At 41.8% G+C, this 123,508-nt stretch overlaps 1 protein-coding gene across 2 annotated transcripts; it reads left to right on the top strand.

Annotated features, from left to right (window-relative positions):
- The first annotated feature begins 3,666 nt into the window (after positions 1-3,666).
- Positions 3,667-123,189, top strand: FAM81B (family with sequence similarity 81 member B). 2 transcript variants are annotated; one of them, XM_033929202.1, is made up of 9 exons: positions 3,667-3,773; positions 9,006-9,073; positions 47,778-48,021; positions 70,669-70,787; positions 77,586-77,715; positions 80,612-80,718; positions 88,735-88,870; positions 107,186-107,381; positions 122,757-123,189. In XM_033929202.1, the coding sequence occupies exons 1-9, from the start codon at positions 3,771-3,773 to the stop codon at positions 122,888-122,890; spliced, it is 1,137 nt and encodes a 378-aa protein (XP_033785093.1). In that variant the 5' UTR covers positions 3,667-3,770; the 3' UTR covers positions 122,891-123,189. The 2 variants fall into 2 exon arrangements, with proteins under 2 accessions (XP_033785093.1, XP_033785094.1); XM_033929203.1 differs by lacking the exon at positions 3,667-3,773 and adding an exon at positions 3,848-3,968.
- Positions 123,190-123,508: the final 319 nt, after the last annotated feature.

Genomic DNA, 123,508 nt, shown 5'->3' with positions numbered 1-123,508 from the left:
AAGGATCCAAATGTAGAAAACAAGAAGCAACATAAGCACTGGCAAGTTATTTGCAAAGCATTGATAAAGAAGGCTAAAAGAGACTATGAAGAGAAATTTGCCACAGAGGCAAAAACTCACAGTAACAATTTTTTCAGGTACATCAGAAGGAGAAAGCCTATGGGATCATTAGATCATGAAGAAGCAAAAGGGACACTGAGGGAGAACAAGGCCATAGCAGAGAGACTGAATCAATTATTTGCTTCAGTCTTTAAGGAATATCTGAACCAGAAATTATTTTCAAGGGTGATGATGATGGGGAACTGAAAGAAATCTCAGTGAACTTGGAAGATGTACTGAGCCAGATTGACAAGTTAAAGAGTGATAAATCATCTAGTCCAGATGAAATATGCCCCCAGAGTACTGAAAGAACTCAACCATGAAATTGCTGGTCTGCTGTTAGTGATATGTAACCTGTCATTAGAATCATTCATAGTACCTAAGATTGGAGGGTAGCCAATGTAACTGCGATTTTTAAAAAGAGCTCTAGGGGTGATCCAGGAAATTACGGACCAGTAAGCCTGACTTCAATTCTGGGCAAGATAGTGGAAACTATTATAAAGAATAAAATTATGGAACACGTAGACAAGCATAGTATAATGGGTTAGAGTCAGCATGGGTTCAGCAAAAGGAAGTCTTGCTTCACCAACTTGCTTCATTTCTTTGAAAGTGTGAATAAACATGTGGATAAAGGTGAGCTGGTTGTAGTAGTTTATCTAGATTTTCAGAAAGCTTTCAACAAAGTTTCTTGTAAGAGACTCCTGAAAACATTAGAGTCATGGGATAGGAAGCAATGTTTTGTTGTGGATTAGGAATTGGTTATAGGACAGGAAACAGAAAGTAGGGTTAAATGGTCATTTTTCTCAGTGTGGAGGGTAAATAGTGGAGTGCCACAGAGATTTATATTGGGACTTGGACTATTTAACATATCTATAAATGATTTGGAAATTGGAACAAGTGAGGTGATTAAATTTGTAGATGACACTAAACTATTCAAAGTTGTTAAAACATATGTAGATTGTGAAAAATTGCAGGCAGACCTTAGGAAATTGGAAGACCAGGTGTCCAAATAGCAGATGAATTTTAATGAGTACAAATGCAAAGTGATGCACATTGGGAAGAATAATTCAAATTATAATTTGCAGATATTAGGGTCTACATTAGGGAGTCAGCATACAAGAAAATGTTCTAGGTGTCTATGTAGATAGTATGCTGAAACCTTCTGCCCAATGTTGGGTGGTGGTCAAAAAAGCAAACAAGATGCTAGGAATTATTAGGAAAGGGATGGCAAATAAGACTGTGAATACTATAATATCTCTATATCACTCTATGGTGTGATCTCACCTTGAGTATTGCATTCAATTCTGACCACTGTATCTCAAAAAGATACAGCGGAATTAGAAAAGGTTCATAGAAGAGCAACCAAAATGATAAAGGGAATGAAACTCCTCTTGTAAGAGGAAAGGCTAAAGAGGTTAGGGCTCTTCAGCTTGGAAAAGAAATGGCTGAGGGAAAATATGGTTGAAGTCTACAAAATCCTGAGTAGTTAAAATGGGTAAAAGTGAATCCATTTTTTACTCTTTCAAAAATTACAAGGAGGCACTCAATGAAGTTAATGGAAATACATTTAAAACAAATAGGAGGTAATATTTTTTTCACTCAAAGAATAGTTAAGCTCTGGAACTTTTTATCAGAAGATGAGGTAACAGCAGTTAGTGTAGATGGGGTTTTGTTTGGTTTTGTTTTTTCTAAAAAAAAAAAAAAAAAGGTTTGGACAAATTTCTGGAAGAAAAATCCAGAGTCTGCTGTTGAGACAGATGTAGAGGAAGCCACTGCTTGTCCTGGAATTGGTAGCATGGAATGTTGCTACTATCTGGGTTTCTGCCAGGTACTTGTGACCTGGATTGGCCACCGTGGAAACTGGATACTGGGCTAGACGGACCATTGGTCTGACCTCAGTAGACACTATTGTTTGGATGAAATGTCCTTAATAAGTCTCAAATGCGGAGTGGTGTCATAGCCTTATTGAACACTTCTGCCCTGTTCTGACAAAAGATGCCCCTCTTCTAACTAGAGAAATGTATTGGCTATTTCTGCAAGATTCCAAAGGGTGTTCTGCTGTGTCAGCTGAGAGCATGGTTGCTTCAAAGAGCAATATGAAATGTGTGTGTGTGGGGGGGGGGGGGGGGGGGAATCTAACTGTAACCAAAATTGTATCGCTAAGTGGGAAACTTAGAGGAGCATGAGGAAGCAGTCTCTACAAAAAGAAAACCAAAACAAAATACCTTTCTCGGTGTTAATGTCACTTCCTTCTGCACTTTTATACAGGACTGTATATCTAAGATACCTGCTGCAGTGGTGATCAGCAGAGTGAAGTAAAGCAGTGTGAAAACTGATGTCACAAATGGCTGCCTATGATTGGTGCTTTATGCACCTGCTTTATTTTTTTTCTCCCTCTACACACAGGCACACATATACACACACACACGCGCGCGCGCACACACACATACACGTAATGCCAGGCATCGGGATCGGAAACCATCGAGTGCGGGATACTCTGTGTAAACTTTGTAAGTGTAAAATTGTCGGGGGGCACTAGAAGTGTTTGACAGATTAGATCCGTCTGACTCGACCACTTCCTTCTGGGAGTAGGCAGCCTGGGGGGTAACCGAGTGACTGGGAGTAAACGCAATCTCAGCGATAAAGGAGCTTATAGAAAACCCCTAAAACAAGGAAGGATACAAAATACATGGAGGGCGAGTTAACCTATTTTCTGATTGCTTGGAGGTAGGGTTACCATATGGCTCCGGAAAAAAGGAGGACGGATTGAGACATCCAGGTTTTACTTCCATTGATTTCAGTGGAAATAAAACCCAGATGTCTGAATCTGTATTCCTTACTTCCATTGCCTTCAATGGACGTAAAACCTAGATGTTTCAATCCATCCTTATTTTTATGGAGCCATATGGTAATCCTCCGGGGGTGGGGGGGTGGTATGTATCTGGGTGTATCTTTGTGTTACAAATAACTATTGAAATTTTGTATTCTATTCAAATCTTTTTTTTTTTTTTCCAGAATATGTTGGGAGGGGCGTGAGGATTACAGGGATATTTTTACTTTAGATCTATGTACAGAGCTGCTAAATTGCCCTGTTTCAAAAAGAAGATTTTGAGCCAGTCCTGGATTTCTAACATCCCTATCCTAGTGCATGATGAGAACTACAGCACAGATTTCAATGGGTAGATGTAGAATTAGGGACTACAAACACTGTTTTGGGAAAGTAAGTTCAAAACCAGAACTGGTCAAAGAGTTTCCCCTCCTGTAATTTGGTGACTTGGCAGCTCTGCACATAGTGGTAGATGTTCTAATTAAGAACACAGGCAAAATATTGGAAAAAATCCCTAGATCAAATGTGTGTGTGTTGGGAGGGGGGGGGGAGGATCTACTTCTAAAGATATGAGAGCAACTGGAGTGGTCCTCCCTCTTCCCTAGATCCCTGTCCACTGCAGGCGCTGGCTGAATCCACATCGATTAGGGAACATGCACAGGCATGCATTCCAGAAAGAAGGCTACTTTAGCTCTGGGTGAAACTTGTTTCAGTTACAAACTTAGTTTTAATTTCAGGCACACACACTGTGAAACAGAGCTTCCTGAGTTTTGCCCTCCTATGTCCTTGGCTAGCTGGCTGGCTGCTTTACGCTTATTTCCTGTTGAATAGAGTGACCGAATGCATGGTGAGTAAATACTCTTACATAATATTGGGCAGGTTTTGCTCTAGCTGTGTTTGCTTTGTTTCCTTGAGAACAGTGTTTCTGGGACAACTTTTCATTCTAAATTAAAGTGATAGGGCTATATTATCTACAGAAGGATACAGTTTAGCTGCTCCCCGTAAAATGCTGGAAACAAAGAACTAAGTAGCAGTTTTCTAGGTAAGAGGTGATGCTCTTAATTGTGGATTCTCTGCTTCAAAGATATTTTTTTATGTAGAGCAATGGGGGAGTACTGATTGCTGCTGTACAGCTTTGTTACTGGGTATGTTGAAGTTTAGGTTCAATGGTAACAATTACTTGATTGATTAATTAATTAATTAAACGTAAAGCATGCCATAATGTGTATTGTTATTTCAGTATGGTTACTTCTATAGTTTATCTATTGCCTACACTGGGTTTATTTTTGTACAGTTCCTTAGGTGGATTTCTTCAAAAGGACAGTGAATAAATCCCAATAACTAAATACATAAATAAAGTAATAGGAAAAGGGTCCAACATGTTATACGATGGCTTGCGCTTCTGTTGTTAGCAAAGAAGTTTGCACATAGCATAATATATGCCTTCAGAAGGCTTCTCATTGGAAGTGCTGCTTATTTCATACAAAGGTTCTAGAATTTCTTTTAACAAACAAATAAAAGGAAAGAGTCAGGATAGATATTTTTATAACTCACCAAGGGGTCCTTTCATTAAGGCGTGCTAACCAATTTAGCGCGCGCTAAAGGTTAGCACATGCTAAATGCTAAGGCATCCATTATATTCTATGGGCGCCTTAGTATTTAGCGTGCGCTAATCTTAGGCTAGCGTACCTTAATAAAAGGACCCCCCCTCCCCTTTTACTAAGCCATGATAGAGGTTTCTACCGCGGCCCGAAGTGCTAAATGCTCCGATGCTCATAGAATGCTCATAGAATGCCTATGAGCGTCAGAGCAGTGTTGGAGCATTTAGCACCCCAGGCCGTGGTAGAAACCTCTACCGTGGCTTTGTAAAAGAGGGCCTTAATTTTGGCGTGTTTTAACTTATATTCCTGTCATTCAAGCTGTTTGATGTTCATTTGTTCCTGGTGTTCAGCAAAATGACTGAAAAGGCAGCGATATGTTTCTTGTTTGAAGAACAGGAAGGCACAGGTTTGAGCTTAGAATCAGAGAATGACACAGTGACAAAATTCATCACCGTTCCCGTCCCCGCGGATAACCGTGGGAAACCATCTTCATGTCATTCTTTAAGGAGAGAGGGAAGAATCAGAGTATGAATGGCCACAACCACTGACCCGCAAGCTTTGCTTTGAAGAATGCTGGTGTAGAAGGATTGAAGTTGAAACAGACACTACAGAATGACAGTCTCTGGTATCCAGAGCAGATATTGTGATGTCATAATGCCTCTTTCCACCAGTGCCTAAGAGCCAATCACATCAGTGATGTCACAATGGCTTCATTATCCTTGGCTCACATAAGAATTAGAGTATGAATGGCCACAACCACTGACCCTCAAGCTTTGCTTTGAAGAATGCTGGTGTAGAAGGACTGAGGCTGAAATAGACACTAAAAAATAACATGGGATTATTTCCCACGGTTATCCGCGGTGACTGGGACGGTGATTAATTTTGTCACCGTGTCATTCTCTACTTAGAATGTCATAAAGGGCTTGCCGTCATAAGAACATATGAACATAAGAATTGCCGCTTCTGGGTCAGACCAGTGGTCCATCGTGACTAACAGTCCGCTCACACGGCAGCCCTTAGGTCAAAGACCAGTGCCCTATTTGAGTCTAGCCATACCTGCGTATGTTCTGGTCCAGCAGGAACTTATCTAACCTTTTCTTGAATCCCTGAAGGGTACATTCCCCTATGACAGCCTCTGGAAGAGCGTTCTGGATTTCTACCACTCTCAGTAGTCAGCCTAAAGGAATAAGAGCAACAATGACATTTTCTAATAGACAAATCAAAAAATGTTAAAACGGTGTAAAAGGAGTAAGACCTGGACCTTCTTATTTTCTTTATGCCACAGTAGGTGATTATCCACAAGGAAAGACGTCCATAAAGATTTAATGAAGATTTTAATTTAAAATGAATGAAATATTTTGATTTAGAAAATGTTTTAAGAGTGAATGATCAAGCAAATGTGTCTAAGGGCCAGAGGTACTAATGTCCTAATTCTAAATATGGTGCTCAAAATTCTATATATGGCATGCAAATATGGGCACGCACCCAATTTCACATGCAATATAATTGATGAATGAGCAAATCAGCACTGATAACTGGGTGCTGATAATGAATCACAAAAAATGAATCACAAAAAATCATAAATTGAAAACCTACCAGTGTTCAACCACGCATACACTATGATACTGAGCATAGACCCCCACGGTATTGTGTCTATAGTAGTAGGGGGTGTACTTGCCAAGGCCTTCTCAGGGGATGGGGGTTCAGGCTTGCTATTGCTGCTCACCGTCACTTCTTATCTTTGAATACAGGCTTTAGTAAGCAAACTGAGTAAGTTCAGTCAGAGAAATATTGATTTTATTTCTTTGCAGCACATTTTGTACGCGCACTCTCCCCCAGGGTAGAAACTAAATTCTAAGAAACCCATTTTATACCTCTGGGCTTCTAAGCATTTAGCGTATGCTAAGCTTTAGTAAAAGGGCCCCCAAGATAGCTTTCAGGCAGAGACAGAAACAGAAATAACAAAAACTATTGCTTATGAGGACACCATCTTCATACTCTGGCAGATGCTATTTATTGCAGGAAGGCAAAAGTATTAGTCTTTATTCTAATAATTTTGCGGGCGATTTTCTCACAGATAGGTAATGCATGTTAATGGTGTTACCATGTGCTGTTAGTAATTGAACCCTTAGTTAAGTTAAAATAAATATGCACTATGGGGTCACTATTTAGCCCATAATGGTCAGTGTACTTTAAAGTGCTGGTCTCCACAGATTGAAGTAGACCTTGATATTCAGTACTGGGCTTAATCAGGCTACCAGCACTTAATATCCAGGTCTTTGTTGCTAGTATTGTATAGGAACTAAGCAAATGTAACTAGTTACTCTATTTAAGTAAATGTTTTGTCGCTTTTACTTGTAAAGAAGTACAGAAAATATTTGCTACTTTTACCAAAGTAACAATTTTACCAGCCAGCATTTTAAAAGGCTGACCATCCTTTATAGAATACCAGTATAGCACACAGATTGCACCTAACTTTAAGCATTGGACTTAACACCTAATAGAAACAGGTGTAAGTCCGGCACCCAAAGTTAGGTACAGATCAACCATATTCTAAACTTGGTGGCAAACATTTTGGAATGCCTACGACCTGCCCATGGCCACATCCCCTTTTTGATTGTGCGCAAGAAAATATAGGTGCCAAATTATAGAGTAATGTACAGGGGAGATCTGAGTGCAAATTCAGCCCCAATTAAGTGGTCATTTGTTGCCTATTGTCTCAATGAGTTGCACATAGATCTTGAGTCTATGCACAAATTCTGGTGCCTAACGCCCAGCGTTAAATATAGAATCTAGGGGTAAGTGTCCAAAGCAAAGTACAAAACTTTCCTAAAAATATGTGTCGAGCACAAATCCAAAGTACAATTTATAGGAATAAATATAAAACTCTATTTTAAAAAACAGCTTATAAAACTAATTTAATAGCATCTAATAAATAACATTAACTCACTTTAATTAATAACTAATGCAAAGCAACATCACCAATCAAAATCACAGAATTAAAAAAACATAAAAAGTTGTAACTTAATTGCCTTAGAGAACTTGAGGTGGTTCAACAATGATCATGTTTCCTCACCAGGGGGTTGGGTGGCAGAGCATTAACCCTTCCTACCTTCCTCCTATCTTCTAGAAGCCCTCAATCTCAGCCAAAAGACCCGAAAGAAACCGTCCTCAGCTCATAGCATAATTTGATCTTGGCCAAAACAGAGGCTGAGAAAAAAATCTCGTTCTGATCCATATCAGCCTCAGCTTCATTGTTAGTATAAGAGATAAGTGAAATGGAGTTGACAATCCTAAATTAAAGCACATTTGCCAATGAAATTACTTTTCAGAGCTCTTATTTTTGCTGTATGTGAGCATATGGAACCAAATTATCTCTTAGCTATTCAAATGGCTAATGCTGTAATTTTTATGATTCTGATGTTCATATTTATCTAATCTTCATTTTATATACCGAATCTACTCCCTAAGGAGCTCGACTCGGTTTTACAGTTCGTTAAAAAATGAAACATAACAAGTAAAAACTGTGGGATAAAAACAGAAATTGGTTAGATTAGATGGATGGAAAAAGTTAGAAAAAAGTATGTTGAATTGCTTAAAATTACTATACGACAGCTAAAATCAAATTAACTATTGTTAAAACAACCAGGTTTTTAAACTTTTTCAAAATTGAAACAATTGATCTATCAGTGTTAGAGAATCTAGAAGTCCATTCCAAATTCTCACCAATTTAAAAGTAAAAGATTTACTAAGCATTTAATACCTTAAATGCTGAGAAGGAAATGCTGATTTGTGAATTATTGTAATTCTTGAATAGCAGGATCTAAAGGAATTCTCACTAAGGAGAATCAAAGAGTCAAATATTCCATAAAGGAGTTTGAAAACCACACATGCACACTTGAACTGTATCCAATGGAATTTTCTCAGCAATGGGGAAACATGGTCGTACTTTCTCTTTCCAAAAATAAGTTTGGCCGCTGTATTCTGTATTAACTGGAGATGATCTAAACTGCCCTGTTTTATACCCAAATAAATAGAATTACAGTAGTCCAACAGGGCCAATACAGTGGATTGTACCAGTAATAAATAATGTTCTTGATAAAATAGTGCCCTGACTTTCCTCAGTATGCCAAACTAAAGAAACATTTCTGTGCTAAGGAATTTAGCTGGTCATTAAAAGTGAGAGAGGAATCTAGAATAATACCCAAAATTCAAGAAGTGAAGTCATGTTGTAATATAATATTTGATTTCAATGCAATATTAGTAAGGAGATTAACTAATCTAGGTCCGATCCAAAGCAGCTTAGTTTTTGAAGCATTCAGTTTCATTTGAATGGAATTCACCCAACTCTGGAGCTTAGAGATAAAGCTATCTATGCCTGTAACCAGGTCACTGAAATCATGTTTGACTTCCATAGTGGATATCGTGCTTTAGAAAACTAGCACCATTAAATGTATTTGAATTGATCTTTGTTACAGGTCAACCTTAATCTGGCTAAAACAATGTACAGCGAGGATGCTGCGCAGCTAATACACTATCCCGACAAGTAAGTAAATCCAGATAGTAATTTATAGATATAACTGCATCACACTTTCAAGTGCTGATTTAAAATATCGGCATTTGGGCGCAGTTCTATAAAATGGGTCGTAATATTTGAGCATGTGTTACACACATACCCCAGACTCTGCATAGGTAACACAAACTTGGGCATGATCCCAAGATATGCGCACTTATGAATTTATGGCTATGCGGTATAGAAAAATTATGTTATGTTATGTTACCTCATAATGAGCCAATTACAGTCAATAATCAGATGCTAATAATTTACTATTGACCTATAATAGGCACTAATTTGGTTTGTATTGCACATGCTATTCTGTAACTCTGGACGCTTAAATCCCATAGTACAGAAGCCAAAAGGGGGCATGGCCAAGTAGTGCTATAGAATAGCATCGTTTTTGTGCCAAAATGCCATGAATTGAACACCTCAGTTCCAAGTTCAAGCCAATCTCATTCCTTTAAAGCAAATCTTTTTCATAGACAATAGTACTGCTATTCATTCAAGTTAAACTTAAATACTTTTTTTTTATTATTATGCAACGGTTACGATTCACGCTGAGGTGAGCGTTTGTGCCTGCCATATTAAACATAAAAGACATTTAAAATACCTCGCCCTGAAGCAGTTATTTGCATACAAAACATGCATGTTGGCGGCAGTGCATTTTAGTAACCACTGGTACAAAAACATAAGAATAGCTCTACTGGGTCAGACCAATGTTCCATCATGCCCAGTACCCCGTTCTCACGGTGGCCAATCCAGGTCACCAGTACCTGGCCAAAACCAAAGGTGTAGCAATATTTCATGCTACCGATACAGGGCAAGCAGTGACTTCCCCCATGCCTTTCTCAATAACACACTATGGACTTTTCCTTCAGGAACTTGTCCAAACTTTTCTTAAAACCAGATATGCTATCTGTTCTTACCATATCTTAACTATTCTGTGAGTGAAAAAATATTTCCTCCAATTGGTTTTAAAAGTATTTCCCTGTAACTTCATCGAGTGTCCCCTAGTCTTTGTAATTCTTGACGGAGTGAAAAATCGATCCACTTGTACACCGTTCTACTCCACTCAGGATTTTGTAGACTTCGATTATATCTCCCCTCCGCCGTCTCTTTTCCAAGCTGAAGAGCCCTAACCATACCAGAGTCCACAGATAAGTTTTGGTATTTTATAAGTCACATCAAGTTATGTAAAGATATAGATAAGATTCAATCAAAAATATATGCTTGAGCCGATGAAGAAGTGTAGCGGCAAATACTCTATAAGTTCAGTACTTCATGTACTATATATAGAGTGCTGCTTCTTATGGCTCTGTTGCTTAATAAAGTGTTTAAGTTTAACTTGAATGAATAGCAATACTATTCTCTATGAAAAAGATTTGCTTTAAAGGAATGAGATGGGTTTGAACTTGGAACTACGGCAAATTCTACATATCAGACTTTTCAAAGATCTATTTCAACCAGTTTAAGTGATTGATGAGTTGGACACCAGCATTTATTTATTTATTTAAATCATTTTCGATCCCGTTGTCCCCAAAGAGCTCAGAACGGGGATTCATATACCAGGTTTTAGCTGGCATAAATGCTAGTACCCAAATTTGGAGGTGAGCATCAGTGCTCAACCCAGAGTATCCTTTCTAGAATAGTGCTTATTGCCAATTTTCTGGCACAGGTTTTTGGGCACAGTTTACTGAATTTGGCCCACAATGGTTTTGAATAGGAGGAACATGTACATGTGTACGCGTGCACCTACATGTCAACATGCCAAATCTCTGCTTAAGCATAATTTTGTAAATATGTGTGTATCTTGCATAACGTATATTTTTAAGGGGGCATACATATAGCAGAGTCTGGGCTGGAGTCACAATTATGTGAATACCTTAGAGCAGGGGTGTCCAACCTTTTGGCTTCCCTGGGCCACAGTGGCCAAAAAAAAATTTTCTGGGGCCGCACAAATGCTCAAAAGCTGCAGCAAGACAGAGGAGGGAGCCAGCAAAACGGTAAACACCCAGGGGCAGCAGAGGAAGACACTGCATCGCCTTCGACCGGGGCCACACAAAACACTTCACGGGGCGAGGCCACACAAAATACTTCACGGGGCCACAGGTTGGACACTCCTACCTTAGAGAATACTATAAAGTATATGTGTATCTTTAGCCTTTAGACACAAACATATACACCAGATCTATGGCTTGTATAAGTGGTCAGTGCCTAAGTACTTAGGCCCCAATTCTATAAATGGCGTGTAACTTCTAGGCACCGTTGAGCGCAATTGGCAATCATCCACTAGGCACAGTTTATAGAATCATGCATAGTGGTGCCTATGCAGTCTTAGGTACCGATAGGTATTGAAATCTTAGGCGCACTCTATTTATACCAGGGTTTTCGTGGCCTAAATGAGCACACCTAAGTCAAACCATGCCCCAAATCCACCCAGAATCTGCCAAGAATTCACTCCTAATCATGCCTACTTTTTGGTAGGCGCCTTGGAGTAGACACCTACCTTGACGTGGCAGGCACCTACCGAGTTAAGTGCCTATAAGCTAATTAATTTTTTTAATTGTGTTTATTTTTTTTTTTTTACTGGTGCTTTCAATTAACAGGACCAATTAAGCTAATTAAGAAAATTAACCACAGCCCCTCTTTTACTGTTTGACATGTTTACATCTTAGCTGTGGTACTATTTAACTTCTCCTTGCTTTTTAACTGATGCATTCCATTTTTTTGATTGTTTTAATATGTATTCTATATATATTGACTGTATGTATTTTTTTTCCTTTGTTGTGAACCGCTTTGAACTTTTGGTATAGCGGTATACAAAAGAATAAATTATTATTATTATTATTATTATTAAACCGCAATAGAAGTTATTAGCGCAGGGAGTCGTGGTGAATGCTCCATGTTGCTCCCAACACTCATAGAGTTTCTTTGAGCGTCGGAAGGAGTGCAGTGCATTCAACGCAGCTCCCTGCGCTAATAACCGCTATCGCAGTTTAGTAAAAGGGGAGGGGGGATAAGTTAGGCCAATGCAGAAGCCTAACTTCAGGCACCGTTTATAGAATCTGGGCCTTTGTGCGTAGGCTAGCATTCTATAAAGGAAAATAGGTGTTTATTTTCCTTTATAGAATAGGCTCCTACCAATTGCCCTTTCACTGCCTCATCGGATCCAAATGTAAGCATCACCATTTTTTATTTATTCATTCCATTTTCTATACCATTCTCCCAAGGGAGCTCAGAGTGGTTTACATGAATTTATTCAGGTACTCAAGCATTTTATTCCAGTCTGTCCTGACAGGCTCACAATCTGTCTAATGTACCTGGGACAATCATGTAGGGCAACCCATAGCATTTTGATTTTAAATCTCTGAATTGCATTTCAAAATTAGATATACTTCATGGCACAAATATTTTCATTTTTATCAAATCAAAGGCCAGATATGAAAAGAGCAAGCTTTTTCCATCTCTGAAGAAACCTCAAGGGACAGGGAAAGGGATTGGGGCTTGTAGATTTTTGTAGTTTTCTTTTGTAGTTATACAAACATACTCAAAGCAGTTTACATACAGGTACCTCAGCATTTTCCCTATCTGTTCAAGTGGGCTCACAATCTACCTCAAAAGATAGTGACTATTTTCTGTGTTCATTGGTTCATATTTCCTAATCAGTGTTCCATCATAATTGCATATTCAACGTAGTATTGCTTTATCAGTTATTATCTTCTGCAATTTTAATTATCACAGCTCTAGTAAATTTATGAACCACATACTAAAATCCTTATTCAAATTAAAGTGAAGTGCTCAGACCTTATAACTAGTGCTTTAGTGATGTCACTAAAATGAGGTTAACAAGGGGACCATCATCGCCTTCACTGTCCCCTGACCACCCTTATTATACACACAAGGCACTCCACGTGCATTGCTATATCCTATGTTGTACTTATCTTTGCCGGGTGGTTGACTATGTAGCGTTAATCCTCATTGAGACTGAAGTGCCTAAAACTTGTGCTGGAAATTTAAAATAAGCCGCTGTGTGCCATTCAATCTATAGTCCCTGTCCCCCAGACCCGAGTTTCGTGTCTTCGTCAGGGAGGGACACTGATACTAAAAACAAATAAAAAAATTAATAAAAACAAACATTTGTTTTTAGTATCAGTGAAACATTTGTTTTTATTTGTTTTTAGTATCAGTGTCCGTCCCTGACGAAGACACGAAACTCGGGTTGGGGGGACAGGGACTATAGATTGAATGGCACACAGCGGCTTATTTTAAATTTCCAGCACAAGTTTTAGGCACTTCAGTCTCAATGAGGATTAACGCTACATAGTCAACCACCCGGCAAAGATAAGTACAACATAGGATATAGCAACGCACGTGGAGTGCCTTGTGTATATAATAAGGGTGGTCAGGGGACAGTGAAGGCAATGATGGTCCCCTTGTTAACCTCATTTTAGTGACATCACTAAAGCACTGGTTATAAGGTCTGAGCACTTCACTTTAATTTGAATAAGGATTTTAGTATGAGATTCATAAATTTACTAGAGCTGTGATAATTAAAATTGCAGAAGATTTTCATCATAGGATATAGGCATTTATTTCCCTATTAATTAGTTTATCAGTTATTAACAATGGCGTTGATATTTAAAAGCGCTTCAATGGGCAGGAGAGGCTCCTGCCCAATTAAACTTCACTGAGCTGATCATCCATTGCTATTTTGCAGCACCTAACTGCGCAAAACTTCTGCCCAATGTGCAGTGGCAGCCAAAAAAGCAAACAGAATGCTAGGAATTATTTAAAAAGGGATGGTTAACAAGACTAAGAATGTATAATGCCACTGACTAAGAATGATATAGTGCCACTGAATGATATAATCGCTCCATGTACGATGTGCTCTCTGAACAGATTGTTGTTTCCATTCTGACTGGGTTTTATTCATTTTCTCCATGGAACCAAAGATGCTTTCCTGGTCCTTTAAAACTATAATTGCTGTAACTTCTACCTTTGAACCAGAAAGCATTTTCAATCAATGCCAATTCTAATATAAATTCTATAGGAATCCTCAGACAAGAGTCCCTCTTCCTCGATATATCATTTATTATAGTAAAAACTTCTGCTTGGGAAATGTTCATTGTAGATAATACAATGAAACCTTCTGCCCAGTATGTGGTGGCGACAAAACAATCAAACAAGATGCTAGGAATTATTTAAAAAAATGGATGGTTAACAAGACTGAGAATGTTATAATGCCTCTGAATCGCTCACCTGGAGTATTGAGTTCAATTCTGGCCTCCTTATCTCAAGAAAGATATAGCAGCACTAGAAAAGGTTCAAAGAAGAGCTACCAAGATGATAAAGGGGATGGAACTCCTCTTGTATGAGGAAAGACTAAAAAGGTTAGGGCTCTTCAGTGTGGGAAAAGAGATGGCTGAGGGGAGATATGATTGAAGTCTAGAAAATCCTCAGTGGAGTAGAATGGATACAAGTGGATCGATTTTTCACTCTGTCAAAAATTACAAAGATTAGGGGTCACTCAATGAAGTTACAGGGAAATATTTTTAAAACCAATAGGAGGAAATATTTTTTCACTCAGAGAATAGTTAAGCTGTGGAATGCATTGCCAGAGGTTGTGTTAAGAGCGGATAGCGTAGCTGGTTTTAAGAAGGGTTTGGACAATTTCCTGGAGGAAAAATCCATAGTTTGTTATTAAGACATGGGGGAAGCCTCTGCTTGCCCTGGATCAGTAGCATGAAATGTTGCTACTCTTTGGGTTTTGGCCAGGTATTAGTGACCTGGATTGGCCACTGTGAGAAAGGGCTACTGGGTTTAATGGACCTTTGGTCTGACCCAGTAAGGCTATTTATATGTTCTTATGTAAAACTGATGCATATTGGCTCAAACCAGCTAAGGTGAAAGTGGCCAGTTGAGGGCTGGGCCCATGCAGAGTTGGGGCTGTCCTAGAAAAGTTATGCAGGCATCATCAATATATGATGCCAGCATCTGCCGAGCTATCTGAATAAGTACGACCATGTGAATAATAGTCTGAACTTTGCCTGGTTAGCTATGCGGTAATAGCACTGAATATTATCCAAATACGTATAACTCCTAGGTATCATGGATAACATGACTCGGCATTGAATATCTGAGTCTAACTTTGGTCAGCTAAAAAGCTGACTGCCACCGGCTGAATATTGACTCCCTAGGGACAACAGATATTCTAAAAGATATGTATTGTCCTTAGAAAAATCAGAGAAAATGACAATAAATTTCCAGATTATTATTCTGAAACGACATTGTACTTTTAACCATAGGTGTTCTTTGCCTGTGTTGTTTGGAGGGTAGGCAAAGCCTAGGAGCTCAAATAAGTAATGTGGTGGTGGGGGGGGAACTTTCCTCTCTCCTCAGATTGGAATCTATTAGCTACCCCTGTGATGCCCCCTCTCTGCTATACACACTCACTCACACGCACTCTCTATTACTTACATCCCACTCCCTCATCCCAGGCCTGTTGCTGCCAGCTTCAACCTTCCCGTCTGTTCGCCTGTTCATTCATAGCTGCAGCAGGGTGATACAATAACATATTTTCATACCTTTTTAATCTTAATATTTTCTTATCATCTTTCTTTATGTTTAATTTTTATGGTTCTTTTATTTAGATTTTTTTTACATGTTTCTAACCTTTCCTTATTAAGGGGGAAGTAATCAAGCTGCATTAGGGCTTTACATAGGGTTGCCAGATTTTCCAATCAGAAATTCTGGACCCCTAGACCCGCCCCCAGACCCACCAGTTCCGCCTATCCTCGCCCTGTAATGCCCTAATCCCACCCCCAGTCCTGCCCTAGCTCCGCCCCCCCCCCCCCCCCCCCCCCCGGCTGCCTGCTCTTGACTTCCTTCCTGCCCGACACGATTTGAGGAGGCTTTTCAAAACCTGGACAAAGTGCCGGGTTTTGAAAACCATCTGGATCCCCAGGCATGTCCAGGGAAATCCGGTAACCCTAGCTTTACGTCACATTATTTGCCTTTTAACATGACATAAGGGGCTCTAGTGCAGCTTGTCATCCTCTACCACAGTGATATTTAGGTCACAATGAGTTACATAGTAATGAGATGCAAAACATGTAAATGTATGTAATGTAGCTCATTACCTTGTAAAAATCATAACCCTCATCATGATTTCCCCCTCGGCTCACCCCCACAGATGAAGATCCCCTACCCCCCTAATGGGCCCTGAACCTGGTGGTCCAGGGACAACAGCAATCCGTAGTCACTCCTGCCCTGCCAATGCCATGTTCAAAATGTCATCCCAGTGATAATCTCCCACTACTACTACTAAGGGTCATCTTTTCAGTCAGGCAGGAACAACTGTGGACCTTCATCGTGGGGGGGGGGGGTGGGGAGGAGGGGAGTGTGATTGGGTATTGAGGATCATGATGGTGGGTTCCAATTGACTTTAAAAGTGCTACGGGACTGAGTCCAGGTAACACAGTAACATAGTGAATGACAGCAGATAAAGACCTGAATGGTCCATCCAATCTGCCCAGTAGTCACATACATTATAAACTCAAGATTAAATTGTCCTTTTTTTTTTTTCTTTGATATGAGTAGTTCTGGGACATAGATTGTAGAAGTCCGCCCAATACTGTCCATAGGTTCTCATGGTAAGGAATAATCTTGCTTGTGAACCACCTTACAAGCAGCATTACTGTATTCCAGACGTCTGGTAACCCTACTTACAAGAAGGCTTGCAAGCAAGATTATTCATTTACCACAAGAATCATCAAACTACAGTACTGAACTATTGCAAGTTGCTGACTCTCATGGCAAATCAAGATGTTGTAAAATTGTGTTATAGGTTACATTTCTAAGGTTTTAACTTTTTCATGTTCCTTTATTTATCCTCCCTCTCCTTCTGCTCTCTCTCTCACACAACCCTATCTCCTTGCATTGTCACTTACTCACCCTTCCCCATCTCTCCATAATTTACTCATCTGTCACCTCTTTTTTGCATCTCCTCCTCCACCCCATCTTCTTGCTTCTATTCTTTTCACTACCCTCTCCCTCTTCCATCTACCTCTGCCCACTCATCCCTCCTCATTACCCTTCTCTTGACTCTTCTTCTTGTCTCCTCCTTTCTTTTTTATACCTTTTCTCACCTTCCATCTCCTTTTGCCAGACCTTTATCCATCTTTCTTCCTTCTACCTTCTCTCCCGCTTTTATCTCCTTTTCCCCAAACCCTGTCTACTTTCTCCCATGTCTAATTTCCTCCTAATCCCTCCACCCAACTACCACCACCCATGTTTTCTCTCGCTCTCTCTTTTTTCCATTCCTTTCTTCTGGCACATATACACTCTCTTCTGCTCCATCCCTCCTAGCATTCACTCATTCATTTCCTCTCACCGTCCCTGACACACTTTCCCCCCACTTTTGGTATAAATTCTCTCTCCTTCCTATCTCTCCCCAGGTACTTTCTCTATTCTCTAACCCCCTTTTCCTACCCTCTCTGGCATGCTCTCTATCCTTTTTCCTCTCTCTACTCACAGTCTTTTCCCCTTCCGGTACACTCCATTTTCCCATCTTTTCTCTGCTCCTCCCATGAGATCCAGCATCTCCCCTTCACCTCTACCATCTGCAAGGAATTTCCCCCCCTCCTCAGAAAATAGTTAAGCTCTAGAATACATTGCCAGTGGATGTGGTAACATCAGTTAACATAGATGGGGTTAAAAAAGGTTTGGACAAGTTCCTGGTGGAAAAGTCCATAGTCTGCTATTGAGACAGACATGGGGGAAGCCAATGCTTGCCTGGGATCGGTAGCATGGAATGTTGCTACTATTTGGGCTTTTGCCAGGTACTTGTGACCTGTATTGGCCACTATAGAAGCAGGATACTGGGCTAGATGGACCATTGGTCTGACCCAGGATGGCTATTCTTATGTTCTATATGCTTATCTCTCCTTATTCCCCTCCCCCACTAGGTCAACATCTCTCTGAATCTCTGTCCTTTGACCCATCAGGTCCATCATCTTTCCTTCTCCCTCCAGGAACACAGAAAACCTATTATACCTAAAGGTCCACTACTACAATAGACCTCGGGCTTGAGGGTCTTTTCTATATTTAGGTACAGGAGGTATTTCTATATTCTAGGAGAGCTCACATATTTGTACTGAAATCAAAAATTGTGAATTAAACTCAAGTCCTGTTGTTCACTATCCACTGTACTGACCACTGGGCTATGCCATCCACTTGCTTTCTGCTTTCTTAGGAATGACCATAATATCTGGAACCATCTTAGAACCTGGTATGTACTGTCACTGTCACATTGTTGGGAAGTGGGAGGGGGGGGTCAAAGACCACTGGGGTATTAAAGGAATCATATCTTCATCCCTCCAGTGGTCAGTTGGTCACCTTTTTCTGACTTAGTTGTCAGTGAAACAGGTCTAGATAAAAGCATGCTTTCTCTCTGCCCTGGATCATTTTTTTTCCTCTTCTGTTATTGCAGAAAAAAATGGCCAGATTGTAAGCCTGACCAAGTCCCACCCAAAGCAGGCCTCCAACACATCCCCCTTTCCATTGGAAGAACACAGTGAAAAACTGCCATTTTGAAAATTGTGATTTAGATGTTTTGCAGGGAGAAACATCCATCTGCTGCTTTGTGCTGCTTTTGAGACATTTTTCTTTTTTAAAAAATGAATGCTATAGTTAATTGATCCATAATAGATTCATCACTCCATAGATAAGGTCTTTACATTTTTCTGCCTGCCACAGCAAACCTACACATGAATTATTTATATTCAGTGGCAAATTGAACAATAGATGCATCTACAGCCTTTGTTAAATCTTATGCTATTGTTGTAAAGAAAAGGGGCAAGTCTATATTGGGCTCATCAACCTTAAATAATACCCAGTGCAGGTTATTTACCTATTCTTCTATATAAGTCCATCTTTATTCCTCATTGGACTCATGGGGCTTGATGATGAGATTCAAAGATTTCATGGCACTTCCTTCTTCCCTCAGGGAAGAAAACCAAGAACTGATCATGTCACTGGTGAGTTATAATGGCCCTTCCCCAAAGGAGTGATCTCCATTTACCAGTACCCTTTGCTGCATTCATATCAACCAGTTTCTAACCCAGTAAGTCACTTTAGGGTCCATACTGAGGATGCTCAGTTTTGGTTTTTATGATCATTTTTATTGATTCCACAATATCTAGTAAGCTTACAGACATAGTAAATATACAATCAACAGAACAATGCAAGTTCAAAAATCCTCACAAATCAGAACAAAGAGTGCAAACAGGCACCCATTCACATTGTGGAAAACATTTTACATTTCTGATATGTCTCAAATCTTACTATAGCATGTGACAGTCCAAAGGTTATAATGCATACTCCTTAAGCTTTCTTGATTAGCCTTAAGTCAATGCCTGCTCAGACAAAATCTGATTGTTGCCCATATAAGGGATGCTTAAACAAGATAAGGAAATAAGGGTAAATGTGTGTCAGGTTAATATGTGACAGGAAGGGAGGAGAAATGCCTCAGCATTCTGTCACAAGGTGCAAACCTTGTCCTTGCTTAGAATGTATAGTGGCAGGAGGGAGAGGGAATGAGAAACAGGGCCTCTGATCCAAACACAGGCCTAGAACCACACACACAGGGCCTAGATCCGCACACAGGGCCTAGGTCAGTGTGCCGACCTGGCCTGTGCCTAGGTCAGTGTGCCGACCTGGCCTGTGTTCAGAACCGCCTGTGTGCTGACCCTGCCTGTGTTCTAATGCCCTGGATCAGAACTTATCAGATTTCCATCCCTACAACCAGGGACTTCCTGTCCTGATTTTTATTTGGTAAGCTGTCTCACAACTACATTTCTCCCATGTGTGAACCTAACAAGAACTGCAGCAGAACGGGACTTGGGAGTAATCATCCGGGATGATATGAAAGTTGTCAATCAGGTGGAGAAAGCGTCAGCAAAGGCCAGACAAATGCTGGGATAAATTAGAAGAAGCTTTATCAGCCGAAAGCCTGAAGTTATATTGCCGTTATACAGATCCATGGTGAGACCTCACCTGGAGTACTGTGTTCAGTTTTGGAGGCCACATTATCAAAAGGATGTGAAGAGAATGGAGTCGATTCAGCGAATGGCCACTAGGATGGTCTCAGGACTCAAAGATCTCTCATATGAAGAACGTCTGAACAGGCTACGCTTATATTCTCTCGCAGAGCGCAGAGAAAGGGGGGACATGATAGAAACATTCAAATACATCAACATTCAAAAACATTCAAATACATTGAGTAGAGGAAGAAATCTTTTATCTTACAGGTCCCACGGCGACAAGAGGGCACCCGCTAAAACTCAGGGGGGGAAGATTTCATGGGGACACCAGGAAATACTTCTTCACCGAAAGGGTAATTGATCGATGGAATGGTCTTCCACGTCAGGTAGTTGAGGCCAGTACCACGCTCAACTTCAAGGGACGATGGGACTGTCTGGTGGGGTCGCTCCAGAGGAATACTTAAAAGATGGATTCTCGAGGAGGGAGGGTTCTTGAGTGGGAAGACTTGTTGGGCCATCAGCTCTTTTCTGCCGTCATACTCTATGTTTTTATGATTTAGCTCTCTCTAAACTTGAGCTAAGTGGTACAGGAAATTTAGGCTGGCTTTGTGGTTTCAAGTCCCATGAGACTTCTTGAACTGCCTGCACTATGCCGCACGCTCAAGCCTAGAGAGAGCTGAATCGCAGTATACACATGGAAGATACAGTTTTTGTGAGGCAGCCAAGTTAAAAGGAATAGGTGTCAGACTCCTAAGAGAATATGAGAAATAGACAGACTGAGTGAAGGAGTGGGGTGAGAGAGAGAGAGAAAAAGAGAGAGAGAGAAAGAGACTGGGCAGAGCCTGGGGAGGTGATATGAGAGGGAGTGAGACTAGAGGAGAACCAGGCCATAGTGATATCAAGAGGGTACTGCCACATGGTTGACAGCCTGCTTTAGGAAGGGAAACTGCTGGTTTTCACCAGTGATTTGCAGAGCACTCTTAAAGCACTGGTTCACAACCCTGTCCTTGTTTTCAGGATAGCCCTAATGAATATGCATGAGAGAGATTTGTATATAATGGAGGTGACAGGCATGCAAATCTGCCTCATGCATATTCATTAGGGCTAGCCTGAAAACCTGACTGGCTGGTGGTCCTCCAGGACAGGGTTGAGAATCACTTCTCTAAGGGATTGATTTACTAAAGTTTCTTTGACTACAGATACAGAATGGGGAGTCTTAGTAAATCTGTTTCTGAAAGAGCTACTGCTGATCTGAGAGGGAATTCAAATTCTCTACTTCCCATCCCTCCCCACAAAATTCATTGAGAACAATGTTGGAGGAGGGGTAGGGAAGGAGAATCAAGAGAGGTCTCAGCTGCTGGCACCTATGTTTTTTTGGCTGTGCTCCTAGATTTAATAAAAACTGTAAAGGAATGCCCCCCTCCCCCAAGTGCATCCATCCTCCTCCTGAAAGACCTTCCACAACCCCTCAACCCTGAAGATTTCCCCATTCACCACTTGGGAGGAGAGTACTGGAATTGCACAGAGAGCAGAAATAGCTTGCTAAATTTATATGGTTAGGAAAAACACCTAGAATTGCACATGCAACATTACAGAAAGCCAAAGAGCTGGGGGGCATCAACTTTTCCAATTTCAGATTATACCATTGTGCTTACAAGGAATGTATTGGATACTGCCAGAGTTATACGAACGAATGCCTGAATGGTTACATTTAGAATCTGCTTTGATGTCATCACTCCAACTGTATTCCAATAAATACTCACTACTATGGAGAAGTATAGTTTAGAGATAAGCTAATATAGTAAATTCTGTTATTTAGAATCTGTAGAGCGACGGTTTATGTCACATCTCCAGAGACTTCCCCTGATGCAGCGTTAGCGAAACAGGGCCTGTCGGGGGTCTTTATGGATGAAGAGTAACGTGACATTTCTATATTATCCATTCGGATTCATGTCTCACCTGGAGAATGGTGATGTTATGAGATAAGTTTTCTACTACTAGCTTTTTTTGACTCTATTTATTAGTTGTTTTACTAGTAGTACTTAGTGGAGTTTTTTAGACCTGGGATGTTTTCTCCTATGCTGCTTTAAGTTGTGTACGGCAGACATAGAGACCTCTTAATGAGGAAACTGAGGTCTTTTCTCCAATTTACTATATTAGCTTATCTCTAAACTATACTTCTCCATAGTAGTGAGTATTTATTGGAATATTCTTTTGGTGGCGTGTCTCATAAATATTCCACTTGCTATCATTTATATATTTTTTTATCACTCCAACTGTGCCATTTGATGAGAATACGAATTCCACAGATATATAAGAGACAATTAAATTTTCAAATCTATGTGGCAAGTTTTATCTTTTTTGGATGATTTGCTTCTTACTCCAACTAAAGTTTCTACACATGGTTGAACCCTACAATTACCATTAATATTTCCATGATTTTTTGGAAAACCTGGATACAAGCAGATATGAGAACCTTGCAGGATGTGATGTGTCAAGGACGTTTGGTGACATTTCAGACTTTACCACAGAAATTTGAACTGCCATTCTCTCAATGCTTTAAATGGCTGCAACTCCAGCATGTTTACTGCTCTGAAAGAGCAATCAAATTTACCTGCTATATGTTTTACTGTGGGGTTTCAAGGTCATGAAGCTTCTAGCTGGTATAAGCTTTTATGTTCATATTACTTAAGAAACCTCTTTCTGGCCTTCAGTTTGTTTGGTTTAGAGAATTGCAATGTACTGTTTCATCTGAGAATTGGAAGAAGATATGGTCTCAAAGGACGACTTCAGCATCTTTGAGACAAAGTCTTTATTTTGTGCTTCACAGAACATTGTGGACACCAATTAAATTACAAAAATTGGATGCTACCAGATCTAATACATGTTGGAGTTGTAAGAAGGAGGTGTGTACACTGGACCATCTTTTGTGTTATTGCCCGCTAGTTCAAACATTTTGGCAAGAAGTTTGGAATAAAATACAATGTATATTGGAGGTTCGTATACCTTTCTCATAGGGCCCAGTGATATGTGGAACGTGCATTGCTTCAGTAACCTTATTGACGGTAAAAAAAATAAACTATTCCTGATATTGTCAGAAGTGGCGTTACAGTTAATAGTCAAAAACTGGAAAGATTTCACTCTTTTGAACTTTCATTTTTGGTGGGAAACAGTATGCTTATATTATCAATATGAAGCTAATTTAGCTGAGAGATCTGGGAATAAGGCCCCCTTTGAAGAAATATGGGGCCCTTTAGAGAGTTTTGTTAAGCAATGTATGTGATTGTATGAATAATCTGCCAGACAAATGGGAGGGAGGTAGGGTGGGGGGTTTGGGTAAGGGAGGGATGGGTGGGTAAGATGTTGACAAGTTTTTGCTAAGATTTTCTTTATGTATGTATACATATGTTATGATCTATTTGTGAATTGCTTTATTCTGTAAAGATGTTAAAATTTAATAAAGATTGAACTAAAAAAGGAATAGCTTGCTATAGCCCTGGTTAATTTATAAGTTGTCTATGCGGAACTGTGTCAAAGGCTTTGCTGAAATCTAAGTACACCATATCTAGGGGTCTCCCTAAATCCAACTTTCTGGTCACCCAGTTAAATCAATCAATCAGATTCATCCAGCAAGATCTCTCTAGTAAAGCCAGTCCACTTCAGGTCCAGCAACCCATTGGATTCTAGAAATTGCAGTAGCCTTTAATTGGGAAGCATTTCCATTAATTTACCACAGAGGTCAGACTTAACTAGGCTATAGATCCCAACCACTACCTTATTTCCACTTTTGTGAAGAAGGACCACATCCACCCTTCTCCAGGCTTCTGGTACTACTCACAACTCTAAAGAAGGTCAAACAGCAGATTTCCTTACGTTCTTTCGGTATCCTCAGATGTATCCCATCCAGCCCCATCCCTATGTATACCTTTAATTTAACCAGCTCATCACAGACACAGTCTTCTGAAAATCACTCAAGAGCTACCTATTTTCTTCTGTGCTCCTACTCCTTGCCCTTCAGCTAAGAACATAGAATAGAATTATTAATCAATTCTGCTTTATCCTCATCAGCTTTTACATATTCCTCTCCTTCACCCTTTAGTCTCACAATGCCACTTTTGCACTTTCTCCTATCATTAATATATCTACAAATGGCTTGTTCTTCACCTCCCATATACTGCATTGGCACTTTTTTCCTTCAATTTGCATCTTTGTTTTCCTGACTACTTTTCCTCAGCAAGTTCTTTTGAGAGCAAGAGCAGACTCATTTTCCTTTTTTATCCAGTGTCAATTTAAGAGCACATCATGACAGTACTCATAAATTGCAAAAAGCAAAGTGCAATTATATTCACAAGCTTTAACAACATGATCTACGTTCATAATACCTGTATCACGTACTGTCATCCCTTACTGATCCATCACCTTCCTCAGTACCTTCCTCTCTTACAGTAAATTGTTGAGAAACCCTTGGACTTTTTATCCTGTACCAATGACCTTCATCCCAGCTGTTGTTTTTGGCCATCTTTCTTTTTTTAAAATGAGTCCCTATATGTTCTATCATTTCAATCTTTTCTAATCAAGGGTTATCTTGTAAAATTATGTTAATTTTCTTTAAAATAAGATAAACAGGTTTGGACAAATTCATGAAGGAAAAAGCCATAGTCTGCTATTGAGACAGACATGGGAGAAGGCACTACTTGCCCTGGGATAGGTAACATGGACTGTTGCTACTATTTGGGTTTCTGCCAGGTACTTGTAGCCTAGATTGGCCACTGTTGGAAACTGAATACTGGGCTAGGTTGACGGTCTGATCCAGAATGACTATTTTTATGTTTTTATATTGCAAGGATGTGTGTCATGCACGTCTTTTTCAGTTTCTTTTCAGGGTTTGCTTTTTACTGATCAGATTAGGTGGTTGGTGGAAAGCCAGCATTAGTGTTTATGGAGAAAATGTTTAATAGATAAGGCAAGGAGGATATCCTAAAATTTTGAATGAAGAGTGCATAGTGCTTCTCACCAGATCTCTCCAAACAGAAGATATAGGTACAATCATTTGCATAACTTGCAATTACATTTTGGTCATCAATTTTTCCAGTCTCAAAGAGGGTGAATTATCCCAGCAAGATGTAGCAGAATAACAGTCCATCCAGAGAAGGGCTAAAAGACCTCATATTTCTCAGAAGGTGCTATACAAAGATCATTGCATTACCACTCTAGATCATGCCAGGAAGATATTCATTTTAGTAATGTAGCTATAATTCAGATAATGCTTATGTAGCATAATAAATCACTTGGAAAAGCTTAAGATAAAATGAAATAGTCATTTTCAAGATGAAGTACATCTGAAAGAGGGTAAGTTTGAGAAGATTAACTCTTGTCTTGCTTTCAAGAATTCTAAGTAGACTCTAATAATATATATCCATTTTATAGAACTACTGGATGTACATAGAAATGTGCAAAGATAATATGTAAGCAAGTTCGATATGTGCTTGCACTAAAGTGCTTTCAATCTCTGTGGGACCTGAGTAATGGGAGATAAAGGGGCCCTTTTACTAAGATGCACTAATCAGCTAGCATTGGTTTCAGTAGCATGGAATGTTGCTACTATTTGGGTTTCTGCCAGGTCCTTGTGACCTGATTGGCCACTGTTGGAAACAGGATCCTGGGCTAGATGGACCATTGGTTTGACCCAGGATGGTTATTTTTATGTCCTTTGACGACTGTTAAACCAGACCTGCGCTATTGACTATCGAGTGCAAAAATCAGTCACCATAGTTAAAAAAACCCAAACAACTAGCTGCCTCACACGGGTGGGGTGGATTGTGGACCTGAGGTGGGCAGAAGAGAAGGGTGGCCAACTATGACAGCTAGCTCATGAGTTGATGCTGTGTGCTAGCTCTCAAGATTGTCAGTAGTACAGCTTCCCTTAATGCCACAAAAAGAGGCGATGTTAAGAGTAGGGTTGCCAGATTTTCCAATCAGCTTCTGCGATTTTGTAAAAGGGGTGAATAGTGAAGTGATGTCCATTTCCCCCATTAATAAATCCAAGGACTACAGGAAGTAGTCAAAGGACAGGAAGAAGGCAGGAGAAAAATCATGACAAGGGGGGGTTAGAGTAGGGTTACCATATGGCTCCAGAAAAAGGAGGACAGATTGAGACATCTGGGTTTTACTTCCATTGCTTTCAATGGAAGTAAAACCCAGATATCTCAATCCGTCCTCTTTTTCTGAAGCCATATGGTAATCTTAGTCAAGTGCCTTAGCAGGTTCTATAACTCCTACTGCCCTATCAAACCACCGCCAAGGGCTGGATTCATGTTACCAGGCAGTAGCATAGAACAGAGCAGGAGGGGATGGAAGTCAGATTGTAAAACAAGGAGGTGGGATATTCCTGATATTAGAAAAGGAGAGGGGAGGGACAGGGAGTTTTGGTATGATATAGCAGCAGCCTTGATGCATAATTTACTATAGAACAGTACCAGGCATTCTGCAATTAAAAAATTGATGTACCTCAGCCTTGGGTCTTATTGAATAAAATGTTTTCTTTTTGACTAGACTAAAACAGAACTGTGCTCTTTACAATACTGTAGTATTTATGTCTCCAGATAGATAAGTAGCAGGTTCCTGGTGTCTCGTCTTATGGGTGATATCCAAGTGGTGAAGAGGCACACTGCTCTCCTTACTTTCTATGAGTTCTGAGGAACAAGGGAAGACTTACTGCATAGCTTGTGGGAACTTTACATGGGCTCAGTCTCTCTCTCTCACCCAAATGACATCCTTTTCAGTACGAGTTTTGGCTGTAAATGTAAAAATGCACAGGTTAATATTCAGCAGTGGTGGTATTCACATATTTTTAAATGCCAGTCACGGTGCCAAAAAAAAAAAATCATATTTAGACTTTGCCATCCTTATAGCAGTGATATTCAGCTGCTATGGGGGTAATTCTACAACTGGACAAGTCCATTTAGGTGGTTCAAGGATGTGTGGTGAGAGTTTATTCTATACAGTAATGGCATCTGGGCATCCTGATTCTGTTATAGAATGCTAGCATAACTCGGCATCTGGCACACCTTGCAATTACAGCAGCCATAGAGTTGGAGTAATAACAGTTGCTTAAATGTAGCAGGGATGCACATAACTTACAGTATTACGTAGGTTAAGCATGTAAGTGGGAGCTCCGCCTTTTGCACACCCATCTTCTGCCCATGTCTTGCTTGCATATAAACATCATGCCACTTACATGCACCCTTACACAATAGTACATAAGTACCTTACCCACAAAAGTGATAGTATACACAGCAACGTAGCAGATGATGGCAGATAGAGACCTGCACGGTCCATGCAGTCTGCCCAACAAGGTATGATGTGATACTGTGGGGCTCATTTTCAAAAATGAAAAATGTCCAAAAAGTGGCTTAAAGGAGCAGATGGATGTTTTTCCTCATCAAACCCTTCCAATATGCTATTTTTGAAATCTGTTAATCTGCAGTTTGTCTAAATCTTGAGGGGGGGGGGATGTTAAAGGCACATGGGCAGGACTATAGCTGGCTAAAGACTCGGATGTTTTTCTGCCATAATTGAACATTTTAGAATAAGTCCCGGGTACAGTTTGGATGTTTGGGACTAGACCTGTTATAGCAACAACTAAGGAGCAAAAAAGTGCCCAAACTGACAAGATGACCACCAGAGTTATGTAAGCATGATCCCCCCACACTCTCCCAGTGGTAACTGACCCCCTCTCATCCCCCAAAGATGTAAAGTAAGCTCTTCAGAGAAGGGACTGGACTGTCTATTGCATGTAAAAATGTACAGCGCTGCGTACGCCTTTTCGGCACTATAGAAATAATAAATAGTAGTAGTAGTAATAATAGTATAGACCAGTGGTTCCCAAACCTGTCCTGGGGGACCCCCAGCCAGTCAGGTTTTCAAGATATCCCTAATGAATATGCATGAGAGAGATTTGCATACCTGTCACTTCCATTATATGCAAATCTCTCTCATGCATATTCATTAGGGATATCTTGAAAACCTGACTGGCTGGGGGTCCCCCAGGACAGGTTTGGGAACCACTGGTATAGACCTTCCTGTATGCTAGCTTCCGATATTATGGGCAGCCTTGTGGCGCAGAAAGCAGGTAGAGTAGCCTAGTGGGCAGTATAGTCAACCATAGAAATGGGGACTCAGGCCCATATCCCACTAACTATTAAGCTTATGGTGGACTGTGTGAGCCTTCCAAACCCCACCCAAATACCACTGTACTTACATATAAGTGCCAACTGCAGGCATAAGGGCTATTGGTATGGTATACAGTTGGATTTCATAGGTTTTGAGCTCTACATAGCTACCTGAGCAAGTGGTATTCTATTGCTCACATACAGCCTATCAGTCATTGAGTTCACACTGAGGCAACTGCATTATTAATTAGGGATATTTAGTGGGCCATTTTCGATATGACATTCAAATCTGAGTTTGGACGTTTTGCAGAAGACATACAAAAATCCAGTACCAAACATGGGCGTTCTCAAAACTACAAAATGTTTATCTTGTTTTATTGAACATAGCTATTTTTTTTTTTTTTTAGATGTGTGCCTATCTATTTGAACCATTTAAAAAAACACACATTAAAAAATGCACAGATGCCACCATTTCAACTAGATTCCACTCTTGTAATTCTGTCCTGATTGACATAACTAAGAAACATCTCAGTTACTGGTTATAATGGACAGGATCGTTCTACTTTTGTTCTCTTTGCTTTGGTTTCCCATTGAATTTCATTTGAAAATTAAGATTATTGTGTTTGGCCTTCAAATCATTATGTTGGGTTGTAGCAGGTTATTTGTGGGACCACTTGGACTGGTATAATCCTTCTCGAGTTTTACAGTCATTCCAGTCAGCTTCGGTGGCTGTGTCTCTGGCCAATTGAGTCATTTTTGTGTGTAATAGGAAGTGCTCTTTTCAAAGAATTGCTCCAAAATTGCTTCTACTGGGCATTTTTTTAGGAAACAAGTACATGCATATTTGTTTTCTCAGGTCTTTTCATGTGTGATTTTAGAATTTTATATTTGTTATGTTACTTTGATTGCTTCACTTTTCTACTTTTTATCTATTTTAATGTTATATTTCACCTTAAATGTTTTTACTTCTAGTAAATAATAAGACTTGGTAACTAATGTAATCCTATGTCTATCATGTCTGATTTGTAAAGATCTCACTGATGAATAACACTTCTCGCATTTACAGTAGCTTGCAGCATCTGGGCAGCATGGAGGCATTCCCGGAGGGGCATCAGTGAGTGATCACAGAAGGAATTCTTTCTGTTTCTCAATAGATTATGCTTATCACTTCAAAAATGAGCTCCTGGTTCTTCTGACTCAGCTTGAGTCACTGGATGTGCTTCTCATGCTATGCGGCTAATAACCCTGTTACCCATCTGCTGAAAAATAGGGCCAGTTTATTCTCATCTCTCCGTCAGCAGAGCAGACATCCATTTTGGCCATTTTTACCTCCCACTTTCCATTTCTATCCCTTTCCCTCCCTCGGGGACCCTCTGTGCTTCTCTCAAGCCTCCTGGAATTCTTGCACTGCTCTTGTTTCCATCACCTTCTTCTGGAAGCCATTTCATATATTTTCTACCCTTTTTGTGGAGAAATATTTCCTTAGGATATTTCACAGTCTTACCCTTTCAACCTTTATCCCATGACACCTCTCAAGAGCAGAATACCCCTAGCCAATCGGATTTTCAGGATGATCATAATGCTCCTTGTGACCCTGGACAGGTCACTTAATCCCCCATTGCCCCAGGTACATTAGATAGATTGTGAGCCCACCGGGACAGATAAGGAAAATGCTTGAGTACCTGATTGTAAAACCGCTTACATAACTTTGATAGGCGGTATATAAAATCCTAATAAACTTGAAACTTGAATATGCACGAAGTAGATTTGAATACAGTAGAAACATAGAAATAGACAGCAGATAAGGGCCAAGGCCCATCAAGTCTGCCCACCCCAATAACCCTCCCCTACCTTTCTCTGTGAAGAGATCCCACGTGACGATCCCATTTTGTCTTAAAATCAGGCACGCTGCTGGCCTCGACCACCTGCAGTGGAAGATTATTCCAGCGATCAACCACCCTTTCGGTGAAGAAGTATTTCCTGGTGTCACCGTAGAAGCTGTGCAATAGAAGTAGCCATATCTTTCAAAGAAATAAACACGGGCCAATATTCTGCAAGTTAAGCACCAGAAGGTGCCTTGATCACACTTACCAGTGCCTAATTTAATTGCTTTAATTGGCATTAATCAGCATGGTAATTGACCACATCATTTAAAATCAATTAAAACGTATTTAAAAAAGGTAGCCACTAGACAACTGTCAAGACATGGCGCCAGAATCATGCCTATAGCATGGCTACTAGTGGCGCCTAAAGTCAAAATAAGCCTGGTTAGGGGTAGAGATGACCTTATGCACCGCTAGGCCCAAGTCTCAAAAAAACAGGCACTGGTAATGTAGGCCTTTAAAACCCTGGCCTACATTACAGACGCCTGAGTTTCTTCTTAGGCACCACTGGATGCGATTCTGTTAATGGAGCCTAAGCGTAATTGACACATTTCTGGCACCGTTTCTCAAGGTGCTGGCTGATTTAGGTGTTGTTAAGAGAATCTGGGCCATGATGTGTAAGTGCCAAATTTTGGGCTAGCTGCACTAAAGATACCGACTGGATCGCTGTTGGCTGATTCTCTGGCCAATTCTCCAGCAGTGATTGATGCGCTATCAAGTTTGCATGCAAATCATTTGCATGCAAACATGACCGATTAATTGCTCAGTGAGCGATTGACACATGTGCAGAGCGCTAACAGCAATGACAGGGGAAGCAGCCTCCTGTCACTACTGTTAGGGCTTCTTGTTTTTTAATGGCAAAGATGTGTTTTTAACATGCACAATCTGCCCCATTAAAAAAAAAGACAAAAGCCCTTCCCCCCACACCAGGTACTCCTGAGCCACCGTTCCCGCCCCCAACCCCCCCAAAATGGCAGAAGGGATGCACATTCCATCCTGCTATGCAGAACACCCCCGCACCATGCCTCCCCGAACCTCCTACTCCCTCCTGCCACTGGACACCCCACCCCCCACACTCCAGAACCTCCCCCTTTTTAAAAAGTTGGAAGAAGTAAGCCCTCTCTGAGGCTTCTGCTTCATGCCACCAGTCCTAGATGATGGGACTTCCCCTCGCTGGTGCATCATATGAAGCACGGGGAGGGGTCAAAGGCCCTGATTGGTTCAGTCGCCTAAGGCCCCTCCCAAGGGATGGCTGAGGGGAGATATGATTGAATTCTACAAAATCCTGAGTGGAGTAGAACGGGTACAACTGTATCAATTTTTCACTCTGTCAAAAATCACAAAGAGTAGGGGACACTCGATGAAGTTACAGGGAAATACTTTTAAAACCAATAGGAGGAAATATTTTTTCACTCAGAAAATAGTTAAACTTTGGAACGCATTGCCAGAGGTTGTGGTAAGAGCGGATAACGTAGCTGGTTTTAAGAAAGGTTTGGACAATTTCCTGGAGGAAAAGTCCATAGTCTGTTATTGAGAAAAATATGGGGGAAGCCATTGCTTTCCCTGGATCGGAAGCATGGAATGCTGCTACTCTTTGGGTTTTAGCCAGGTACTAGTGACCTGGATTGACGACTGTGAGAACGGGCTACTGGGCTTGATGGACATTTGGGCTGATCCAATAAGGCTATTCTTATGATCTTATATTCTTATGTTGGGATTTGCACCCAATTTTGGGCATGAGGATTTACACCAACTGAAACCTAGTATAAATCTTCGTGCCTAAATTAGAATACTGACTAGGAAGAAGTGGACACAAATTCAAATTGTTGCCAATTTGTTAGCACCTAATTATTATTAATTAACCGCTCATTCGTCAATTAAGTTGTGTGCATTGAAAAGATATACAACAAAACAAATTGCTCCACTCTATTAGCTAAGGGTAACATCTTTAAATGGAAGAAAAAGCCTCAGGTTTGTCTGGGCAGGGCATATATGCTCAAGACTCCTCCACCCACATCATTGGCTACAAAAAACTTCCGTGAAGACTTTACACTTGCCACTAGGCTAATTTTCAACATGAGACAAAAATCGCCTCATTAGCAATGCTGCCAAAAGTGTTGAAGCATTAACGTGGCGTCTCTTCACGGTCTTCACGGATGTTTTTTGTAGCCAATGATGTGGGTGGAGGAGGCTTGAGCATGTATGCCCTGCCAGACAAACCTGAGGCTTTTTCTTCCGTTTAAAGACGTTACCCTTAGCTAATAGAGTGGAGCAATTTGTTCTGTTGTATGATATACATTTTTCCACTTCACTAACGTTGATTTGAAAAGATATACACAACTTAATTGATGAATGACCAGTTAATTGACTAAGATTTTATTTTTGTTGATTCTCTGCAACTTGAAGAATTTCTTCAGACAAATTGGACATGACTGGTTAAGAAAAAGAGGAGTAATAAGTGAAATTCTGCACCTTAAATAGTGAGGAATTAATTTCCTAATATTGCCTAAGTTTCTTTGTGTATAAGATAGTTATGTCTTTCACCCCTTAACTAGATGAAATCTAAAGAGAATTGTTTATATCTTTTATTTGTTTTCTTTTGTATTTTGAAGTGTTTTCCATATTCTGTTTTTCTTTATGTAAGAAATATTTTTTTTGAAACTGTAGAGGAAATTCTAAACCAGGCCTAAACTTAGGTACCGGTAGGCTCCCTCCTCGCGCCTAAGTTAATTCAAGTATGCCATTAGAAATGGCAAAAAAACAATGAGGTTGAAGCGCCTACCGGCTCCTAAATAAAAGACACCAGAATCGCGCCTACATAGATGCTTTAGACCGCTGAATGCCAAAATTGGCGTGGCATCAGGTGGCCTAAAGCGCCTACATAGGCATGATTCACAGCAAAGATAGGTGCCAGAAATGTAGGCCTGGAAAATCCTGACCTACATTTCCGGTGCCTATCTTTCCCATAGGTGAAATTCTGAAACTGACGCTGATATGTGATTGACATGCAATCAGCAACCGCTTCTAAGGAATCCGCCGATATTGGTGCCGGTTACAGAATCTGGCACTGAAAAAAAAAATATTTGTGTGCACAATTATGGAATACACCTGATATGTACCAAATTTCACTGTACAATTTTGGGTGCCAGATATAAAATTTAGGAGGTATTCTTGTCATCCATATGCAGAAGCTTCCTGAGCTGAAAGCGTGTCTTGTGCAACTCACCCCTAGTGCTCCCCTCCCTCCACCACATCACAGCGAAGCAGGGGAGACAATGGATTATACCCTGTTTCCCTGAAAATAAGATCAATCCCGAAAATAAGCCCTAGCATGATTTTTAAAGATTCTCCCAATATAAGCCCTACCCCAAAAATAAGCCCTAGTTAAGATTGACCCCCGAAGCCCCCCCCCCCGAATGCACCCAACACTCCCTAATACTAGTGCTGCTGATTTGCTGAAAAAAATTGGACTCGATTCAGCAACCCCCACCCCTGCTGCTTTAGGAGGCCTCAGAGCGGAGGTATGTCAGTCTCATGGTGGGAAGGTTGGTGGGGTTCTGCTGCACAGGGTATGGGAGGGAGGGGAGGAAAGATGCTTCACATGGGGGGGGGAAGGAAAGAGGAAGAGCTGGGGTGGAGGAGAGGAAGGGAGAGAATTGTTTTACATGAAAAAAATAAGATATCCCCAAAAGTAAGCCCTAGTGCCTTTTTTGAACCCCAAATTAATATATGACACTGTCTTATTTTCGTCCCACCTCCTTATTGGTGCCCCACCTCCTTTGCACCCCATGCAGCCATACCTTGCACATGCCTTGCAACAGCCCTGTCACCATAGCCTTAGATTTGAGTGGCTTTAGTTTCAGTCTCTGTTTTAAGTTGTTCTGATATTGAATTCAGGCAAAAATTAAATACAGTAAAATCAAGGTCTACACGTAAAAAAAGTTGTGTGAATTTCATCACTATAAATGGATGCCCCATTTCCTTTTTTCATAAAAGATCCCGGTGCCTTCTGCTTACCTCAGAAGCTGTATAGCTCTGTTCCTTTAATATTTTCCTATATAGAGTCATTCCTTTCTTTTTTGCTACCCTGTCTTTTCTGAACAGATTAATATGTAACCTGATATAACTCTTTCCATTGTGGTTGTCTATGTTCCACCATGTCAGCTTGTTAATTACCGCCTGGAGATCTGACATTATTTCATTTCATTTATTACCGTTATAGACTGCATGCATTAAAATAAATTTTAAAAAATAAACTTGCAAGGGGTAGGGGGAGAGATGCAGTCTGCAGAGAAGACTAGCACAAAGGATGGATACAAGAGATGGAGAGTGGAAGGGATAATGAATAATGTGAGAAACAGAAAAGACAGAGGTTAGATGGGGAATACTGGTGCTGGGTTGAGAGCAGGTAGGACAGAAAGAGGAGATTTACTGTATGTTTATTAAAAGTTGATAAACTACTCAAGAACTAGGATAGCCATAAAGCAGAGTACAATTCAGTAATGGGGCAGGAGAAGAACAAAGGGGAGAGTTTCAGGGAGTAAGCATGAGAAGCCAGAGAAGTTAGAGAGCAGAGGGGATGCTGGGTTCAAGAGGAGAAGAGAAGGAAGATGGGGCAAGAAAGGGGACAAAGACAGGAGTATGTGGATAAGAGAGAAAGAGGGGTATTTTCAATAGGACGACTAAGGGCTCATTTTACTAAGGTGCGCTAGCATTTTTAGTGCAGCTAATCACTTGCTAAACGAAAAATACTAACGCAAGCTCTATGGAGGTGTTAGCGTTTAGCGCATATGGCATTATAGGATGTGCTAAAACCATTGTAGGGCACGCTACAACCACTAGCACACCTTTAGTAAAAGGAGCCCTAAGTTTGAATTTGGATGTTTCCCGTCCAAATTTGGATGTTCCCCGTCCAAATTTGGATGTTCCTGCAAGAATTTGGATGTTTCCCATCCAAATTTGGGGTTCATAGACAAAAGCGCGCGACGACAAAGGCGCGCTGACAATCCAGCGCAGACAACTGAGTGCAAGGCGGAAGCAGGCTGAAGAAAAACAGTATTTTAAGGGGCTCCAACGGGGGGTGTTGGTGGGGAACCCCCCCCCCACTTTACTTAATAGAGATCGCATCGGCGTTGTGAGGGATTTGGGGGGTTGTAACCCCACTCATTTACTGGAAACTTAACTTTTTCTCTCTTTTTTAGGAAAAAAAGTGAAGTTTTCAGTATAATGTGGGGGGTTACAACCCCCCAAACCCCCCACAATGCCGGCGCGATCTCTGTTAAGTAAAGTGGGAGGGTTCCCCCCACACCCTCGTCGGAGCCCTTTAAAATACTGTTTTTCTTCGGCGCGCTTCCGCCTTGCACTCAGTTGTCTGCGCTGGGTTGTTGGCGCACCTTTGTCGTCGCGCGCTTTTGACCTGTCACCAAATTTGGAAGCAGAGAAATATCCATATTCGAATGAGATGTCCAAATAATTTTTTTCCCAAAAATCACCTACTTGGACATCTTGGCTACCAGAAAGTCTAGACCAGTGGTTCCCAAACCTGTCCTGGAGGACCACCAGTCAGTCGGGTTTTCAGGATAACCCTTGTGAATATGAATGAGAGAGATTGGCATATAATGGAGGTGAAAGGCATGCAAATCTGCCCCATGCATATACATTAGGGCTATTAGGGGTTCAGTGAGCATTGTTGGGAGGTCATTTTGTCAGTTTGGTTCCTTTATTGGTACTTAGACAGTCTTAAAACAGGTCTAAGTCAGAATGTCTAAGTTCTGTTCAGAGCAGAAGAGCCCACCGTTATCAAGCAATGTTAAACCTAAATAATTAGTGAAGGGGGGGTCTTCAGTCTTCACAACTCATAACCGGGGGAAATAAGGTCAACCGCCTTCTAAAAAGGTCAACTGCCCTCCGAAAAGTGTTGACACTCTAACAAACCAATAATGGTAATAATTTATGAAACATCCCTGGGCCACTCCCGTAGTGAAGTAAAGTGAATCAAAAAGTGCACAAATACTAAATCAGCTGATGGACAAGGTGAACAGTTTCAGGAGTTGATACCGTTTGAGGTCTCCCAAACCTTGCTGCATCTTTGGTCTCAAAATCTCCACACTGAAAGTTTGCACACCAAAGTTTGCGCTAACCCCCAAGGTGGACCCTAGTATTTGGTAATTGTGATCCCAGTGCAGTAGAGAGCTTTCCAGCACAGGCCAGTGCTCAAGCCCGGCTTCCTTCTGCCCTGTTCCAACAGAAAGTATGTCTCAGAGAGAAGCAGAATATGATAGCTCTTGAGGGTAGGCCTTTGCTGAAAGGCACTGGCTCCCGGTAATCTCCAGGGTTCAGTTCAAATGTGCCTGCCTAATTTTCAAGATCCTTCATGGCATCCTTCCTCACGTTATCCCATTATCTTGGAATTCCTCAATTCCTAATTCCACCAGATTCTCCCAATATTAAAACTATCCTTCCCTTCTATAAAAGGTATACCCCATGTAGGAAAACTAGGGACATCCCTCCCCTTTAGAATCACTGAGCTCTGGAACAACCTCACCACCCCACTCCGAAACTCAAGCTCCCTCCAACTTTTCCATACACATCTGAAAACTTGGCTATTCTCAAAAATGTAACACTTCCTCCTTCTTCGGCATCTTACGCCCATCTAACCTTCTTTACACTTAATTCTTTAACCCCCCCATTGGAGTTCCTTTCCATCACAACTTCTGTAAACCGTGCCAAGCTCTATGATTGCGGAGATGGTGCGGTATATAAACCTAAGGTTTAGTTTAGTTAGTTTAGTTTAGGCACTGCGCTGATGTGTCTTCTAGCCCAGGTGATGTATGGAAGGTGTCAGTAATAGCAGGCCTTGAAGGAGGAAGAGAATAGGGGAGAAATGTTGGACAAGTGGAGTGAGGAGAGAGGAAAGGTGAGATGAAATTCTGAACATAGGGGTTAAGGAGAGATGAGATAGTGGAGATAGTAGTTGATGGTCCATCCAATCTGCCCAACAAGAGAAATACATAGCATATGATATGATGTACTATAATATATGTATACTTAATCTTGAACTTCCATTTCATTTTCATGGCACAGTCCATAGAAATGCCCAACATTGGCTTTAATGTTCAACTACTGGAATTGCTGTTGAAATCCACTACAACCCAATCAGATCTGTATAGCCATAATCAGGATACAGACCATAGGAGACTGCCAGGCACTATCATTGCTTCCCAACAACTGGAGTTGCTGTCTAAGCACAGCTAAGTCTTGTTTTGATTCTATTTTCTTTTCATATGGGAGTTACTGGCCACTTGGAGGAAGATGTGAAGAGAGGAAGGGGAGTGTTAGAAAAGGAAAAGACTGATGCTGGATATCTTGAGAGAGGGTAGGGAAGAAAAAGGGAGGTACTGGTCATCTGGGGGAGTAGGGAGAGGAAGGTGAGATGCTGTACATAGGGGATTGAATATGGAAGGGAAAGAGAGATGCTGAAACGATGGAAACAGAATAGGTAAGGAAAGGGGAGATGCTGGACATGGGATATATTTGTATATTTGACAAGTACTAAGAAAAATTTAGCTAGGCTGACCTTGTTTCAAAATACGGCAGTAAGAATGATCTACGGCCTGAGGAAGTACGACCATGTAACTCATTATTATTGTGAGTTACACTGACTCTCAGTGGAGGCCCAGGTGATTTTTAAGTTGGGATGCTTATATTATAAAGTCACCTTTGGTGTTGCCCCATTTATCATATAGATAGATTTGTTATCATGACACACAAGAACAGTAGAAAATCTCATGCCCTATTTACGTTCCCTTCAGCTAAGGGCTGTAAAAGTAAGAAACATCATGGGCACTGTCTTTCTTATCAAGCAGCTTATTTCGATAAAGATTTTCACCCATTATTGACCAGATCAACATCTTATAAACATTATAGAAAACTTTTGAAGACTTTTCTGTTCTCCAAATTTTTGGCTAGTTAAATTTTTGTGTATTACATTATCTCTGTATATTCTCATAGCATAATCTTTTGTTAACTGCATTGAACTAAGGGTTATGCGGTCTAGAAATTCATTATTATGTTATGCTATGTTATAGATTATGAAAGTAAAGGAAGATGCTAAATTATAATGGTAGAGTAGGCAAGAAAAGAGGAGATACTGGACTAGGGGGGGAAAGGAAAGGTCTTCAGCCGTTCCAGGGGGTATGCATACAGTTGAAGCTTTGCTTAGGGTTAGAGAATGACACGGTGACAAAATTCATCATCGTTCCCGTCCCCGCGGATAACCGCGGGAAATAATCCCATGTCATTTTCTAGTGTCTATTTCAATCTCAATCCTTCTATACCAGCATTTTTCAAAGCAAAGCTTGCGGGTCAGTGGTTGTGGCCATTCATACTCTGATTCTTATGTGAGCCAAGGATAATGAAGCCATTGTGACATCACTGATGTGATTAGCTCTTAGGCACTGGTGGAATGAGGCATTATGACATCACAATATCTGCTCTGGATACCAGAGACTGTCATTCTGTAGTGTCTGTTTCAATCTCGGTCCTTCTACACCAGCATTCTTCAAAAGCAAAGCTTGCGGGTCAGTGGTTGTGGCCATTCATACTCTGATTCTTCCCTCTCTCCTTAAAGAATGACATGAAGATGGTTTCCCGCGGTTATTCACGGGGACGGGGACGGTGATGAATTTTGTCACCGTGTCATTCTCTACTTAGGGTGTTAGTTACCCTTAGCCCAGCCCTGTCTTATTTGCCTTCTTTCCACTATGATTCTATTCTGAGCAGATTCCTATTGTTATTTGGCACGGGGCTCCTTTTACGAAGGTGCGCTAGGGTTTTTAGCGCACGCACAAAATTACTGCGCGCTTTAGCATGTGGTAGCCGAAAATCTACCACCTCCTAAAAAGGAGGCAGTAGTAGCTAGCGCGCTCGGGAATTTAACGCACGCTATTGTGCGCATTAAGGCCCTAGCACACCTTTGTAAAAGGTCATTATTCTGAAAAAATATGGAAGCATCCAAAATTCAAGCTGATGGAAACTGAATATCTTCCAAACCAACCTGAAAAAACTTCATTGCAGCCTGAGAAAAAGAATTCCAGATATTTGTTCACTTTCATTGCCCATGAAGTTTGTACAGTTAAGGTTCATATTTCTTTTTCAATATCTAAAGAAATATTGATAGCCTCGTCAAACTGCCTACCACATAAGCTTTTAGTATTTGGCTCATTGAGAGTTTGGCATCAAAACACCATAGTTAGAAATTCCCAAAGGAAATTAAAGTAGTTTATTTAGAGTAAAAGGGAATACAGTGGATTAAGAAAATAGCTCTATTTCACCGCCAGAGTGTTTTCATTCTTTAATGTGGATCTGCACAAAATGTGTCCTTCCAACTGTGAAGATTGCTGCGATATGAACTGGTTGCAAGGGAGACATATTTGCTATTCAGAGCAGGAACAGAAGTTGTGCAGGAAGCCAACTAGGAGTAAACTGGAAAATAATGGGTTCATAATAAAGAATTTTGCCCTTCCCCCTTCCCTCCCCCTTATCCCCCAATGCATTAACTCTATTCTTTCCCTATATGTGAGTATCATGGTCCCTTTTAAGGCATGCCTGGTCAATCTGGTGAAATCAATACCCTATAGCGGTGGTTCTCAAACCTGGTCCCGAAGGAACCCCAGCCAGTCAGGTTTAAGGATAGCCACAATGAATATCTATAAGAGAGATTTGCATGCGGTGGAGCTGGATCAGGAGCTGGGTTTAGAAGCTGGATCTGAAACCAGAACTCCAACCAGAATTTGAGATGGAATGTAAAACTGGAGCTTGGAATTAGAACTGAAGCTTGACATGGGAACCAGAGCCAGAACCTAGAGCAGAAAATAGAACTTAAGTTTAGAACAGTGACTGGAATTAAAGTTTGTTGATGGACTGGATTTTAGGGTTTATGGTTTGTTTGTTTTAAGCCAGCCACTTTCTAACCTATGGCATATGTAAATCCTTCTATTTTTTTTTCCTATTGGCCTGCTATTTATAGGTTGCCTTCGAGGAGTCCAGTTGTTTTATGAGCTTTTTCAGGATCTGATACCATTTCTGGACACATATGAAGTCATGATACCAAGGTGTCAGAATTTACTGGTGGATGATACCTGGGGAAGACCACATGCAGTCACAAAAAACAGGGTTTGCTGAGTGAAGAAGCGTTCAGTGTTATTGCAGGCAAACACGACTTATAGTAGGAATTCAACATAGTTGCTTCAGTGCTTCAGAATATCTGCCAGTGAAATTTCTTCTAGGCATCAATGCAAAAACATTTATTGTTATTGAGGCAGTATTCTGCTTTCATAATGAAACACGGCAGTGGCAGCAAAAAGGGTGAACACAATGCTAGGAATGATAAAGAAGGGGATCATGAACAGATCGGAGAAGGTTATCATGCTGCTGTACCAGGCCATGGTGCGCCCTCACCTGGAGTACTGCGTCCAGCACTGGTCGCCGTACATGAAGAAGGACACGGTACTACTCAAAAGGGTGCAGAGAAGAGCGACTAAGATGGTGAAGGGGCTGGAGGAGTTGCCGTACAGCAAAAGATTAGAGAAACTGGGCCTCTTCTCCCATGATAAGAGGAGACTGCAAGGGGACATGATTGAAACATTCAAGATACTGAAGGGAATAAACTTAGTAGATAAGGACAGGTTGTTCACCCTCTCCAAGGTAGGGAGAACGAGAGGGCACTCTCTAAAATTGAAAGGGGATAGATTCCGTACAAACGTAAGGAAGTTCTTCGTCATCTAGAGAGTGGTAGAAGACTGGAACGCTCTTCCGGAGTCTGTCATAGGGAAAAACATCCTCCAGGAATTCAAGACAAAGTTAGACAAGTTCCTGTTGAACCAGAACGTACGCAGGTAGGGCTAGTCTCAGTTAGGGCGCTGGTCTTTGACCAGAGGGCTGTCACGTGAGCGGACTGCTGGGCATGATGGACCACTGGTCTGACCCAGCAGCGGTAATTCTTATGTTCTTATGTTTAAATATAATGATATATGTAAGGGGCCTTATAATTCTAGCTGGGCAATAATGAATCTGTGTTTCTCACAAACCATAAAGTGGAAAGAATCAACACTGTGGGACTCTTCTTCATATATTCATATTACTCATGCTGTTACTTTTTATTATATTGCATCTTAAATTACTGAAAACTACAAATATGTGATTATGTAAGAGAGCTTCAGAAAATTAAGGTACAATAGGTCAAAGGATCTTATCAAAGGATGGATTCTATACACTTGTCCAGACCTTTGTTGCTTTAAAACACTATCGCAGGCTCTCATTTATGTCTGTTCAAATCAAAAATACTTTCTCCAGCAATATCCAATGGCAACTTATCAGTAGCTGTACTGCAACCAGGTGACTTCTGTAATATTTGCCACCCACGGTGAACATAAGAACATAAGCATCGCCTCTGCCAAGTCAGACCATAGGTCCATCATGCCCAGCAGTCCGCTCCGGCGGCGGCCCCCCAGGTCAATGACCTGTAAGTGATCTATTACTCTAAAGCATTTTGTACTATATAGTAACCCTCTAATTGTACCCCTCAATCCCCTTTTCCTTCAGTCTTCATGGTGCTGATAAGTTTTACTGTATGCTGTGATAATAATGGTATTCATAATGCTGGAAGGAGAGCGCTCACATAAAAAGCAGTTTTGGTGGTCTCCCACCTGCCTCTGAGTTGTCTGTGATTGAATATATTTTAACACTTAATGTAATCTTGAAAATGAAGAAAGAATATATAAAAAAAAAAAGAACGAATCTCCAAAATCCTTTGAAGATAGATACCCTTTGCCTTCCTCACACTCAGCTTAATTCTGTAACAGGCACTAAAAATTACACTTGCAATTTAATTGAACAATGAGCCCATTAGTGCCAATAATTGGAATCGTAAGATGCAATTATTAATATTAATTGGAATTGATTATAATTTCTGCATGTATATTGTGACAGGGACACCCAGATAACCCTTCAAGATCCAGCCTGGACCCCTGTCCGGTCAAACAGTTGGGTGTATGACTTAACTTCAGCCTAAGATTCAATGCGCTGATGGACCTGGCTCTGGTGTAATGTACTCCCACAAAACACCACACACAGTCTTTAAGTAGGAAAAATAAAGATTTCAGCTTTATTTCCAGACTCAACTTATAGCCACTTATTTTAAACTTGTCAGGATCAAAGTTCATGTACTTGTTCTTAAGTAACTGGGTCTTAAGTAACCCTGGTGGGCTTGCTTCGCCCTTCACCTTTCCCTCAATGAGGGTAACAATAACAGAGCTTACAAAAAAAACCAAAAAAACCTCATATAAAATATCAGCTCATTCATAATAGCTTATAACAGTCCTTTTTTCTTCCTGAGGGAAGGAGGGCTTCCACCCTTCCCCCACAACACTTGTCTTGCACAGAAAAAAAACACAATCCAAAATCCTTGTTTGCACACCAGGCAAAAGAGGGAAAAAAATCTTTACTGTTGGATTCATCCACCTTGCTAGGCCCTTGCTATGCCAAGCAGCACCAGGCCTGGATGCCACTTGCCTGGACTGGGTAGGCTGGCCCAATTATATCAATAGATCGCACGCCCAAAATTATGCATTAGTTTTCTTTGCACAGTTTAGCCACTTCCCTGATCTTTCTCATGCAAAGAGAAAAAAATAGCACCCTTAACAATTCTGGGCTTCTTTCTCATAAGCACAGTGACAAACAATAGAAAAAAAGAAAAAAACAAACAAACCCTAATGACCAAAAGCAAAATTAAAGCTTCTACTTGCATTTAAAGAGTCCTGTTGAGCTCTTGTCAAACAGACATATTCCAGTGCCTTGAGCTTGGAGGTCTCCAAGAATCTCAGCGAGAGGGAGAATTAGAAGGCCTTGAGCATCCACAGATGCATGCTCAAGACCGGCAGAGGCAGGAAGATCTTCTAGCAGCACCGGCACGTCCTGTGGGTTGTGTGCCGGTGCCAGACGGGGGGGGGGGGGGGGTAATTTGGGCGGGGGGTGCCGGTTCACGCGGGGGGGAGCGATGCCAGTTATCGGGGGGGGGGGGGTGCTCGCAAATCGAGTCAACACTCGGTTTGCAAGAATGTTTTGCTCGTCTTGCAAAACACTCACAAACCGGATTACTCGCAAACCGAGGTTTGACTGTACCTATGAACAAGTTTATGACCTTTTTCCAGGCATAAAACATGCTTTACATACAGAAAATATTTTATAAAATTGCCTCTCATGGAGGCAGTTTTATAGGTGCCTCCAATGAGGCATTCCAAGGAAGCACAGTAGATGCCTATCTTATAATGGAAAGATGGCGCCCACTTTCTGTTATGGAAAACTAGCATAACCGGGTATTAACACCCCTAACATTTTGGCACTTGCACTTAAACCAACCATAGAGGTGCTGTAAGTGTGTGTGCGTAAGAGCAGTAAGAATGCACATGACTTACAGTATTCTGCATATACGTGAAAACCCTGCCTATGCTCCACCCCCATGTATACCCCACTATGAGGGAGTCTATAGGATGCTACCACTCCCTCTGCTGGATACTCCCTCATAGTGTCAGAGCCACCTTAACATAGGTAGCTCTTCCCAAGGCAGATGTGAGACAGGAGGGGAGGAGTCCAGGAAGCAACTGCCAGGGAATATGAGACAGAGCCTGAACAAGGTTTAGAGAATCTAGGGGAGAAGAGAAGAGTCATTTCAAGTATGCTTTTACTAGGGTTACCATATTTTGAAAAAGAAAATTGCAGACACATAACCTGCCCCGCCTCACTCTTCCTCTGGCTCTGCCCCACTCTGGCCCCAGTCCTGCCCTGCTCCGCCCCCAGCCCTGCCCTGCCCCAGCAAGCCTCCTGTATTCTATAACTAGCTCCGGCCGTGTCTGAAGGGCCTGGAGCATGAGCGCATGTGTGTGACATCATTCGCTCACTGGCCCTCTAGATGCGGCCAGAACTGGTAGGGGCTTTCCAAAACCCAGACAAATACCAGGTTTTGGAAAATCTGTCTTGGTTTTCCTGGATATCTGGTAACCCTAGCTTTGACTGCTTGGCTGAGGTAAGCCAGCTACTTTTGCTGATGTAATGTGAGCCTTGTTCTAGGGTCTGGCTGGGGCCAGACCTGGTTAGGTGACTAGAGAAAACGGTTGCAATCTGTATGGAAGCCATTGGCCAAAAACAGTATCTTGGGCCCTGTAAGTCACATGCCCATTTCACGACTTTTTTTTTTTTTAATGCTTTTGACTAAGAGGCTATTTTTCCTTTCCCTGAGCCTGTGAAGTAACAGGCTCAGGTTTCTGAATTAATAAAGAGTTTTGTTGCACCTTCCCTGTGTGTCTGGCTGTGTGTGCACAGACTTAACCTCAGAAATCCGCTCAGGCGATTGCACCCCTCTTGCAAACCCATGCTATGTAAGTTAAGTGGGCATGTGCAGAATGGCAATTGGACGCCATGCAAGAAAGTTTACACCTATGCACATCACTGGTAGCATTCTAAACAGTTACTTGCATAATACATAAGCAAATGTGATCCCCTAGATCAGTGGTTCCCAACCCTGTCCTGGAGGACCACCAGGCCAATCAGGTTTTCAGGTTAGCCCTAATGAATATGCATGAGAGAGATTTGCATATAATGGAAGTGATAGGCATGCTAATCTGCTCCATGCATATTCATTAGGGCTAGCCTGAAAACCCGATTGGTCTGATGGTCCTCCAGGACAGGGTTGGGAACCACTGCCCTAGATTACAAAATCACCCTGTATGTGCAGATAGCATGCACTTTTATTCATTCTCACCCTCAGGCAATTCTCTAAGCACTTATTTCTTCCCATAAAATACTGTTTTATGCATGAAAACCTTATATAATTACTCCTATCCTGTGCATGTATTGTGTTGCTATCAAGTTCCATAGTGAAAGTAATTTCTTCTAATTCCATTTCCAGACTCTGCATATTGAAGTTTTACACATAAAGGCGATATCATTTAAAAATGGTGCCACTTGATTGACATTTTATAAAACTGGCTCATTTGATTTTAAGGCACGCAGCCAAGGCAATGCAGTTCTGAGAAACCTAGGACAAGAATTTCATATTTGTATGCAGTGTACAGGCAGGAGAAATGAGCACTTCAGCATCTATTAGTATGCTTTAATGCAGCGGTCTCAAACACGTGGCCCCCCCCAGGGACTATTTTGCAGCCCGCGATCTGTCCTCTGCTTCCCTTCCCGTCTCACTGCCCTAACCCAAGCCACCACAATCGGGGAACAGGCCAGCTCCGAGGTCTTAACAGTCCCTGCTTATCTTCCCCAGCTCGGAGCCGACCAATTCTCGCCACCCGACGTCAATTCTAATGTCGGGGAGGAAGTTTGGGCCAGCCAATCGCTGCCTGGCTGGCCCGGAACTTCCTCTCCGAAGTTAGAATTGACATCGGGTGGCGAGAATTGGTCGGCCCGCGCTAGGGGAGATAAGCAGAGAGAGCTAAGACTTCGGCGCTGGCCTGTTCCCCGATTGTGGCGGTGGCGGCCTGTTCCCCAATGGTGGTGGCTTGGGGGAGGTCAGGGAGAAAGAAAGAAAGAAAGGGGGGGGACAGGGAGACAGAAAGAAAGAAGGGAGACGGGACACAGACAGAAAGGGGCATGGAGAGAGAAAGACAGAATGAAAGGGTGGGCATGGAAAAAGAAAAAAAGAAAGAAAGGGGGCATAGAGAGAGAGAGAAAGACAGACATATAAAAATAAAGGGGGCATGGAGAGAGAGAGAAAGAAAGAAGGGGGCAGGGTGAAAGAAATAAAAAGTTGGGGGAGGGAAGGAGATAGATGCCAGACCAGGGGAAAGGAAGGAGGGAGGGAGACAAAGGAAAGAAAGAGATGTCAGACCATGGAAATAGGGATGGAAGAAGAGAGAGATAGAAGGGAAGGTAAGACATGGAAACGTAGATTTTGAAAAGAATGCAGAAAAATTGAATATTAAGTTAATCCCAAAGATGGTTGCAAGGCAGAAAGTGAAGACGGAGAGAAAAACAGTCAAAGGACAAGAAGGCCCTGGAAACATAGTTAAAAGCACAGAAAAATAAAGTCACCAGCCAACAAAGGTAGGGAAAATGATTTTATTTTCAATATAGTGATTGAAATGTGTCAGTTTTGAGAAAGGAAAGATATTAAACTTTAAATGTGAGGGCCGCAGAAAAAATAGTTAATGACAATTTTGCATGAGGTAAAACTCTTTATAGTTTATAAATCTTTCCTTTAACTGTTAAAGGAAAGATTTATAAACTATAAAGAGTTTTACCTCATGCAAAATTGTCATTTCTTTAATAAGACATTAACTATTTTTTCTGCGGCCCTCCAAGTACCTACAAATCCAAAATGTGGCCCCACTAAGGGTTTGAGTTTGAGACCACTGCTTTAATGTATATTGTGTAGATGCTGCAAGTAGCATACAGTCCAAGAAGCAATTAGATGGCAGTTATCCTTGACTCAGAGCAGATGTAAATTCTGATATTGATATGTTAGTAAACTTTTGTAGGCTTTGAGGGCCATTTTTGATATGACATCCAAATCCGGGTTTGGACATTTTGCGGAAGGCACACAAAAATCAAGTATTTTCAAAAGAAAGGTTACATGCAGTCTAAAAATGAACTCAAATGTGGCTTTAATGCAGCGATCTAAAAAGAAGCCAAATACAGATTGAAAATCATTTGTAAAATCTTAAGATAACATTCTGAAAGATAAACCAAATGCAGCTCGCAGCCATCTAAAATTAGCCAAATTTAAAACAAAACTCACAGAAGATTAGGAGCGCAAGCCTCAGAAATCTTGGGAGAGCCTTACTTCTACATATGAATAACGTATGCGGTGAGTATAACAATATACATAAACATTGCATACTAGCAGCTGTAATAGCAAGCCTATAAGCGTAGAACAAGGTCTTTGGCAGCATGGCGATTTCCACTAGCCTTTTTTAGAAATGCCTGAGACACTGGGGGCCAGATTCTACAAAAGGCGCTGGTATTGGCAGCTGCCTGAAAAATGGCTGCCGATCCCGTATCAATCACACACTGGCGCCATTTGTAGAATCGCGGCTTCCTGATAGGTAGGTGCTGGAAACATAGGCCAGGGTTTTCAAGACCTACATTTCTGGCACATGAATTGCGGCTCAGAGGTGCTTTACAATGCATAATGACACTTCCAGCCATAGCCACACGGCATCTTAAACCGCCTCCACAGTCGCAATGTAGGTGCCTTTTTTTTAGGTGCAGGTAGGCACCTACATTTTTCTTTAAATGCTTTTTATATGGCATTTTGCACTTAAGTTAGGCACCAGTAGGGTGCTCACTGGAGCCTAACTTAAGCCACCATTTATAGAATATGGACCTGGGTGAATTTTTTTGTTTTACTGAAATGTTTATACAAATTTAAAGAAGATATTAAAAAAAAAAAAAAAATAGAAATGTATTAAGTAGGTTGAATAAAAGGTATCACTTTATGCTGTTTTTATTTATTAACTTCTATTTCCAGCTGCATCAAGATTGCAGAGACACAGAAGTAACCTATAAATTTATTTTTTTTTTGTCCGGACAGGGGACAATCTTTTTTGCCTGCTCTTCCAGAAAGAAACATTTATTTTTTGGCAGACAGACTATCAAGCCAAGAGAAGACCACAGCCTCTCTGCTGGATCAAGCTTTCCGGATCAAAGATGACTTTATCTCTAGTCTGCGAGCAAGCCAAGGACATTACCAGGGGGAGACAGTGGCTCGGAAACTGCTGGAAAACCACGTATGGATCATCACAAACATAGTGAAGCGGCTCAGCAAAGATATACAGGTACCTGTCTGCACGTTACAGACGTGCTCACAGTTTATCCTTTTCCACTTCTTAATGCCATAGGAATTTACTGCTCTTAGTTTACTGCATCGGGAATAAAAACTATTTTTTGTGTGTATGTGTTTCAAGTTTTCTTTATTTTTGATATACCGTTTATCAAGCAAATGTCTAAATGGTAACAATAAAATAAAAATGATTAAAAATAAAAAGTCTTAAAATGAGATAAAGTAAAATCATATCTATGGCTAATAAAAAAAAAAAAGAAAGAAAGAAAAAGGGGAAACATTTACACATTGACGTATATGAGATGAACGGGTACCTAGGGGAAGGAAAGATTGTAAATACATCGAGATAGAAAAAAATAAAAGGAGGTAAATGGAGAAGGGGAATACATTAGGAAGGGACTCCCATTCTGAAAAAATTTAACGCCAATCGTAACGATGTATCTAATTATCGACCAATTTCTAATTTACCGTTTTTAGCAAAAGTGACTGAAAAACTTGTCTTTGAACAATTATCGGATTTTATTGAAACTTCTAATGCTTTACACCCAAACCAAACGGGATTTCGGAAACATCACAACACAGAATATTCATTGCTAGGTCTTATAAATAATATTCATTATTTTCTTGATCACCACAAATCAGTTGCCTTATTCTCCTTGGATCTTTCCTCAGCTTTTGACACTATAGATCACACTCTGTTACTTAACCGTCTGGAATCTTTTGGTGTTAGTGGACAAATCTTAAACTGGTTTAATTCTTTTCTCTCTGATCGTTCATCTATTGTTGTTATTAATGAAGATCACTCTGCTCCTTATACTACATCTTTTGGAATACCCCAAGGTTCTATTCTATCACCTCTCCTATTTAATATCTTTCTTTCCCCATTACTCACTATCTGCCAATCATTAGGTTTCACCTCATTCTCATATGCAGACGACATCCAACTTCTTCACCCGCTTGACCCAGAAAAGGACGATGAAATTAAAGAAATTAATAGTAAACTAGAAAAAATTAAAACTTGGCTTAGCTCCAATAAGCTATCTTTGAACATACAGAAAACACAAACAATGATTTTTACTTGGAGAAAAGACATCGTCCCAATATCCTCTTTTTTACTCGACAATTCTCCAATCGTATCAGTATCATCATTAAAAATCTTAGGTGTAATTATTGACTCTAACTTAAATTTCCATGACCACATCAACCAAATCGTCAAATCCTGTTTTTACAAACTCCGTCTTATACGCTCTATTTCCTCTTTTTTAGAGCCCAAATCCATTAGCATACTTACTCATTCTATGATAATATCAAAACTAGATTATTGCAACTCTTTACTCTTCAATATACCGCAAAAAGACAAAAAGAGGCTTCAAATTATCCAAAATACCGCAATATAACTAATCCATAAAGCAAAAAAATATGACCATGTAACCCCATTATTGATCAAATCCCATTGGCTACCCATTAACCACCGAATCACTTTTAAAATAGCACTACTAATCTTTAAGACTATGGCATCTAATGAACCACAATTTATATCCAAAATGATTATTCCTTATCATTCTTCTCGATCCCTTCGATCCTCATCTCAAGATCTATTATCAGTCCCTTCTCTAAAAATAGTAGGCACAAGAAGAAACGAAATGTTCTCCGTTTTAGCTCCTCAAACCTGGAATGCCCTGCCCCTCTATATAAGAAAAGAAAAAGACCTCAGTTCCTTTAAAAAATCTTTAAAAATTTTTATTTAAAGATGCTTTTATTATTTAAAGATTTAAAACTCTGTTTAAAAAAATTTGGTTTTTCAAGCTCAAAATTTTAATCTTCTAAATATATTTTTGCCCCTTCCCTATGTGTTTACCTTTAATGTTTCTTCCATCTTAGATTGAGAAAACTGTAACTGTGCCCCTTTTTCCCTAATGTACCTAGTTAGTGTTGTAACCCCTTAAGTTCTAACACTGTATGTTATAAATTTTTGCTCTTTAAAAATTTCGTTATGAATTTTTGTTTTTAATACTGTTTGTTATCTTATATGTTGTTTTAAATTGTACATCGCTTAGAAAGTGTTATAGGCGATTCATCAAATAAAATTGAACTTGAACTTGAACTTGTTTGATTGCCTGAGTTAGAACCCTGTGTTCGGAAGCTTTGTGCAATGTTGTAACACGTACTGCGTCAAGGTCTCTGTGGTTACTTTTAACCCCGAGGTTTGCATCGACAATCAACGTTAAGATCTGCATAGGTATTTGCTTTGATTATCACGCCTAGAACATGACTAGGGATGAGCTGTCATTTGCAACAAATTGCTATTTGCTGATAATTGTGCGCCCAAATTTCCTACTAGTGCCACAAATTTGCACAAGGACGTTATAGAATAAGGTCAGTTACATGTGTAACTTAATATAATAATGAGCCAATAATTGGTGTTAACAAGCATTACAGGCTACAATTGGCAGTAATTTGCACAATTAGCAATTACGTAAGAACATAAGAACAGCCTTACTGGGTCAGACCAGTGGTCCATTTAGCCATTTAGTGGTCCGTCTTCACCAAGGCCAATCCAAGTTACAAGTACCTGGCAAAAAACCCAAATAGTAGCATCATTCCATGGCAAGAAATGGCATGTAACTGCTCTTAGTTGGTATTCCATAAGTTATACATTCAGATCCCGGAATGCACAACTTCAAGGAGGTGTGGTCTTGGGAGGGGTTTAGGTAGGTCAAGGGCATGTTATACATACAGTCAAACCTCGGTTTGCGAGTAACGCGGTTTGCGAGTGTTTTGCAAGACGAGCAAAACACTCGAGCAAACTGTAACTCGCAAACCGAGCGTTGACTTGATTTGTGAGCCCCCACCCCTAAAAATTATATACACAGGTTGCACCTGCTTTTTCTCAGTGTCATTTTTCCATTGGAAAATACATGTGTAGTTTTGATTATCCAAAGCTCTGTGCAAATCTCCAAACTGTATCCCATTCTGTCCCTGATCCTGTCTCCTTAGCTGAACAGACTGGGTAATAATCTAAGCCCAAATATGGGTAAAATGGGTTCACAGCCATTAGCGTGCGGGACAAAGCCATGCCGACATTTGAGCCCAGACAATTGGGCGCAAGTCTCCAGCGTGCCGCCGGAAAAGTTAATTTTAAGAACCCCCTCAGTTTACTTAATAGTGTTCGCGCTGCCGTTGGGGAGGAGTTGGGGGGTTGGAACCCCATTATAGAGGAAACTTAACTTTTTCCCAATTTTTTAGGAAAAAGTTAAGTTTTCTGTATAATGTGGGGGGTTGTACCCCCAACCCCCCCCCCCGAATGGCAGCGCGAACAGTATTAAATAAGGGGGGGTCCCCCCCCAAATCCCGTCGGAGCTCTTTAAAATTAACTTTTACAGCGGTGCGCTGGAGTCTTGCGCACAATTGTCTGTGCCAAAATGTCAACGTGGCTTTGTCCTGCACGCTTTTGTTCCGTCAGTGTAAAATGCTAGATTAGTGCTCTCTCAATTACCAACTCCCTGAATGTTTTACTATACCACATGCTGACACATACTCATACATCTTGCTTTCACTTTTCTAAATCTCTAAAAAATGCCATATTGGATTTTCTCATTCCTACTCTAAGACGGCAATTAATTGAGAGACGGCTGAGGGGAGATATGATTGAAGTCTACAAAATCCTGAGTGGAGTAGAACAGGTACATGTAGATCGATTTTTCATGCCATCAAAAATTACAAAGACTAGGGGACACTTGATGAAGTTACAGGGAAATACTTTTAAAACTAATTGGAGGAAAAAAATTTTCATTCAGAGAATAGTTAAGCTCTGGAATGGATGTGGTAAGAGCAGATAGCGTAGTTGGTTTTAAGAAAGGTTTGGACAAGTTCCTGGAGGAAAAGTCCATAGTCTGTTATTGAGGAAGACATGAGGGAAGCCACTGCTTGCCCTGTATCGGTAGCATGGAATATTGCTACACCTTGGGCCAGGTACTAGTGACCTGGATTGGCCACTATGAGAACGGGCTATTCTTATGTTCTTAATAACTTTCCTGCTAAAGATCAGAGATGAAAAAGTGATGACTCAGAATCTACAGAATGAAGAGTCTATCCCACCCCTCCCCTTTTTTGCCAAGTAAACATTGTTGCACATAGAATTTATAGAATTTGGAGGTCAATGTGCAATTAAACTCTGGAACTCATTGCCAGAGAATGTGATAAAAGCAGTTAGCTTAGCAGGGTATAAAAAAAGGCTTGGATAGTTTCCTAAAAGAAAAGTCCATAATGCATTATTAGATGGACTTGGGAAAATCCACTACTTATTCCTAGGATAAGCAGCATAAAATCTGTTTTATTCTTTTGGAACCTTGCCACGTACTTGTGACCTGGATTGGTCACTGTTGGAAACAGGATACTGGGCTTGATGGTCTGTCCCAGTATGGCAACTCTTATGTTCTTATGAAATTAGATATGCTGTTTATAGAATAGAGAATAGCGCCAATTATTGACATTTATTGCCAATTAGTTAATTGTTATATGGATAACTGGCCCTATCCTTTAACTGTACACCCAATTGCATGCCCAACCTTGGCCACCATTTATAGAATTTAAAGGACACTAAACGTTGGACTTCTAATTCTAGTATATGACAAACATAAGGCACAGGCACTTCTTCTCATATACAGATCAATGTTTAATATGTTTTACTGTTGTATTAATTAAAGTTTCCATTTTTAGCGCAAGTGCAAACAAAGCTCTACACTTCAGCTTAAACATTTCTCTTTACTCAGGAGAAGAATGAAATAATGGTGCAGTAATTAATCTTCAGATGATCAGGAAAATTTCATCAGCCAGCAAATCCCTTTGAAGGTGCTTACCAATCTGAATTTCAAAGCTGTGGGGAGTTTTTCCTGCATAATTTGTTCCTGTGATAGCTCAGCTCCATGATGGATGTTGAGATTGAAAAGACGTGGACTGATTTTCGAGGGACTTCTGTGTCTATGGCCCTAAATCTATAAAGGATGCCTAAAGTTCCATACCTAGAGCGGCATGCCTAGATGATCTAAGCACCTAACTAAGGGCTAGATTCACAAAGCAAACCGATCGTGTACCGATTGGTTTGCGACCCCTTAATGAGCAAATTTCCCTCCGGCCTGATTCACTTACCTCTCCTGCGATCCGCTTCGAATCTGTGCATGCAAATGAGGAGAAACGCATGCACAGTAGATAGGGATGCGATTCATCAACCAAAATTTTTAAATCGACTGGACTGGCCAATCAACCCAAGAAGTGACTGCTGGAGACCAGTCGAAAACATCTTTCCGACTCTCCAGCTCCATAGAAGCCCACAGGAGGTGCCTAAGGATACTGGGCCGATTTCGGTTGGCCCAGGCACCTCAGGCCCCACATATGGGCAGGGTTTGAGGCGTCTGGGACAATCAAGCCCTAAGGCCCGCCATTCGACGGATGGCGGGCCTGCCGGATGGATGGGCTTGGGACCCGTCCATCTGTCCAACTGTTTTTCAGGTACAGGGGGGGTGTCGAGGGTGGAGGGTGGTATCGAGGAGTTGGCAGGGGTGGTCTTGAGGTCAGCAGGTGGGGGGCCGATCAGGGGTTTGGGGGGCAATCGTGGAAGGGGGTGCGCCGAGGGCAGGAGGGCCTGGGATCCCTCCTGCACGTATCTTAGTGGGGGGGGGGGGGAATAGGGGATTTCGCTGGGGCAGGAAGTCTTGGGCTCCTTCCTGCCCTGATTGAGTCGGGGGGGGTTGGTTAGTCTCCGGGGCAGGAGGGCTTGGGCTTCCTCCTGCCCCAATCATGTTGGATGGGTGGGGTTTCGGAGGGGCAGGAGGGTTTGGGCTCCCTCCTGCCCCAATCGTGTCAGGTGGGTGGGGTTTCGGAGGGGCAGGAGGGTTTGGGCTCCCTCCTGCCCCAATCGTGTCGGGTGGGTGGGGTTTCGGTGGGGCAGGAGAGTTTGAGGGGGTGTGGATCGTGGCAGGAGAGATGGCTTATATCTCCTGCTGTGATAGTGATCCCAAGTGCTGTGTTTGGCGGCACTTGGTGGTATCGTTATCGCGACAGGGGAGATGAGCCATCTCTCCTGCCACAATCGTTGCGAGGGTGGGGATGGGAGGGGGGGTGGATTCTGTAACCGGTGTTGTTTTTACCGGTTACAGAATCCAGCTTATAGTTGAAGGACTGGCTCCTCTGCCTAAAAGGCCTGGCTTTGGGTGTTTGGGACTTAGGCTTTTTTTGAGTTTATTATACGTCTTAAGTTTAGACATAGTGATGCTCTGGGCGTTTAAACAGCTGTACGTATGGCAGGCCATTATCAAAAAAAACCTCCTTTTGGACGCTTTTTTTTTATAATAGACATTTTCCCTGCTTCTGCTTTCAATGTTTAGGACCTTAGGCCAAAAGGGGATTTAGACTTTTTTTTGATTATGCCCCTCCAAAGGTATTCATTGAGACAACCCTGAACTATAGTTGGGAACTTAGACTCTGTGTATTGTCTACAACTGTTGGAGTTCAGTTCAGTTTATTTGATATACTGAAAATATAGCCAAAAACCAAAATGTAAGTGGTGTACAATATACAAAACAGGGGAGGGGATATTTTCCAAATATTAAGACAGATAGTAGATGAGACAAGACTGACTGAAACAAATGTAAAAGAGGGTATGGAAAGATTACAAATTCGTATTAAGGGTGAAAAAGGGAAGGGAAAAATAATGATGGACTAGAGGTAAAAAGGTTGCTCCGGTTATATATCGCAAATCGAGATTTATGACGATGTTGATTCAAAAGCCAGCATGAAGAAATAGACTTTTAATTGAGACAAAGTTACTGAATGATTTCTCAGTCTCCCTGAAAAGGGGAAAAGAGTGCCACAGAGTAGGTGGCATAACAGAGAAACAAGAGATCCTACGTTGATCTAAGAAAATATGCCTAAAAGAAGAACAGGGAACCAGAAAGCTTGACAGAAAAGAAGGGAGACCTTAAGTTTGAATCTGAAAAAAGAATATTGTACTTAAAAGGAATTCTATAAGTTATCGTAAATACTATATGTGCTCTGATTTAAGAAGCAAAGTGATATGGTCGAACTTAGAGCAGTGATACAATAGTCAAAGTGCTGTTTTGGTGAGCTTGAAAAGGGGTTCAGCAGAGGAGGAGGGCGGGTGGAAACTGCTGGTCACAGGAGTAACAAAGGTAAACCATGGTGCCAATTGGAACATCCAGAGCCTGACTTTGAACCGCTGCTAGTGGAATTGGTTTGTGTGATGTGTTGTGAATTAGGGACTTGGTGAAGCCCTGAAAGCTCACTTTGTGGATTAGGGGCTGAGAAGTTGTGCAGCCCTGAAGATATATTCAGACCAGTAAAACTGAAAAACAGGTACCATTCCTGTAAAGCTTTATGGACTTTTTTTGCTGCAGTGTTTTCTTTTTTTTCTTCTTGTGACTACAGGGAGCCCAAAAGGGGAAAGAAGTGGTTAGGAAGTAGAAGAGAGCATTAGTACTGCTTGTGCCATGCAGGGTTTAATTGTTGCTCTCTTTTAGGGGCTCCAATCTGGATCCTGCCCAGATTTTACATTTTGGTGATTTATTTTTTGAAGAGCCAGGAGCCAGGTCATTGACCAAGTTATCACCCGGGCAGTCAATAATTGGAAAGACTTGTTGCCTAAGAAGGGCATTCCCATAAAGGGAGACTCGAGAATTTTAGTCAAGTATGTTACTGTGCTGTGGAGTGTTGGGTGTGGGTTTGTGTGTGGCGGTAAGAGGAATTGGGTATCCCTCCTGCCAGGGACAGTGTCAGGTGGAGGTTTGGGGATGGCAGCAGGAGGAATTGGGCATCTTTCATGCTGCGGACAGTATCGGGGTGGGGGGGGGGTTGAGGGGTTGGTGGCAGGAAGGAGTAGACATCTCTCCTGCTAGCCAACTTGCGGTGGGGTTCGGGGGTTCCCTGCCGCAGCCACTCAGCTGATTGCAATAGCGTCTGTTTGACATATAGGCCAGCATTTTAATGGCTTACATTTCAGACCTCTGTCACAGCTCTAGGGAGATGCCTAGGGCCACTTAAATTCACCCAAGGCCACTTCTAAGCAAAACTACACCCACGCCCAGCCTTGAGAAAACTTTGGTGTTCCTACGGGTCTCCCTAGACCCAAGAAAATGCTTACAGTGTAGGCTGCCTGCCTTGGGTAGGTTTTTAAATAAAAATGTGCATTCCGATTAGCTGGTTAGACTGTGGTAGGATGCCTACTGCTGCCTAAAATTGGGGCACCATTTATAGAATTTGTCCCTTTGTGCCTAACTCCCCAACTTGGAAGGGATAGATTCCACACTACTCAAAATTCTAGGAACCTACTCAGCAAAAATTATCCAAAGTGGAGATTCCATATGATGATCTGCATGAACCTCCCCAAGCTTATTAGGCCACACTGGTAAGGAGCTAAAGGACTGTCCACATCTCTCACTTCTTTTCCCCCACCAGTCCAGCATCTCCCCTTTTTCTTCTCTCCCTTCCTCATCCATCCAACATCTCCTCTTTCTTCCCTCACCCCTCATCCAACATTGCCTCTCCTATCTTCTTTCCCTTCCCCTATCTATCTAGCATTACTCCCCACCTTTCCCCATCTCCAAAGTCTAACATCGCCTCCTCCACCCCCATCCCCACCCAGTGCAGCATTTCCCCTCAAATTCTTTATGCCCCTCCCTTTTGTTGCTGCTATTGTGGTTGCCACTATTGTACCTAGGAGCCCACCAACTATCAACAGTATTCAAAGCATCAATATTCACAGCCTTCCAGCCATCTGCTTGCAGCTTACGGGGGTCCTGCTGGTCTCTTTCCTTCTGATGTATACTTTCCATTGTTAGGTGGTAGGACCAGCAGGGTCTTCATGATCACATGAGCTCTAAGACTTTTCTGTGCATACTGGTGATATACTTGTTGCTGTGAGTTTGCAGGCCTGGAGTGAAAGTGTGACAGAGGCAGGCAGTAGTGGCAACCGCAGTGGCAGCAACAGAATGGCAGATTGGTCCAGGCCCTGATGCAGCATGACCAGTGCAACAAGTAAAACAGTGCATAAAATATGGGACATTAAAAGCAAATTGTAAAGAATCTGCCAGTTTGGACAGAAGGGTAGTAGTTGGGACAGCAAGATATATTTGTATAACATGAACAAAAACATGGCATCTTTTCAATTAAGAATGCAGAGAGGATGAGGAAAAAGCAAACGTGCTAAACAAATACTTCTGCTCTGTGTTCACGGAAGAAAATCCTGGAGAAGGATCGAAGTTGTCTGGCAAAGTTACATGGGAAAATGGAGTAGATTCTGCGCCGTTCACGAAGGAAAGTGTTTATGAACAACTTGAAAAACTGAAGGTAGACAAAGTGATGGGACCGGACAGGATCCATCCCAGGATACTGAGGGAGCTCAGAGAGGTTCTGGCGGGTCCCATTAAAGACTTGTTCAACAAATCTCTGGAGACGGGAGTGGTTCCTGGGGATTGGAGGAGAGCAAATATGGTCCCTATTCACAAAAGTGATCACAGGGATGAAGTGGGAAACTACAGGCCGATAAGCCTCATTTCGGTTGTTGGAAAAATAATGGAAGTGTTGCTGAATGAAAGGATAGTGAACTTCCTAGAATCTAATGGATTACAGGATCTGAGGCAACATGGCTTTAGGTAAATTGTGTCAAACGAACCTGATTAAATTTTTTGATTGGGTGATCAGAGAGCTGGAACGAGGACATATGCTAGTTATAATTTACTTAGATTTCAGCAAAGCCTTTGGCACGGTTCCTCATAGGAGGCTCTTGAACAAACTTGAAGGGCTGAAGTTAGGACCCAAAGTGGTGAACTGGGTTAGAAACTGGCTGTCGGACAGACGTCAGAGGGTGGTGGTTAATGAAAGTCGCTCAGAGGAAGCAAAGGTGAGTAGTGGAGTCCCTCAGGGTTCGGTGCTGGGGCCAATCCTGTTCAATATGTTTGTGAGTGACATTGCTGAAGGGTTAGAAGAAAAGGCTTGCCTTTTTGTGGATGATACCAAGATTTGTAACAGAGTAGACACCAAGGAGGGAGTGGAAATCGTGAAAAAGGATCTACAAAAGTTAGAGTAATGGTCTAATATCTGGCAACTAAAATTCAATGCAAAGAAATGCAGAGTAATGCATTTGGGATTAATAATCAGAAGGAGCCGTATATGCTGGGAGGTGAGAAGCTGATATGCATGGATGGGGAGAGGGACCTTGGGGTGATAGTGTCTGAAGATCTAAAGGCAAAAAAACAGTCCAACAAGGTGGTGGCTGCAGCCAGAAGGATGCTGGGCTCTTTAGAGAGAGACGTAACCAGTAGAAGAATGAAGGTGTTGATGCCCCTGTACAGGTCATTGGTGTGGCCCCACTTGGAGTATTGTGTTCAGTTTTGGAGACCATATCTGGCGAAGGACGTAAGAAGATTTGAAGCGGTCCAGAGGAGGGTGACAAAAATGATAGGAGGTTTGCACCAAAAGACGTATGAGGAGTGACTGGAAGCCCTGAATATGTATACCTTAGACCAGGGGTGTCAAAGTCCCTCCTCAAGGGCCGCAATCCAGTCAAGTTTTCAGGATTTCCCCAATGAATATGCATGAGATCTATTTGCATGCACTGCTTTCATTGTATGCTAATAGATCTCATTCATATTCATTGGGGAAATCCTGAAAACCCAACTGGATTGCGGCCCTCAAGGAGGGACTTTGACACCCCTGCCTTAGAGGAAAAGAGGGACAGGGGGATATGATTCAGATGTTCAAATACATGAAAAGTATTAACGTAGAACATAATCTTTTCCAGAGAAAAGAAAATGGTAAAACCAGAGGACATAATTTGACATTGAGGGGTGGTAGACTCAAGATCAATGTAAAGAAATTCTTCTTTACAGAGAGGGTGGTGGATGCAGGAATGCGCTCCCGAGAGAGGTGGTGGAGAGGAAAACGGTGTCAGAGTTCAAAAAAGCGTGAGATGAACACAGAGGATCTAGAATCAGAAAATAATAGTAAATATTGAAGAACTAAGGCCACTACTGGGTAGACTTGCATGGTCTGTGTCTGTATATGGCTATTTGGTAGAGGATGGGCTGGGGAGGGCTTCAATGGCTGGGAGGGGGTAGATCAGTGGTCTCAAACTCAAACCCTTTGCGGGGCCACATTTTGGATTTGTAGGTACTTGGAGGGCCGCAGAAAAAATAGTTAATGTCTTATTAAAGAAATTACAACTTTGCATGAGGTAAAACTCTTTATAGTTTATAAAACTTTCCTTTAACAGTTAAAAGGAAAGATATATAAACTATAAAGAGTTTTACCTTATGCAAAATTGTCATTTCTTTAATAAGACATTAACTATTTTTTCTGCAGCCCTCCAAGTACTCTATTTTTTCTGCAGCCCTCACATTTAAAGTTTAATATCTTTTCTTTCTCAAAACTGACACATTTCAATCACTATATTGAAAATAAAATCATTTTCCCTACCTTTGTTGGCTGGTGACTTTATACTATGTTTCCAGGGCCTTCTTGACCTTTGACTGTTTTTCTCTCCATCTTCACTTTCTGCCTTGTATCCATCTTTGGCATTAACTTAATATTCAATTTTTCTGCTTTCTTTTCAAAATCTACGTTTCCATGTCTTACCTTCCCTTCTATCTCTCTCTCCTTCCATCCCTATTTCCATGGTCTGACATCTCTTTCCTTCCTTTCTCTCCCTCCCTCCTTTTCCCTGGTCTGGCATCTGTCTCCTTCCCTCCCCCATGCCCTGGCATCTCTCCCTCCCCCTCCATGGTCTGGTATCTCCTTTCCTTCCCTCGCTCCCATGAACTTGGCATCTCATGTTCTTCTCCTCTAACTTGTCTTCCTTCATCTTCCTTCCCTCTCTTTCCCCAATTTGGGTGCAGCAGCAACAGAAGCAGCATTTCCCTTCCCCCTTTCCTGTGCAGGAGAGGCATTTCTCTATCCCCTCCCCTTCCGTTCCCTTTCTTGTGAAGCAGCAGCGTGTCTGGCCGGCTCCCTTGCTCAGTCGATTGTTCCGTTCAAAGCCACGGGTGGCGGCTCCTCGTGAGATCTGCGCCTGCGTCTAAAGCCTCTCTGATGTTGTGACGTCAGAGAGGCTTCCGATGCAGGAGTGGATAGCGCAAGGAGCCGCCACCCGCGGCTTTGAACGGAACGATGACTGAGCCGGCCAGACACGCTGTTGCTCCACAAGGGGAGGGGGAAGAGAAATGCTGGTGTGGATGGCACCAGGAGCCGCCGCCGGCCGCAGCTTTCACCGGAACAATCAACTGCAGCAAGGGAGCAGTTGATCATCACGTCCAGACCGCGGGCCGCAAAATAGCACCTGGAGAGCCGCATGCGGCCTTTGGGCCGCATGTTTGAGACTGCTGGTGTAGATGGACTGGAGTGAGCTTTGACGGAGACTTCAGTAGTTGGAACCTAACAACAGTACCGGGCAGAGCTTTGGATTCTTGCCCAGAAATAGCTAAGAGAAAAAAAAAACTAACAAATTTTTAGATTAAATCAGATTGGGCAGACTGGATGGACCATTCGGGTCTTTATCTGCCATTATCTACTATGTTACTATATTTCTAACCTGATCTTTCACCTGATAGTGTGTAGGATGAGAAACATCATTCAACACCATACAATCATAGTGATAGTAAGGTGAATTTAGTGATGATTAGAGGGGGGAAAACGCTATTGGGAGATGGATGATGATGGGTATGATGGGGTTGATTGATTGATTGATTGTATTATGAATGTGATAGTAAAACTCACTTTAAATACTGATTTGCTAGCAGTAAATAAATATCAATAAATATGCTGCTGAGAGAAAATGTACAGGTCCCTTTTTTCATATACTGCCCAGTGGGACTAGAGAACCATTATATATATATATATATATATATAGAATATGGCATAAGCTGTTAGGTTTGAAAAGTAATGAAAAACTCTATTTTAAGCAGTTGCAGAATCAGCTTATCAAAATACAAGAACATCACAGAGCACAAGACAGGTTTCTGATTCTGAACAGAATATAAAATGCAGTGACAGCCAACTTGTCCTTTATCTTGCTGACACATTGCTACATTGCACACTTCATTAGAGCAGCTTGTTCCAGCATTTTATCCAATACATACATGTAACGGCTCAGCTCTATCTATAAAAGATTCCATCTTTATTTCTTCATTAATCAATATAATATATACTCCAAACTCACTTCTCTTTACCCATTTGACTATGTATATATTTTTAAGCTATTATAATTTATAAGGCATGCTAGAAGTTGTAAACCAAAAATAGTCCAGACGATCAACTCGTTTATAGTTTACTAATTCAGTTGTATTAGAACATAAGAATATAAGAATTGTTGCTGTTGGGTCAGACCAGTGGTCCATCGTGCACAGCAGTCTGCTCACATGGCTGCCCTTAGGTCAAACAGCAGTGCCCTGAGACTAGCCTTACCTGTGTATGTTCTGGTTCAACTTGTCTAACTTTGTCTTAAATCCCGGGAGGATGTTTCCCCCTATAACAGCCTCCGGAAGAGCGTTCTAGTTTTCTACCACACTCTGGGTGAAGAAGAACTTCCTTATGTTTGTACGGAATCTATCCCCTTTTAACTTTAGAGAGTTCCCTCTCATTCTCTCTACCTTGGAGAGGGTGAACAACCTGTCTTTATCTACTAAGTCTATTCCCTTCATTATCTTGAATGTTTCGATCATGTCCCCTCTCAGTCTCCTCTTTTCAAGGGAGAAGAGGCCCAGTTTCTCTAATCTCTCACTGTACAGCAACTCCTCCAGCCCCTTAACCATTTTAGTCACTCTTCTCTGGACCCTTTCAAGATCTTATCTCTTCCTATTCTATAATCACTAGTTACAATTTCCTCTTTATCAAGTTTCAAGTTTCAAGTTTATTTAAATTTAATGGTTCGCTTAAAAATTCTAAGCGAATAACATTACAATAAATATAAGGGTAAAAACAATTAAGATCATTTTTGTGAATTAACAAACATATTCGTGAACACTTAACAAAACAGACACTACTGGAGAGGTTGGGAAAAACATGTGGGGTAAAAAGTTACAATGTTGTTGTGTCCACATAGGTAGACGAAGAAAATTGGATAGGGTAGGATAGAACATTGGGATGGGGGTACCTAAAAGTAGAAAATTTTCGAAGTTTATGATATTTTCAGTTGAGAAAAGCTGATTCCTGTTCAAGGGTTAAAGGAAGCCTTAAATAGAAATGTTTTTAGATTAGTTTTGAATAAAGTGAGGTCTTTGATATTCCTAATGTAGAGAGGAAGAGAATTCCAGATAAGCGGGGCTTTGACTGAAAAAATATCATGTCGCCTAGTTCCTATTATTTTCAATGATGGAACCATAAGTAACTCCTGACTATTAGACCGGAGAGAGCGATTTGAGGAGTGTGGAATTAATAAGCGGTTAATGAACTGAGGTTCATTTGTAGTAGTTGTTTTAAAGACTAATAATGCTATTTTATATATTATTCTCTGGTTAATGGGTAGCCAATGAGATTTCATCAGATATGGAGTCACGTGATCATATTTCTTTCCATGATGTATTAATTTTATGGCGGTGTTTTGAATAATTTGTAAACGTCTTTGTTCCTTGTTTGTTATGTTTAATAATAAGGAATTACAGTAATCTAATTTGGATATTATGAGTGAGTGGACTAAAATATTTACTGATTTTGGCTCTAAGTACTTGGACATTGAACGGATTAGGCGCAAACGGTAGAAGCAGTTTTTAACTGTGTTGCTAATATGTTCTTGGTAAGAAAATTTATAACATACAAAAGGCTTACACAATGGGAGGTAGGGCTGTAGAGACTGAATAGTACTTTTTTTGGCCTTTTCCCATCTCTAAGGGACACTCGATAAAGTTACAGGGAAATTCTTTAAAACCAATTCGAGGAAGTTTTTTTTCACTCAGAGAATAGTTAAACTCTGGAATGCGTTGCCAGAGGATGTGGTAAGAGCGGATAGCGTAGCTGGTTTTAAGAAAAGGTTAGACAAGTTCCTGGAGGAAAAAGTCCATAGTCTGTTATTAAGAAAGACATGGGGGAAGCAACTGCTTGCTTAGACAAGTTTCTGGAGGAAAAGTCCATAGTCTGTTATTGAGAAAGACGGGGGAAGCCACTGCTTGCCCTGTATCGGTAGCATGGAATATTGCTACACCTTGGGTTTTGGCCAGGTACTAGTGACCTGGATTGGCCACCGTGAAAACAGGCTACTGGGCTTGATGGACCATTGGTTTCCAAGTTTCCAAGTTTATTATGAAATTTGATTAATCACCTGTTCCAAATTCTAGGCGATGCACATTAAATAAAATACAAAATTATGGGAAACATATCTCACAAACATGGACTTAGACAAATAATCATATTAAATCAACAAATACAAACAATCCTAGACAAAGTCTAAGTCTATTAGACATAATAAAACAACTTAAACAGACAATATCAGAAAAAAAGGGAGAATTATTAATAAAATTAAAATCGGTACTTAAAGGAAAAACATTTAAGGTAAAAAACAAGAGGAAGGGAAACAAATGTAGATTATAATGAATATATGGATAAAAAGAGTCATTAGCATTTCGTTTACTGGTCTGACCCAGTGAGGCTATTCTTATGTTCTAGCCTTCTATCTTTGATCATCATTGCCCTGAATAGGAGGCTGTATAAACCCTTGTTGGAGGGCCACCTCAAAGGCACATTCTCATTGCCAGTCATTGGCCAATAAATGCCTTCACTGTAATAGCAGTTATTTTCCCTCATCAGACTTGAGTGCACTCTATGACAAGCCCATGTCCAGCTAGGAAACCAACCGAGAGAGCGCAGTGCTTTATACAGTGGCATAGCGAGGATGAGTGGCACCCCTCCCCCGCCTTCTTCTCTGCCTCTCACACCTTCCCGTCGCCCCCCTACCCCGCCACATGCATGCGCCCCTTCCCTCTTACTCTCATTATCCCTGCTTGAGCAGCATTACATACTTGCTGCCTGCATTGTGTTAGCTATCCCTCTGACATCACATCCTAGGCATGGGGCCAAGAAGTGACATCAGAGAGGCAACACTGACATGGGCAGCAAGTTCGTAACGCTGCTTGTGCAGGGAAAATTAGAAATACGAGGGAAGGGAAGAGGCGCATGTTGGGGGGGGGGCTGAGAGAGGAGGATGTTACAAAGACTGCACCCGGAGAAAACTACCCCCCCTTACTATACCACTGGCTTAAATAAAAATAGAGAATAATGAGCACACATAAAGAGCACATGGCCTATTCAGTCCATCCATCCATCCATACCATCTACTCTCCCTTTTTCTCCCTTATAGATCCCGTGTTTCCCCGAAAATAAGACACTGTCTTATATTAATTTGGGGCCCAAAAAAGGCACTAGATGTTATTTTCGGGATGTCTTATTTTTTCATGTACAATGATCATTTCTCCCTTCCTCTCCTCCACCTCAAATCTTCCTATTTCCTTTCTCTCCCCCACACGTGCAGCATCTTTCCTCCCTTCTCACCCTTGTGCAGTATCTTTCTATCCCTCCCATCCTCTCCCCGCTGCCACCATTGCGCACCCCGCACCGTCCCCCCCACCCCACCCCTGCTGACCCTTCCAACTCTCCCTTCCATCTGAACCCTGACCATGAGCTGAAATACCTGGAAACAAACGGCAGCACAGACTGAATCACGGCCTGCCCTTCTCATGTCTGGGCGTTCCTCTGCCGCATCACTGATGATGTCATTAGCAACCCAGCACAGAACGGCCGGGTGTGAGAAGGGTAGGCCACGATTCAGCCTGTGCTGCCGACACTGCTGTTTGTTTCCAGGTATTTCGGCTCACGGTTGGGGTTCGGATAGGAGGGAGAGATGGAAGGGTCGGCGGGGGGGTGGGGAAGCGCTGCTGCTGGCAACTAGGGCTTATTTTCGGGGGTAGGGCTTATATTAAGACCTACCCCAAAAATCACGCTAGGGCTTATTTTCGAGGTAGGTCTTATTTTCAGGGAAACACGATATTGTATACCTGTCCCAAGTTTTCTTAAATTCAGTTACAGTTTTCATCTCTACCACCTCCCTCGGGATGCTGTTCCATGTATTCTTTCATGAAGTATTCCCTCAAGTAACACCTGAGTCTGTCTGAACCCACAACCTCAGGGTGCTGAGGCTGTAGCTCTAACCACTATGCCACACTGTGCCCAGCAAGGGCACAGTGTTGGCGTTTGAACTGCTGAGGAATCAGAACATAGGAGTAGCAGTTTCTATAACATCTGAGGAAGTATCTCTGACTACTATTTGGAATGTCCTTCAATGTTTGGATTCTACAGACAGGCAGTGGAACGTTTTTTTTGTTTGGGGGGGCCCGCAAGCTCCACTCCAGACCCCGCCCCTATAATAGTACTAATTGTAATACAATTTTTTCCTTTTTTTAAAATAATTCTTCATTGATTTTTAAAGCTTCAACAGTGCAATACAACAAATTCAATGTATAATGATACAATAAAAGCACATTTAACTTTCATATGTTCATAATCAACCATTTTCCCCTACCCACCCATCCACCCACCCAATAATCCTTAAATAAAACACAAAAACATATATTACCATAAAAACCTTACCCTATTTTAAGTAATAATATCTTCCTACCCATCCCAAGTATGAATATTCAAAATCAATTTATGGCATAAATAACCCCCCCCCCCCCTTCCTCCCTTCCCTGGATATGTACCAAAATAAACCAACACTGACTCACATTCAACAATCAATTATAATGAGGTAACATAAGATGCCAATGGTCCTCATATCAATTTAAATATATTACCATGCCCCTAACTCTCAGCATTTATTCTTTCAAGTCTATAAATAGAGCAAAGACCTGCCCCCCAGAACGAAAAATTTTCCAATTTCAAGTGATCATCTGGATGGCTATCCCAGTCATTAGAAGGAAAAGACGACAATATTACATGTTAAGGGGCTTAACATGTAATATTGTACCAGAAATGACTGCCTCATACGTTAGAGGAATACACACAATATAATCTTATTAACAATATATAATGGTTAACCACAAAATTAAACTACACAAAGCACACTGTACGTATGCTTCTCAACATTCATTCCTACCAGAACACAGATAACCCCTATGCAAATACGAGACCACAAACTAAAAGTACTAATATATATAAACAAAACCCTAAGATTCAAGACTCTGCATGCAGTACAACCCCAGAGAAATAGAAATAAATGCATTTCTTCCTTAACAGTGCAAAATATAGACGGCAGATGTAAATTCCCAAAACTGACACAATTCAATCACTAAATTGAAAATAAAATAATTTCCCCTATCTTTGTTGTCTGGTGATTTTGGATTTCAAACCATCTTTCCCAGTCTCTGGCTGCACTTCTTTCTGTATATGCTCTTAACTATGTATCTAGGGCCACCTTATCCATTTGCTGTTTTTCTTTCCTTCGCTTTCTGCCATACATCCATCTTTAGCATTAACTTTTAACATTCAACTTTCTTCCATTTTTCTGCTTTCTTCTCAAAATCTACTTTTCCATGCCTTCCCTTCCTATCTATCCATGTGTACCATCTCCTCCCTCTTTCTTCTCCCCTACTCCCATCTATCCATAAGAAGCATTTCTTCTTAGCTCTTCCCTGCCGCACCCATTGCTGTGCACCATCTCCTCACTCTGTCTTTCCTTCCCCTCCATCCCTGTGCACCATCTCATCCCTCTCCCATGGTCAGACATCTCTGTCTTCCCCTTCCCCCCTTATATGGTCTGGCATCTTTCTCCTCTCCTTGCTATAGTCTTTAATCTCTCTCCAATCCAATGGTCTGGCATCTCTCTCTCTTTCCTTCCCTCCTTCTTTCCGAGGTCTAACATCTCTCTCCTCTCCTTTCTGCCACCTGGCATCTCTCTTCCCTTTTTCCCTTCCTTCTGTGGTCTGACATCTCTCCCTTCTTTGTGTCATCTCTCCTCCCTCCCAGTGTAACATTTCTCCCTCCTTCCTCTCCACCACTATCATGTCCAACAATTCTCCCTCTTTCTTCCTTTCCCTATATCCATCATTTCTTACCCTCTCACGCAACACAGCTATGTCCTACAATTCTCCATTCCTTCCCCCCCTCCCCCCCGGCAGCATTTCTTTCTTTCTCTCCCTTCCCACTGCCCCACCTGTGCAGTATCTCTCTTTTTTCCTCCTTTCCTAACCACCCCCCCAGCCCATGCATTTGTCCTTCCTAACCTTCTCCCAATATGTGCAGTATCTGTCTTTCCCAACCCCCTGAACATCTGTCCTCCATGCCTTCCCAACTCCCTACCCCCAGTCCCAGCCTGTGGTGTGTATAACATTATTTCCTTTCTTTCCCCCTAGCGGGGCCCTGCTGCATGACCTCTTTCTTCGGCTTTCAATTTTTGACTCCCCGACTTCCAAACTTTCTCACACACCTACCTCCTCCCAAGTGTTTGTTTTTTTAAAATCTTCAGGCACCGTCGACGAAATTTTTGTCTTGCCGTCGATCTGCTCCAGAAGTCTTCTTTCAGCAGCAGTCTGCCTATACAGAAACAAGAAATCGCTGCTGAAAGAAGACTTCTGGGGAAGGCCGATGGCAAGACGCTGATCTCGTCGACGCTGTCTGAAGATTTAAAAAAACAAACACCGGGCAGGAGGTAGGTTTGTGGGAGAGTGTGGGAGTTGGGAGTCAAGAGTTGAAAGCAGAAGAAAGAGGTGTGCGGCAGGGTCCCGCTAGGGGGGAAGGAACATAAGAGCATAAGAAGCGCCATCCCCGGAACAGACCCTAGGTCCATCAAGTCCGGCGATCCGCACACGCGGAGGCCCCGCCAGGTGTATCCTGGCATAGTTTTGGTCCCCATATTGCTCTAAGCTTCTCGTAAAGAAAAGTTCATCTAGCTTACCCTTACCCATGTCACTTCATGCCACTCATAAGGAGATGTACATCTAACTTACCCTTAAATCCTAGAACGGTGGATTCCGCAATTACCTCCTCTGGGAGAGCATTCCAGGTGTCCACCACTCGCGTGAAGCAGAACTTCCTGATATTTGTCTTGAACTTGTCCCCCCTTAGCTTCAGCCCATGTCCTCTTGTCCGTGCCACATTGGACATTGTAAATAACGTTTTTTCCTGCTCTATTTTGTCGATTCCTTTCAGTATTTTGAATGTCTCGATCATATCCCCTCGTTGTCTCCTTTTCTCAAGGGAGAACAACCCCAGTCTCTTAAGTCTTTCCTCGTAATCCAGGTTCTCCATACCTTTCACCAGCTTTGTTGCTCGTCTCTGCACCCTCTCTAGCAGTTTGATATCCTTCTTTAGGTATGGAGACCAATGCTGGACACAGTATTCCAAGTGTGGTCTGACCATCACTCTATAAAGCAGCATTATGACTTTCTCCGATCTACTCGTGATTCCCTTCTTTATCATGCCTAGTATTCTATTCGCGTTCTTCGCTGCCGCCGCACATTGCACCGACAGCTTCAGTGTCCTATCGATTAATACTCCCAGGTCCTTTTCCTGTTCAGATTTTCCCAGAGTTGCACCTGACATACTATACTTAACACCGTACATACATAACACCATATAAAGTACTCCCCCAAAATTCACGGGAGTTCCATTCCAGGAACACCCATGAATTTTGAAAAACCGCAAATGCGGTTTTGAGTCTGTAAAAAGGCAGGAGAGGGCAGCTGGGGCGCTGGAGGATGCAGGAAATCATACCCGGTATACTCTGGTGGGGAGAGGAGGAGGAATCAGCTGTGCAGAAGGCTGATTCGCGGACTCATTCTCTGTATTTTCTGACTGGAAGAGGCAGTAAAAAAATACCATGAATAACTGAGTCCGCGAATCGCGAATTTGTGGGGAACACTGTATACTCGAATATAAGTTGATCTGAATATAACTCAAAACCCCCATTTTCCCCCCAAAATGGAGGAAAAATGGTTGAAAAATGGTACTTAAACCCATTCCCCTTCTCTCCCTCCCTCCCCTGTCAGGCACTGCACACAGCCTCCTTCCTGCCAGGCTCTGCACCCAGCCCCCTTCCCTCCCTTCCTCCTCCCCCCCTGTCAGGCATTGCACCCAGCCCCCTTCCCTCCCTGCCCCCCTGTCAGGCACTGCACCCAGCCCCCTTCCCTCCCTCCCTCCCTCCTTCCCCCGTCAGGCATTGCACCCAGCCCCTTCCCTGCCAGGCTCTGCACCCAGCCCCTTTCCCTCCTCTCCCTCACCTGTCAGGAACTGCACCCAGCTCCCTTCCCTCCCCCCATGTCATGCTTTGCACCCAGCTCCCTTCCCTCCCCTCTGTCAGGCACTGCATCCAGCTCCCTTCCTTCCCCCCTGTCAGGCTCTGCACACATCTCCCTTCCCTCCCAACCCCTATCAGGTTCTTCATCCAGCCCCCTTCCTTCCCTCCCTCCCCTGTCAGACTGCCCCCAGCACCCCTTCCTTCTAGGCTCTACATCCTGTCCTCCCTCCCTGCCCTGTCCTCCTACCTCCTCTGACGATCCCTGGTGCTCAAGAGATGCAGCGGGTATGAGTGAGCTTGCTGTGCTCCTGCCCTGCTGCTAACCCAGTCGATGGCGGCTGTGCAGGATCGTGTTTCTTCTGCCGCTCAGCGGCAACAAGTAGGAGCACACTTTGGTGCTCCTGCTCGGTGCTGAGCAGCTTCTTGACTGGCTCCTGCTAAAGTGCACTATACAGGTGTTTTAAGTAGCCTGAGGGGTAGGCTAGTGAACCATAGAGAGGAGGACCCAGGCCCATAAGCCACTCTAACCACTACATTTATGGTGGAAAATGTGAGGCCACAAAAAAAACACCAAAAAAACCCCTATTCTACTACCATATAGGTGTCACCTGCAGCCATAAGGGCTATTGGGGTTGTAGACAGGTGGGCATAGTGGGTTTGGGGATGTTTTGGGGTGGCTCATCATATCCTACAAGGGAGTTCAGGTGAGATGTTTATCTGGCACCCTTTTTGTGAAGTTCAGAGCAGTGCCCTACTGCTCTGTTACCATGTCTGGGTGGCCAGTCCATTACAAGATTGGCCTCTCCCACATCCAAATGGGCTTATTTTGGACATTTGGGACATAGATAAAATTTTGATCGAAAATGAGGTATAAAGATAGGCATACCGGTGGTCTGGACTATCAACCACCTGGATGTCCAGATAGATGATTTTGGGGGAAAATATTTATTTTTTGGACATATAGTGATTTGCCTTTTGAGAATGGACATTTTCCTAGTGCCAACTTTGGATGTCCAAATTGGACTTAGACGTATGTTTTGATTATGCCCCTCTAAGTGTTTCCATGTGAATCTGCAAACGGGGTGTGACCATGGGAGGGGTATGGGAAGGTCAGGATTGTTCCCTTAAAATGCACAAAGTGTTATAGAATAGTGTGAATCTATATGAAATATATGTGCAGGAATGTACACGTGGTTTTAATTGTTGTAACATGCTATACGCATTTCTATACAGGGCACCAGTCCCAGACTGCCTGTTCTAGAATGCTGTTTAGTACTAAATGTTTTTGACACTGAATTATGAGCGCCATTTACTTAATCCAGCTCAAAATGAGCATGAGATTTATTTGCACTCTTACAGATCTTGGAACAGCAAATAATCAACAGGGACAGTGCGACTGCAGGGACCAGCTTTGTTGTGCAAAGCCTTGATCAAAAAAATTATGTTGGAATTGGAGATCTTCGTGGAAGGGTGGCCAGGTGAGTAGATGAGAAATGTTACTTAAAATGCTCTCGCTTTCTCTCTCTCTCTTTCTCTCTCTTTGGCTGTCAACTGTCTGCATGGGTTTATTAATTTTTTTGTTTGTTTGCTCTCAGGATAGAGTTATGCAACCATACTGTTTGGCCAGGACATGAATAAAATTAAAAACCAAGTCTCATTCCAGTCCTGGTGTTCAGTCTTTTGGTGTGAACTCTGCAGAAAGTTTACCATTCTCCTTGTTTGCAATGTCAGAGACCCAAAGACACTGAATGAAGGATCTGATGAAAGTCCTGCTCTATGAATTTAGATTTACAATATATATAGGCCGCTAATTTATGAAAGTTAACTCAGGGGTTTGAACAGGTAGGAGAGAGTCTCTTAGCTTCACAATAGAGAGTTGCGCATGGACAGAAATCAAACTCGTCCCCGCCCATCCCCGTCCGTCCCCGCTAGGAATCAACCCCGTCCCCGCTGGAATTAAATCTGTCCCCGACCGTCCCTATAAACTTCAGAAGTAGTTATTTCATTTAGTTATGCTACTGAATTAAAGGCACTGGTAAAAACCCATTTACAAATAAGCAAAGACACTTTATTAATTTGGAAATTTTAATTGGGAAGAATACATACTTTGTAAATGGGTTTCTACCATAGCCTCTAATGCAGGGGTGTCCAACATGCGGCCCCATGAAGTATTTTGTGTGGCCCCGGTCGAGGGCAATGCAGTGTTTTCCTTTGCTGCCCCTGGGTGTTTACCGTCTTGCCGGCTCCCTCCTCTGTCTTGCTGCAGCGTTTGCGCTGCCCCAGAAATTCTTTTTTCGGCCAATACAGCCCAGGGAAGCCAAAAGATTGGACACCCCTGAAATGTAAATATAAAATATAAATACTCAGCTGATGAGGACCCCCAAGCTGTCAGTGAGAGGTTTGCGTGAGCATGATGTATGCAGCTGAAAGGGAGACTTTGTGAGAGCAGATAATTCCACGTTAAATCCCAAACAACAGAAGCAGGCCAAGATGGCGGTTGAGAAGGGTGTTTGAGCTGTTATCTGCCCATGGTTCCTGATCCCCAGTAGGGAAAAGGAAGAGGAAAACTCGGGGTATTCCTCCTGACACCCCTTCCCCACAGCTCAGCACTCTTCAGCTTCATTTTTTGTTCAGTACTAAAATGTCCACATATCACACCTGCCTGTTACAAAGTAAGGTCCAATGCACCAACCAACTCAAAAAACTGCCATAACTTACTTGCAGCCTCCCCTTCTGAAACCCCTCCCCCCCCCCACCATCACCACCACCACCACATACTAGAAATGGGGTGTGTGGGGGGGGGAACACCCCACATTATACTGAAAACGTAACTTTTTCCCTAAAAAATAGGGGAAAAGTTAAGTTTCCAGTATAATGTGGGGGTTACAACCCCCCAACGCCAGCGCGATCACTATTATGTAAAGTGGGGGGTTCCCCACCAACACCCCCCGTCGGAGCCCTTTAAAATAAGTTTTTTCTTCTGCACGTTGAAGTCCTGCGCTCAGTTGTCCATGCTCGGTTGTCAGCGCGCCTTTGTCCTCGCGCGCTTAAGACTATGAACCGGTTAATGCAGTAGGATGATAACCTGGGGAACTGGGTTTGATTCCCTCTGCACTTCACTTAACTCTCCAGTGCTCTAGGCACAATACTCAGATTTTGAGCCCACTAGTGACAGAAAGTACCTACATATAATAATTATAAATTGCTATCCTTACTCTCTCCAGCAATATGTAATGTCAGTACCCTCATACCTAATTGGTCAGATTGGACTATATGACAAATGTCCTATTTTTGCCTGGTTAGGTGTGGCTACTGATACTGAATATTTATTTAATTTATTTTAAAATTTATATATCGTATATTATCTATACGGTTTACATAATCACAGTCATAAATGTTAAACAAACATTTTAAATTGTTACAAAAACTATACCATAAGATTTGATCATTAATCAGGTAATACATTAGCAGGTACTTACATTATGTAATATCTTAGCACAAAAAAGGCACTTACAAAAAATTGTGTCTTTTCAACATTTTCTTAAAATCCAATCTGGCAGTGCAAAATTGCAGAACACCTGGCAGAGCATTCCAAAGTTTCACACCTCCCACTGATAATATAGCCGCACGAATCCTGAAATGAGAGATTATCATCCTCCCACCCAGGCATACTTTCATGTTATTTTCTGACCTCAAATTCCTCCTTGGCTGATACTAGTACTTTTGCAAGTAAGTGTACATTTACATATGGACACTTAAGTGCTATTCTTTAAGGGTATAGGGCTGAATTCAATAAATGGTGCTCAAAATTTGGCACTGCAAAAAATTGGAACAGTATTCTGTAAAAGGTGTTTCAGGATTCGTACCCTTTATAGAATAGCATGTAGTGCCAGGATCTGTGCCCAACTTTGGGCGTGAGGAGTTGCACCAGCTGAAACCAGGTGTAAATTCTGGCACCCAAAGTTGTGTTGCATGTGGATCTATAACACTGCACACATTTAAGGGAATGCATGAGAGAGATTTGCATTTAATGGAGGTGACAGGCATGGAGATCTGCCCCATGCACAGGGCTGGATTAACGGATAGGCCCAGGAGGCACGTGCCTAGGGCCCGAAATTGTGAGAGGGGGCCCACTCGCTGTCACCTTTCCAATTTTTTTTTTTTATGGCCATGACAGCAAGTTCGGGCCCCCCTCCGATGATAGCAAGATCGGGCCTCCCCCCCCCACACACAATGACAGCAAGATTGGGCCCCACCAGGGCATCGACAGCAAGATCAGCCACAGCACCTGCAAGCGGTGCTCAGACCAAAGTTCCCCTCTGATACAGCTTCCTGTTTCCGCCTGGGCAGTTCGCGTCGGAGGGAAGCGTTGGGCTGAGCACCGCTTGCAGGTGCTGTGGATGATCTTGCTACCCGCTGGCTGTACGAGCGTTCTTCGCCGTGTCTATGGGATGGAAGCGGGAGCCTCTGCAGCAGGTGAGCGTCATGGGAGGGGCGGCTCCAGGATGCATGAAGAGGGAGTTCCGGGAGGGTGTTTGCTGCAGGTGTTGGGCACAGTGGGGAAGGATGAAGAGGAGTAGTTGGTGGTGTGAAGGGTACTACAAACTGCAGCTCCTCTGAGAAGTCCGTAGAGGGGGTGCAGGGCCTGGATGCAGTGAGGAAGAAGGAGCTGGAGAGGAGTGCAGGCTGCTAGCACCCCGAGGAGCTGAGGGGGAGAAGTGGAGGAGCAGAGGTCAGAAACCCTCGGAGGAACAGGAGAAGGTGATAGTGGGGAGGGTTACAGGCCGCAAACCCTCCAAAGAATAATGAATAATGTAAGTGGTGACCCGCGCGAAGGTGAGGGGAAGAGAGGGAAATGTGCCTGGGATGGAGGCTCGGAGTGGGGGAGAGAGAGAGAGAGAAAGGGGCAGTTAGGCAGATGATGGAAGTGGGGAGAAGGGAGAGAGAGAAGAGGGCAGATGGATGTCAGTTGAGAGGGGAGAGTCTTCTCTCTGATGCTTCCCACCTAAGCAGAAGCAGGAAGTTACATTAGAGAGAAGATTCCGGCGTTGGCACGAGCAGGCTGTATGAATCACTGCTTACTGCTATCAACCACTGGAGACAACTTTTAAAAGGTATACTCTCTTCTTACACAAATTAAGCTGGCTTTACTGACAAATGACCCTCAACTCCCACAGCACACCAGTTAAAAAACACTGGACTAGGAGGTGCTTCAGGAATGACTTGCGAAACACAGCTAGTATCATGTGCCAGGGAGAAGCCTAGCCTGGCTGCTTGGGATGACTGCGAAAACCAATTGGTGGTAACATTTTTGCTTCTCAGACTTGTGCCTGGAATTTGTCTGAGTCTGTGAGTGCAGTGAGACATTTCCTGTACTGATAGCCAGATGTGCTAGCTATTCCAAAAATATAGTACTGAAATACCCTTCTTAAGAAGAAAAAACTCACACTCCCCTCCACTCTCAAGGAGCACTGGTGGGTTCCTACATCAGCTTCTTTGGAATCAGGGATCTAGATGTACCACTCAAAGGCAGGGCACTCAAAATACATCATACTTCTCTGAGACACCTTGACCTGAACCAGCCTGTTTCCCCAGGAGGAGCTAAGGTGGACAACACATTGTGGGTTCAATATTGTGGCACTTATTCAGATAGTAGCTGCATTATACAGATAAACCCCTCTTGACAGTTTATGACTTTAGAACTGTGGTAAAATTGTTGTTTTTGAGTAGGTTTGACTACTGTAATTCGCTGTTGTTGGGAGTAGCAAAGGCTAAGTTGAGAGCATTACAGGTTGTGATGAACTCAGCAGCCAGACTGATTAGTGGGGTAATGAGGACATCTCATATTAACCCTGTGTTGAAAAGTCTCCACATATTGCCGATAGCACAGAAGATTCAATTTAAAGTGTTATCATTAGTGTATCAAACCCTATATCGAACAGAACCCTATTGGTTCCAGGGTCTCTGGGAGGTGGATCAACCCAGCATAGCTCTGCGATCAGTGGACAGTATGAAGTTAGTATGTCAATCAACTATGAATATAAGATATGCGTCTACTAGAATGAAAATGTTTTTGACTGCTGGGATGTTTTTGTGGAATAACTTAACTGGTCCATTAAGATTATGTATGGAACACCTTACCTTTAAAAAATTGCTTAAAACTCAGCTATTTGTGATATAGTATGTGAACTATCTGAAATTGTGCTATTTTCCTTGTATTGTAGATGATGAGCAATTGCTTGAGAGTATCTTGAGCATATTATTGTTGTTATAAGATATACTTATGATGACCTTATTGGGTTTTTGTGTAACAGTTTGTCTACATTCCATGTTTTTAGGTATGTTATTCTGGAAACCGCTGAGATTATCAGCGGTATAAAAAGTATTTAAATAAAATGATGCCACATTGAAATCATATTTGACCACCTTGGTGTATCCAGGTAATGCCAGGGTGGTCTGGGGGTGAAGGCTGAGTTATTCTAGTACAGTACTCCCCCTAAATTTGCAGGGGTTCCGTTCCAGGAACCCCCATGAATTTTGAAAAACCGTGAATGCTGTTTTGAGTATGCCAAGAGGCAGGAGAAGGCAGCTGAGGCTGGTATGTTCCAACCATCTGTCAAGAGGCAGGAGAGACAGGAGAGGGCAGCTGAGGCGCTGGCCGGTGCACTAAATCATACCCAGTATGCTCCGACTGCCTGATTGGTGTAGCCTGACTTTAGAACAGGAAGAGGTGGTCGGAGCATTCCGCTAATTACTGAGTCCGTGATTCATGAACCGCGAATTCACGGGGGGAACACTGTACTGCCGGTATCCAGCATTGGTACACAGGTAAGTATCCAATTAGGACAGGCAAGATAGCTGTCCTGACTTACCAGTACACCTAGATACCTTCACATGCCCGGTCTATATCCAATTATTCAGCAGATTTAAATGGTGCAGTTGTCATTTGAAACCAGCACTGACCCTGGTGTTTAATCAGAGGGCGCAATTCTAAACGGAGAGGTTATGGGGGCACATATAAAAAGTGAGCCAGGGTCACTGGGTGCTCCATTATCTGTGCCAAGAATTTAAATGAACAGTTCTGAAGTTTTAAGGGAAGCAGGAGACGCAGTTTTGCAGGGGATTGTAGACACCCAGAAAACTTGACTGAAAATTGCATGTAACACACGTATTGCTCTAGAGCAGTGGTTCCCAACCCTGGCCTGGGGGACCACCAGCCAGTCGGGTGTTCAGGACGTCTGCTTTAAAGTTGTATTTGGCTTGGTTCCAATTTACCTTTTCTCTCATTTTGAGCTGTATAGGTCTATTAAGACTACTTTTTGCCTTCCCAAATCCAAAAGCTTGTCGTTATGAGATGTTCTTGGAAAGGACACTTGCGTTTCAGGCTGGTAAATTGCATACTTGGTTAGGTGAAATTATTTCTCAGGCCTCGCCTTACTGTTCCTTTATTAAACTAGTTAAGACTAATTTGTTTGATAAATTTTTAATATGACTTGACAAGTTATAATGCAGCATTTTTGTATTTTCCATATAACTTGTATTTTTCGCTGATTGTCCAGCTTTTCTTTATGTAAACCGCCTAGAACTGTTGGTGTTGGTGGTATATAAGAATAAAATTATTATTATTATTATTAATAATGAATATGCATGAGAGATTTGCAGGTCTGTCACTTCCATTATATGCAAATCTTTTTCATGCATATTCATTAGGGATATCCTGAAAACCCGACTGGCTGGTGGTCCCCCAGGACAGGATTGGGAACCACTGTTCTAGAGCATGTCATAGGATTGATATTTTTCAGTCCAACTTTGCAGACAGTGTTCAGAATCTAATGAATAAACTTGGACTCTACTATATGAAATAATAACTTAGAGAACCTCAGGCAGAATTCATTCCTCTTCAGATCTAGGAACACTAGCACAGCAAGCTCTCAGGGTCAAGGCCAATCTACTCTCTCCTTGTCACAAATCAGTAAAAATCACAAATTTGTAAGAATTTGACAGGCACCACAATGTGACCGCTTCTGCTAGGCCACCCTGGACTGAATGGAGAATACCAGTCCCTTTCAGACAGATTGTCTTATTAAGCCCAAACTGAGCAATGAAAGGCCGTGTGATATATGACAGTTCCCTTGAGCTATTGTGATGGTAAGGCAGCGTTTCCATGTAGTATGCTAGAAATTTTATGGGAACACATGAGAAGACATTTGTCCAAAAATACTATCCAGTGATTTCTCTGGTGAAGTTGTCATCTGATTTTTTTTTCTTCCTCTAAGATGTGATGCAACTCTTTTAAAGCTGTCTGGAGACATAAGCACAATCAGGCAAGCGCTACAGAAACAAGAGAGAGAAGTATATGGGTTAAGGTCGGCCTTAGAAGTGTACATTAAAGATTTGGAAGTGAAGGTCAGTGTTTTGAATTGCACCAGTTGGAAGTTCTGCTTAAATGAAAAACTTCTGTTAGCAGAGGGATAGATAATTCCAGTCCTCGAGAGCCACATGCAGGTCAGGTTTTCTGGATATCCACAATGAATATATATGAGATGGATTTGCATGCAATGCCTCCTTGAGATTTAAATTTAGGAAGTTCTTTTTTACCCAACGTGTGGTGGACACCTGGAATGAGCTTCCAGAGGACGTGATTGGGCAGAGTGCGGTACTGGGGTTCAAGAAAGGATTAGACAAATTCCTACTGGAAAAGAGGATAGAGGGGTATAGATAGAAGATTACTGCACAGGTCCTGGACCTGCTGGGCCACCACGTGAGCGGACTGCTGGGCACGATGGACCTCGGGTCTGACCCAGCAGAGGCATTTCTTATGTTCTTATGTTCATGCATATTTATTGTGGATATCCTGAAAACCTGATCTGTCTATGGTTCTCGAGGACTGGAATTGCTTACCCCTAGTCTAGACAATTGTCATCATTGCTGAGTTTAAAATGGGCAAGTCCTAAAGAAAAAGGTCACGTGGATGAGCCATGAGCTAAAACAAGGGTAGGCAATTCCAGTCGAGAGCCACAGGCAGGTCAGGTTTTCAGGATATTCACAATGAATATATATGAGATGGATATAGATACACTGCATCCTTGAGATGCAAATCTATCTCATGCATATTTATTGTGGATATCCTGAAAACCTGACCGGCTCAGGGCAGTGTTTTTTAAACTGTCCTGGGGGACCCCTAGGCTAATTGGGTTTTCAAGCTATCCCTAATGAATATGCAGGAGGCAGATTTGCATATACTAGAGGTGACAGACATGCAAATCTGCCTCCTGCATATTCATTAGGGATAGCTTGAAAACCCAATTAGCTGGGGGTCCCCCTGGACAGGTTTAAGAACCACTGATGTAGGGCAGGGGGTATCCAACTTCGTCCCTTGCCAGGTCAGGTTTTCAGAATTTCCCAAATAAATATGCATGAGATCTATTTGCATACAATGGAAGCAGTGCATGCAAATATAGTAGATCTCATGCAAATTCATTGGGAAACTTCTGAAAACTTAACCCCTAATGTAAGGCATTATAAATCTGCATATCTGGGCATTACCCAGTATAGAAATAAGCCAAACACAAATTCATGTAACAGCAAATTTAGGGGTATGTGCTAATTTCATGGGAACTCTTGAAGGATTCCTAACCTAGGAACATCAAAGGGGTTACTCAGATCTGCCCCTTGAATTGCAAGTTCTCCATTCTCCTTGTTTTCTTTCTTGAGAAATTAAAGACTTTTGGTGACGATCTCTGCAGGTGACAATCACATGCAGGTTGCCTTTATCAACATGATAAGAGTTGATTACTAAGCTGCCATTAGGCACTAACATGTGCCTTAATGCAGCAAAGGGTAGTGCATTTGAAAAGTTAGAAGCAGCTGTTTTGAATGCCCTTTCTTCTAGAACAGTGATTCTCAGACCTGTCCTGAGGGACCATCAGCCAGTCAGGTTCTGAGGATATCCCTAATGAATATGCATGAGACAGATTTGCATATCTGTCACTTCCATTATATGCACATCTCTCTCATGCATATTCATTAGGGATTTCTTGAAAACCCAACTGGCTGGTGGTCCCCCAGGACAGGTTTGAGAACCACATTGTTCTAGAACACACAAGATAAAGCTCTTGTGAGAACTGCTTTGTAACTCCTTGATAAGACCATAAAAGTCTCTCTGGGAATATTCTCAAAACAGCCTCCCAGAAATCTCTTCCCAAATTTGCCCACACCACATACCCTACAGATCACGCAATTGATCCACTATGCCTAGCACCAGCATAAGACAGAAATGATCCTTAGTCATTGTGGCCTTACTAATGTCATACCGAATGGCTCGGTAGCAGCGAGTAAGCGTCGGAGCATTGTTAATAGTTTACGCATTTCCACCTATGCCGTGAAGAAGCCCCTGTGACTGTGGGAGCGAAACGGAGATCTTCCGTCGCTGAGCTGGTTGAGAAGCCGGGTATACAACTATACCCGAGCTAAGTACTCTATATTAAGATTATAGTTCTAATAAGGACTTACAGTTGAGAGATTACAATATAAATAATAAAATATATAAAGTAAAAAAAACTTTTTATAAAAATTAAGTAGCCCTCAATAGAGATATTTTGGACCGATGATAGCTCACATATGGGCTAGTGAGTCCTTGACCTAGTTCAAGCGGCTGCTAACCGTGAGCACTTGAGATCCGGTCTCTAAGAGATAGCTATTGTGATAAATCAATTTTGGCACTAGACTTTATTTAGGTATCTTTGGTGTGTTTCACATTAATTAGACAGGGTTGAAGCATACTTCAAAGTGATGCCAGCCTATCATTCCTGCCCCTCTATTTTACCCCTAGCAGGTAAACTGGAGGGGGGGGGGGGACTGAGGGAGTCCAGGAGGTAGAAGCAACTCTAAAGAAAGGGTGGGAATGAATATTTTACGAATTGCAGCATGGGTAAGTTGAAAGGATCCCAGGGATTTGGAATAAGTCCAAGAATAGGGTCAGATGAGGGGTGGGGGAATAATGTCTTTTAAGCTTGGTGACAGGGGATGAGGGTCACTTCTAGAATAAAAAGAAACAAAATGGGAATACAAAGCAAAAATGAAATACACTTAAACCTCATCACCCCCAAGAATAATACAAAATACGAAAAGAACTCGGCATACCCCTAATATGTAACTGAAAAGCACAGTGAGTTCCCATGATGTTGAATCCAAGTGCAGCATAGCTGTAGTGTGTATGTTTTCCCGCTTCCGTAGAGTATGCTATAATTCCCAGTAGTTCTGGCCTGGCTCAGCATTCTTTTCCTATTGGATTTTTTATTAGGTGGCACAGCTGATTGGCAAAATGGAGAACTCCATCTCCGATCAAGGCTCTATGACAAAGGTAGTGCAGGGAGTGCAGCACCAAGAACTACAACATCTTGATTTTAAGTAAGTGAAAGGAATTGCTTGTCTTTCTGGGTGAGGGGGATCATCCTATTTTCTGTAAAGATATCTCTTAGGTGGAATGCAGTGAAAGAGCTGTAATTACCTTAATGCATTGGGATGAATGCCTTTGCTGGATGAGTAGTTTGGCATGAAATAGGAAAATGAGGCTATCAATCTATATCCATTTAAAATAAGATGAAACTCTGGCAATGGACAGAATTTTTAAAAGAATGTGAAAGGTAAGAACACAGTAACTGCATTTCCCCAAAATACTGACAAGTGAAACACAGAAACATGATGGCAGATAAAGGCCAAATGGCCCATCCAGTCCACCCATCCACAGCATCCACTATTCAGTATATTAAAGCTACATAAATAAGGGACCTTTGGTTTATCTAAGTTCAATCTCAGACGACTTCAAACACTGCAAAATATTGCTTTAAAGTTATTGGAATCTCAACTTCTTAATAAATCATGGAGCACAACTAATAAACTTTCCTGTGATAATACTTAAGTACTCAACCAACACAGAATACACTTATTCAGCACTTGATCTCATAGCCACCTTCCTCACATAAACAATTAAAAATGCATAAATTATAATGATAAGTGCTCAGACCCACAACCTAAGTGCTCTAATAATGATATTAAGCAGAAGTTGTACAAGGGACCATCATAGCTGCTTATCAGCCCCTGACTGCCCCTGCTGTTCTTAATAATGGCAATGAAGTTAAAAGCAGTTTCATTTAGCTGTACACTGGAGCGGGTGTTCCTTCATGTGCAACTCTATGCTTCACCAGTTCCACCCAAAATTGTGTAACCACTTCTTCATCTCTATAATCATTGTGTTCCCTTTACTCGATTTTCGCAAAAAAAAAGACGCTTCGTCAGGAAGGATACAGTTGCGTGGCTACAGGTCCGCTCAAACATAGAAATGCTGGTTTGAGCAGTCCCGTAGCCATGCGACAATTATATCCCTCCTGAGGAAGCGTCTTTTTTTTTGCGAAACTTGAGTAGAGGGAACGCAATGGGATATAGGCTGGTATGAGCGGTCCTGTAGCCATGATGGTCCCTTGTACAACCTCTGCTTAATATCATTCCTTAGCAACAGCAGCAGATGAATCCAGAGACCAATGGGATAGCACACATCTACCAGCAGGCAGAGATAGAGAAACTGATTAACAGGTGGTCCTATTGGCTGGCACTCCTCCTGTATCTCCAGTATAGCTCTTTGCCTAAGCATCCGTAACCATCAGTAGGCATAGCATGTAAAAATCTTATTTTCCATAACAAATCTCAAAAGGCAATAATACAGAATACAACCATCAATAATAACAAACTTCGAAAGTTGGAAAAGAAAAAAACCGACAGACAATATCCAGAAAGGGTGGGGCTCTGGATTCATCTGCTGCGCCTAAAGGAAAGAAAATTAATAGGTAAGAATATAAATTTTCCTTATTAGAGCACTTAGGTTGTGGGTCTGAGCACTTATCACTATAATTTATGCATTTTTTAATTGTTTATGTGAGGAAGGTGGCTATGAGATCAAGTGCTGAATAAGTGCATCCTGTGTTGGTTGAGTATTTAAAATTAATGGATCATAGAAGCAAATTTGATCATGTTACACCTTTGTTTTTACATTATCATTAGTTACTTATTTGTCATATAAAAGACAGTTTAAAATTTTGACATATGCACACAAATCCTTACCCATGCAACAGCCTATTTATATAAATACTTTAACCATTCCATACGCTCCATTCCATGCACTTAGAATTACCAACCTGTTATCCTAGAGAGATCTATCTACGAGAAGAACTAAGTGGAACTAAGTGGGAATTCAGTTATCAAGACCTTTTTTTTTTTAATCTCGCACCCAGCCTATGGAATCAACTTCCAAGTCAGATCCATTTACAAACTAATTTATTTATTTATTTATTTATTTATTTAATTCGTTTTCTATCCCATTCTCCCCAATGAGCTCAGAACGGGTTACAGGTTAGCATACATAATATAAAAGCTTTTAAAACACTTTTACATTACATTAGTGATTTCTATTCCGCTTGTGCCTTGCGGTTCTAAGCGGATTACATTAGAAGATGGCTGGACATTTCCAGGCGATGACAATACAATTATTTGTATAACTTTACAAACTTTGCAAACCTAACTTTACTTAACTTTTCGTACATAACTTTACATAACTTTACGTGGAGTTACTTTGTGTTACTTTACATTATCCTTACCGTGCTTGCATAACTTGCATTAAGTTTACATAATTTATCTTACATAATTTATCTTACATAACTTTACAAGACTTTACGTAGAGTTATTTTATGTTATTTTACCTTATTATTCCAGTACATTGCATAACTTACATTACATGATATTACAAAGCATAACCTTATGTTATATTACAACGCATAACCTTATGTTACTTTACATAATATTACAATGCATAATCTTATGTTACCAAAAAATCGTCTGTTCCTAGGTTGCTATATCTGATTTTTTCGGTATTTGGGGAGACTGTGTTTCTAGATATGAATTGGCTTTACGCCCGATGCAGCTAGATTAGATGTTGCCTATGGGGCAACCCATTTATTAGATTAGCTTTTGGACATGATATTGCCTAAAATGATTATATTTACTGATCTTCTTTGGTGACTTCCGATGGATTACCTGCAACAACTGCAACATACACTATTGTTTTTCTTTTTAGTTAGGTCTGTCCTATTTTTAATGGCGTTCTTTTCTTTAATTAGGTTTTATTGTTAACTGCTGAGCAGTGGTGTACCAAGGAGTGCCCAGGTGCACACTCTAAGCGGGGTGCACAGCCAGCACACCAGGTCCAGGACCTCTAGCTCTACTCTGCTGCTTTCCCAAACCAGTAGCAGCAGCAGTAAATTTTAAATTCAGCCATTGTGGGATCTTCCTGCACCTCCCCGTGGCTGCCAGTCCATTCATCTCCAATATTACTTCCTTGTACCGGAGCAGAGCCAGCAGCCGCAAGGAGGTTCAGGAAGGTCCCATGATGGCTGCATTTAAGTTTACAGCCACTGCTGCTGGTTCAAGAAGCATACAGCAACGGTGGGGAGGTAAGGGGGCAGGATACTGGATGGCATTGGGTGGAGGGAAAGAGGAAGCAGGATACTAGTATGAAAGGGTGGTGGAGGGAGAGGGAAGTGGGCTGGAGGGAGAGAGAGGTGGCAGATGCTGATGGAATTAGGGTGCAGGGAGAGAGAGACAGAAGGGGAAGGATGCTGATGGAAGTGGGTTAAAGGGAGAGAGAGAAGGGGTAGATGCTGATAGAAGTGGGATGGATGGAGAGAAAGAAGGAGGCAGACATTGGATGTTAGTGGGGAGAGGAGCAGGTGTTTATGTTTATTTAAGATTTGATATACCGCTCCTGCATTTTACTGACCTAAGCGGTTTACAAAGTACTTGAGAAAAACTACCCTATCTCTCCTGAAGGCTCACAATCTAGCTAAAGTACCTGATAAACTAAAAATATGTAATAACAACAAAAATCAAAGAAATAGAAATAATGAAAGAAGAAAAAAAAAAAAATAAATAAAATAAAACAAAACAAAACAAGTTTAAGAGATTGAAAAGTCTTTGAAGCGGCCTGATAGCAAACAGTCATATTTTAGTTCAGGTCTTAATACAACTCCCAGCACAGCACACTTCACAGACTGCTACTGGCAGAGCTTGAGAGCATCAAAGAAATTAATATTTCTAAGTAATATCCACTAAAACTGTTATATGAAATAAATAAATCCAAATCAACGCAAATCAGTACAAATTAATACAAATTAAGGCAGAGTGCGGTCCCCATTCCAATATTCAATTTGGGAGAGCCATATGAAAAAAAATGTGCTTTTAGATATCTCTTAAAATTTTGAAATGATTCTTCCTTCCTTAACTCTACTGGTAAATTGTTCCACAATATTGGAACTAAGTAGAAAAATGCACCATTTCTGATTGAGGCAAGGTGAGCCTTTGAGATATGAGGAACAGCTACCCTATTGTCATTTAAAGATCTCAACGAGCAACTAGGTGTATAAAATAACACTAGATTAGAGAGATATAATGGTTGTAACTTAAATAATGCCCTATGTGCCAGCATCAGGATTTTAATTTAATTCTAAATTCCATTGGTAACCAATGGAATTTCAAATATAATGGAGTTACATGACCATAGATGTGTGCGTGACCTTATCTGGTACCTTATTTGAAATTGTTTAATTCAAAAAAATACCAGAAATTGTATTAGTCCAATAAAATGGTATCTTATTTTTCATTTTTTTGTTTTATTTTTATTTGCTAATTTGTAAAGTGATTGCTATTTCTCAGTTTTTTCAAATTTACATCTGCTATCTTTATATTTTGCACAGTATTAGGGGACATGCTTCACTGTTTCTGTGGTGTTGCATTGTATGCAAAGTCAGGCTTCTTTGTGGTTCAGTTTAAGTTTTGTCTACATATTTCTATTTTTAGTTTGTGATTACATATTCCATACTGGGCGAGAATGTTTCTATGTTCATTATGTACGAAATACATGCCTCCTCTTTTACGAACGTGTAGCATGGGCTTTAGCACCGACAGCAGCGGTAACTACTCCTACACTCATCGGAATTCTATGAGCATCGGAGCAGTTACTGCCATTGCTGACACTAAAACCCGCACTATGTGTTCGTAAAAGAGGGGGATGGTTTTTTGTTAGCAATGACTGTGCAGGTTCGATCTGTACTGGTCTGGCTTGTTTAGTTTTATATTGGGTGTATTGATGTTCTACTGCTCACTGTTGCCGTTTCTTAGGTACACTCTTGGTGTACGACATGTGGATTGTTACTACAAATCATGTTTTTCACATAGAGGATGGAGGTGTTAAAAATGATGGGCCCTGGGTTTCACATATGCTAGGTATGCCACTGCCTCTGAAAACTGTTGTATGCTGCTGTGGTATATCAACATTTAATAAACATAAACACCCTAAGTGCCTGTCTCACACTTTCTTGAATTCAGACAGTCTCTTGTCTCCACCACCTCTCCTGGAAGACTATTCCACATATTTACCACCCATTCTGTAAAAATGTATTTCCTTAGATTACTCCTGAGCAAACCACTGGTAACATCCCTTTGCCCAGAGCCATCTCCACTGACCACTACCCTCTGTCACTTTCCATAAAAACAGCTGAAAGGGTTTTTAAGCATAGAATGGTAGAGCAGTGTGCTTCAACCTTTTGATACCTATGGACCGGCGGAAATAAAATAATTATTTTGTGGACCGACAGTTGAAGATCACTGGGCTAAGTCGTGCCCATCTCTACCCAATCTCCACCCCAGACTCCGCCCCCATAATAGTACTAATTGTAACATCATTTTTTCCATCCATTTTTCATATATACACACATACAATATAATCGTATTAACAACACCTAATGGTTAACCACAAAATTAAAATACACAAAGCACGCTGTATGCTTTTCAACATTCATTCCTACCAGAAAACAGATAACCCCATGCAAATGCAGGACCAAAAACTAAAAGTACTAATATTTACAAACAAACCCTAAGATGCAAGACTCTGCAAGCAGTATAACCACAGAGGAAAAGAAACAAATGCATTTCTTCCTGAACAGACAAATCAATCACTAAATAAAAAAAATAAAAGCATTTCCTCTACCGTTGTTGTCTTTCTCCCTCCATGTGCCTTGCCTTCTGGCCTGCCCCCTGGTGTTAGCTTCAGGCCGGTCCATAGTGCGATCAATGCAGGGTCTTCAGGCCGGCTCCCTGAGTGCTGCATTGCACAAAGCTGTGGGAAGCAGCTCCTCGCGTGCATCCCGTGCCGCATCTGGAAGCCTTCCCTCTGATGTTGCGACGTCAGAGATAAGGCTTTTGGGTCAGGCGCAGGCCGCGGGTAGGAGCCGCTTCCCACGGTTTTGTGCACTGCAGCACTCAAGGAGTGGGCTGAAGATGCCGCATTGATCATACAGAAGAACCAGCAGCTACAGAACAATCTCTTTGGCCCAATGGAGGTGCCGGCCCTGTGGACCAGCAGAAAAGTTTCTGTGGACTGGCACCGATCCATGGACCGGCGGTTGAAGAACACTGTGGTAGAGGAAGGATTTCCTCAACTACTTGGGTTCTATTTGGTTTTTTATTTTGACATTTTTTCTTGGATGGCTGATTTTCCTTGAAAATATTTGGGGGACTGGTATTCAACATGAAACTGGCCCTCATTTTCCCCAAGTTATGTAAATCCCAGCATTCTTTCACTTTTTTTGCACATTAATATTGCTTTGATTCCCTCAATCGACGTCCCTGCTCACAGAAAATCTGAGCTTTCTTCCAGTTGGGGAGTCACTGGTTTCTGTAGTACATGCTAGATATTTGCCATTTTCATCCACTCAAGTCATTGATTTCCTCTGTGGAATAGAAAACCACTGGCAGCATGACTTGTGACCTTCCCTCCTTCCCCCTCACATACACCTCTTTTCAAAGCACCCAGAAACCTACCAGTCAGAAGCTGCTGAAAACGATAAGCTACAATGTTCTCTTTTTAAAAACTCAAACAAATTAAGAACTCCATTCACAAAAACCGAGTAGAAGACATTAGTGGAAACCATAAACAATAGAAAACATAGTTGTAAGTTGATTAAAAAAAAGTGTTTACAATTAACTGGCAAAGGAGGGAGGGGTTGGACTTTCTCACAGTCCCAACTTGCTCCTAATGGATGTAATCCCTATTCTGGTCACTGTGGAAAAAGGCTTCTTCATGTCTTGATGGGTCAGTCAATTCCCAATGGTAGTTTGTTTTATAAATATAAATACAGAGAACATGAGAGCATAAAGACCAAATGGCCTATCAAATTTGCCCATTCACACCAACTACAAAGCTCTACAATCCCTTCCTATCCCTCAGAGATCATCTTGCTCTTGTCCCATGTTTTTCTAACTTCAGATACCATCTTCATCTCCACTGGGAGGCTGTGCCATACATCTATGATTTTTTTCCATAAAGAAATATTTCCACAGATTACTTCCCAGTCTGTCATTTTCATCCTATGACCCCCTTGGTGCACAGATAGTGTTTAGTTTAATGAGATATGCAGAAGCAGGGGAAGAGTTGCGATGTACGTTCATACTTTATAAGTCAAAACAAAAGAAACAATCCAACTTGTCTGTGGTGAACAAATCAAGCGATGAAAAGCAAAAGAAAAAAACTGCAAAGACAATGTACAAAGCTCCAGGCAACTTTATTGATAACATGTGGTAATCTCAGTGATGGTTCTCATGTGCTAAAATGCGTGACCCGACACGGGCCATGCTTCAGAGAAACACTCCTTCCTCAGGGGTCCCGTTTGGGGTAAGATCACAAATGTGGAGAACCGTGGAGATCACAAATGAAACGACAGATCGAGAAAAATAAAAGCTGCCCGATAATATCCAGCTGCTGCTACTCAGTGTTAAACGGATAGTGTACAAAGATTTTATAATAGGGCAGGAAAGTGCCATCTGCCATCACATTTCTGTGTTTCTATGAACAGGCACGTGGGATCTCTTAGGGAGAGGAGATAGTGGATGCTGTGGATGAGCAGGTTGGATGGGCCATTTAGCCTTTATCTGCTATCATATTTCTATGTTTTATCAAGACACATGGGTGCCTATATTCAATTTATAAAGAACAGCAACACCATCCAGCTCCAGATAATGATTTATCAAAATAAATAACTCTTTATGTGGAGCTCATTACTTTAGGTACTTATAGAGTGGGCATGGTTGTGGAAATTTTAATAGGCATCCCGTTATAAAACTAACCTCATAAGTTTCTGTGTTCAGACTTGAAAGCTTGACTTATATGAATAGTGGCTAAATATTGCCAATATGGGGGCAGTTTTATAAATGGGCACCTCCTTTTATATATATATATTACTTATGCTGTTGGCACTCAATGTTGACTGCATTGATAGCTCTGAATATTGATATACTAACAAAATGAACTAATCTTCAATTTAGACTCACTAGTTTTCTGAACAATGTTCAAGACCAAATCCAGAAGCAACGCAAATGGACAGAAACTCAGCTGCAGAAATCAACCCAGGACCAAAACAGGAATTCAGATCAGCTTTTCCATTCTGTGAAGTACAGACTGGTAAGAAGGTCTTTCCACACAGCAATCTGCCCTTACAGACATGGACAAATCCCTACACTGGTAGGGTTATCATATGGCTCCAGAAAAGGGAGGATGGATTGAGACATCCGGGTTTTACTTCCATTGTTTTCCAAAGAATTAAAGCCCAGATGTCTCTATCTGTCCTCCTTACTTCCATTGCTTTCAGTAGAAGTAAAACCCAGATGTCTCAATCCGTCCTTCTTTTTCAGGAGCCATATGGTAACCCTATACACGGGCCTACTGGGATCAGACCTAGGGGATCAAATGTCTGGAAGGGCCCTTCTCATTATCAAGGCAGGTTTTGCGGGCAGCCTACTTGTATAGTCCAGAGATTATGAAACCCTGACTTTTGCCATTTATCAATGCTCGTGTCAATACCCTATAACACTAACAGCAATTTGACCAAGCAAAATATTTTTGCTACCATATACCAATATCTATGTAAACTATATTTTGTACTCTATGTAATGTGACAGTTGAGTTTGCAAGGAGAAAAACAAGCAAGTAGGCCCAATATCTACGCAGGTCTACTATTAATCTGTAATTACTAATAACTTTTAAACAGAACAAAATTATCTGCATATTTGTATAAATTTAACACCCTTGCACAGTTGCATGTATATTATGTTCCTTGTGTAATGGTTAGTAAAACTATGCACTTGGCAGTTGCAGCTGAGAAGGGGGGAGAGAGCCTTAAGTGCTTAGTTAGCCCATAGGCCCAAAAACTTGTGATCCATCCATGCTTACAGAGATCTATAAAAACAATAGACCTTTCAAAGGCCTCTGAGGAAGAGTTAGGAGATTTCCAAAAGCTTTGGACCAAGTTTTAAAGTGGAAACAAAACAATTTCACATATATAGAACCTTCTCATAGTTAAAGGGAGTTTTCCACTTACCCCTGCAAATGAATGTCCTGTGGTAGCTTAGGCCATGTTTTGTTTTTTGTTTTTTTAACCCAAACTCTTCAATTACAATAGACCTAATTCTTCAGCATGGTGATTAGAATATGCTAAATAACTATCTGCATTGTTTAACTTAGTCCAGATGTTCAGTATCTTTGTGTTGGGAGTGGTACTTAAATATACAGAAAGTACAGTCACCAACCCCACCCTTTTTTCTATGGACAACATCAGCTCATTCAGTGAGATATTCAATCTGATACCACTTTTGAAAATGATTGGAGGTGTTGAACTCATAACTCACAATTTTCCCCTGACCAAGCAAAGAAAAAAAAAAAAGCCCAACAGAATACATGTGGAAAAGAATGACCAAGCTATATATAAATATCAAGAGAATGTGGACCAGGAAAGATTCGTGTGATCAAATCAAAAGCTAGGGACTTGCCAGTTTCTCCTCTCCCTTGTCCCCTGCAGCTTGTCACCATCATACTATCTCCCATTCAGGCCATCCACAGCACTTTTCCCCCTACTCTTTTTTCTCCAATTTTTTTTTTTTTATTTTCACCTAATTTATCCTTCTTCTTCACTCCTCTTTGTCCTTTTCCCCCCTCCCTGCTTCCTCTGTATTTTTATAACTTTTTCCTCCAGCCCAGGCATAATTTGATGGTTTATATTTGGTGTTTAATAGCTTTCTGTTTGTTTAATTCCCTACATCTTTTTAGCCAGTTTTGCTTCTTATTTCTCCTTGATCAAACCTTCTATTTCCCTCCGCTCCCCAGAGAGCTATTAAACCCCATGCCCTATCAAATTATGCCTATGTAGGAAGAGAAAAATTAAAAAGTACAGAGGGTGTAAAGGAAGAGGATAAGGAGGAGTGGGGAAGAAGAAGAAATTAAGGGAAAGTGAAAAACTTTTCCCTAGCCAGTTGCCATTCCATGCAGGTTTGGCTTATCCATCCTTTCCTTGCTAACCACTTCTCACTCTCCTCTACAAGTGAGACTTCCTCTTATTGGTAGGATTAACTCATCTTTAATTTGTGACTCCCTACTGACCAAAGGCTTGGATCATTTCCTGGCTCTGCTTTCCCTGGATCCAAGCACATTTGTTTTCTGGGATTGGTTCCCCACATGTTTTTGTACTGCAGCCCTACAGATTACAGGTCAATAGCCACCCCTTGCCTGCAGAGTCCACATGAGTCTTTGCCACATGCTCACTCTAAGCCATAGAAGGCCAGCAAGGATCACAATTTGAAACTTCAGAGATTACATGCTGAATGGGAGAACATGGTCCTACATCCCAGAGCACAAGAGCATGCACTCAAACTAAGCTCATACTCTGCCTGCTTGATTTATTTGTTTTAAAATTTTATATTCTGCATATACCTATGCAGAGTACAATAAAACATGCATAATCCAACAAAAACACAACATACAAAATCATTATAACAATACAATTTGTATAATTCAAAAAGCCTGTACAAATAAGTGTATTTTTAATAATTTCTTAAAACCACTCTTAGAATCACATAATTGTAAAACTCCTGGGAGCATTTTAATTTCTCTAGATCCCGACGTTCCTTATGAACACAAATAATATCTGATTTTCCATCGATTAGGGGATGCCATTACAAAAGATTCCATAACAGATTACTTCCGTACCAGGCAGCTACTTAGGATTCTGTTTTTCATCGATTATTCTCCACTTCCACTTCTTACGTGAATTTAAGAAAACTGCTCAAAGCATATTTATATGATAAATTTTTATAATCGGCAACTTATGATATGTCAAATTATAATTCGCTGTTTGATGTTCAGCTTTTCTTGGCTTATTATAAACCACAAGGATCCATATGGTTTTGTTGTATACAATTGACATGTTATGGTATGTTATTCTACATCAGTGGTGCTGCGCAGGAAAAACATTACAACATAGTAAATGACGGCAGATAAAGACCTGAATGGTCCATCCAGTCTGCCCAACCATACATGCTCCATAAATTAATCATTGTATAATGAGCTGCACGACATACTTTCAAAGAAAGTGCTCTCCCCGACTCTGATCTCAGGCTTTCCTAGGCTGGGATATTTCATTACTGTGGTGACATCTGTTTGTTTTGTTTTTTTAGTTCAATAATTGTTATTAGTTATAATAAAGTAAATCATACATATGTAAAAGATCAAGAAAATATAACGTAACATCAATATAAATAACACATATGTATGTATAAAAAGATATGTAACACAGCAAATTAACAATATCATTGTTAATGATCACTAATGGTATCATAAGATACAGCAAAGAGAACACTAAGGATGTACACCAAATCCAATAAGACAGATGCATATAGTCATTATGATTGAACAGGCACATAGCTGTAAGAATCCAATGGTTCCCATATTTTAGCAAAAGCTTTTAAGGCATTATACCTTTCGGCAGCAACACGCTCATATTTGGCGGATACACAGACCGTGTTCCACCAGGTTGTGTATTCCACCATTGAAACATCCTTCCAATGTTGTAAAATAATTTTAATGGCCAGGTTGAGCAAAATTCTCCAAAATTTTGAATAATTATCAGGTATTCTCTCTAAATAAATACAAAAATTATTTATTGGGTGAATTGGGCAAGTAAAAATAGTTTATCAGACGAAGGAGTAGCTTAATGGTTAGAGCTACAGCCTCAGCACCCTGAGGTTGTGGGTTCAAATCTAGTGCTGCTCCTTGTGACCCTGGGTAAGTCACTCAATCCTCCATTGCCTAAGGCATATTAGATAGATTGTGAGCCTACCGGGACCAGTTAAATTAGAAAACTAAAATTCCCAGATAACAATGGTAGAAAAATATTTATTTTTTTCAGTTCAAAGATTTTTATTGATTTTAATAAAATACAAAAATACAATAAATGTTAACAAGGCAAGATACAGACAAGTCATACAAAGCAAAGAATCATAAAATATTATCTGTGCAATACAACAAGCTGACCCCTGTCTATCTAAAAAGAGGTTGTCAGCACAACTTGCAGCCATAACCATATACAATATTCAAGCACAGAGAAACACCGATTATACCCCCGTATAAATATGGATAGCAAGCCATGATATAATGCATAAGTTCTGTTATAGATATCTATATCCTAGTACAACTGAATGCCATCAGTCTGTACTGCAATTAGAATTGACCGGGGCTCCAGATTTTGATAAATGAGCTCATAGACTTGTGCCTTTCCGTTATGACACTTTCATATTTTACTGTAAGGCATAACATATTCCACCAATTAATATAATTCACCTTAGATAGGTCTTTCCAACAATGTAAGATATTTTTAAGGGCCAAAAATAGCAAGACGTTAAGCAGCCTCGCATTATGATCAGACAGCATGTGCAGTAGACCAAAATGACCCAGTATGATAATGCGCAAACTTAAGGGCTCTTGTATATTCAAGATTGTAGAAATGGTTTCCCAGATTTTGCTCCAATAGACTGATAGATGTGAACAGTCATAGATCATATGAGTTAGCGTACCTTCCTGTGAGATACAAGACCAACACATGGTAGAGAGTCCATTTGAAATCTTGGCTACCTTATTTAACATAGTAACATAGTAGATGACGGCAGATAAAGACCCGAATGGTATATCCAGTCTGCCCAACCTGAATCAATTTAAATTTTTTTAACTTTTTCTTCTTAGCTATTTCTGGGCAAGAATCCAAAGCTCTACTCGGTACTGTGCTTGGGTTCCAACTGCCAAAATTTCCGTTAAAACCTACTCCATCCCATCTAAACCCTCCCAGCCATTGAAGCCCTCTCTAGCCCATCCTCCCCCAAACGGCCATATACAGACACAGACCGTGCAAGTTTGCCTAGTACTGGCCTTAGTTCAATATTTAATATTATTTTCTGATTCTAGATCCTCTGTGTTCATCCCATGCTTCTTTGAACTCAGTCACCGTTTTCTTCTCCACCACCTCTCTTGGGAGCGCATTCCAGGCATCTACCACCCTCTCCGTAAAGTAGAATTTCCTAACATTGCTCTTGAATCTACCACCCCTCAACCTCAAATTATGTCCTTTGGTTTTATCATTTTCCTTTCTCTGGAAAAGATTTTGTTCTACGTTAATACCCTTCAAGTATTTGAACGTCTAAATCATATCTCCCCCTGTCCCTCCTTTCCTCTAGGGTATACATATTCAGGGCTTCCAGTCTCTCCTCATACATCTTCTGGCACAAGCCTCCTATCATTTTCGTTGCCCTCCTCTGGACCGCTTCAAGTCTTCTTATGTCCTTCGCCAGATATGGTCTCCAAAACTGAACACAATACTCCAAGTGGGGCCTTACCAATGACCTGTACAGGGGCATCAACACCTTCTTCCTTCTACTGGCTACGCCTCTCTTTATAAAGCCCAGCATCCTTCTGGCAGCAGCCACTGCCTTGTCACACTGTTTTTTCATCTTTAAATCTTCGGACACTATCACCCCAAGGTCCCTCTCCCTGTCCGTGCATATCAGCTTCTCACCTCCCAGCATATACGGTTCCTTCTGATTATTCTGCATTTCTTTGCATTGAATTTTAGTTGCCAGGCATTAGACTATTCCTCTAACTTTTGCAGATCCTTTTTCATATTTTCCACTCCCTTTTCGGTGTCTACTCTTTTACAAATCTTGGTATCATCTGCAAAAAGGCACAATTTTCCTTCTAACCCTTCAGCAATGTCACTCACAAACATATTGAACAGGATCAGCCCCAGCACCAAACCCTGAGGGACTCCACTACTCACCTTTCCTTCCTCCGAGCGACTTCCATTAACCACCACCCTCTGGCGTCTGTCCGACAGCCAGTTTCTAACCCAGTTCACCACTTTGGTTCCTAACTTTAGCCCTTCAAGTTTGTTCAACAGCCTCCTATGAGGAACCATATCAAAGGCCTTGCTGAAATCTAAGTAAATTACATCTAGCATATGTCCTCGATCCAGCTCTCTGGCCACCCAATCAAAAAATTAAATCAGGTTTATTTGGCACAATTTACCTTTTGTAAAGCCATGTTGCCTCGGATCCTGTAACCCATTAGATTCAAGGAAGTACACTATCCTTTCTTTCAGCAATACTTCCATTATTTTTCCAACAACCGAAGTGAGGCTCACCGGCCTGTAGTTTCCTGCTTCATCCATGTGACCACTTTTGTGAATAGGGACCACATCCGCTCTCCTCCAATCCACAGGAACCACTCCCGTCTCCAGAGATTTGTTGAACAAGTCTTTAATAGGATTCGCCAGAACCTCTCTGAGCTCCCTTAGTATCCTGGGATGGATCCCGTCTGGTCCCATCGCTTTGTTCACCTTCAGTTTTTCAGTCTTCAGTTTTGGAATCCAGTGTGCTCTATGCATACGGAAAAACAGAGATTGAAGAACACCGGCAGAGCAAGAAGATCTAAACATATTTTTCCAAACTTGCTGCCACATCTCTTCCTCAGGCGAAAGTCCCAAATTTCCATGCCAAGCATTCATCATGCTCGTTAATGAAGAAGTTGAAGACCTTCTCATAAGGTCATACTATCTGGAGGCAACACCTTTTTTATTAGTATTGATTAATGAAATGGAAGAAAGTAGTTCTGGGATATTCTTTAATTGCCCTACATTAGGAAAAAGAGCATTCAAGCAGTGTCTCAATTGTATCCAACACTACTGCTAATGGAGCAGCAAGTTATAACAAGTTTGTAATTCCTCAAAAGACATCCATTGAGAGTTCTTTATTAAATCTTGGAGAGTCCAGATACTACAATTCTGCCACAATATCCAGTTAATTGATCTATCCTGAATCTTTATATGATCATTATGTCACAACAATATTCGTCGAGATTCGTAACATTTAATTTCCATCAAGTTATCGTAAGCCTTGAGTACTACATAAGTGGAATAGTAGATTGGTTGTTTTTTATCTTTAGAGTATGTGGGATGGAAAGTGTAAAAGTGAGGCGCGTATTTCCATATATACTTTTTTCCACTTGCAGCCAAGTAAGGGAATTAGCAGCAGAATCAACATTCAGCCATATCGATCCATGTCTCATGATGAAAGCTTGGTGATAGTGCAAGAAGTCAGGAAAATTTTACCCCCCATCACCACCATAGATTTGGCATGTTTTAATTTATTAACAAATTATATGAGGATGCACAACATATAATATGTTCATATAATGAGTCCAAATGTGTGATTGTAGCACCGAGATACCCCCCTCTTCAAACCCAGCATGCACCCAAAAAGAGGGAGAAAAAGCCTCAGACTAATGTAGTAGTATAGAACCGAAAGGTACAAATCAAAACTGCTTTTGATACTTTCTCTGGCAAAAAAAACTCCCTCACAGAACAGCTCAGGTTTAGAAAAGGGCAAAGTCACCCGGAGGCACGTTCAAGGACTTAGCTGACAAAAGATGACTTGAGCTCCAACACTGTCATGTCTTCTCCAATCTTCCCAACAAGCAATCTTGTTTCACCATTGTTTGGCTCATTGTTTGCTCCACCAGTTATAGGTCCTACCAGAAGTACTCCTCTGGTAGCAAGTACTCTTCCAATCTAATCATAGGGCTTAATCTCCAATTCCTCCTTCAACTTTCCTTAACATAAAACCTTTCAACCCTCTCTTTACTTTGTCAGCATTCATGACCACACTGACTAAAGAGTCTTGTACTCTATCCAAACACCATGGCAACACATAAATTCTCTCTCTCCTTCTTTTACCCCCAATATTGATTTGGTAGTTTAGGGCCCAGTCTTCCACAAGGCTTGAGATCCCTGTCTGTGGCATTCTCAGCTTGATTCTAGGAGGCAGAAAAGAGGCAAAAGACAATTTTTGCTATAAATCGTATTATCTATTAAGGGTGTACATTCAAGAATGTGCATTTCTTTCATACGTGTGTCTAAAAATGTAAAGTGTATACATAAAGGGTAATTTCTATATCTGCACATATTTTTAGGTGCCAAGTACATGGGTAAATGGCCACAATACTGGCATATATATGCACACGTATATACATAAATATCAATATTCCAGATTTGCACTATTCTATACTCTGGCACCTCATTGTGGTGGCGTTTGGTTTGCAGATGGATGTACACATGGGCGAAGTGGGGTGCGGCAGAGTTAGGTGCATATTCCTTGGAAACTGAGGCACAAACATTTTCACCAACTACCTGTAAGGTGAGCCTACCAGAAGAATCATTCTTTCTCATTATAATGGCAAAGGCCAGTTGTGCCTCCACATGCTGAAATGGAGCCCAGTCAGGCTGAACACTAAGGGCTCCTTTTACTAAGCTGCATTAGGGCTTTAACGCGTGGAATAGCATGCGCTAAATTGCCGTACGTGCTAGACCTAGTTCTAGTTGTGTAGTGCGCGGTAATTTCCTGCGTGCGCTAAAAAATGCTAGCGCACCTTAGAAAAAGGAGCCATGAATGCCAAAATATAAATACAACAGTTGTAGTGGCCAGTATCACAAACATTCCAGCCAGCAATGCCAAACCTTTTAACAATTTTATTTAGACAATATATTGGAGAGAGAATAATCTTAAAAGCCATTTATGGGAGTATTGATTAAGGTGTGGTAAAGGTCAGGCTGTTACCACAGCTTGATTTCTCATGGGAGTCAGCAACTGGCAGAAGCACAAGACTACAGGTTACTGACTCCTGTGGTAAATCAATAATGCCGTTCGTGAGCCATCTCACAAAAAAGCATTACTGCAACTTTCCTAGAGTATACAAAGACATAACCCAATACTCTCGGGATGCATCTTAAAGGGGCTGGCCACAGTGAAATAAGGAGACCAATGAGGACCCCCCCCCCCCCCCAATCACAAACTTCCTTTCCAAAGGGTCTCCCATATGTTTCAAGTTTTATTTCAGTTTGATATACTGCTTACAATTTATCCTAAGTGGTTTACATAAAAACATAATCTACATAGTAACATAGTAACATAGTAACATAGTAACATAGTAACATAGTAGATGACGGCAGATAAAGACCCGGATGGTCCATCCAGTCTGCCCAACCTGATTCAATTTAAATTTTTTTTTTTTTTAATTTTTTCTTCTTAGCTATTTCTGGGCAAGAATCCAAAGCTTTACCCGGTACTGTGCTTGGGTTCCAACTGCCGAAATCTCTGTTAAGACTTACTCCAGCCCATCTACACCCTCCCAGCCATTGAAGCCCTCCCCTGCCCATCCTCCACCAAACGGCCATACACAGACACAGACCGTGCAAGTCTGCCCAGTAACTGGCCTAGTTCAATCTTTAATATTATTTTCTGATTCTAAATCTTCTGTGTTCTATGTAAAATCTATGTAAAAAAAAAAAAAAAAAAACAACACAGGGAGACTAACATGGACAGTTAAGATAACGAGGGGGGACAAACTCAGGATACAAGAGGAAAACAGCCAAGATTACACATCATTGCAAAAAAAAAAAAAAAATGATAGGGAGAAGGAAAAAAAAAACGAACGGGATTGTGAATAAACTGAAATCAGGAGATTTGAAATGTGTATCCTGCCAGAGCTGGTGTTAGAAAGCAAGCGTGAACTAGGACCTATAAGAGAGAGGAAAAGTCTTTTTTATTTATTTTGTTTACTTCACAGAGCAGGTATGGGGTTGGAGAGGTTGTATCCCTATACTTCTACTAAGACTAAGGGGTCCTTTTATTAAGGTGCGCCTTTAGCATGTGCTAAATTGGTTAGCGTACCTTAATAAAAGGCCCCCTAAGTATCTTAATAAAAAAATTCAGCCAGCGACTTAGCCTATGTTTTAGATTTTGGCTCCTTATGTGATTGAGTTTGACACCCCTGCTCTAGAGAGAGGGACCCGACAGGGATGTCTTTTTCTTGCTAGCTATTAAGGTTCGGGAAGCCCCTCATATTTCTGGTATACGAATTGGGACTCAAGAGAGCAGAATAAACCTCTTTACAGAACAAGAAAAGCTACAGAATACTGTAAGAAACATTGAGTAGAGCAGCGACCTAATCTGACCAGAGACAATGCAGACCAACAGCAGTACCTGGCAATTGACCTTGCTGCTGTTCTTTCTGTATTATCACTAGGTTGTGAATGTTTTCTTTTTTTATTTTAAGCAACATATGCAAAAATTGTTATGCCAATTAAGCTATCTGAATTCTGCTTTCTATGCAGTCTACACAGCTGCAACTCACTGTGAGGGGATCATTTGCTAGCACTTGCAGGATAATTCTATAGAGTGGGTGCTTACATTTGCATACAGACTATGCATGTAAATACTTAGAATAATGGCGTTGTGTGTACATACGCTGTGAATGCCAACATTCCTCCTAAGCGCTATTAAGTAAATGTGTGTAATCTTATGTAGTGTGTATTTGACAGAAATGTGTGCACATAGGCAGAGTTTGGATGAGTTACAGGTGGGACTCACACTTATATGCACTTATGTCCCAAATTTAGGCACTAACACTCACACCAAATCTGCATCTGGCATAAGTGATCATATCTAAATTATATAAAGAAACATAATATTCAGTAACAACTTAAAAACCAATTCTTTTTTTTTTCTTCAATCTTAGTGATGTCACCCAATAGCGCTTCAAAACTTCATTGTCATCAGAGTGGTATATCAAATCCACAAATATTGATATTTATTCACTTTTCATAGAAACATTTTAACTATTTAGATAAATAATTTATTTTTAAACAAAGTAAAATTACTTAGCTTTTTCATCCAAAAATCAATCAGGGGGGTCAAGTCTACTGGCACGTCACATGTTTCACTATCTTGCTGTATTAAGCCTGGTTGCCCCGTACTATCCTATCAGTTCTATTTGGTGAACCTATTCCACCAGTCACTAGTTTTAAATATCTAGGGGGTTATAATGGATTCATCTCTCTTATTTGTAGACCAAATATCCTTAGTGGTAAAAAGGGGCTTTTGTCTGTTGAGACAGATAAGATCAATAAAATAATATTTTTGCTGAAACAGCCCTACAAACACTGTTACAGTATATGCCCTTTTTACCTCCCAACTAGACTATGGTAATCTTGTCTATTTGAGATTACCAAAATTGCAGATGAACGATTGCAAATATGGAATTTAGGCTGCCCGATAATGCACATATGTTTGATCATGCAACCCCTTTGTTTGTCAAATACTCATATCGTTGCTTGCCTGTGCTGTGTAGGAATAAATTTAAAACTCTGCTTAGCACATAAATCAGTAGGAGAACAGCAACCATAATAAGTGGACAACTCTATATATGCCTACAAAATGTCTTAGATCATTGAAGGACTATAGACTGTTGATGCCACATTTTTCTAAGGCAACAAGGAAGAGGACATTTTACTGGCTTGTGCCAACAGTTTGGAATGATATACCTCGGGAAATCTGTGCTGAAGTCAATATAAAAAGTTTAAAACTCTATTGAAGACATCTCTTTAAGCAGGCTTACAACCTCTATTCATCAAGAATACAATTTAAATTCTACTGCCTACTATTTAAGACTTTATACGGAGACAGTCCAAACTACCTGAATAACCGCCTCATCCACAACACCGCAACCAGACATAGGAAAACTCACACCCCATTCTCATACCCCCCAATTAAGGAGGTCAAACGGAAAAAACTATATGATGGCCTCCTGGCCACTCAAGCAGCCAAACTAGACAACCAAATCGCCAATCTACTGACACCATCCCTCGACTACAAGACTTTTAGAAAAGAAATAAAGACCATACTCTTCAAGAAAACTCTGAAAAAAGAAATAATACCGCAAGTCTCAAAACTCCACCTCTCACTAAAGCTAACTACCCCAAACAAATAACCTTACCCATTTCTTACTCCTTTTGAAAATGACCATTTTTTTTGGTGAGTTTTTGTTGTAATACATCTTGGATAATTCTTTAGTAATCTGCCTTGAACTGCAAGGTAATAGCGGAATAGAAATCCCTAATGTAATGTAATGTAATGTAATATGAAGAAATCTAGTCTATCCTTCAAAAAACTATTTTAGAGTGTGAGATAGTGAATGTGATTTTGGGTTGGATGGGTAGATCTGTCTGTTCTCTTATAGAATTCCTTTCTGTATTAAAAAGTATTGGATATTTTAAATTTTAAACTGCTCTGGCTTCATAAAGGTGAGTGGTGTATCTAGTTTTTAAATAAACCACCTTATACGTTATTTGCCACAGGACAGTGAGTAAATGACTCAGTTAATTGCACCTGCTTGCTTTTGCTTTATTGTATATGCAGTCTTGGCTTCTCTGTTAATTTATATATGCATTCATGCCGTCTCTATAGATTCCCCAAGATCTGCCCCTGTCTCTGTGAAGTCTGCTCAGCACAAAACCTGTCATCTGCTCATTCCCTTCCAGCAGTGGCGTACCTAGCATATGTGACACCCGGGGCCCATCATTTTTTGGCAACCCCCCGCCCTATCCATACGAAAAACATGATTTTTAGTAACGAGCCACACGTCACACATGAGTACCTAGGAAAAGGCAACATCTTACATATTGCAGTGAGCAGTAAATCAATACTCCCATTGTAAAACTAAACAAGCCAGACCAGCACAGATCAATCCTACACCGTCAATCCTAACAGAAAACCATGTCTTTCGAACACACAGAACACAGAAAACACCTTCGCCTAGTATGGAATATGTCATCACAATCTAATCCCTCCCCCTTTTACAAAACTGTAGTGTGGCTTTTAGCCATGGTGGTAACAGCTCTGACGCTCATAGAATTCTGAGCATCAGAGCTGCTACCTCCACAGCTGGCGCTAAAAAACGCTCTACAGTTTTGTAAAAGGGGGAATAAAATAGAATAAAATAGACAAAGGTTAAACTGAACCAGCAAGAAGCTGGACTCTGCATAAAATGCAACACCACAGAAACAGTGACACATGTCTCCTAAAGCAATAAATAAGTAGAAAACTTTTGTTCTACCTTTGTCTTCTCTGGTTTCTGCTTTCCTCATCTTCTTGTTACTGTCTTCCTTCCATCCACTGTCTGCCATCTCTCTGCCCCTCCCTATAGGGCATCTTCTCTCCTTCTATGCCCCTTCCAGAAACTGTATTCCTCCCCCTTCCATCTCTCCTTTCACCCCCATTGGTCTGGCATCTCTCTCCTCTCCTTCCCTCTCCCACACCTCTCTTCTGCAATCCCTTTCTTCCCTCATTTTCCTTTTCAATTTATTTTCTGCATTACGTTCTTACTACCCTCTCAACAATTTCCTTTTTTACTGTCTACCTACAGCTCACTACCTCTTTCCCTCACCCCCTCCAGTATTTCCCTAACTCAATCCTTTTCCCCCATCATCTGCCCTCTTCTCTCTCCCCACTTCCATCATCTGCCCCCTTCTCTCAATCTCTCCATCCACCACAGGTCCATCTTTCTCCCTTCCTCACCTTTCCGATTTTGGCAACAAGATCTGCAACACCCCCCCCCACCCCCCGTGATGACACTTAAGATCGGCAACGGGCCTCCTTCTTCTACTGGCATCAACAGAACTTCAGATCGGCAACGCGGTGCTCAGTCAAAAGTGGAAACAGGAAGCTGAGTCAGAGGGAAGCTTTTGACGTGAGCACTAGAGAATGACACGGGGGAAAAATCTGTCCCCGTCACCGCACAGTCCCCTTCACTGCCCCATCACCGTCTCCACATACAAGCCTCAGTACTGCAATATTTAGCTTATTCCTTCCTTATAAATCAAAGTTCTGGCTGCTGAACTGGAGAAAGAGATGTTCAGCTGGCAGGGCTTTGTTTATAAATTTTTATCAACACAACTAATATATTACTTTATCCTGAAGCAAAAAAAAAAAAAAGAAATCATTTTTTTTCTACCTTTGTTGCCTGGTTTCTGCTTTCCTCATGTTCTCATTCAATTCCTTCCATCCACTGTCTCTCTTCTCTCTGCATCTTCCATTTGCTCTGTTACTGTGCCTCTCCCTTTCTCCCCCCTTCCAAATTGGTCTGGCACCCATCTTCTTCCCTCCGCTCCCCCCATAGTCTGGCATCTCTGTCTTCTTCCCTGCCAGCGTCTTCTCCCCACTCTCTCTTCCCCATTTCCTTTCAGCGTCCTTCTCCCCCCATCTTCCCGATGTCCTGTCAGCGTCCTTCTCCCCCCTCTGTCTTCCCCATGTGCTTTCGGTGTCCTTCTCCCCCCTCTGTCTTCCCCATGTCCTTTCAGCGTCCTTCTCCCCCCTCTGTCTTCCCCATGTCCTTTCAGCGTCCTTCTCACCCCGTCTTCTCCATGTCTTGTCAGCGTCCTTCTCCCCCTCTGTCTTCCCCATGTGCTTTCAGCGTCCTTCTCCCCCCCTGTCTTCCCCATGTCCTTTTAGCGTCCTTCTCCACCCCTCTGTCTTCCCCATGTGCTTTCAACATCCTTCTCACCCCTCTGTCTTCCCCATGTGTTTTCAGCATCCTTCTCCCCCCTCTGTTTTACCCATTTCCCTTAAGCATCTTTTCCTCTCCACTCCACCTTTCCTCCCTTTCTCCCTCCCTGCCTCTTACCTTCGTGCCTTAAGTTCCGGTTGCATCAATGATGGCCTTTACGGCAGCCACACGCAGCTTCAATGCTCCAGCTGCTGTAAGAAGGTAATTTAGACTCGCGGTCACAGGGCAGGGAGGTTTGTTGGACCGGGCCTGTTGTCAGTCGGTCGGGCGGGCGGTGGGGGGGGAAGCGCCACGAAGGTAAGGGGACCTGGCCAGCTGTGCACCCCCCCTAAGGCTGCACCCGGGATGGACCTCCCCCCTCCTTGGTACGCCACTGCCTTCCAGTCACTCCCCCTGAAGTCCTGATTCATTTTTAAAAAGGTGCTTATAAGTCTGTAGCTCACTTCCTTCCCTGCATTTTTGTAGGGAATGCAGAAACAGATTTATTTTTACCCATTCTTAAACCCTACCTTCTTATCCCCAGTGCTCATATAACCATGTTTCTCACACACGAACTCTCCCTGTTAAGTCTACTTTTCTAAGCTATTTCTCACCCTATGACACTAGCTCCCAGGCAATTTTGACCATACCACCATTGTCTCACAAGCCTGACTAGTCTCACCAATCTAGGCCTATGAAAATCTCCCATATCCAGACTAAATCTTATTATCCACTAAGGAGGTGCCTGATGCCTGCCCCTCCCCCTCCCATAACTTCTGGGCACCATCACCTCCTCCTAATACTGACTTTTCCCAATCTCTTTCTTCACCCCAAGCCACTTAACCCACCCACTACCTCTCTCACTCTTTGAATTCACCACCTCACCCTCTCTTCTGTCCTCCACTCTCTTCTCGGCCCTACAGCTTCAACACTTTCTCCCTCTCATTCAGCCATCCTCACTCTTCCTGTGTACATCTTGACTATGGCACAGCCCCTCCCTCCCCCATGCCTCTCTCACACTCATCTGTATTCTCTTATTCCTTCTCTTGCGCTCTGCTGGGATCACCCCAGTCCTCCCAATCAATCCCCACCCTTTTCATATGGGTCACACCGCAATGCAACCAATATTATTTCTTTTCCTCTCCTCCCTTCTTCCTCTCTGCCTTTCTCACTTGCCCTGTGGAATGCCCACTCTGTCTCCAACAAGATTACCTTCATACATGACCTATTTATCTCTCAAACTCTTCACCTGCTGGCACTAACCAAGACCGGGATCTGCCCTGAAGATTCTGCTTCAGCTGCCACCCTGTGTCATAGAGGCTGTTGGTTGTGGAGGTGGTGTTAGGCTTACTCTTGCCATCTTGTAGATATCAACCTCTTCTTCCACCTCAGTCTCACTCCTTTCCCTCAGACTTTGACTCTTGGTTCTCCTCCTTTTTCAGAACCTCATCTCAGTCCCTCATCCTTGGTGACTTCAACATCCATGCTGATGATCCCTCCGACTCCTACACATCCAAGTTTCTCTCTCTAACATCATCATTCAGTCTCCAGCTGTGCTCCTCCACCCCTATGCATCAGAATGGCCACTGCCTTGACCTTGTCTTCTCCTCTAACTACTCTACCACCAACTTCTGCACCTCAGCACTTCCTCTCTTTGACCATGTTTCAAGTTTATTAAGTTTTAATATACCGACCATCGAAGGACACCTGGCCGGTTTACAATGTTAAAAATGAAAGGTTAAAAATAAATCATTATAAAAAGGGGGGAGGTGTAAACATTAATTAGTCAAATTACAAGTATAAACATGAGCTTGAGGATAAAGGGGAAAAGGAAAGTTGATAAATACATCGATAAAAAGAAAAAATTTAATAGGGAGGGAAGATGGGGGAGAATATAACATCAGGGGAGGGGATATATTAATGTTCACTATTCATCACTCCCTCCCCACCCAATACCTGGCTAATCACTACCAATATCAATCATTAAGATGACATTTACGAACCTTCAGGCACCTTCTCCACCACTGTCTCATCCCTTCCTTCAACTACTCTATTGTGCAAGTCTGTCAATTAATCTGTCTTCTCCTATAACACTATTCTCTCTTCTGCTCTAGATACCCTTACTCCTCCCATTTTACCTCCTGTAAGGCACACCAAACCCCAGCTCTGGCTGACTTCCAACATCTGCTACCTGCGCCCAATCTGCTGAATGTCTTTGGCTTACATCCCCAAACATGTGACTTCATACACTTCAAATTCCTGCTGACATCCTTCCAATCTGCCCTCTCACTTGTCAAACAAGAATACCATGCCCATTTAACTAACTCTCTTAGCTCTAACCCTTGATGTCTCATTGGTGGAGCTGCTGCCTCTGCACCCAGAGGTTGTGAGATCAAATCCCACTACTGCTCTTTGTGACCCTGGGCAAGTCACTTAATCCTCCAGTGCCCACCACTTTAAATGTAAGCTTTGAAATGCTGAAGGCAGTATACAAGTCCCCATTCTCTTTCCCCCTTAAACTCCCTACTCAAAGTGCCCTTACCTCCAATCCCCTTTCACATTGTTTAAATGTTATTTTAAACCTTGTACAACGCTTTGTAGTATCGATAAAGCGTTTAATCAAAAATCTGAATAAACAATAAACAATTGCTGCCTGAATGCCTCACCGCCATCTAAAACTGAATATGGCTAAATCCGAGCTCCTTTTCTTTCTGCCTAAACCCATTCTCTTTCTCATCAGCTCGCAATCTTAGGGTCATCTTTGTCTCCTCTCTTTCCTTCTCCTCTCAGATCCAAACCGCCAAAGCCTGTTGCCTCTTCCTCTATAATATTACCAAAATTTGACCTCTCCTCTCCGAGCACACTATCAAAACCCTTATCCACACTCTCATCACCTCTCGCTTAAATTACTGCAACTTGCTTCTCTCAGGTCTTCTGTTCAACCATCTCTCTCCACTCCAATCTGTGCAAAATTCTGCTGCACGACTTATATTTTGCCAGAGCTGCCATACTCACATTACCTCTTTCCTCAAGTCACTTCATTGTCTCTCCATTCATTTCCGAATACAGTTCAAACTCCTCTTACTGACCTACAAGTACATTCATTCTGCAGTCCCCCAATATGGTTCATAGACAACGGCCGCTCAAAAGTACTGTTTTTAGGGGCTCCGACGGGGGGTTTTGTTGGGGAACCCCCCCACTTTACTTAATAGACATCACGCCGGCGTTATGGGGGTTTGGGGGGTTGTAACCCTCCACATTTTACTGTAAACTTAACTTTTTCCCTAAAAAAGTTACAACCCCCCACACCCCCCACAACGCCCCCACAATGCAGCGCGATGTCTATTAAGTAAAGTGGGGGGGTTCCCCCCCATGCCCCCCGTAGGAGCCCTAAAAACAGTAATTTTGAGCGATGCGCGCCTCCGCGCTGCGCTCAATTGTCTGGGCGCGCCTTTGTCCCGGCACGCTTTTGACCTGACACCCCCCAATATCTCTCCTCACTTATCTCCCCTTATGCTCCCCCCTGAAGTCCATTCATTGGGTAAGTCCCTCTTATCCATCTCCTCCACTGCCAACTCCAGACTCCATCCCTTCTATCTTGCTGTGCTGTATGCCTAGAACAGACTGCCTGAGTCAATATGTCAAGCTCCATTTCTAGCAGTATTCAAATCCAAGCTAAAAGCATATTTTTATAGGCTGCTTTCAACACTTAAGTCCCACTTACCATATGATATCTATGTCCATCCTACCATTCTCTCTGCAAGAAACCCACCAACCCCTATGTATTCTGTCTTTCTGTCTAAATTAGATTGTAAGCTCTTCTGAGAAGGGTCCATCTAGTACATGTTAAATGTACATATACAGTGCTGCATAAGCGTTATTGAAATGATAAATAGTAGAAGTAGAAGATCATTAAGACCAAATCAAATCTTATTCCAAACAAATCATATAGTTCTACATGGTATTCCTGCATGTGCTTATCAATATGTAACACAGAAATACTGCTGCTTTATTGAATGTTTCTAGGACTCAGTAGAGAAGAAAATGCAGGAGAAACTGAACTACCTGAATGTAATTCTGGAAAGCAGAGATGATGTGCAGAAAGTGGAAACTCAGCTAGGCAAAATGAAATACTCTGAGGATAAACTGAATGCAAGAATGGTCAAACTTGAGAAGCAGATTTGGAAGGAGCTGGATACTATCAAGAATGAATACCAAGCAGGTGAGCAATTGCCTATACCATGAAAAGTTCAGTAGCTATGATATCCCAAAACTAATCTCCTTCCAAGCCATTTGAGACAAGTACCATAGAGTGCCACTAATTTGAACCACAGACACCCAAGTAGAAATTCTGCCAAGCAGAGAACAAAGTTGGAGATCTCCTCTGAAGGTCTGGAGTAGGGGGACAGGCCTTCTGTCAAAAGAAGTGGCATGAATTTCACTGCATGCTGTCATAAGAGTCTAATGTCACTCCTTCTCTGGCCCCCTAAGCCCATTCACAAGCCCGTTCCTTCCCCATGGCACATTCCTGTCCTCTTCATCCCTGAATCAAGCTCCACTTTACCAGGACTTATCTCATATACTGTAGCTATTCCCAGATCTGATAGAAATAAGAAGTATCTCTAGTTCATGGTGAAAGCTATGTCACACTCCAGCATCAACCCCTGAGCAATTTGCAGACTGTGGCAGCACTGTAACGGCAATATCATTCATCCAAAAAATCAGAACAGGGCTGACAAGTATGCACCAACTCACAGTCGCCATGCTGATTTTTCAGTGGGTAATAATGCTGCCACTGGACCTGTTTCCTGACTGACCCCCTGCACTGATTGAAACGTATTTAAGGCCCTTGATCAGACATGATTAATTTGGAAATAGAGGTAAACAGCAGAATTATGAATAAGGACTGAAATGATGAGAACAACTTTCAAAGTGATTTACATGGGTAAAAATGTTTTAACCATAGGCCCCAGAACAGGGGGGAGCCACAGCTGCCATGGCACCTCCAAATTTTGCTACCCTTCCTCTCACCTCATGTTGCCTTTTTCCTCTTACTTTACATCTGTGCATGCTTAAGGCTGACCAGCCAGTCAGCTTCTGTCTACTTCAAAACAGAGAGGGTGGGAGCCAGCAGGTCTTGAGCATTTAATGTACTTGTACCAGGCCATCTGTGCACTGTCTCCAACATAGCTTATATAGTTGCCATCCCAGGGAAGCAAGGTAAGAGAATAAATACATCACGGATACAGCATAGAAAATGGGGGGGGGGAGACTGAGATTTGAATTATGGACATCACAGGTAGGGAGAGGAAAGAGAGAGATGCTGATGAGAGGAGGGGGAGGGGAGAGAGGGAGAGATGCTGAAGAGGTTGAAGGGTGGGAGACTCAAGACCAATGTAAGGAAATTCTTCTATACGGAGAGGGTGGTGGATGCTAGGAATGCGCTCCCGAGAGAGGTGGTGGAGAGGAAAATGGTGATGGAGTTCAAAAAAGCATAGGATGAACACAGAGGATCTAGAATCAGAAAATAATAGTAAATATTGTAGAACTAAGGCCAGTACTGGGCAGACTTGCATGGTCTGTGTCTATATATGGCTGTTTGGGGGAGGATGGGCTGGGAAGGGTTTCAATGGCTGGGAGGATGTAGATGGACTGGAGTGAGCTTTGATGGAGACTTCAGTAGTTGGAACCTAAGAACAGTACCGGGCAGAACTTTAGATTCTTGCCCAGAAATAGCAAAGGAGAAAAAGAAAGAAACCCCCCCAACAAATTTTTAGATTGAACCAGGTTGGGCAGACTAGATGAACCATTCGGGTCTTTATCTGCCGTCATCTACTATTTTACTATGTTACCATGATGGGTTGAGAGGGACGAAAGATGAAATATGCTGGAAGCCATGGGGGATGGAATGATTGATACCGCAGTCAGAGGGTGGAGGAAAGGATACAGATGCTAAAGAGAGGAGGGGGTTAGGGGAGGAGAGAGATGCTGAAGACCATGAGGGTAAAGGAAGAGGGAAGGACAGAGATTCTACAGACTATGGAGTGGGTGGAATGCTGGAAACTACAAGCAGGGGGCAGGAAAGGGAAAGGATAGATTCAGAATCAATGCTGGAAACCATGAGGGAGGGAGAGAGAGATGCTATATAGTTAAACCATGAGAGGCTGAGAGAGAGAGAAGGAGACAGATGCTGGATAAAATGGGGGAATGAGAGCAGGAAAAGAAAGAAACATTGACAGCATGGAGGTGGGATTGAGAGGGAGAGAGGAGGAGAGATATTTTGGATGACATTGGAGGGTACTAGGATGATATGGAAGGTTTGAGGTGGAGCTCTGGCACTCCCAAACAAAACAAGCATTCCATTGCACCTCCACCTTATTCAGATGTCAGTAAAATGCCCTTTATATTCTGTTTTGAAATTTCTTCAAAATTGTGTCATAAAAAGACAGAAAAATACATAGGTAGGACACAAAAGGAAAAAGTCCAAAGTCTGCTATTGAGACAGATATAGGGAAGCCACTGCTTACCCTGGGTTCGGTAGCATAGAATGCTGCTACTGTATAGGTTTCTGCCAGGCACATGTGACCTGGATTGGTCACTCATGGAAACCGAAACAGTATGGCTATTCTTATGTAAACAGCATGAATTACATGGAATGAATCCAAGTTCACTCTACTTAGCACCAAACAGATATTAGAAACACAGGAAAAAGAATTAAAAAGATGTATCCCCTGGCTGCCACTCAGCCATGCAAAATATTTTTCTTTCCACATAGGGTTCTCCCTGAAGGGACAGACTACTGTGTTGAGTCTCCCAACCAGCCTAGGTATCCCTTAAGCACCGACCCATTGGAAAAATACTATGGCCCTTACTTTTGAAGTATCATTATGTGTACATGGCATTTCACAATAGGGACCATTTGCACCTGGAAACACATACTATGTGAAGATGTCCAGTGGAATGGGCAGAGAAGAGGAGGGAGTGTCCTGGGCAGGCCTACATACAGATGTGTATTCCCCATTTCATATAGGTAATCTATATAATGTTGGAAGGGGCCATTATACATGGTGATGTTTTACCCCCCCCCCCCAAAAAAAAAAAAAATTAATCTCCTCCCAGTGGCCATCCCTCCAAATAACCTCTTTGTCATGTGATCCACCCCTCTAGCCCACCCACTACACTGTAACCCACCATACCAAACTCCTTTCCCGTATGCCTACAAATTCCCTACTGTGTGGGAGCTTCTATCAAAGAAGGGAAGAAGTGTTTTTGGTGGCAGGCTGGCTAATCAACTGAAGAGGGCTTTAAATTAGAAGTGATGGGACAGGATGATAAAAATCCCTGGGTGAGTATAAGCCCTCACGTTAAGTAAATCACTGAATACCTCTACACAGATGGTAAAAGGGAGCAATATCTAGAAAGCAATATATACTAATGCTCTAAGTATGGGAAACAAGATTCTGGATCTAGAAGCTTTGATGGAAGAAGATGAATGGCGATCAGAGAGACGTGGTATATGGAGAACCATGACTGGGATGTAGTTATACTGGGCTATAATCTGTTCAGGAAAGACAGGGTAGGAAGAAAAGGAGAGGGTGTAGCGCTATATGTTAAAGATCAAATTAAAGCCACACAATTGCAGGATCTGCAGGGCAAGGAAGACGCACTGTGGATCAATTTGGAAAGAGAGAATGGTAAATATATTTACATTGGTGTGATATACAGGCCTCCTTTACAGATGGAAGAAGTGGACAAAGATTTAATAATAGACATTCAGAATATAAAGTATCTAAAAAAGGGAAAGTTTTACTAATAGGTAATTTTAACATGCTGAATGTTGATTGGGGAATCCCCATTGCAGGGTCTTCTAGAAGTAGGGATATCCTAGATTCTCTACATGGAGAACTGTTCCAGCCATTGGTAATGGTTCCCACACGGGAAGGGGCCATACTGGACTTACTTCTTACAAACAGGGAAAGTATTTCTGATGTTACAGTAGGTGATCATCTGGCATTCAGTGATCACTGCATGGTATGGTTTAATATTAAGAAGGATATAGAGAGGGCTCATTCAAAAGTAAAGGTTCTAGACTTTTTTTAAAAACTAATTTTATTCGGATGGGGAATTACATCAAGGAATTGTTTGGATAGGAACATCTGAAAGGAATGGAAATGCAGTGGACAAAACTGAAAGGAGTAATTGTAAGGGCGACAAACCTTTTTGTGAGGCAAGTAAGTAAAAGCAAGAGGAAAAGAAGGTTGCTTTGGTTCTCAAAAGTAGTAGCTGAGAAGGTAAGGAATAAGAGGTCAGCTTTCATAAACTACAAAAAAATTTCAGAAACAGGAAGATAGGCAAAAAATATCTGGAAAAGTTAGGAGAAGCTGGTTGAGTAGTTAGGAAAGCAAAGATACAAATGGAAGAAAAAATAGCAGACATGGTAAAATGAGGAGACAAGACATTTTTTAGATATATCAGTGATAGGAAGATGTGCAAAAGAGGCATTGTGAAATTCAAAAGTGAAGGGAAAGAATATGCAAAAGCTGATAAAGAAAAGGCTGAATTGCTGAACAAATATTTCTGTTCTGTGTTCATGGCTGAAGCGCCGGAAGTGGGACCGCAGAAGACAAACACGAATAGGGATGAAGGAGTGGTAGTCCCTGATCGATTTTCAGAGGGTTGTGTTTGTGAGGAACTAGCTAAATTAATAATAATATTAATAATAACAACTCTATTCTTCTATACCGCCACAATCTTGCGACTTCTAGGCGGTTTACAATCAAGAGTGCTGGACATTCAGCGAAATACAATAAGTAGATATTCAGAGGAAATACAGAGATCAGAGACAAAGGTAAACAATTAAAGGTAGACAAAGCAATGGGGCTGGATGGTGTACATCCGAAAGTGCTGAAGGAATTTAGGGAAGTTCTGGTGGTTCTGCTGACTGACCTTTTCGATGCTTCTCTAGAGTTGGGAGTGGTACCGGAGAACTGGAGAAGGGCGGATGTGGTCCCTCTCCACAAAAGTGGAAGTAAGGAAGAAGTAGGGAATTACAGGCCAGTAAGTCTGACTTCTATGGTAAGCAAATTAATTGAGAAGCTTTTAAAACAGAGAATTGTGAAGTTTCTGGAATCCTGTGGATTACAGGACCTGAGGCAACATGGATTTACTAGAGGTGTAGGTCTTGTCAGACAAATCTGATCAATTTCTTTGACTGGATGACCAGAGAATTGGATAGAGGGAGTGCGCTAGATGTGGTATATTTAGATTTTAGCAAAGCCTTTGACAGTGCTCCATACAGACATCTAATAAATAGAGTGCCCTCGGGATGGGACTGAAAATGACGGACTGGGTCAAGAACTGGTTGAGTAGATGATGACAGCGGGTAGTGGTTAATGCAGATAGCTGTGAGGAAAGAGATATTGCCAGTGGTATGCCTCAAGCTTATGTTCTTGGGCATGTTCTTTTTAACATTTTTATAAGCAATATTGCTGAAGGGCTGTCAGGTAAGATTTGCCTCATTGTGGATGATACCAAAATCTACAATAGAGTAGACACCTCAGATGGTGTGAATAACATGAAGAAAGACCTAGTGAAGCTTGAAGAATGATCTGAAATCTGGCAGCTAAAATTGAATGCTAAGAACTTCAAAAGCCCAAAGGAACAGAACAGTTTAGGGGGTGAAGAACTTAAATGCACTACAGAAGAGCAGGACTTGGATGTTATTGTATGTGATGATCTTAAGATGGCCAAACAGGTTGAAAGGTGAAGGTGAAAGCTAGAAGGATGCTAGCATGCATAGGGAGAGGTATGGCCAATAGGAAATTGGAGATATTGATGCCCCTCATTTAGAATATTGTGTACAATTCTGGAGGCCACACCTTCAAAAAGATATAAAAAGGATGGAGTCGGTCCAGGGGAAGGCTACTAAAATGGTATGTGGTCTTCATCATAAGACATATGGGGACAGACTTAAAGATCTCAATCTGGATACTTTGGAGGAAAAGCAGGAGAGGGGAGATATGACAGAGACGTTTAAATATCTACGTAATGTAAATGCACATGAGTCGAGTCTCATTTGAAAGGAAACTCTGCAATAAGAGGGCATTGGATGAAGTTAAGAGGTGATAGGCTCAGGAGTAATCTAAGGAAATATTTTTTTTCAGAAAGGGTGGTAGATGTGTGGAACAGTCTCCCGGAGAAAGTGGTGAAGACAGAGACTTTGTCTGAATTCAAGAAAGCATTGGATAGGCATGTGGGATCTCTTTGAGAAAGGAAGAGATAATGGTTACTGCGGATGGGCTAAATAGACAGGCCATTAGGCCTTTATCTGCCATCACGTTTTTATTCCCCCCCCCCAACATACACACTCACGTACACAATAGACCCTACCCAGGCCTTCCTGGATGATCTGATTTCTAGTGGGTAGGAATGATGCCATCATTCAGATATAGCAAAATTAGAAAAGATACAGAGAAGAGTGATGAAAATGATAAAGGAGATGGAATGACTTCACTATGAGGAAAAGCTAAAGTGTCTAGAGTTCTTCCGCTTGGAGAAGAGATGACTCATGGGAGATATGATAGGAGATCTATAACATACTGAGTGGAGTGGAACAAGTAGATAGGAATTGCTTGTTTACTCTTTCCAAAAATATTAGGACTAAGAGGCATGCAATGAAGCTACTAAGTAGTAGATTTAAAACAAACCAGAGAAAATACTTCTTCACTCAATATATCATTAAATTCTAGAATTTGGGGAAAGCAGTAACTTTTCAGAGTTTATAAAGGTCTGGATAATTTCTTAAAATAAAAGTTCATAAGCCATTATTACAATGGACTTAGTAACATAGTAATTGACGGCAGATAAAGACCCGAGTGGTCCATCCAGTCTGCCTAACCATACATGCTCCATAAATTAATTTAATTTAAATGGTCCTTTTTCTTAGATATTTCTGGGCCAGAAACCCAGAGCTCTGCCCAGTAGTGTGCTTAAGTTCCATCTACAGGAGTCTCCATCAAAGCTCACTCCAGCCCATCTTAACCATCCCAGCCATCGAAACCCTCCCCAGCCCGTCCTCAACTGAATGTCCATATACAGGACACAGGCCTTTCAAGTCTGCCCAGTACGGGCCTTAGTTCCTTCAATGTATATCCATTATTTTCTGATTAGAGATCCTCTATGTTCATCCCACACTTGTTTGAACTCTGTCGCTGTTTTCTTCTCCACCACCCCCTCAGGAGCGCATTCCATGCATCAACCACCTTCTCCATAAAGAAGAATTTCCTAACATTACTCTTGAAATTACCACCTGTCAACCTCAAATTATGTCCATTTTCCTTTCTCTGGAATAGATTTTGTTCTACGTAAATACCTTTGAAGTATTTGAAAGTCTGAATCATATCTCCCCTTCTTTCCTCTAGGGTATACATATTCAGGACTTCCAGTCTTTCCTCATGTCTTCTGGCAGAAACCTCCTACCATTTTCGTCGCCTTTCTCTAGACCGCTTCAAGTCTTTTTATGTCCTTCGCCAGATACGGTCTCCAAAATTGAACACAATACTCTAAGTGGAACCTCACCATTAACCTGTATAGGGGCATCAACACCTTCTTTCTTCTACTGGTCACGCCTCTCTCTGTACAGCCTAGCATCCTTCTGGCCACAGCCACCACCTTGTCACACTGTTTCTTCACCTTTAGATCTTCAGACACTATCACCCCAAGGTCCCTCCCCCCATCCATGCATATCAGCCTCTCACACCTCCCAGGACATATGGCTCCTTCCAATTTCTAATCCTCAAATGCATTATTCTGCACTTTGCATTGAATTTTAGTTGCCAGATATTAGACTATTCTTCTAACTTTTGCAGATCCTTTTTCATGTTTTCCACTCCCTCCTCGGTGTCTGTTACAAATCTTGGTATTATCCACATAAAGGCAAACTTTCCCTTCTAACCCTTTAGCAATGTCACTCACAAACATATTGAACAGGATCGGCCCCTGCACTAATCCTTGAGGGACTCCACTACTCACCTTTCCCTCCTCTGAGCGAATTCCATTAACCACCACCCTCTGGCGTCTGTCCGTCAACCAGTCTCTAATCCAGTTCACCACTTTGGGTCCTAACCAGCCCTGTTTATTTCTAGGATAAGCAACATAAAATCTGTTTTACTCTTTTGGGATCTTGCCATGTACTTGTGAGCTGAGTTGGCCACTGTTGGAAATAAGATACTGGGCTTGATGGACTTTTGGCCTGTCCCAGTATGACAACTCTTATGTTCTTATGTAATCAGAACATAAATCCAGTGCCAAGACTCAACAACCTTCTATAGATTAACAGTAGTTTCAATCAATTCTCATGAATGGAGTCATAAAAAAAATCAAAAGCTATAAAGACAGCCATAATAATGCTGAACTTACAAAGTTAGCTTTTTCATTGATCAGCCTCACAAAATTCTAAGTGCATTCATAAGGAAGGCTAAAAGAGAATTTGAAAATAAGCTTACCTTAGAAGTAGAAGCTCATTGTAAAATGTTTTTTAGGTACATTAGAAGCCAATGAGGGAGTCAATAAGACAATTAGACCATCAAAGTGTAAAAGGGGCACTCAGAAAGTATAAGGCCAGAGTGGAGAGACTAAATTAAGTTTTTTGCTTTGGACTTTACCAGGGCTTTTTATTTTTGTGCTTTTACGGTATACCAGCACCTTTTTTTTTCCTTTGCCAACTCATTCCCCCATTTCCTGCAGCTGCTGTTACTTCTGACGATAAGCAGTGGTGGGCAAGTCAAGCAGTAGTAGGCATGGGGCCATAGTGTTCGGACAAGCGATGTCGGCTCTGCTGGTCCCCTGCCCCAGAACAGGAAGTTGATGTCAGAGGGGCAGAGGATCAGCAGAGCCGACAGTGTGCACCTAAACACTGTGGCCTCACACTTGTTACTGTTTGTTTTGGCTTCTGCTGAAGCTCATTGGGAGAACCTGCAACAGACCAGGAGAAAATTGAAGGGGGTGGGGTCGAAGGATCCTGGGGAGAAAGAGGGAGGGGAAATGCTGGATGGAAGTAGGGAGGAGAGAGAAGCAAAGATGGGATAGCAAGCAATAATTAAATGTAGACATAGGCAGCAAAAACATTGAACAAAGCTTGAATCCTCCTTCCCCTAACCTTCCCGACCCCTCAACTGACCCAAACCTCTGTCCCGGCCTCAGAATCCCCACGCTGCTACGCACCAGAAACCACCCCTCCAAAAAAAACCCTCGAAGAGCCAACCACGCATCCTTAAAGTCTGTTCCCTCTGCCAACCTCCCTAACCTTGCCTCTGACTCGCTCACCCCAATCCCAACTCTCTACTGCAACGCCAGATCCACATGCAATAAGATTCAAATCCTGAAGGACCTTCTCGAGGACTCTGACCCGGGATTCCTTTGCATCACGGAATCCTGGATCACGAAAGATGACATATTTACACAAAATGAACTCTGCTCCCATGGCTACCAAGGTCTGTTTTCTCCCAGAACTAACCGTATAGGTGGCGGTCTGGCACTAATCTACAAATCATTCTTTGATGTCTAGCTCATCGAAAAGAGCAGCCACACCTCTCTAGAATACATGTTGGCCTCGGTCAACGACGAACTCCAACCTCACCCACTGGGCATCCTACTTCTTTACCGCCCACCCACCCCTTGGAACAAATCCTCTGATCTCGTTCTCGAAACTATTTCAAACGCCTTCCTCAAATTTCAAAGACTCTTGATCATTGGGGACATCAATCTCCACCTTGACGACAATACCAACAAGGATACGATCGAACTGAAGAGCTTCCTCACCTCTCTCGGTTTTTTACCCCCCTCTTCATCCCCATCCCACAAAAAGGGACACACTCTAGACCTCATCACCTTCCTTGATCTTACCGCCTACAAAACCTTAGCTGGCGACACCCGCTGGGAACAGGTCCCCTGGTCTGACCACTTCCTTGGGACCTTCTCCCTCCCCATTTTCATGTCGCACCTCGGGGCTCCTCCCTTCTCCTCTAATTCCATCACCTTTCGTAAAAAAATCTCAAGCGACTTATTCTGGACAAAATTTCTCAAACAATTCTCCTCCGCTCCTAAGCCTGCAGACCCTGAATCCAACTGGCATAACTGGACCACCCTCTCTGAATCCACCTACCACTCCCTCGCCCCCCTTTCCACCAAATCCATCTCCTACCCTCGTAAAGCCCCCTGGTACCTCCCTCATCACAGAGAACTAAAGCAGAAATGTTGAGCTCTGGAGCGCATATGGAAAAAAATCTAACTCCCCTTCCGATAAACAATCCTGGAGAGCCAATATTAAGCACTACAATTCAGCGCTAAAAAAAGCTAGAAAGAACTTCTACGGTCAGAAAATCTCCAGATCCAACAACCAGAGTAGTACTCTCTTCAAAATCTGGTGCTCCCTAACCTCCAAAAAAGACTCCACCTCTCTCCCCTCTTCCCCCTCAGCTGATGTTCTAGCAAAATTCTTCAATGAAAAGGTCACTACCTTACGATCCTCCTTCCCACCTGCAGTCTCCTACAACTCCCTGGTGCTCACTGACCCCAACCCTACTCTGCTAGCCTCTAGCGCTTTCCCAGCCGACAGACTCTGGGCTGCCTTTGACCAAGTATCCGATTCCCTCACCCTCAAACTCTATCTCAAAATGAGATCCTGCAATTGTTCTTTAGACCCTTTCCCTTCCTACCTCTATGAGAAAATACCCACTCAAGCCATCTCTTCCATTACCAAACTCCTAAACTCTGCTCTACATTCGGGCCTTTTCTCCCCAGAAATGGGCCATATCGCCTTAACCCCACTACTGAAAAAACCCGACCTCGACCCTTCCGCTCCATCCAGCTATCACCCAATAGCAAATATCCCCCTCCTAACCAAGATGCTCGAGTCCATCATATCGTCCCAACTCTCATCCTACCTAGAGAAATTCTCTATTCTCCTACCCTACCAATATGGCTTTCGCCCCAATTTCAGCACCGAATCCCTTCTGACCTCCCTAATCTCCAAGGTCCAACAACTTCACTCCCGCAACAAGTTCGCCTACAATTTGACCTTTCTGCCGCTTTCGACGTTGTTCACCACGACATTCTACTTTACCAACTCTCCGAGATTGGCATCACCTCTACAGTCCTTGATTGGTTCTCAAAATTCCTTCGTTCCTGTTCCTACACTGTCAACAACAATGGCACCTCATCCTCCCCCTGGATACCAATCTGTGGAGTCCCGCAAGGTTCACCTCTATCTCCTATCCTTTTTAACATTTATATGTCCTCCCTAAAACTCCTCCAGCTATCCTCCCTTGAAACAATTTACACCTATGCTGACGACATCCTTGTCCTTCTGGAGACACACTCGAACCTCAATGATCTCTCAGAGAACATATCCTCCTGTATCTCGAACCTGCAATCTTGGGCCCACACCGTCCAAATGAAATTGAATGAATCCAAGACAAAACTTCTTTGGCTTGGCCCAAAATTAGCTCAGCTACCCACCTCAATCCCACTGTCCTCCGGCTCCACCCTGCAGCTCGAATTCTTCAGCAAGGTCCTGGGCATCATCATTGACTCTACACTGTCCTTCAACGACCACCTCAACGCCCTGGTAAAAAAATGCTACTTCAGTCTTCATATGCTGAGGACAGTAAGATCCTGTTTCCATCAAAAACATTTCGCCGTTCTCGTCCAATCCATCATCCTCTCCAGACTGGACTATTGCAATTCCATCTTCATCTGCCTAACGAAGAAAAACCTCCACAGACTCCAGCGGATTCAAAATGCCGCGGTCAAGCTTATCTTTGCAAAAAGTAAATTCGATCACATCTCACCACTCCTCTCCAAGCTTCACTGGCTTCCGATAATTTCCAGAGTCCACTTCAAATGCATCTGCCTAACTTTCAAGATCCTCCACGGCATCCTTCCTCCATTAATCCCACTGTCCTGGAATTCCTCGAATCTTAGTACCACCAGACCTACTCAAAAATCAAAACTATCCTTCCCCTCATTAAAAGGCATTTCCCACCCAGGAAAACTGGGGACTTCCCTCCTCTTCAGATTCACCGAGCTCTGGAATAACCTTACCTCCCCTCTTCGGAACCTGAGTGCTCTCCAACCCTTCCGCAAACATCTTAAAACCTGGCTTTTCTCAAAAACTTAATCACTCCCCCCTCATCTGACATCCTAGCTCTTTAACCTTCCTCTTTCCTCCGATCTTCATCTAACCCCTTTCCTTGTAGTTCCTTTCTCTTCACAATTCCCTGTAAACCGTGCCGAGCTCTATGACCATGGAGATGGTGCGGTATACAAACCTAAGATTTAGTTTAGTTTAGTTTAAAGCTGAAAAAGGAGAAAATTGACAAACAAACAGGAATTTCTGTCAATGGAGTTAAGAGAAAATGAGGAAAGTAGAAACCAGAGATTGGGATCAACACAGTTGAAAGAAAGAAAGGTAGAAAAAAATTATTTTTAGTTTAAAATAAAGTAGTGTGGTAGCTGGATTAATTTTATGTTTTTTTGTGCAGTTGTTTATTTGTAATGTATTGATTGGAATATGTCAGTTTTTGAAATTTACATCTCTTAATTGTTATGGTAGTATAACGGGAAAATATTTTTTTCTGGTGTTGTCCTGCATGCCACAGTTTGGTTTGGGGGGGGAGGGGGTTTCAGGTTAATTTTTCTCTACATATTTTATTAGTTTATGATCACTCTTAGGAGTTTTTTTGTTGGACCTAGGGATTGGTGCGCTGTCTTTAATAATGCCTTTTTATATGTCCCATGGCTGGTAAAATGGGTGTAGCTATTGTAGGGGCAGAGCCATAGATAGCAACCCTGCCCTTGAGGTTGGGCCTGTATGAGTTCCGGTACCTTTTTTTCTTACAAAAAGAGCACTGGCATTTATTAAGGAGGATGTAAACAATACCCATGTGGAAACAGTATATGAGGATGACAACACAGAGGAACAAAACAAATCTCTGTGAACCTGGAAGATGAATAGGCCAAATCTAGAAGTTAAAAAACAGTAAATCACATGGAATAGATAGTATAGACCCCAGGTTACTCAAAGAACTCAAAATTACCAATCAAGTATTAGTGGTCTGTAGTCTATCGTTTTTGTTTTTTTTAATCTTTATTGATTTTCAAACTTCATTAAAATTATCCTTGGTACCTCCCTCTAAGCAGGTATCTAAGGGCTCCTTTTACAAAGCCGCGTTAGGGCCTTAATGCACGGAATAGCGTACTCTAAATTGCTGCACAAGCTAGCCACTACCGCCTCCTTTTGAGCAGGTGGTAGATTTTCAGCTAGCGTGCGCTATAGCGCGCACTAATCCAGTGCGTGCGCTAAAACCGCTAGCGCACCTTTGTAAAAGGAGCCCTAAGTGTCTGAAAATGAAAATAATTCACTTTTACAAAGTAAGGAAAATCTGTAAGAAATCGTTAACAATTTCAACAGTTGGAAAATACTGTTCAGAAATGAAGTCCTCTGGCACTACTGAAGAAAAGCAAGATCTAGAAGACCAAGTGTAATCTGACAGACCTGTCTAAAAATTTGTTCAAAAATCTGCCAAACAGAACCCACAAATTACTGAAAGAGCCTACTGAAATCTTTAGCTGACTTTGGAGTAGTTTATCCACTGGTCCTCAATACAGATTTGCTTAAACAAAGAGAAGATTTACTAGAGGGAAACCCTTGTCTGGGGCCTTATCACAATGCGCATGCAAGGAAATCTAAAAATATTTCTGAGTTTGAACAGTTCTGCAAAGAAGAATGGGGGGGAAAAAATTTCAAAACCAAGATTTTAAGCTGGCAACAGGAAACATTAAGACGCTTTTATTTCTGCAAAAGGAAGTAATGTACTAACTAAAATGATGTCTAAACTTTTGCATCTGCCATATTCACTGTCCCCCCTCTTTTATAAATGCAAAGCACGGGTTTTAGCGCCAGCAGCGGCGGTCACTGCTCCAACGCTCATCACCGCTCCGATGCTCATAGGAATTCCATGAGCGTCGGAGCAGTTACCGCCGCTGCCAACGCTAAAACCCGTTCTATGCATGCGTAGAAGAGGGGGGGGGGGTATTTTCAAACTACTAAAATCAGCATGCAACCCTGTCCTGGAGGACCACCAGGCCAATCGGGGTTTCAGGATAGCCCTAATGAATATGCATAAGAGAGATTTGCATATAATGGAAGTGACAGGCATGCAAATCTGCTCCATGCATATTCAGTAAGGCTATCCTGAAAACCCGATTGGCCTGGTGGTCCTCCAGGACAGGGTTGGGAACCACTGCCTTAAAATGTGCAGAAGATTATCATGTTTGACTTTGCATCACACAGGGTTGTGTCAGCCACCATTCCCTTAGTGATAAAGGCCCCCCTTTTACAAAAGCCATGCAGCAAATGCTCCGAAGCCCATTCAGTTCCTAAGGATGTCGGAGCATTTACTGCTCCGGTTTTTGTAAAAGAGGGGGACAGTGAATAACGTAATCTGATCAGGGGTGCCCAAACATTGCCACACATCTATTTCAACTTATTATGTACCGCATTTTTCAATTTTTGGAAACAGAGGTTATTTGGGTTTTCTATTGGGTGTCTGGAGACTTATATAATCAAGAATTATTGATTTCTTATTCTTAATTACTTTTTGAATATTCCTACAATAATTCTGTTGCAGTGAAAGTGTAATGCATGTTGTGTGTATCAGTGAAGAAGTCCCATGTTACTGCATTCTGAGCTGTATTTTTTTCAGATAGCAGAATCTGAAATGTGCAAAGGTGTGAAGATTTTTGCAAGACCGTCTTAACTGCTGCAGGTGTACACCAGCAGAAGAGATCAAATAAGCTGACTGGCTAATTTCCTAAAAGAGAAGTCCATAGGCCATTATTGAGATGGCTTGGGGAAATCCACTGCTTATTCCTTGGATAAGCAGCATCAAATCTGTGTTATTACTTGGGCTCTAGCTAGGTATTTGGGACCTGGGTGGGCCACTGTTGGAAACAGGATATGGGGCTTGATGGACCTGTGGTCTGTCCCAGTATGGCAATTCTTTTGATCTTATGTTCTTAACAAGATGATCACATTATATGAAGATTCTTAAAGTGGGACTAGAGTTTAATGCTGGGCTCCATAGGAAAAAGATTAAAACTTAAGGGCCTAATCTTATTAATAGCTGTATAGATTTTTTAAAAAATCTTCTTGTTATTTTAGGCCTTGAAGGATGTAAGAACATAGGAAAACAAAAAGACTCTGTACAGCAGACTTACCCCCTCTTTTACTAAGGTGCGGTAACCGATTAGCGTGCTAAATGCTAACGCGTCCATAGACTAACATGCATGCATTAGCATTTAGCGCGCACTAAATCGATTAGCGTGCGCTAATCGGTTAGCGCACCTTTGTAAAAGAGGGCCTTGGTAGAGCAGTATTTCTATTGGTCTTTAATGACATGACATAAGAGTTTAGTTGTATAATGACCTTATATCAATTTCAGGTAAGTGATAATCAATTACTATTAGACAACTTTTTAAAAGAAAAGCATTCTGATTCATGTTACAAGTAACTAAATATATTTATTTTCCATATCAGGATTTCAATCAATTCAAGAATCTCTAGATTCACTGAAACAGATACAAGACACCAAAGTAAAGCTGGCATCAAAGAAAATCCAGAAAGACATTAGACAAGTACGACGCAAGATTATTGAAATGAAAGATATTTGAGGGTCACAGAACAATGAACCGATAAACCACTGGAGGCGTCTGGTTACTTTTCGAAGGATTCAAGCAAGGGATGGGGAAACCCCCCTCACACATCCGAGTATAAAATCTGTTCTGTACAAGGATGCAGTGCTCTGTTTCTTCAGCGTGCCTGCTTGTTACTTTTCCATCCACATATATTAATATATACAGTACTGCTAGTAAGATGACCCTGCCATTTAACTCAAACAATAATAATAATAATAATAACAGCTTATATACCGCAATACCATGAAGTTCTATGCGGTTTACAGAAGATTAAGCAAAGGTAACAAATTGACTTTAAGAGGGGAGGAAGAAAGAGAATTATTAGGACAGGAAATTCATTGTTGAGGAGAGAGTGATCAAAAGGACAAGTTAATCGCTATTGAGGGGAGAGAGATGAGTGGATCAGTTGTCTAGATGCTTTAGGAACAGGTGTGTTTTCAGACGTTTCCTAAATTCCCCATAAGTAGTGGGCGAAAGCAATTGTTCTAGCTCTTTACCCCATGATGCTGCTTGGTGTGAGAGAAGGTGTTCATGGTGTTTTTTCCAGTTTACAAGAGCACAAGCTACGTATGAAGGGGGGGAAAAACACTTTAC

The sequence above is a fragment of the Geotrypetes seraphini genome, chromosome 1, assembly GCF_902459505.1.
Source record: "Geotrypetes seraphini chromosome 1, aGeoSer1.1, whole genome shotgun sequence".
Classification (NCBI taxonomy): domain Eukaryota; kingdom Metazoa; phylum Chordata; class Amphibia; order Gymnophiona; family Dermophiidae; genus Geotrypetes; species Geotrypetes seraphini.
This window is presented reverse-complemented; position numbering and strand designations above follow the sequence as displayed.

Bases quoted from the DNA above. Each gene is read 5' to 3' on its own strand.
- FAM81B (XM_033929202.1), top strand. The intron at 70,788-77,585 runs GTGAGTAGATGA...TCTTCCTCTAAG, and splicing joins CTTCGTGGAAGGGTGGCCAG to ATGTGATGCAACTCTTTTAA. The intron at 107,382-122,756 runs GTGAGCAATTGC...TTTCCATATCAG, and splicing joins CAAGAATGAATACCAAGCAG to GATTTCAATCAATTCAAGAA.